Genomic DNA, 141755 nt, shown 5'->3' with positions numbered 1-141755 from the left:
GTTTAAAAAATAAGAGAGTTTTGATAAAAATATAGGCTCAAAAGATAAATTTAGATAAAAAAAATAAGGTTAGATTAGAAAATGGGTCAGGTATCGGGTAAGGTTTTTTTGGTCCGGACTCAATCTGGCCTGAATTTGCAATAAAAGAAACTTTGTTATTTTGATGTTGTTTTCTTACTGTTTTGTTACCATTTCATTGTTATGTTGCTACTATATTGAATATTGTATAACACTTTGTTTTATTATTAATTTTGCTATTATTTTAGAGGTATTTGTTTGTTAAGTTACACTTGTGTTGTGTTATTTAAGTATAAATATTTTTTAATTTATTTTAATCATTAATAAATATTTATTTTAATATTTTAGTATATTTCATATATTATATTTTTAAAAAATAATACTTGACAGACTGGGCCATGAATAATTCTAGTTTAGATGAATTAACAAATTCTAATAATATTTAACTTCTTGTTTTGTTGGATTCGGTGAGCATAGTTATTTGTAAACAATGTATATGTAAAATAAATTATATATAGTACATTAATAAGAATATAAGATTGACTGATTACGTGACATAAATAGTTAATTTTTTTTAATTTAAGCTCTCAACATGTTCTTTAGTAATATATTTTAAATGATTTGTTTAAGCTTAAAATAATATTTTATATACTGTCATGGCAGTTGTTGATATGGTTATAATTTTTAATTTTTAAGGGATAAAATAATATTTAATCAATAAAATTGATAATTTTTTCTATTTGATTCTTGATATTTTGGAGGTCCACTTAATCTTTACGCTTAACAACTTTTTTGTTTTCAATTTAGCTTGTGAACTTAATTTCTATTAAGATAATGACGGTATTTTTAGATTGTGCTATGTTATCACTTGTAAATTTTATTTTATTTTATAAAATCTAAAAGAAACAAAATAAAGAAATCATAATTTCTTCTTAAGTTAAAAAAAAAAGAAATTCAAATGAAGATACTGTACTTTAATATTGTGTCACGTCATTATGCCTTAATAAAATTCAAGTTTAATAATTAAATTGAGAAAATCTGTCAAACTCTAAAATTAAATAGATAAAAAATCAAGGACTAAAATGAAAATATTACCAATTTCAATTAATAAATGTTATTTTGTCCCGAAATTATAATTTACAGTGTTGATATGTATGTTTAAATGGAGTCCATCCAATATCAATATTGAGAGAAGCGTTTGGTATAAAATGAACAAATAAATTACTGCAACTAACTAACAGAGCCATTTAGGGCAGAAAAAACTTAAAAATTGAAACTGAAAAAAGGAAAAAAAATGAAGAAGGGCAGGTAAGGATGAGTGATTTGTGACAGTGATATAGAAATATAGATAAATGTGATGATGGGGCTCATCACCCAGTGTATAGTACTACGGATGCATATTCATAAATATTGGAAAACTAAAATCTATGGCACCAAATACCATAGGAAGAAATTAAAGAAGAAAAAAGAAAAAGAAAAAGAAAAAGCTGTCCATTTGAATGTTATGTCATGGCTTCAGACAGTTCCCACCAAACAAGCTGCTGCTGGTGGGGTAGGCCGGTGAATCCACTTCTCTCTCTCCCTCTGCATGGATGGTGTTTTTTTTTTTTTCTTTCTTTTTATTTTTAATTTAAGTGACTATTGATCACGAGGGGATTTTTTACCTTTCCCTTTGTTCAATGATTTATGGAGTGAAAGCGCTTGGTTAATCCCTATCAAAGAAATGATGGTAAATTGTCATTAGTATAATTTGAATTCAAACTTTGAAGGATGTCAATGAGCATATTTGCTACCATTTAATCAATGAGAAATTTTTGAAATATCGTTCATTAGGTAATCGATTGATCTCTTAACAATCGAAAGTATTATCCCTTAGAGAGTTTATATCATTCTATTTTTAAGATTGAATGCAACTCCATTCAATTATGTAAGACATAATAACAAGAATGGTCTATTCAACCTTAGAATTATATACATCAAACATGGATCAACACCATAGAATTATCAACTCAGGAATAATTAAGCATTCATAATTGAAAACAAATAAACTAAGATTTTATTGCATAAAACTAGAAATCAAGAAATAGAATCCATTTTAGGGTTCATCCACCCTAGGTATTAAGAGAATTAGTTTATAATTGCACAAATGGACAACAAAAATACAATATAACCATTAAAATAAAAGAAATCCATGATAACTCCCTCAAAAATCAGTTTGAACTCTTGAACCTTGATGGCAAATTGCTTGGAAATCGACTTTAATGGTGTTCTTTGGGTAATTTTTTGCTATCCTATTACGGCTGCTTTCCTCCTCTTGTATTCCTTTTTTTATACCTTCTCCAAGTGCAAAAAAAAAAAAAAAAACCCTAAAAATCGTCACTTTTAGTTGTCAACGCACACGGTTTTTGAAATCCACACGCCTGTTTGAGTCACATGGCTCTGTGGTCTGCACGTGTGAAACTCTATTGCATTTGTTTAGCTTTCGGACTGCTCAAATGTTCTAATTTTCATCCGTTTTTCACTCTATTGCTCTCAAGTGCTCTATTAAACATCAAAACATGAATATAAAGGATTAGGAGTATACAATTAAAAAGTAGCACCACATAATCACCCAAAAATGCACTAAAAAATGAGGTTAAAATATGTTACTTTTGACACTTATCATGTAACTTAAGCAGTACCAACTTCCCCAACAAGTGACATATATACCATAGATTAGGGGGTCAAACCCCACCAACGGTGAGACGCTCACGTACGGTCAAATCGCTCTCAACTCTGTGAACTAGGCCTTTAGGATAGCCACACGACACACTAGCTCTGGCAAAGTACGAGAGACGACACCTCTAAGGGACAATCCATTCGGTTGTTGGGAGATTGGTCAATTGCCTGACAAACGACACTTTGAAAACTTCTAAAAAAAGACGACCCCCTCAACAACGTATTGCATACACAAACAACTATGTTAATCTAATATGGAAAATAAATAGATATATTTATTTCTTTCAATATGTATAATTGAATCAAAATCAAAATTTAATATATATATTTAAATCACAATCAAATCTTAATATACATACTTGCATCAAACTAAAATTTATCTTTGTTTTTCATATTTATCTCTGAAATAAAAAGAAAATACTAAGAAATTTTTCTTAAAAACAAAATCTTCTGTGATATATATATATAATATCATATTTAAGCTCTTCTTTTCCTTCGATTCCTTGTTGTAATGCAACAACATTATATTTTGTACTTTATGAAAAATAGTACGAATTTTGAATACATCCTCGCCTTTTCTAGACCTTGCAACACCGAAAGAAAAACTAAAATTTTTTGGACAATATAGAGTAATTGAATGAAAGTCTAATTATTAAGGTAGTAATTATTTTTATTATAATTATAAAGAATTGCAATTCCTTATACATGTTTGGTTAACAAAATGTAATTATATTTAATTCTTTATGTCACGTCAGGTAATACAAGTTATAATTACACATTTACAAAATTTATTTATTTTAAATATTAACTACTAAAAAATTAGTATGATAAAATAATTTCTAAACAAGTAACAAAAATTAAAACCAAATCATCATATATGTTATGTTAGTCTAAAAAAGTAGTCAATAATACGTTTACTAATAATAATAGCAAGAAAAGTAAACATCATATGCAATTTTATCTAATTTTTCTATTGCATATTGGTTGGGTTATTCCCTTTTAATATTTAACATATACTTCTTATCATTATATGCTGGTCATTGACTAAGTTAATCATCATCTGAATTTGAATCCACATCATTAAAATTATCAATATCTCCTTCTCTCACGTACTCTACAAAGTATGGGTTGTCTTTAATTCCTCTTGTGATTGAAGTTATGAAATATGCATCATGTTAATACGATCTAACATTGATTTTTATGGTATACTAAGGTGACATTGTTAATATGATAAATGTTTTTTTAAAACAACAATTGTCTTATTAACCATATTTTGAAGCCTCGAATGTTTGAAATTAAAGAGTTCGCGAGTTGCCTATAGTATTTATTTCTGGCATCATTCTCTCAAATGGTATCATACCCTATAATATAGTGCAAAAAAATATTTTCTATTTATATAATTAGCATCAACCTTATAATATTTAAGTTCATAGTCCAAATAGTTTGTAACTTTAATTGTAAAAACTTATATAAACTTAATTCGGAGAAAAACTTATGTTAGGTCAAATTCATTTTATAAAAATAATATAAAATTCATATCATATAATCTTTTAAAAATATATAATTTTTCAAAACTTTCATAATACTTCTTATAGATAGTATAAATTTTCTATAACTTTAGAAAATTATTTTTATAATTAAGTTATGATAAAAATATAACATTTTTATGAATATAATATATAATATGGATACATAAATAAGTTATGTCCATACTTGATCACAACTTTTATAAATAAATATATAATAATACTTTTATAACATGTTCATTATAATGTTAAATTTTTAAGATTTAAATAATATAATTTTAAAATATATAAAATATTTTTATAATATTTTAAGATTCCAAATACTCGTAAGTATTTATGATTATAATATAATATTTATAATTTAAAATTTTTTCATAAAAATTAAATTTTAATATAATTACTTAAGTTATTACTCAAAATTTCACCTAATATCTGATAATTAAAAAGTATAATTCGACTACACCCAATAATTACAAGCAATTAAAACAATAAAACATACCTAAGACGTTACCTAGAAGTAGGTAAAAAATTCCCGGTTCACAGCATATTAAAACAACGAAACAGTGAAGGAGGGACCACCGCCTTTTATTGTGGGGTTTTATCCGATGGCAGCTTAACAACGGTGGTGAAAATCGGACCACCTCTCTTGTGGTTGTTCATCTGATTCTAATCTGACGGCGGATACCTCTCCACTCACACTCTTAATGCTTATGTTGTGCTTTCGCTGTACAATTTATTACAAAAGCCTTACATTTTGGACCACCCTACTAGAACAAACAGAAACCCTTTTTTTCTTGTGTTTTTGAAATCTGAACCAATAAGGTGGTCCATAAGTGGTTTAATCAAAACTCATAATGTTTTGAAATCTGTGTTGGTTGAGAGGGAGATACACAGTACTGTGATCATTTGAAACTTTCTCGAAATGTATAGAAATTTCATATTTGACGAGATTTAAAGATTAATATTGTGCGTAATGAAAATACTTCAACATCTACCATCAATACCCAAGTTTCATTGAAATCAACATATTATGAGATAATACAATTTTCAATTATGGCCCATTTTTACATGAACTCTTCAACTTTCCGTTTAAGCCCACGACAGTCACAGAGGCCACATAAAATGGGCTATGAACTTGGACTACTGAGGGTATTTGAATTTGGAGTTTTCTCATGGTCTCGTTTTAATTTATCGAATTTTAATTTATTTAAATTCAGGTAAGCTTTTATACTAGGAGTTAGAATAATATTTTGTTCCTTTTGCTCAAATATGAAAGAGTAATTTGATTTTTCTATTAAAAATTTCATTCATTTCTACTGTTAAAAAATAATCTCTATACTTCAACATGAGGATCAATTTTCTCTTTAATCTAATGTATAGAAACTAAAATCTAATGTATAGAGACTAACTCCTTTTAAGGAGACAAAATGTACTCTAACTATTAGTATAAAGGCCTTCATGTTATTTTGACATTCAAGTATATTTAACAAGTCAATAATTCAAACTCAAACTCAAACTATTCAACTCTAAAATGATAATAACTCTAAAATTTCAAACTTATAACTTGAAAATAATTTAAACCCAAAATTTATTTGAGAAAACCCAGATGGATAGTATCTAAATTTATTCAAATCTAAAACAATCCAACCCACCCAATTTACAATGCTAGTCTCATCACACTATCTGGGCTCGGACTGGATTAAAGCTTCAATGCAAGTGAATGTGAAATCCACCGGTTTCCTGGGAAAACAAATCTGCTGTAAATTTAATATATGCAATTTATTGAATATATGAGTTTAATTGGATAATGATTTAATAATTGGATTTGAATAAGAATATTAATATATATAGGATAAACTATATCCAAGATCGCTGAACTATTAATAAGTTTATGTTTTAGTTTCTTAATTTAAAAAAAGTTGCAAAATGGTTACTAAATTTAAAAAAAAAAAATTTATTTAAGTCACTAAATTATTTAAAAGTTTTTATTTATGTTATCAGGTTGTTAAGTTTTCTTTTCTTAAAAAAAGTTTGGTTAGCTAATTTCAATTGATGATTTGATGACTGGTACGGTGGATCAGTACACATTGACTAGTAAAAAGAATATACATTAAATCCAAGTCGATTCAATGGTCAGTGTAGGAAATAAAAAAGAAAGCTATTTGGATTTTGGTCGCATATTCGTGACATTAAAAGTTTTTTAAATTGTAGAAGATAATCGGCAAAATTTTTGGTTAGTGTAGGTGGTGCGAATAGAGAAGGCCATATAACAGCGATTTTCACAACCCAATTACTTAAATGAAAACTTTGGAGTAGTTCAGACCATTTTATAACTTTTTAAAATTAAGTGACTAAAACGTAAAGTTATTAATAATTTAGTGACACTGAGTATAATTTATCCACATTTAAAAACATATAAATGTAATAACTTTTTAAAAGTTTTTTTTTTGGGAAGAATAATACATTAATAGATGATTGAATTGAATTAATGTCGATTTCAATGAGGAAAGTCGGTCCTATAACTTTTGCTGGGTTCAATGTCAATGATTTTTTTTTATCTATAAAACTTGGAACAAACCGATCATCACTTGTACCTAAACTTGTCCTTTTCCTCTTTCACAATTTAAAAAAGGACCTTCAAAAATCAGGTATATATTCGAAGTTTCCATATTTTTAGACTTTAAGACTGTAGCCATTGTTACTTCTTATGATAATGAGATAACAACACAAAGACGAAATAGTCCCTGTTTCAAATGCCCTCTTTCTTTCATTTTATAGTGGTGGTAGGCCAGCTCTCGAAGTCTTTTTCGTCCTTTTATTTATATAGTTTTTCTTTTGGCTTTTAAGATCAGCAGGGGATTGCCAAAGGCTAATCAGCTTTTTATTTCTCACTCCTTAATCCATGGAGGCCACTCAGTGGGAAGAGGTAAAGTGAAGGGTCTTCTTTAATTTTTGTTGTTTTTCATATGAATTCATCATTATATATATGGCTTTGGGTTTTGAGTTTTTTTCATTTTCCCTTTTTCTCATGGATAACTAGCTTTAAAGTTTCACCTTTTTCTAGCCATGAGATGATTCTTGTTTGAGTTCAGTTCAGTCCCACTAATATATAGTTGAAATGATAAAAGTTACTATTAATCTATTATTATTATTATGATGATGATGATGATGATGATGAAGTACTCATGTATTTCCAGGGAATTGGGGTAACTAAGCCCATGGCCATAGGAGGATACTCAAGATCTTCAGCTAGGGTTCAAAAAGGTAGTGAGGCTAATTTGAACTGTCCAAGGTGCAATTCAACAAACACTAAGTTTTGTTATTATAACAACTACAGCCTTTCTCAGCCAAGATACTTCTGTAAGACTTGTAGAAGGTACTGGACCCACGGTGGTTCCTTAAGGAATGTTCCCGTTGGTGGTGGTTCAAGGAAGAACAAGACATCATCATCAAAGAAGCTTGATGATGATCATTTGACTCATCAAAACCCTAAGATCCATGAAGGTGATCATCATCAAGTCATTAACCTAGCATATCCACCAGTAGTACCAGCTGAGGCTTACAATAGCTCGCAAAGGCTGCCCTTTATGCCGGAGATTGGTGATGCCAACACAGGAATATACTCAAGTGGGTTCCCAGTTCTAGACCCCGGTCTAAAATTTTCTAGTGATGGATTTGGAACTGGTTATGATGAGAATCATCAAGGGGTAGAAGAAAATGGTGAAAGGCTTTTGTTTCCTGTAATGGAGGAATCGAAGCAGGTTCCAATGAACACTATGAACGAATTGGAAGAGGACAAAGAACAGGGAGAATCTACTGGACATTGGTGAAATGAAAACAGCCTACGTTAATATTAACATGGTTAAAGAGGAAGAAGTAGGGTTTTCTTTTTCTTACAAGATCAGTGACACTAATGACAACCTAGTTTGATGTTTGAGTTAGGGCCCAGACTTGTATTCAGATAATCTCTTAATAATAACTCTCAAATTTGAACCACTTTTGCTGCATTTTGATTTTTGGTTATTCGATCATATGTTTTACGAACAGATTAGTGTTTTGGTTGAATTTTTTTGGGTGGTTGCATTGTTAGTCCATATTTTTTCATTTAAAAACATGAATAAAAGATAGTAAATTTGAGTGTATTAATTTTTATGTATAAATTAAAAATTAGGAGAAATTATAAATAATTTTAAATATTGTAAAAATAAATATGATTATAATATATTATTATTAATTTTGATTCTCATATTTTATTATATAAATATTTTATTTGAAATTGGACCTTTGCGTAAACATTCTGCTTGGAAACTGTGCGGAATAATAATAATAATAATAATAATAATCTCCACCTTAGCAATATTTTTCAAAGATTGTTCTAAAGATTCTATCATTCCTATATATTATAGAATAATATTGTGCACACTTAGAATATTTGTAGACCTTAGGTATTAAAAGATAAAATTATATTTATGATATTTTATCTTTTATATGTATTTTATTATTTAAAATTTTGAATAGATTGATGTAATGTATGAATTACATTTCAATTTAATTATGAATTTATCAAAATTCATTATTTATATAAAATAATAAATATTTTATGAGAATATTTTATTTTTATATAATATCTATGCAAATAAAAAATTAAACAAAAAATTCTTTACATTCACTATTTTTAACATTATCAATTTAATTAAAACAATATTTAATTTTTTATTATAAACTTATTACATAATTTTTCTCTCATGGTGTGTAATACAGTGTGTTTCTTTTCTTTTTTAATTCATTGGGATCGATTGGCTTTGTTTTAATGTCATGAAATTGGGAAAGAGATGGGCAACATTTTCAACCATCCCCAAGGAATCAATTTGTCGGCAATAAAATGTAATATCTAATGGCCTCCATAATTTTTTTAAATTATAAATTAATCTAACATTATTAAATTATTAGTAATTTTACATTTTAATTATATAATTTTAAAAATTACAAAATAATGATTGTATTATTTAAATTTTTTATTTAAGTCATTTAACATTTAAAATCACTATTGTATGATATTTTTTGTACTATTCAAAAGCTTTTATTCCCATTTTTAATAATTCAATTTTTTTATAAAATAATTTTAAATATCACAAATTTTTGAACCAAAATCAAACAACTTTCAAGTAAAGTAATTCTTGAGTAACAATTTTCTACTCCAATAATAATGCTAAATCCTAAATTAATTAAGTTATAATTTCAGTATGAATCAACTTATTCTTAGAAAATTATTTAAATGTAAAAATAATTTAATTATTGTTAATCAATATTTATAAACAACACTTTTAAATTACATATTTTTTAATTTTTAAATTTCATCTTGACTTAAAATAACATCGTTATATTTGTTAAGTTCAATTTTATTATTTTCAAAATTCTTAAGGGTCAAACACAATATGTACTATCATATATGTTTGTTATTTTTACATGATACTAAAAAATATTATTTTAGTTAAGGGTTAGTATTTGATATATTAACAATATATATTTTTATTCTACAAGTAATTTTAAGAAATTTTCGTATATTTTTTAATATTTTATTATACTATTATAGAATACTTGTCAACTCCTAACTTTGCTTGTGGAGTCTAAGTGTACCAAATACTTTTTCTTTTAGTTAATGAGTTTAACAATTGCGGTTTGAGATAGAATTGAAATTCAAACTTTAAAAAGTATAAAAATTAAAAATGATTAAATTCACAAACTTATATATAATATGCTATTAATAAAAACAGATTTAATTGCTACATTTAAAGTGATATTAAAATTTAAGAATATAAAAAATATAAAAATTAAAATTATTAAAGCATTTAACCTTTATATTTTTGCTTCGACCATAATTTAGGGCATGGCGTCCCCGTAACCAAACTGACCCATGAATTATCCTTTCTAAGATGAATTGACACCTGACAGTGACAGCGTTATAATTTGGGGCACCTTGTCATTTGTTACTATTACTGCACATGTTAGCAATTTCCCTTGCTTTCCGTTTCAGGTACTTGAGCTGGCTACTGGCCTGCCGCCCACACCCAAAATAATACAATGATTTCTCAAGTGTTGGAATCCATCGCCATCCCACCACCACTGAACCAAAACCTTCCCAAACCTCACTCTCACATGCCCAACACCCTTTCCTTGTTTGATAAACCAGTAAGTTCAAGCAACTATGCTTCAATTCTCGAATCTTGCAATAACCCCAGACTTGGGAAACAGGTCCATGCTCATACTTTTAAAACTGGGTTTTCCGGGCAGGAGTTTGTGGACACCAAGTTGCTCCAAATGTATGGAAGGTTTGGTTGTTTGGGTGATGCGGAATTGTTGTTCGATAAAATGACGCTGAGAAACTTGTATTCTTGGACAGCTATGATTAGCTTGTATGTTGACAACGGGCTTTTTGAAGAAGCTTTTTGTCTGTTCGAGAAATTACAGTTCGACAATGTTTTATTGGATTTTTTCGTGTTTCCCGTTGTGTTAAAAATTTGTAGTGGCCTTGGTAACGTGGAATTAGGAAGACAATTGCATGGGATTTTGATTAAATATCGGTTTGTTTCTAATATTTATGTAGGTAATGCTTTGATTGATATGTATGGTAAATGTGGAAGCTTGGACGATGCTAAGAAGGTGTTGGAGACAATGCCTGAAAAAGATCGTGTGTCATGGAATGCTATTGTTACCGCTTGTGCTATCAATGGAAAGGTGTTCGAAGCATTGGGTTTTTTCGAAGCAATGTCTTTGTGCGAAAATTCAAGACCAAATCTTGTTTCTTGGAGTGCAATCATTGGGGGTTTCTCGCAAAATGGATATGATGAAGAAGCCATTGAGATGTTGTTTAGAATGGTCAGAGAAGGCATTGAACCAAACGCACAAACTCTAGCAAGTGTTCTTCCAGCTTTTGCTAGATTACAGAAGCTGATCCTTGGCAAAGAATTTCATGGATATATCACGAGGCATAGGTTCATGTCCAACCCCATTGTTGTCAATGGGTTAATTGATGTCTATAGGAAGTGTGGTGATATGATGAGTGCTTTCCAATTGTTTTCAAAGTTCTCACTGAAAAATGTGGTCTCTTGTAATACAATGATTGTTGGGTATTGTGAAAATGGTAATGTCTCCAAGGCCAAGGAGCTATTCGATCAGATGAGGACAATGGCTATCAAGAAACATCTAATTTCATGGAACTCGATGATGTCTGGATATGTAAATAATTCCCTGTTTGATGAAGCTTTGAACTTATTTAAACATGTTCTTACAGAAGATGGGATTGAACCCAATTCTTTCACTCTAGGGAGTGTTCTAACTGCTTGTACGGACACATATTCTTTGAGACTCGGGAAAGAGATACACTCTCAAGCCATTATTAGAGGCCTGCAATATAATACCTTTGTTGGCGGAGCTTTGGTAGAAATGTACTGTAAATGTCAAGACATAATGGCTGCACAAACTGCTTTCAATGAAGTGAGCGAGCGTGATACGTCAACGTGGAATGCTCTGATATCTGGCTATTCCCGCTGCAATCAGATCGAAGACCTTCAGCATCTGCTTACAAAAATGAAAGAAGATGGTTTCGAGCCCAATGTTTATACGTGGAACGGTATCATTGCAGGTCATGTGGAAAATGACCACCATGATAAAGCCATGCAATTGTTCTCTGAAATGCAGATTTCAAATATAAGGCCTGACATTTACACTATTGGAATAGTTTTACCTGCTTGTTCAAGGTCAGCCACCATCGAGCGGGGAAAGCAGGTTCATGCACATTCAGTTCGATGCGGTTATGATGCTGACGTCTACATAGGGGCAGCCCTTGTGGATATGTATGCCAAATGTGGGAGTATACATCATGCATTACTAGCATATAATAGAATCTTAGACCCAAATTTGGTGTCCCACAATGCTATGCTAACAGCATATGCCATGCATGGAAACGGGGAGGATGGAATTGCTCTGTTTAGAAGAATGATAACAAATGGCTGTAGGCCAGATCATGTCACTTTCCTTTCAGCTCTTTCTTCATGTGTTCACGTTGGGTCAGTCGAGATGGGCCGGGAATTATTCAATCTGATGCAGCACTATGATGTCAAACCCACTATAAAACACTATACATGCATGATTGATCTGCTTAGTCGAGCTGGTCAGCTTAATGAAGCTTATGAACTAATCAAGAGCGTTCCGGTGGAAGTTGATTCAGTGATGTGGGGTACCTTGCTTAGCGGCTGTGTTATTCATGACAACATCGAGTTGGGAGAAGTCGCAGCCGAGAGACTTATAGCGTTGGAAACAAATAATACCGCGAACTATGTACTCTTGGCAAACTTATATGCTTATGCTGGAAAATGGTCTGATCTAGCAAGAACAAGACAAAAAATTAAAGACATTGGGATGTATAAGATCCCAGGATGTAGTTGGATAGAAGACAGGGATGATGTTCACGTATTTCTTGCATACGATAAGTCTCATAAGAGAACAGAGGAAATCTATGCTACATTGGATAAACTAACCCTCCACATGAAAACAATGGCAATGTAAATGCATGGAACTTTTTTGCATTGGCTTAAATACTCATTTAGCCCCTGGATTTGTCACTTTTTTCTAAGTTGGTACTTATAATTTTTTTTTTGTCTCAAATTGGTACCGAATTTTCATTCCGTCAGGACTTTTAATACTTTTTTATAACGGTGTTAATTTTAGTACATGTTTTTTTAATTAGTGACGGTAATTCTGATGTCATAATTTGATATTTTAATTTTTTAAAAAAATTATACAAATATATACAAATTTAATTATATAAAAATACATAAAAGTTTTCCATTGCCACCAATACGCATCTTTCTCGCTTGTCGTCTTTCTTCAATGTGATGCCTAAAGAGAGATTGAGTCGAGTTGTTGATTGTAAATGTGAATTCAACGGTGGGGATGAGAGAAGAGAAGAAGAAGATGGTTGTGGCAGTAATGATGATGATGTTGATGATGGTGAGAAAGAGGAGGTTGAAAGGGCGCTTCATTTGGACAGTACGATTCCATCTACTTCCGGCGATTATCTGCGATGGGTTTCATCTAGGGCGTATGATATGCAAAGGCATTTGCAGCAAAGTTTTGATAGCAGCAGTTATGGTGGTAAACAAACTTTAGCCTGTTATCGTTTAGTGGATTGCCTCTAATTGTAGCTTTCTTCCCAATTTTCAGGATGTTTCTTTGTGAATTTTACTTTAGCCAAAGATAGGAATTTATGTATTTATCTCTTTTTAAATCAGATTGATGTTAACAGAATTTTTTTCTCACTGCATCTGTATATTCTATATCCCATTCTATTTATTTAATAATATTTTAATAATTTTATTCATGTTATTAACAAAACATTTTAAATTCGTATATATTTTTATATATTTTAGTTTTCTAACTTTTCTAATTATTTTAAAAATTATAATTTCAAAAATTTTATAATTTTTAAATAATAAGCTTTATTTTTTTAAAATGAATTATAACATCATAATAATATCAACATTACCATGTATTATAGTCTAAAAATGTCACGTACCAAACTTAACATCACTGCAATAAATTACCAAAAGACTTCACAAAATAAAAATTCTGAGTGCCAACTTAGAATCATAAGTACTAACTTGAGGGTGAATAACAAATTTAGGGACTAAATGAATATTTAAGTCATGTGCACTTGCATTATTCTTTTACAAGTATATAATGAATCACAAATTTAATTATAAGAATTTATTTAATACATCAAATTTAAACCATTCATGTAATAAGTATATAATGAATATTTAACTAATATCTCATTGCCGATTGAGTCTTGATTAGTATGGGCATTATTGTTAATGTACGAGATTGTCCTTCTATTTATGAGTTGAAGAGAAGGCTATAAATACTTTTAAGCATTGTCTCAAAAAGAGTAGATATGATCAAAATATATAATGACGTGATTATATAACAGTTAGCATCATTACCAAGCGTCGTAAAAGGAAAAAAGAAACTATGCAAATATAAAGAGAGAAAAGAGACGAGGATGTCGCAGGCACGGGACTACACTACAATATATCCCATCTCTTTTTAACTCGGAACATTAGCGTCGATGACTTAATGTCATCCTGCGGTACCTGTAACATAAACTGGACTTTCATCTTCATCGGGGCTGTCCTTGCCCTGCCGTTTTTGTCTCCAACCTGAAACGAGGATATTAGGAGTTATTTCGAGTAAATAACGAGAGCCTTGCTTTCGAGGATGACAAAGTTCGGCAAATAGAAAGAACTTACCCATATAGAAGCCCAACCGAGACGGACTTCTGAATCATATCCAGCTTTGAGCTTGAAGCTTTTCTTGTATGTGTGCTTGTACACAGCACTCCAGTTGTTCGAATAAAGCTTGTACCAGTAGCTGCGGATAAGTTCGAAAACCGATCATAAAAACACTTCGATAAAACAGACACCACTGCGGAAAGAGCTCGGTATGTCCTGAGCAAAATAAAAGAAATGGCAGCGTTCTAACCTCAGTTTATCAGATGGACTGAGACGCCGCTTGAATGCAAATGAGACAGCATTCGACGGTATCGAAATGCTAGGGATAAACGACATTGCTTGATCCTGCAATTCGATAAAAACATCGAAACCATCTAGTAAAAAGAAAACACCCACAAACTCAAAATTTTGCACATAAACAGGAACAGAAGCAGAGCTTTTATAACAATGAGGAATAACCACCTTATATATGTATCTTAATTTCAGTTCTTCATCAACGTAATGAGCGGAACAGACCCCGTTTAAAATTTGACCTCTAAGAATTCCCTTTACCGACAATGTTCTCAGTACATCCGCCTCTTCTCTCTCCTCCAATGTAACTTCACCCATCGGGAATCTAATCGTTGCTCTAGGCTGCAGCGAGAGGAAAGTAACAGAAGGTAATTAGAGGGCAAAAAAGAGAGAGGCTATAACCTTGTTTAAATATATTAAAGCGGAAAAGAAGCGCGGTGGACGGGTGATAATGCATAGGCACGAAAATACAACAGCAATACCAGTAATCAGACACATGTTAAGGCATGCACCTATGTACTGTATCTAAGTGTCAAACAACAAAAGCATCTTATCCTTTCAAGCAGCATACATTTGATCGGACATATGTCTGGTGGACTCGGACGCATTTTTTTGTAAGACCGTAGGCAAAACACACACACACATATACATATACAAAAGTAACAAATCACACATTATTACATATTGTGTCTTACTTCACTTAAGTTAGCTTTTTTCTTTTGTGTTCTTTTGTGCCTTATGCCTCAAGAAACACAAGGATTCTAATGCCTAAGCACAGGTTGCACCTTTGAAAACTATAGTCAGAACCACGAAAACCGGCTGAACGGGAATTACCTGATACTTTTTCAAACTCTATGTTCAGATAAATATTTGATGGGACTAATATGAATAAGTGCTGTCATCCTATCAGTATAAGAACATTAAGGTATTTAAGTCTCCAATTGTCTAGAACTTAATGCTATAAATGGTTGATTATTACAGGAAGATACTTAGGACAAAAATAGTACTCACCAAACCAGAATATGGAAAAGAAGATGATACTTGGACACCAAAGCCGGGGCTGGGAAGGCTTGCATACATAGACACCTCACCTTGTTGTGCCTGAGAAAAATACAAATATTAAAGGGACAACACATGTCGCTTGAAGTAAATATTCAAAATAACAACCGTGATAGCTAGGGGTGTAACTGAGCCGAACCAAACCTGAAAAGTGACAAGCACAAGCTCAAGCTCAACTTGAAACTCAAAGCTCAATACTCGAACTTGAATAAACATTAATTTTTAAGCTAGAGCTTGGGTCAAGACTTAATCAAACTGGATTAAGCTTGCTTATAAATTTTCGTACTTAAGATCGAACTCAAGCTCAATTAAGCTCGTTTGTACTTAAGCTCTTTCTATATAACAAGAGTAAAAATATAATTTTATAATATAAAAAAATATTAAAACAAAATGTTTGATTAGACTTATGAACCGCTCAAATTTGATTTGATTAATAGCTCAAGTTTAAGTCAATAACTCTCAAATAGCTTGAGAGCAACAATGCCACCTTTAACACCCCTAGTGATAGCATTGACTCCAGAAGCAATAACAATTTTCAGATTCCAAAAAGTACATCATCTAAAAGAAAATGGAGGTTTTTAAGATGAAAATCCAAATGCAAAAGGATGAACAAAATGGTCTTCAAGAATCAATATGAGAGAAAATTTCAGTAAAATCCCCTCATCAATTTCATGAAAACTTGCACCTCCAATGCACAAATCGGGCTGCATCTTATTAAATATTACCAAAAAAACAATCTCTCAAACCTCCCATGCATCTCAATAAAAGAGTAAACAAAAGCTATATAATTTTCATTGACAATGCCAACCAACTAACTCAACACCACTAAGTAAATATATATATATATATGTTTTTAAACCAAAAAAAAGGGGCAAACCTTGAGATCATGGGCAACATTGAAATTCAACATGGGACCCACGTCAAAAGAGGTCCTAATGAGGGCATTTTGTTCATCAGGATCGTAATGGATAGACAAGTACTTTGACGTTAACATCAACTGCGGTTCCGAGATCTCGCGTTTGCTATCGTTGATGAACGACAATTTGAGACTTGCCAGGTTGTCGAACAGCTTACACGACACCTTGTGAAAGAACACACGGCTGTCACTGTCGAACTCCGAAGTCGCCCTAAGGGAAGGTCTTTCGGATAGAAGAGACAGTAACTTGTTGGAGTAGGTGCGTACTAGAGAAGGTGGCGGTGGTGGTGGAGGTGGTTGTGCCATTGGAGGCGGTGGAGCCGCCGGAGTTAGCGACACCTGTGGGATTAAGAAATTGGGTTTTTGAGAAGATGGTTCCAACATCGCTGGTAGGTAAATCAAAGCAAAATGTATTTGTCTTCAAAGGGCTTTAAAAGTTTGAAGCTTTGGTCTCTTAGATTACAACACTTTTAACAGAGTCCCGAGGAGTTATCCATTGAAGCTATACGCTTTTGCTTTGTTTGAAAGAAAAAAAAAGGAAGCCATTGTTATTTGTGGAAATGGGGCCATTTTTGTTATTTGGCGGAAAATTTGATGCGAAAATTTTTGGAAATTACTGGTTTTTATTTTAAACAGAATTCCGCTGATCCCTATTCCTATCTCCGAAATAAAATGAAAATTTTACATTGCATGTTGCTTGCAATAGTTAACCGTCTAATATACAAAGTCAACCTGACATTTTTCTTGATGTTTTTTCTTATATAAAAACTTAAAATTTTTATATTAAATTTATTTAATACTTTTAAACATTTTAATTTAATCTTCAAAATTAATCTGAAATGTACTTGATAAGTCTTTTATTATAGGGATCGAATTAAATTAATTATTTTATTATTAAATTAATTAATTTATCCCATAAACTATTGAAAAGAAACAGAAAAGGGTTAAATTTCAAGGGATCTAATATTTATTGTTTAAAAGATGTAATTAGTTATATTTTTAAAGCTTTTTATGATTTTACAATAAAATATTTTGTTTGAAATTCAACTATAAAACTAAAAATAATTTTAAGTTTTTTAATAATAAATGTTAATTTTATTTCAATTATTTGATTCTTTTAATAATACAAAAATTAAGCTTGAGTTCAAATGTAAATTTGTCACCACACTATTGGTGAATATTAAAATTTATCATTATATTTTATTTTGATTAATACATGTCATTATATTTTATAAATATGATTAAATTTTCCTCACAACGATTATGTGATTGAATTTTATCACTAAACTTTTAATTTTACTAATTTTTTCATTAATTTTAATTTTAATTAGCTTTTACTACTTAATATTGATTTTGATGATTTAAAATAAATTTTAACAATAAAATTTTATTTTAATAATTAATATTAATTATTTTATAAATATTAAAAATAGTAAATTTTATTTAGAATTTTATTTATTAAAAGAAATACTTGAAAATAAAAATTTTAAAAATATTAAGTTTACTGTTTTATATATAAATATTTTTTATTAATTTTCAGTATTATATTAATTTAATAATTTAAGTATTAAATTAAATTATTATTTTATTAAATTTTGTCTTCAATTTATTTTAAATTAAATTTAAATAGTACAATTTAATAAAAATTAAATTTTAGTGATAAAATTCAATAAAAAAATTAAAACGACAAAAATCAATAAAAATTAAAACTACAAAATTCAAGATAAAGTTAAAACATAGTGGTATATCAATTTTAACCCTAAAGTACAATGGAAAATATTAATCAAAATAAAGTATAGTGATAAATTTTACGCATTAACCTATTTAATAGTAAAACTAATTTGATTCAATCCCTATAATAGATAAAAATGTTAAAGGTTTAAAGTTTGGCAACTCCACTGAACTTAGCGTTGAGCCTCTGCCTTTCCTCTTGAAAGAAACTGTCGATGTTTTAAGCTCAAATCCTACAATCCACACCCAAACAATGATCACCTTAAATTGTAAGATCAATAAATGTATATTAGAGGTAAAATATAGAGATTATTAAAGATCCAACCAAGAATCACTGTAAAAAAGTTTAAGATAAATATTTTGTTATTTTACTAATTGTTTAGTATACAATATAACTATTTATGTACTCCTTGTCATAAATTAGGTTAGTGGTTGGATTTTCGAACAGTGAGCTAAACTTTGGAATATGTGATTAAAATATGTCATGAGTCTTTATATTTTTATAAATTTAAAATTTAGTTTCTTTATTTTTATTTTTAGTAATTTAGTCTATTTACTTTTCATATTTTAAAAATCAGGTCTAACAATTAACGTTATTATAATTATTTTTGTAAATTGGAGTCCATTAATATAGTCATTTTGTTAGTTACATTTGTTATTAAGTAAATTTTTTAAAAATATTACACCAACTAATTTACTAAATTCCTAAAACTAAATTTATGAAGATAAAATTCTAAATTTATGAAGCGTGAGTTCTTGTGAAGAGGAAAATAATAGCTTATGATAACAAAACTCTAAAAAATCTATAGTGTGGGAGTGAGTATTTATACCTGATTTTTGACCGCTTAACAGGCTACCCATTGCATGGAAATGCATAATGATTGGTTGGCCTTTTGTCCAAGCTAGGCAAGTATGTAAGGTAATGATTTTGTTGGCCCTGCATCCTCGGCTATGTCAAGTCTTTCTTAGCGAAATTGTCAATCCCTGAGAGCTACAATTTATATATACCAGATGTTGGTTCTTCATCTGTGACATGTTTTGTCAACTGGTATAACGATAGCCTAACCTTTATTGCATTATATAATGTATTTTCTCCAAAAATTAGTCTAACGAAAATGCCCAAAAAAGAAAAGTTTATGGCAGGCTAAAGTTTCATATTGATTAATTTTGACATGTTTTAACACTTGGTATGTTTTGACTTTTAACTTGTAACAGTTGTTTCATAGGGAGAAAAAATGTCATTGATCTAGTCAGACTTGAGACATACATTAAAAGTACTGCAAAGGATTTTGAAGTTAGATCATGATATTTTTGGATGTGTTAATAAGGGATTGATATGCATGGATAAGATTTTAGTTATTCAGTGAAGTAAAAATTATGCACAGATTTTGGCCACTACTTCTAATGTGCATTAAGTTAATCACAACACAGTGCTTAAAAGACAAGTTTCATTTGTAAAAGGAGATATAATCGATCTTAATTTTTATACGCTGAGTTAAAGATCAAACCCTAATTTAATTTCTATTCCATCACATATATAATTTAAGCTACAAACATGTTTAAGAGATCATATATATATATTGATATAATGAAAAGTTGAAGGGTGAGAATGGCGGCATTCGAGGTCGTGCAGAGAGTCGTAAGAGGAGAGGTTGAATGGTGTTGCGGAGAAATTTTGGTAGAGTTTTGGCGTGTACCCATTTCCTGCAAGAGGGGGGTTTGTCCTGGTAAGTGGCTGGGGAGTAGAGATAACCTTTCTAGCTAGGCAGCAATTGGACTTGATGGATTTGGTGACATGATGTGGAAAAGACTTGATGGGCTTCACGTATCGACCATGTAGGAGAGGGACATGACCTTTTGATTTGGCAAGGCTGGAGAGATGAGTTCCACATGTTTGAGTGCGCAGGAGTTGAGCAGCAAGAGCTATGCTAGGCGAGTTAGGCTGGCAAGCTAGTCCTTGACTAATAGCTGACTTGGTCTCTTCGGACGAGGCTGATTATATATTTGTATATGTATATATATAAATTGAAGCATGAGGAAGTGGAAGAGATCCAAAGATTGTATGGGGACTGGATATATGAAGAAGTTGACTCTCACCTAGAAGATAAAATTCAAGAAACAGATCAAAGAAATGGATGGTTAAATCCGTACCATGATTTTGCAGCAAATACAGTAAATTTTCTGGAATTCTTTTTTTTTTAAACCGATAATAATAATAATAAAAAAGCATACATGAGTGATATTGATTCGGCTCGCCTTGAAATTTTTAATCACAATAAGATGAGCCGAACCAATATCACGTCGTGTATACTCCTCCCACAAATATATATTCAGAGGTTTTCAGTTCTCAATTCCATGACTTGAACTCAACCGCCTTCCCCTCCTATAAATAGGAGCAGAGCTAAAGGATTTTTCAGTCCCTTCACTGTTGATGCATGCCTCCTTCAAACCATGGACCATATATATATATAAAAGGAAACCATCATAATTGCTATGCATATGGAATTTTTATCATGATTTAAGATTTAGGTATTCCCATTACCATTCAATCGCTTTTATGGATATTGTTCAATCCTATTATTAGCATATCTTAGCATCCACGCTTTATATATATTTTATAAGTTAAATAATATTCTTTAGAAAATATTTGGTATATTATGAGTAAAGTTTAAGAAATTTTTTTCTTAAACCATTTTACAATTTAAGAATGATATTTGGAATTCTAAAGTAATTTTTTTCAACAATAATAATTTTAGAATTCCAACTTAGTTAAAATAGTTTAAGAAAAGTTTCATTTTATTTTTTTGACCATTTATTAATTAATTAAAATTATATAATTTACTTTATCTTATAAAATAATAGTTTTTCTATTATAATAAAAATAGTTAACTTTCTAACGTAAATAAGTTCATGTATTCATTTAAAAAGTACATGACTATAAAAAGAATGGGCAACAACAAATGTGTGCAAAATGATGCTTTTCATTTTCCAGTATGGTTCTACACTTACATTATTTAGTCATTGATTCGCACGTACATGTGTAGGAATAGTATAAACACGAGTAGCCATTGATGTCGTAAAAATGCACATGTCATGTCATGGCGGACCCACCGGTCATCGAGCCGATTATCACCAACAGTGAAAAACGCATGCGCCATCCATCGTTAAAAATATTATTGAGATTTTTTACTTCTTGTTAGATTATATAACAGAAATTTTTATCTAGTTCTATTAAATTTTTTATCTATTTCTATAGATAAAAATACATGTGTCTCTTACTTAGATTAATTTTTTAATAGTAAAGATTAATAATTTTTAATAAAAAGATTAATTTATTATTTTGATCTAATGTATAAAAATTAATTTATTTAAATATAATATAATTTTAATATAAAAATCTTATCCGTTCGTACAAATAATTAAAAGTTAATTATTTAATATTTTGAAATGTTACCAATTAATATAATAATATTATATTCACATGATAATATATCCACATGATAATATGGCACGGTTGATTCTCAGTCGGAAAGTTAGTTGAATAATTAGAATTTTATATATACAAAAAGAGATGAAGAAGGTCCCCCCACTTTGTAGCGTTCCAATTTGGTTCGAACGTTCATTGGGTGTTATTGAACGGAAAAGACATAAAGTTACACGGATAGGATAAAATATGTTTAATGTTTTTTATGAACAGCTGCTTTTCTTGGAAACACCGTACTTCCCCTCTGTCTAGGGATGAGCATCGAATATTATATTACATACAGAGAGAGGAGAATTAGATAGATATAAATTCGTGAACAGCTGTTTTATAATTAAAACACACATTCCACCATAGCCTCTCACGTGCTTGAATTTTCTTTTGTGTGTATTTTCTTTTAAGTACCTAAAATAATTCACAATTTAATTTAAATTTCAAATTTATGGAATCTAATTTCGTTATTTAACCAAAAAAATACTAAATAAGAATAAAGAACTTTTAAGATTTACAAGTTTAAGTAGAAGGAATATATATTTGAATCAAAATCAAGTAGGATTAATATTTAAAATATATATTGATCAATGAACGATATGAAAAGCCTTTCTATTATAAAATTTTAATTAAATTAATTATTTTATTATTAAATGGAGTACATTAGTACTTATACTATTAAAAGTAATAAAATAAGGTCAAGTTAAACATTTATTGTTTAAAAATGAAAAATTATTTTATATAATCCACAAGTGAGTTAAGAGTTTGACAAGTGTATTATAAGGTGCAGTAAAAAAATGTATTCACATAAATAAATGTGACACTTGTCATACCCTTAACCCGTTTGTGGAGTTAATAATTACCATAAAAATATCATCTATAGAGTTAATATTTTTGAAGTTTTTATTGTTTTGTAAATGGAATCTTTTGTTTGGAACTGAATTGTAATTGAAAAGAACAATTTTCAATACATTTTTATACAATAAATATTAATTCTATTACAATTTGAACTTATATAATTCTATTTAGTAGTATAAGGATTAAATTAATTGATTCAGTCTCTACCATATAGAGACTCGGATGCTTTAATCTATTTGAATTAAAAATAAAATTGAGTATGACTCAAATCATACCATAATAAAATTGAAGACAACTCACGCATAATTTAAACAAGTCCAACCTAAAATATTAATGTCAAAGCCTTGTTAGCAAACATTTGTGTAAGTTCTTATATTGGATGGCGCCTTTCTTTAAAAAAGGAAAAGAAAAATCAGTTTTAGACAATACAATAAATGGAAGGAAATCTAAACCAAGAAATCCTTTTGTTAAGAGACAAGAATCCTCATCTTCCACAGCCTTTTTTGAGAAATTCAAAGGTTCCTCCTACTCTGATTAGTTGGCTTTCTTAATCTAGCAAAGGTGTCACATTAACGAAAGAACAAAGACAAATTGTGTGTCATGCGAGAGGCTCTTGATAAAAGAAGAAGCATTGATCTAATAAACAATTATTATTTCTTTTCCGGTCATATTATTAGACAATGAAAAGTGAAAAGATATCAAGAATATATAGCAGTCAATTCAGATTACAGGTGTTTCTAAGGGTTACATTCCAAAATAGGTACTTTTTCTAAGCAGTTAAAATATAATTTTATTATTTTAAAGGACTAAACATAATATTTTTTTTATTTTGAAAGAGTTAAATTGTAATTTTATTGTATATTAATTTAATTTTTATTATTCATAAATGAATTAAATTATATTATTTTCATTTTAGGTCAAAGCCCTTACTTGCTCCCTTTAAATCACCCTTAAGATTGGTATTACTCATTAGCTTAACTTAATTTATATGTGATATTATTAAAATTTCATTATTTTAGAAAGTAATAAATAATATTTTAAAGGTGTTTCTATTTTTATAAATTTGAAATTTAATTCCTCTATTTTTATTTTCAAAATTTAATTTTTTACTTTTTATATTTTAAAATTCAAGTACAATTGTTAATGTAACCTTTTTTTGTTAAAATTTTTATTAAACATTTTGAACTTTTAAAAAATACTTATTATTCTGTAGCTAGGTAAATAAAAGAATGGCCTTGTAATAAACATGTAAAAAAATTGACGTATTTGGCAGAATAACTAAACAATTATATATGGTAGGTCACATGTACCTTATGTTAATATATAGAGACTAATTTTAACAATATTTATGGATGACATTTTTAACAAAAGGATCAAATTGCTCTTTGACTTAATATACAATGATTAATTTACTTATTTTTTAATAGAAGAGACAAAATGTAATTCAATACTTAATAAAAATGCCTCCATAGTACTTGATTTATATGCCAATTATTTTATTATAAATTTATCACCTAATTTTTACACATATTTTGAGTTTCCCATTATATAAAAGATAATATGATATAATACAATCTATATATACTGATATCACCATTGTAGCTCCTTACGAAGTCAATAGGGAAAGTTGAGGTCGCCGCCGGCTGCGGTTGTCAACCACACCTAGATTGAAAATGTAAAGATTGTATAGCTCGATTTGTTTGGTAAAGGTGGATTTATAAAATCGTAGGGCTTGGAATAGATTCGATTATAGATAAAAAAGTTAGGTAAAGTTCAGTCAGGCATGTATGCATGGGAACTAATAGTGGGCTGTATCAGTGCGAGGTTAGTGCTAATTCGTGTAAATAATCTGGGTTAAAATAAAAAAGGTGGATGAGAAGTGGTCCTAGTTTTTTCAGTGTTTCAATACTACGGTTATTAGATTATGTTTGGATATCATATAGTAGTTGGGTAAAAGTATTATCGATGTATTTGTATTAATAGGTAGATCTTGTATTTTGTTTTTTATTTAAAAATGAGTATATTAATCTATTCACGTTAAATTAAATAGTAAATTAGTTTTTTGTTAAAATTTTTATTTATTTTATTATTAAAATTGTTTCTATACATTAGCATAAAGTACATATAACCCATCACATGTCATTTTTTTGTTATTCTATCAGTCATACTAGTTTCTAACAATAAAAATGGTAAATTTTATTTAAAAAAGGGATTAATTTGCTTTTTTATCCAATGTATATAGATTGATTTGTCCATTTTTTGAGTAGAGAAAATTAAATACAGCTAAACACCTAATACAAGGGCTTGAATGATATTTTTATCAAGTAGTTGTAAAAAAGTGTAACTACTAAATTTGTAACTATAAGGAATTGTTAGAGCAAGTAATTCTAATTATTTTGATGTGTTTGGTTGGCATTATGTCGTTATATTAAAAAAGAATATTTTTAGTATAAGATAAATTTAAGTCTCAACATTTATATATTTTTCAATTTGATTTTTATTATTTTCGAGTTAAATTTGACCATTAATATTTAATAAAAGTTAGATTGTTTTTTAACGAAAATATTAACTGAAACATTAATCTTTTAACGATGTTGGCGTGATAGTACACGTGTACTTTATTCTAATATAATACTATTTGTTATATAGGCCACATCAATAAATAATTTAAAATTTATAAAATAAAAATAAAATAAAAGTCATAATTATAATATATATAAATTCAACAAAATTAGTATGAAGTATACTTAGATTATCTTGTTTAAAATTTAACATTTTAGTCAATATTTTAAAAATAACAATTCGACTCTTTTTAAAAGATTAAAGGTCAAATTTAACTCTCTTTAAAAGCGATGATCAAATTTAAATAACAAAATAAGTATCAAATTGATAAAATTATAAACATTAATAGTTGAAATTTTTATTACGCAATGTTTAAAAAATTAAAATTCATTATGACTAGTTGTGCCATAATTATATATATATATATATATCTTAAAATTCAAATAAAATAAAAAAATAATCAGTAATTTTTATATAGTATCTTTTCAAAAACAATTTTTATATAATGTTTTAAGGTTAATTTTACTATATTAAATATAAAATAAATTTTACATTCATAAAAATTAAATTAATTATAAATTAAATAAAATATAATTCGAGTTGAATAACTAGTATACAAGCTATTTTTACCCATTTCTTAACAGAGATTCAAATCGTTTTCCATTTTTCGATTTTTCTTCTCAGCTCTAACATGATCTCTTCGATTGAAGACTAAAATCTGGATGGAGCCCATTTACTGTATGCAGCCTAATGAACCCCAAATGAGAAAGAAAAAGCTTCTAAAGCCCATTTAGGCTGAAGAGGCCCCTTTTTAGAAGCAGTAATTAAACGACCAGCCAAGATGGGCTGTCTTATTCATAGCATTTTTGTTGTTTTTTTCCCTTTTCACGTTATTTTCCCAAGTAATTTGTTCTGCGATTCGTCTTCTTCTTCATCTATATATTTTTTATGTAATAAAGAGAAAAAAAAGGGTAATTGAATTGAGATCTTGAAGAACAGAGGGACAGTAGCTGGCGCAAGGCACCGGCCATGGAGGAATCTGTTAGAGAAGTGCTATTCGAAGCACGTCATCACGCCTCCCGGCCTTTCACTTCCAATTATCCTCCTCTTCCTCTTCAACAGGTCTCCTCTTTTCCTTTAACTTTATTTTCTTCTTACAAATCAGCTCAGTTTTACAATTTTCTATTTTTTCTTCTCTAAATTCAGTCAAGTGAAGCTGAGAAAGGCGGTTTCTTATCGTTTCTTTCCTCTCGAGGTATACTAGATTTAATTATTTAAACACCTTTTTTCTTTTTTGTGTAATTCAATTGCGATACTGATATGATTAGTAACTATTTTTGTTTTTAGTATAATATATGTAGTTGATAGAATTGTTTAAAAAATTGATTCTTTTGTTGAATGAAGGTGTAAGTCAGCTGAAAGAGAAATTGGTTGGCAATAAGAATCCGAAGAAAATAAAAAAACCAGTGTCATTGATTGTATCCCCTAGAGGTGAGCGTGTCGCTGTGGCTGCTGGAAATCAAGTCACTATATTGCGCAAGGAGGATGATTACCAGGAACCTTTTGGCATTTTTACTAGTAAGATTTGTGTTATCTAATTTATGCTCTATTATTTTTCTGATGAACATATATTTAGATTCTTTTTACTGATAGAAGGATAAAAGGTTCGGGGTGATTTAGATTCATAACAAGAAACTCGTGATGATTACAGGAAAAGAGTTCTTGTTATAAGATTGTACTCATTCCATGTTATAGCTTGGGGCAGAAGAAAATATATTTCTTTTTGGTTAAAGTTAGAATTATAAGCTCTTTATAGAAGCTGTTCCTTGCAGTTTATAATGGTCTCCAACTTGGCTTCCATGCATCAGGTCACAGCATTATTTCGTGTACATGTGGAGCTTGGTCAGAATCTCAAGATATCCTTGGAATCGTTGATGATGCTGATGTAGTGTATTTTATTAAAGCAAATGGTGAAGAGATAACAAGGATTACTACGAGACATCTAAAAGTATCTTCAAAAGTAATAGGTCTGATTGCACCGGATGAGTCTGATGTAAAACAGTCTTTCTTGTAAGTTTTTGTTTTGCTCATGCTAGTTTTATTTCCGGTATGAATTCATATAACAACTTTTGCTTGATCATCAGGTTGCTTGGATTTCTAAACATATTAAAGTACCATAGAAGGTAAAGAATTACTGCATGCATGTATTTAATGGGTTTGTTTTCAGGTGTAGCTTCACCGTTTTGACATCTGATGGAGCTTTTCATCAAATTGAGATCAATCAAGAGCCAAGTGCCTCTATTTTCTCCTATACAATCAACAGTGGCTTAGCTTTAAAAAAGCAATTCCCTCAGAATGTTTTCTGCTTTGACTATTATCCAGAACTTTCTTTGCTTCTTGTTGTTGGCAGTGCTGGTGGCAACTCCATTACTGCTGATAGGAAATCTGGTATGGTCATATACTTTATTCTCCTTGACCTTAAATGAAAACTCAGATCTTAAATTTGAACTGTCTTTAAACCATTATGTTGCATGTCTCAAATCTTCTAGGCTTTGTTAAAAGTACTAAACTTAATCAAAGAAGCATTTGTATCTGTATGATAGAGGATTGGATGAGCAGATGAACTTTTACCATTATCACCTTTTAGTTTAAGACTTAATAGTTCCTTTTTATCATTCTTTATAGGATCCTGTTATCTTTCTCTTTGGCGTAAAGGTCAGGATTTGGTTTTGGAGCCTGTAGCCTCTACTCAATTTGAGGGCCTTTACGGTGAGCAACAAGGTTATGCAGCTCATCTTGCCTACCCAAAGGTGTTAATCTCACCCCAAGGAAATTATATTGCCACTTTGGATATGAATGGATGTTTGCATATCTTTAAGCTGGATAAAGAAAGCTGTTTGGATACGAGTTTTGCTTTCAGAGTGAGAACTAATTCTCAAGTGACTGATGAACTGTTAAACGGATGCTCAGAAATTTTAGCTGACATTGTTGATTTTACTTGGTGGTCTGACCACATTCTTACTCTTGGTAAACGAAATGGCTGTGTTACCATGCTTGACATTCTTAGTGGTCTGAAACTAATAGAGAATGAACCTGTATATTCTCAGCCTGTTTTAGAAAGGGTACAGCAGTCTGAAGGATATCTTTTTGTTTTAGAGAGTTTATCATCTGAAAATGAGTTTGATTTATCTAATAGTAATAGAATAACACATGACTTGGATCAAAGAGAGGAAACTTCTGAAAATGGATCCAATCTATCTGACATTTCTAAGTTGCATTGGAGTTTGAGATCTTTCTCAGAAAGATCTGTTCCTGAAATGTATAAGATACTAATTGGTAGTTCCAAGCATCAAGCTGCCTTGGACTTTGCTGATCGTCATGGATTGGATAGGGATGAAGTTCTAAAGTCACAGTGGTTGGGTTCTGGCCAAGGAATAAATGACATACATGCCTTATTGTCAAACATTAAAGATAAAGTTTTTGTGCTTTATGAGTGTGTAAATAAAGTTGGGTCATCAGAAGAAGTAGCAAAGGCTTTACTTGCATTTGGCCTGCAGTTAACTAACGGATACAAATTCTCTGAATCAAACAGCCAAGAATCTGATGAGATTTGGGATTTCCGTATGTCTAGACTTCAGCTGTTGCAATTCCGTGACAGGTTGGAAACATTTATTGGGATAAACATGGGCAGGTATGTGCTTTCCAGCTTTTAATAGTTGCACATGCTACTTCTAGTTTTGAACGTATATAGGTTTCCACTTTCTTTTGTTTCTACTGATCGATGGTTTAATGACATGGGGTTTGTAGGTTTTCCGTGCAGGAATACAGCAAGTTCCGTGTTATGCCAATGAATGAAGCAGCCATTGCACTTGCTGAAACGGGGAAAATTGGGGCTTTAAACCTCCTGTTCAAGCGTCATCCTTATTCACTTGTTCGTTTCATGTTAGATATTTTGGCTGCTATTCCTGAAACAATTCCTGTGCAAACATATGCGCAGCTGCTTCCTGGAAAGTCTCCTCCTGCAAGTACTGCTATGAGGGAAGAAGATTGGGTTGAATGTGACAAAATGGTAAGTTTTATTAATAAGTTACCTGAGAACCATGACATTGGGAGTCAAATTAGAACTGAACCTGTTGTCAAGAGATTGCTAGGATCTTTTTGGCCTTCAACAGATGACCTTGCAGTTTGGTATAAGAATAGAGCTAGAGATATTGATTCCTACAGTGGGTTGCTAGACAACTGCCTCTGCTTGATTGACTTTGCTTGCCAGAAGGGTGTCTACGGGTTAAAGCAGTTTCATGAGGACATCTCATACCTGCACCAGCTGGTTTATGCTGATAATGATGGTGAGATAAGTACCAGCATGAGTCTTGTTGCATGGGAACAATTATCTGACTATGAAAAATTTAGAACAATGCTTCAAAGGTGCAAAGAGGAAAATGTTGTTGAATCATTACGGAATAAGGCAATTCCATTTATGCACAAAAGGTCCCATAGTGTTACCTTGGCTACCCAACAGCACACTGCAGATGGCCATTCCGAAGTAGATCATACTAAGGGTGAGTCATTTCTGGTTAGATGGCTAAAAGAGATATCTTTGGCCAATAAATTAGATTTATGCTTGATGGTTATTGAGGAAGGGTGCAGGGAGCTCCGAAGCTGTGGCTTCTTCAAGAATGAGGTTGAAGTTGTAGATTGTGCTCTGCAATGTGTATACTTATTTACAGTTACAGATAGGTGGAGTACCATGTCTGCAATATTATCAAAGCTTCCGCATAAACAAGGTAGTTTCTGCATCAAATGGACCCAACTCGCCCAAAATATTCTACTTTATTACTTCCAATCTGTTTTTCTTTTTGTTGTTAATCATTAATCAGTTTCACATGATTGTACAAAGTGTGAAGGGGCTTGGAATGAATTATGATTTTCATTTCATCTTGGTAGTGTCCTTATATTGTGCACAGACTGGTTAGGTCCTACCATGCTGGATTATATTAGTGGCATTTAAAAATCTTTTACTTTTTGGAAACAAGGGTATATAAGGTTTTAATTTAGGGCTGTAAGTAAGATGGAGAGTTTTGAGTGAATTAAGATTTTGGAAGTCATATGCTCTGGTTTTCTGTCTTTCTCCTCCTTTTCATCCTCCAAGGGCTTGAGTTATTTCCATTTCTCCACCTGGGTCCGTCACTTCTTTGATTCCATACCCTTTATAACTTTAGGCCTCAGTTTTGTCACATTGAGCTCTTATTCTCCATCTATAATTAATTCAGATTCTGAAATATGCATTGGCATCCTTGATCAAAGATGTAAAGTGGCAGAAGGCCATATAGAAGCAGGGAGACTTTTGGCCTTTTACCAGGTTTGTCTTCACTCTTCTATGCTTTTATCATGACAAATGTGAGTGTGAATTTTGTTTCAAATTGTTTCCCTTTTAAGCATCAGTTTGAGTTGTTTATCCTGCAGAGCTCAATGCTATAGGTAGACTAAGTCTATGTTGATGATATTTTTCTACAGGTTCCAAAACCAATGAATTTTTTCTTAGAAGCCCATTTGGATGAAAAAGGTGTAAAACAGATTATTCGCCTCATACTCTCAAAATTTATCCGCCGACAGCCTGGCCGGTCTGATAATGAGTGGGCAAACATGTGGCGTGATATGCTGTGCTTGCAGGAGAAGGCTTTTCCTTTTCTGGACCTTGAATATCTGTTAACAGAGTTCTGCAGAGGACTGTTAAAAGCAGGGAAGTTTTCTCTTGCAAGAAGTTACTTAAGGGGTACGAGTTCAGCATCCTTGGCAACAGAAAAAGCAGAAAATCTTGTTATTCAAGCTGCAAGGGAGTATTTCTTCTCAGCTTCAAGTCTGTCTTGCTCTGAAGTAAGTTTGGAGTCAGTTCATGATCTTTTATGGCTTAGTTTATATAGGAATAGCTTAATAATCCAAAACTCTGGTATCCTTCTAAAAGATTAATCTCATGTATGATTCCTCTGTTATGATCTTTAAAATCAATCGAATCCCTGTTCAACTGATTGAGCTATTGTGATTCAATGATGACAGCATAAATTCATATTGTGGTTCAATGATGTCAAAAGGAATGAAATATACTGTTTTTTCTTTTTGTTTTTCATTCAGAAAACAAAAAATTGATTGTGTTGCTTTAACTTGTTTCAGATCTGGAAGGCTAAGGAATGTCTGAACTTATTTCCAAGTAGCAGAAATGTTAAAGCAGAGGCTGATATTATTGATGCACTTACTGTTAAACTTCCATACCTTGGAGTGACTCTTCTACCAGTGCAATTTAGGCAAATAAAAGATCCAATGGAAATTATTAAAATGGCAGTCACAAGTCAAGCTGGAGCTTATCTACATGTTGATGAACTAATTGAGGTTGCCAAACTTCTTGGATTGAGCTCCTTGGATGAAATATCAGCCGTGGAGGAAATTATTGCTAGGGAAGCTGCAGTTTCAGGTGATCTGCAGTTGGCCTTCGATCTCTGCCTTGTTCTGGCCAAGAAGGGTCATGGTCTTGTTTGGGATTTATGTGCTGCTCTAGCAAGGGGTCCTCTTGAGAATATGGAAATTAGTTCTCGAAAGCAGCTACTGGGTTTTGCTTTGAGCCATTGTGATGAGGAGTCAATTAGTGAGTTGCTCCTTGCATGGAAAGATTTAGACATGCAAGGGCAGTGTGAGACTTTGATGACATTGACAGGGACCAATGCTCCAAATTTCTCCATTCAAGGTTCCTCAGTAATCTCACTTCCAGGTTACAGTATTCAAGATATTGTCGACCTGAAAAATTCATCTGAACTGGCTGATGGGTTTAATGGTGCTGATCAAGAAAATCATTTCAGTAGCATTAAAAATACGCTTTCTCTTGTTGCTAAAAATCTGCCTGTTGAAAATGGGACAAATTGGGATCTGATTTTGCAAGAAAATGGAAAGATTTTATCTTTTGCTGCAATACAACTTCCATGGTTGCTTGAATTAACTAGAAAAGAAGATTACAGTAAGAAATTTACTTCTGGCTTGATTTCTGGGAAGCAATATGTAAGTGTAAGAACACAAACTGTGATAACTATTTTGTCCTGGTTGGCGAGGAATGGTTTTGCTCCTAGAGATGATTTGATTGCTTCTCTGGCAAAATCAATTTTAGAACCGCCAGCTACTGAAGAGGAAGATGTCATTGGTTGTTCCTTCCTATTAAATCTTGTGGATGCTTTTAGTGGTGTACAAGTAATTGAAGAGCAGCTTAGAACAAGGGAAAACTACCTTGAAACGTGTAGTATTATGAATGTTGGAATGACCTATAGCATATTACATAATACTGGAGTTGATTGTGAAGGTCCTACTCAGAGGAGAGAGCTGCTACTCGGGAAGTTTAGAGAAAAGAATAAGCCACTTAATGCTGGTAATAGACTTAGTTCCTGTAGTTAACTGCTTAAACCAGACCACATAATTTTGCTTGCACTATCCTACATGCACTTTCATGCAATGATGTTGTTCCTTTTTTCTGTTTTACTTGTTTTCAGATGACATAAATAGGATCGATGCAGTACAATCCTCATTTTGGAGGGAATGGAAACTGAAATTAGAAGAGAAAAAGCGTGTCACTGAACATTCTAGATTCTTAGAGCAAATAATTCCTGGGGTTGAAACTACACGTTTTCTGTCTGGTGATGCCAGTTACATTGAGAGTGTCATTTTTTCTCTAATTGAATCTTTGACATTGGAGAAGAAGCGCATTTTAAAGGATATTTTGAGAATGGCTGATACCTATGGCCTAAACAGAGCTGAGGTATGTGGCCGTGCATGTATATGTTTCTTAGCTTAAAATGGTAGATTATTAAGGTATGCCCTTCTAAGCCATTAAATGACTTTCTTTTTTTTTTCTTTTGCAGGTAATACTCAGGTACATAACTTCAATCCTTATTTCTGAGATCTGGACCAATGATGACATCATGGCTGAGATCTCAGAAATTAAGGGAGAAATACTTGATAATGCTGCTGAAACTATCAAAACTGTATCATTGATCGTATACCCTGCAGTTGATGGTTGTAATAAGCATCGCCTTGCTTACATCTATAACCTCCTCTCTGACTGCTATAAGAAGTTAGAGGAAAGCAAAGAACCTTTACCAATGATACTCTCGGATCAACCACATGCATTATCTTTGGGATTAGTTCATTATTACAAGGTTATTGAGCAAGAATGTAAAAGAATTTCCTTTGTGAAAGACCTAAACTTCAAAAATATTACTGGATTAGGTGGTTTGAATCTGCAGTGTTTCAGTAGTGAAGTCTATGCTCATACCAATGAATTTAGCTTGGAAGCTTTGTCTGAAATGGTAAAGACTCTGGTCAGTGTCTACAGGGATTCAGTGCCTGAGGGTCTCATATCATGGCAGGATGTCCGCAAACATTATATACTGCATTTATTGACAAAATTGAATGATAGATTTAGAACAGAGTTTAGCACTAAGAACCCTGAAATTTTTCTGAACATAAGCAGTGAACTTGAGCATATATATGACTTGTGTAGAAAACATATTATACTCTTAGAACCTTCAGAGGCATTGGATATTATGAAGCAATATTTCATTGTAATCTTACCTCCAGATGGTGCGTATGAGAATCTACCTGATAACTCGACATGGCAAGACTGCTTGATCTTCCTTTTGAATTTCTGGATCAGGTTGACCGAAGAAATGCAAGAATTTGCTTCCGCTGAGATTTCTGTAGCGAAAATCAAGTTCCACCCAGGTTGCTTAATGAGTTGTTTAAAGGTTTTCATGAGGTTGGTAATGGAGGACTCCGTTTCTCCTAGTCAGAGCTGGAGCACCATTGTTGACTATGTCAAAAATGGTTTAATCAGTGACCCTTCTAGAGACATTTTCACTTTCTGCAGAGCTATGATATTTTCTGGCTGTGGTTTCGCTTCTATTTCAGAAGTATTTGTTGAAGCACTGCAACACCATGCAAACACTGTAACTGCATCAGCTGAAACTGAGTTCCAGCATCTTTCCCATCTTTATTTGAAAGTGCTAGAACCAATTTTACAGGATTTGGCTAATGGATCTCGGGAACACCAGAAATTATATCAGTTGATATCATCTCTGAGCAATTTAGAGGGTGATTTCAACGAGTTAAAGAAAGTCAGGTGTGCAGTTTGGGAAAGACTTGCCAGATTCTCTGAAGATTTGCTGCTAGCTAGTAATGTTCGAGTTCATGTCTTAGAGCTTTTGCAATTTATCGCTGGTAAAAGTGTGAAGGGTTTATCTTCTGAGCTGCAGCTAAATGTTCATCCATGGGTAGGGTGGGATGAGTCACTATGTGCTAATAACAAGAGCCAAATTACTTCAAATGATGGGTTGCCCGAGCAAATAGATACTTCCAGCAGGTTTACAAGTACTTTAGTTGCCCTGAGATCATCTCAACTTATGACAGCCATTTCTCCTGGCTTTGAAATCACCCCAGATGACCTCTCAAGTGTTGATACGGCAGTTTCTTGCTTCTTAAAATTGTGTGCCGTTGCCAATGCAGATCCTCATCTCGATGTTTTGGTAGTCATTTTGGAAGAGTGGGAAGGGCTTTTCATGATTAAGAAAGAAGAGGAAGCCTCTCCAGAATTATCTAATGCAGAAAATAGCTGGAGCGATGATTGGGATGAAGGATGGGAGAGCTTTCAGGAAATTGAAGCTTTGGAGAGAGAAAAGAAAGGGGATTCGCTTTTGATCCATCCTTTACACGAGTCTTGGACAGAGATTTTCAAGCTCCTTATTAAAGCATCTCGAGTTAAAGATGTCTTAAAGCTGATTGACCAATCCATATTAAAACCCGGTGGAGTATTACTTGATGAAGGCGATGCAAGGAACTTGAATGACATCATACTCGGAATGGATTGTTTCATGGCTTCAAAGATGATGCTTTTACTTCCTTATGAAGGGTTGCAGGTGGAGTCTTTGACTGCACTCGAAAACAAGATGAAACAAGGTACTTCTGACATTGCCAACGACCACGAGTTCTTAACGCTAATCCTCTCCTCAGGGATTTTATCAACTGTCATCACCAAATCTTCCTTTGGCACTATTTTCTCCTATGTCTGCTATTTAGTAGGCAATTTCTCTCATTGGTTCCAAGAAGCACAATTGCCAAAGCTTAGAAAGGAAGGAAGCAATGAACATGGAAACACCAAGGGAGACATCTCGTTTCTATTTGCAAGAATCTTGTTCCCCACATTCATATCGGAGCTCGTTAAGGCTGATCAGCTGATTCTAGCAGGATTTATGATCACAAAATTCATGCACACAAATGCTTCATTTAGACTCATCAACATTGCAGAGGCAAGTCTTAGAAGATACTTGGAGGGACAATTCCAGGTACAAGAACACAACAAGGTTGCCCTTGATGAAACGAGTTGTTACGAACCATTGAAGAACACAGTTTCAAGCTTGAGAGACAAGTTAGGGAACTCACTTCAATCTGCTTTGTCACTACTTCCTAAGAATGAAAGCAATAGATAAAGAAAAGCCTGCTTTGAGCGGCTTTTAAGGAAAAATCATGGAGATTTGCAGAGTCATTGTGGAAACTAGCAAAAGACCATGAAAAGTAATGGATATTTGTAATTTTGGATAATGTACACAAAATTTTAGGGGGGTCGTCGACCCAAAGTACCTGAGAGGACAAGTTTTCGTATACTTGTAATCGTCATGGATTGGACGAAGGATCTAATTTATGTGATTTATTGAATCCTTTTTTTTTATATATAGAAAATGAATTATTATTGTATCTTGATTGGGTATTTAGTTAAGAATTCTAAATTTTTGTGGTGGCGATAGTCAGTACTTTCATCTGCGTTTAGTTTATGCATTATTAAATTAACGTGCACGAGCATCGTCACTAAGAATAGTTACTACGTTAGATCTAATCTTTTTAATCTTTTCGATTTCTTAATGTCACCAACGTATATCCAGATTATTAAAGAAGTGAAAAATGATAAGAGTTGCCGACATAAAGCCCTGCTCTTATAAATACCCCTTTTCCAAGGAAAAAGAAGAATAACTAAACCATTAATACAAATCTCAAACCTCCATCATGTATTTTTAATATTGGTAAAAAATAAAATTGATAAGAAATAAAAGTCCAAATTTAGATTGAATTTCAATTTTGTTATATATATCACATTAATACAAATTAGAAAAACGTTTAAACTAACAAAATTATTATTTATTATATAACAAAATTGACATTAAATTTTATTTTATTTTATTTTTATATACAATAAAATTTTGGATTCAACATATTCATGTAATATTAATTAATTATTAATGATAGTCAGAATCATATTAATTAATATAATAAATATAAATATATTAGATTAATTATCATGAATAATAATGATTAAATATAACAGGGTTTATCACGTCTAGCCGAGCGAGAATATCTTGTCCGGCTTAAAACTAGACATTGCTTTGAGTGAATCGAGTAAATAGATGGCATTTCTAATGTTCTCTTTCTTTCTACGTGGAATAATTTAGTGCGTATTAGGACTTCGGAAATAAAACCATTTTCACCTACTCATCAAAAGAAGAGAAATTTTAAAAAGGAAAAACTAATTATATCCTAAAAAATCCAATGGAGTTCATTCAATTAATTGAATAAATTATTTAAAATATTAAAAACATTAAAAAATAATTTAATTGATTTAATTGTCGATTAAATTGATTCAATCGATCTAACTAATCAAGTAAATCAATTCACAATTCAACCGTTCAACTCTTATTCTAGACCAGTACCTTATGATTTTTTATGCAACCAGTCTAACTAGACGGTCCGATTCCAAAAACAGTGATCATATCTTATCAACAATCTTAATCAACTTAAAAATAAAATTAAGTCTTCGATTGACATCATATTCAATTTCTGGACAAAAATTACCCAAGTAACCATTTAGAATTATGGGGCACTATAGAAAAAAAGAACAATATCAAAATTAGAAAGATTTTGAAACTTGGTTTACTATTTTTAATGCTGAACTACTGACAGCCAAAAAAAACAAATCATGAATACTCGATAATGACCTATTATATAACCCATATCTTCTTTATTGGGTAGACCCCTATTTTCTTATACACTTGTGTTTTTACTTCTTTTACCATAAAATCAAAATACAAACCCTCCAATCTGTATCAAGTAGCAATTGCAACTCTAAAAAGGAAATGAGTTATGTTGTTGCTTTCTACCTACCAAGAAAATCCTTGGTGACCCTGTATGTAGCCCAAACATCACTCTCAATCATTTAGTGGCTCTGCCTCAGGGTCCCTTTCTTTCATAGCTGTCCAATTTTCCATCTCTGAAAATAAAATAATAATAACCATCATCAAAATGATTGAAAAGAGAACAGCTTGAAGTGACTTGAAAGATAACACAGGACAATGAAGGATGTTTGGTGTGATATGATGTCGTCTACATACTTGGCTTGTCTGAAATTGCCATCAATCGTCTTTGCAAGATAGAGGCCACGAAGAGGAAAATCGAGCACATACCGAACATAACAGTGATGGGAAATGCATTAACCTTCACAGCCAAAACAAACATTAGCTGGTTAGTTACAGAGTTAAAGCTTTATTGGGTTTGGTCTATGGCACATGATCAAATAAAGCTATTATAGAAAAGCTTCTAACATACGTTGTACAACACGATGCAGACAAAGATGTTGAGAGGAATGCGGAAAAAGTTCATAATGGTGCTCCTAGCTTCCTCTGGGATGTACTGGGATCTCATTTTCATAATGGATGGCCAGAATATCCCTACACATGCCTCAAAAGTACAGAAGCCAAGAAGCTGAAGACAGCCAGCAAATGAGATGCCTCCGCCTTTCTCCTTTGAAGGAGGCACCAAGAACTGTTACAATCCATATAGTTACGAATCACTCAATAGAATAATCTACGGATATATATATATAGAGAGAGAGAGAGATATTCGAACATACATTAGTTATAATGGGAAGCAGGAGAGAGGCAGAGGAAATCACGAAAACAATCTGCATGTAGCTTTCTACCCTGGGTGATGAGCGAGCCATCAATCGAGATGCAAGGGAGCTTCCCAGCATAGAAGCCAACATGAATGTGGCAAAAATAAAACCGTGAGGGATCTCTTCATCATTGGGGCTCAAAGCAGGAGTCCAAAGGAACACAAAGGTGTACATTGAACCTTCAAACAGAGACTGGATGGCACCCAGCAAAGCAATTTTTTCATCTGAAGTGCACAAAAAATTAGACTAAAGGGAACAAAAAGAAACCTAAGGAAATAATTGTTGCATGATGGAGGATGACTGACAACAAGAAGGCATCAAGAGACAGTACTTGGCCTGCAACTTGTCAATCTGATCAATGTATTGAGTTTATAATAAATATTGAACTCTACCAGAAGCTATAGCTACAGCAGCACCCCTAAACTGGGTGAGCAGGTCCTTATTTTCTGAGGGATCTCCAAAATTTTCAGTCCATGATGATAAAATAATGGCCATTCCAATGGCAAGAAAGCATGCAGCAGCATCAAAAGGAGCCACAGGTCCAAGGGATAGTGAATCAACCAGTAGGTTCCCGAACAACCCAGACAAAATGGCAACAAGACCATTGCCAAGAAATATTGCCTTAGAAAATGTTAGTGACAACCATTGTTGCTCAAAGCCCCTCTGCAAAGATTAGAAGCAGAAATAGAATTGTAAGAACAAGATTAAATTTAAAAGAGGTATCAACATCAGTGATGCAGCCGAGAATGTAGCTAAGCAGAAACAGATGGTTCATGCCTTGACATCTTTGAAAACAATGATGGAAAGTTCAAGAATCGAAGTTTGCATTTTCCTATATACCATTTTCAATACGAGATGTAAGCTAAATATCTTTATCATTGTTTTTTCCCCCCAAAATAGGGCATGGTGGCAAACAACCTGACAGACTAACATACAGCATCCATAATAGTAAGGAAACAAGAATAAAGGGCACAAAATCAAAATCAAACACATATATGCCGTAAGTTTTAAGCTTGACTGATATGCATAAAAGTAAAGAGCACAAAACAATTGCTCACCTTATTATGTTCAGCAACAAGCCAAGACTCAAATGCTGAAAACAGAAGGGAGGTGGCAATACCTCCCAAAACACGACCTATCATCAAAATTTTGTATTGAGGAGAGTGCTTGGTGATGCAACTAAGTATGTAAGTTATGCAGTAAGTAACACATGCCCTCCTTCGGCCCCTGAATAGAACAAAAGATATTTTAGCATTTAAGACAAAACCTTCGACATTCATTCATTGAGTATGACAGGATCACAACAGAAGCCACAGTAAAAGCTTACTGTTTGTCAGCTAGAGATCCAACAATTGTGCCAAACAACATGGAGGATCCAAAACCAGCAATAAAAAGCTGTCCAATCTCCCCTTTTCCAAAGCCATATGTACTGTAAAGATAGTAAACATATGGACCCTGCAGCCAGTCTCCAGCTATTGATACATAAACAACCATTTATCAGAACAGCAAGATAGATATATCACCCAATGACCATGAAAGTTATCTTTCACAATTACCAGATCATACCTCCAGAAGGTTATCATTCAAACATAAGTAGTAATGTGTTTATGATGCATTTGATTAAGATTATTACAGATACGTCATCATAAAAGACTTGTATCAAAAGCTAGATTTACCACAAAATTTGCTACAATTCAAATTCATGACCAATGGCATCTCAGACCATTAAATCTCAAGTAGATACCTAGATTAGAAAGTATCACCCCTACATCTATTGCCATAAAACTTATTAAAGAAGTTAACACAACGGTGCTAAACTCAGCAAGAATCATGAGTTCAAGACTTCCACTGTAAGCTCTAACAACAATGGATAGTTTCATCCTCAAAGATTTGGTTGTTTGTTTATCCAAGTAATAGCAACCTATCACCAACACACACAAGATCCAATGTCTCAACCAGAAAACAGAAAGGGACCGAAAATCCACATAACGCTTATTGGAAGTCATTTTATTTACTCTTCCCTTTTACAAGCTGAAACATATGCAGGTTATCCCGTTTTCCATTTCAAAGTGAAACCAAATCACAAAAGAAAAAAATTCAATTGCACTCTAAAAGTGAAAAAATCTAGGGAATAGGTTGTGGATTCACGCGCGCACACACACAACAAATAAAAACCAGCATTAGATCAGACACATGTTAAGAGTAAAAATAAAAGTGAGATCTAAAGGACAGAAATTAAATCAGATCTGAGTAAATACAAAAAAAAAATAAAAAATGAGGGGGAGTTATATAGTTACCCATCATGAGAGAGTAAACAACGAGGTAATTGTTCTTAAAGGAATTGAAAGCAGGGGAAGTGTTGATTCGATCTTTGCTGTTCTTGCTTAGCTCTAATGCTGCAACCACTGCTCCCAATGCACCGAACACCATGAAATAGAACAGCTCCATTGTTTCTTCTGCCTAATACTACTACTCACGGTCAAATTTTCTCCCCTTTTTTCCTTCTGCGAGAGGACGCAGAGATTTTAATATGAAGTTGTGAAAACGAAAGCCAATGTGTTGGGTTTTTTATCAATGAAAAGAGCTCGCATTTTGATTTTTACTTTTTAATGGAGAAAAAGAGTGGGTCAATTTGAAGTGTTAACAAGTAATGGGTATATTAGATGTGGGAAAAATGATGGGGGCGAGTAACTGTGGATGAAATGGGAAACAGAATAGGAGTACGCGTTTGGCACAACTTGATAGGAATTTTATATTTTGAATGTTACACGTGGCAGGATCTGGGTTATCCGATATGAATAGTATTAAGAAGAGGAGGTGTCGGTGGCTCAGATGGCGTAGGCATCATTTGTACTTTGACAAGGGCTCCTTTTGGTCGGGAGACTTGCGACGGTGGGAAAGTGAACGAGTTAATAACCAAATCAATGGTCTAATACGTCAAATAATTTGTTTTCGATTTAATTAAAATTTATAAATGTTTAAAAAATCATTCAATTGTCAATTTTTAATTTAATATTTTTTATTTTAAGCTATTTACTTAAAGATTGATCCAATCCCTATATTCAAACCGATATACTAATCAATTTCTAGTTTAATCGGTTAGATCAATCTGATTCAAATAGTATTAAAAAAGGTCGCCATCATTAAGGTGGTATTTATAGATGTAACAATTATAATTTGAATTTTTATATTCAAATCATTCTAAACTTAAATTTTTAAAAGGTTTAAAATTTTGATCCAATAAACTCAATTTAATTCATACATGAACTCAAAATTAATCCAAACACAAAACAATATAAAGTTGATATAATCCAAATCCCGATAAGTTGATCAAATAACTAAAATAGATCAATACTTAAAATGATATTAACTCATAACCACCCTAACTTGAACCACTCGAATTCAAAAGAATTTAACATGGAGACTGAATTGAAAATCTTAAAATCCAAATTAGCCCAACCCAAATCAAATCTACTAATCCAATTAACAAATTTGACTAGTCTACGTACTGGTGTATTTTGGGTGTTTAAGATTTTGTTGTAATGATTTAAATTAAATACATTTTAAAATTATTTGTCGCAGAATTTTGGGCTTTGTCACGGAAAGAAGTGAGTTTTACTTTGAAGGTTAGAGAGGAAAGGGGAAAAAGAAATCATGCAATTGGTATGTAATTACACATAGAACATGTACTGACAATTCCGAACTATAATGTTCATAGGCAGATTCGAACCCTAGGTCCACTAGAGATCAGAAATTGTTGAAGAAAGAACAAGATGTTTCTTTTGTCCCGATCGAAAAATAAAGAAATAGTTAATATATTCAAGATAATTACGTATTTACAAAATACCGTCTCAATTCATCCTATTTCATCAGATCCGGGAGTTGATATGGTTCCAAAGGATGAACTGGGCAGTTCCAATAAGATTTCATTCTTGAACAAAAATCCATTTTTGGCCTACTAATGATCGTATCAAAATGGAACTACACTCGTGTAAATAACTGCATCAATTCCGAGTCAGCTGAAATCTAACAAGCAAAGTATACAAAAGCTGAAATATAGCCCTTCCAAATAAACAACCCTGTCTTCCAGTAATTTTCTTTTTCTTCAAGTTTTAACCCTAAGCTTCGCGGCTTTACAAAAGTACCACAAGTTTAATCACTGTTCTTCTTTACTGGATGGAATGTTAAAGTTTACATGTATGTGATGCTTACTCAGGAATCCTGTAGCCTGTATATCGTAATTTCTTGCTGTTTGAAATATCGACGATCCTCTTCATCGACAAGCACGAGATTCAAGTAATACTTCACACTGAATTTGTTGTTTATGTTGCGATGTGTCGGTGTCAGTTCATATGGGCTGAGAAACAGCCTGATTGGAATTGATTCACCTTCCATACCAAGAACATGATATGAGCATAGTACACAATTTAATAAAACTAAAATTTCAGCCCAAATCAACATCCTTCAAAGAAAACAAGTTATGAACATACCTCTGACAGGAGCACCATCCATCAACTCATATTTAGCTAGTGTCTCAGTCTCAACATGGGTATTTGCTCCTGATCCTGTTGACTCTCGACGCCGTATCTCAAGATCCATATTCTTAATCTTGATCCTCACAAGAAGAAAATATATCTTGCCAATAATAACATCTTTCAGATGATACCTGTGCAAATTGGAGTTCAATGGGTAAGAACTTCAATATATAGTCAAAACTACTTCACAGAAAGTGACTGGAAATTTGGTTCTTATAGTAGTATAAGTTCGAGAACTTAAATCCTATACGAGCACTGACCTAAGCCAACCTATTATTCCAGATTTAAGCAAGATCATTAGATGTTTGACTTACTTGCTTTTATTGTACTCAAATTCAATGTGCAGGCAGTCTTCAATTCCAACTTCCATCTGTAGATCGGATTTGATATTCGTTAAAATTAAATATTATGAATGAAATCAGTGGTGAGCAGCTCATTAGCAAATGGTGAAACGAACAATCTGATGTTCATAATCATAAGAATAAGTTAAAACTGTTGCACACACCTTGATGCTATTGTTGATGGATGGAGGTGGAGAATAATTGCGCACCTGATACACATAAACCAAGCAAAAGATAAGTAGCCAAGACTGCATAACTGATAAATTGTATATAGCTATATAGATTGATGCTGATTTTCGTGTATAAAAGAAGCATATCAGGTATGAGGGGGAAAGCATGACAGACAATTTAAGTTCTGCCGTTAGTGGCACACAATGTATATGCTTATTTGCATAATAGTGTTAGTACATGTGAGAGTAAGGAGCCATAGTATGCTAAGCAAAAAGTGGACGAGATAAAGAAAGCAAAAATTTAAGAGAAAAGGAAGTGGATGCTGCATACCATAAAGTCCTGGTATTCCACTATGCTTCCACCATAATTACGGCTGACTGTCACTTTCAGGACATACCTGAAGAAAGCATAATCAAACTACTATACGATGTGTTGTCACATTATAGCCTCAATTTAACAACCTCATCATCAGACAAACAAAACTAAACCATTTCATAACTTCAAAATAAGCATTTTTCTAGTAACATGTATCGGGATAATTATAATTTTTATTAAGGTAAGTACTCCAAAACAATTATCATGATAAGAAACTGATTAATAATACTTGAAAATACATAGCAAACAAACTTTTGGTGATCAGGGAACCACTCTTTTCAAATTGATCAGAAGAAAAATGAACAAAATTCTTCAAAGAGTTTAAGCAGTGGGTAGCATACCTGAGCCGCACATTCACACCACTATAAGTTTCATATGGCATTTCAACCGTAGAAAATTCAAATGGGTAAGTTTTCCTTTCATATATATCCCCAGGAACATCCAACTCACGTACTGCAAATATTACGAATATACAAAAGATTACAAAAACTCAATAGTCTACAAGAACTTATTAAATGCAAAAATATTTTAACAGACTGAAAAAGGATATAAATATCACAAACTGCAAAGCACAAACTGAACTCTTTGAATTTTTATTTTCACCCACATCCATTCCAAATGCAACTAATGGAAATTAATTCCTAAGTTGAAGAATGTTGAAACAATTTCCAGGAAAAGCAAACAACAGTAAGGTCAGACTACAATACTCACCAAGAGAGGTGAAATCATAAAAGTTGCCTCTGTCAAAATACATCTCTGCAAGAATCAAAGTTTGTATAAATTTCATTCAAAAAGAAATAACACTCTCAAATGTTCAACCTCATTCTTTCTACCACATCTGAATGATATTTAAAAATTGGGATCAATACACTGAACAAGGGACAGGGACCGACCTATTTGACCGAGAAGCTCAACTTTAACACCATTATGTTCAATTTTCTTCCCTTGAAGTGGTTCTATGGAGATCTGAAGGCGACAAAGAAATATCTTCAAAATTTGAAGGTTGATAGTAGTACATTTAAAGTTACAAGTACACAGCTCAAATAATATGATCCTCAATCTGTTGAAGTAAATACCTTCCCAGCAATATTTTCTTGACTTTGGAAAAGCGGTACCATAACCATTTGGCCATTTTCCTTTTTCATGGGGACCTAATCACATAACAATAAACCAGATTCCAGCACTATGACTCGTGAAAAATAAATTGAACAATCACAGTGATCTAGAAGCATACCTGCTTGCGAGTTTTAGCATCGGAAAATGTGATCAAGATATTGCATGCCGGCTTGAAAGCTCCGAGCAGGAAATTCTAATTTAACAAAATCAAGAAATTCGAATTGCATTCAAATAAAAGGTATATTAGAGTCTTAACTGCAAAATCCAGTCGAAGTAAAAAAAATTCAAAAAAAAAAAAAAGAATGTGCGATCTCACCATGCTGTTACGATTTAATTAATCTAAATCGCCGAGGAGAACAGACGGAAAAACGATGAGATCAAGTGACAATTGGCAGGTCGAAATCGAGTATCAGCTAAAGATTTTCTTTTTTTTTTTTTGAAAGAGAAAAGGATTGAGATCGGAAATCGCGGCAAGAATTTAAAACCCTAGACCGCAGCGACAAATCCGAGGTTGGCGAGGAAGGGGAACCCCAAACACTTTTTGAGGTTTGACAGTTGGGGATCGGAAAGCAAAGTTTGGTGGCGTCCAGTACTAGTACAAAGTTCGTTGTCGCCTTCGCGAAAAACAGGATAATTTGGGCCGGACAACCACTGGTGGTGGCCCGTGCCAGCTCTTTGATTTGGGACTTCAATTGTCCAATATACATGCTGTATAGGCCCATTAACTTCTCCTGAATTTTGAAGAAGCTGGGTTTCAAAGACCTTTGAAATTTGAATAGAACTTTTCTTTTCTTCTCTTTTCTTTTCCAGATAAATTTCTAAAATTGCTACACACAAACAATGTAACAATTACAAACAATTCTTCCCCCGTTTCTAAATCAGTACAATTTCCTTGATGGAAATAAAATTTTCAGTTTCTGTAACTCACCCTACATTAAAATGCCTTTGATTTCTCTCTCCATAAGATAAATGAATGCATTCCATATTAATTTTAGAATTAAAATAAACAAAGATTTCCTCTTGAGACGACAAGCTACACACTGTATCTCTCGACTCCAACTCATAGTTTCTCTATAAATATGACATGGATGAAAAACACCCTTCTATACATTCTTCGGATACTAAACATATACATAATTAAATAAAATTCATTGCCTACACAATTTATGTCTGCTCTTGATGGCAAGTATTTTGTCTTTGTGTTTTTATGTTAATCGTGCTATCAAGAACAGACAATGGATTTTATTTAATAATATATATATATATATTTAGTATGCGAAGAATTAGTGAATTTGGATGTGGCAAAATACACTATTATAATAATTATGGATGGTGTTGTGTAAAATACATATTTTATATTTTTATTTTCTCCCGATATATTTTATAGTGTTATGAATAGATGGTTGACCCCTCCAAGAAAAACCAAAATTTAAGATATATATATATATATATATATGATAAATTTTGTATTTAATGTTATATTTTTTAAAGAATATTCATCTCATCAATGAAGTGTACGTAAATTTTTATATAATTATCACATCAATCGTATTAAAATTTTAACAATTCACTTAAATTTTCGATATGAAATAAAATAATTTAACTATAATTTAAAAATTTTGAGAATCAATGTGATCAAATAAATAGATATATACCAAAACAATAGAATGAGTAAACATCAAACGTTAAATTTATGATTATTCCTAACAAAAATTTGTTTAAAAAAACAACTCTAATGTGATAAAAATCTCTTTCTTACTCGGTAAAGGGTAATCTTAGGAGTTTGAAGTAAACGCTTGGCGTTACAAATTTCAGAACTTTCTAATTCTTTTTAGTTACAAATTTCAACCTTCACGTCTTGAACCTCGTAAAGCTCAATCTTTTTTCTTATAGAACCAAAAAAAAGGTTCCAACCTTTTTTTACACTAAAAGACGAAGTTCCAATGTTACTTCAATTATTTTATCGATTCCCAATTGTTAATATCCTCGGTTTCCCCTAAGTAAATAATATATAGGGTAAACTATATTTATTGTTATTAATAAATTTACGTTTAGGTTATTTAATTTAAAAATTATAAAATGATTATTAAATTATTTTAAAAGTTTATTTAAATTATTAAACTATTTAAAAAAATTATTTAATATACTAGGTTTTGAGATTTTTTTTAATATCTACCTTGTAACCTCTAAGCAACAATTCAATGATTAGTACACTAGATTAGTATCAATTAAGAGTAGAATAATATAACTTAGATCTAAATTGGTCTGATAGTCAATATCAGAAATTAGAGAACAATGTTGTTTGAATTTTGGTTCGTAAGTTTGTGACATTCAAAGCTATTTCATAAAAAAAAAACTAAATTGTAGAAGAGAAGGAGAAGGAAATCTTTCTATTAGTGCGGACAATGCGAATAAAGAAGGCCATACAGTAACAACTTTAACAATCTAATAACTTAAAATAAAACTTTCAAATTGCTCAATGATTATTTGTAACTTTTTGAAGTTAAGTGACCAAAACATAAAGTTACTAATAGTTTAGTGGCATTGAATGTAATTTACCCTAATAAATATAAATCACTTTTTAGGACATGTACTTGGCAACTACTCTCACATTAGAGATTAAATTTTTTTTATCCAAAATAATCTCTAAACTTAACATTTGTTTTCATATTAATACTTTTTTTTTTATTCAAATTAAGCATTGATATTTCCTACAAAAGCATACAATTCATTTAAGAAACAACCATAAGTTTAACTTATGTGTAGAAATCTTTAAATATGATACCTACTTTTTTCAAATGGACGCCTAACCAAAACCTGGGAATTAAAGTGTTAGTTGGGAATTAGATTAAGGTTGTGTTTTGTAGTGCTTTTTAGAGGTATTTTTGAAGCAAAATGAATACTACAATTATTTTTTCTCAAAGGAAAAATTAAAATTTTAGCTTTTCTCTCCTAAAAGTATTTTTAATAGTTTAATTATGTTTTCATCATTCAAACACATGGTATTTTCCCTACTCGGTTAATTACTTAAAAATATTTCAAATTTATTTTCATATAGTAACGTATTAACAACAAATTATAATAAATTATTTTTATATTCTTATTAAAATATCATAATATTAACTAATTTGAATATTATTTAAATGTTTATTTGTTACTTTATAACAACATGTTTAAAATAGATATTTTATTTCTCAAAAGCATTTGTTGACAAAAATGCTAAATAGTTAAATCTTAAATCAAAATTTTCAAAAATACTTATCGATATCATTTTTTAAAACATTTTTTAAAAATACTTCTCAAAAACAATACTAAACTAGCCATAAGCTAAACAACCTAATGTGATCCCGTTACATGAATTTTATAATTAATTAAAATTGCTCTAAAATTTTCCTATTACTTTTAAAATATTAAAATATAACTTTAATTTTATCACTATTATTTTTTATTAAATTTTGATTTATTAAAACCTTATTTACGTTGATAAAATGGATTCTCAACTAATCATATCATAGCATAAATGTTAAACTTATGGAATTACATAAACTTAATATTTGATACATGCGAAGTTATTTGATTGTGATGATTTTGTTTTTTACTTTTAGTTGTAATTATTAAAATTTAATATAGAATTTAACTGATCAAAATTTAAGTAAAATTCAGTAACAATTTAATTAATTTTACCAACGAATGAAATAAATCAGGACAAACATGAAAACACCACAAAATCTCAGGACTAAATTGAAAAAAAAAACTGAAAGCCAGAGAAAAACGATAAAAAAGAAAAACTGAAAAATGTATTCCTGAAGAGACAAAACTACCCTCATCGAACTGATTATGATCGAGGATAGTTCCGTAAAGTCAGAAGATTATATGGACGTTTTTTGGCCATCAACAGCTTAAGTAGAAGCGAAGATCCACACTTTCTTTTGAGTTGGCAATTAGCACTGTCCGTTTGACGCAAAAAAAACAAAGACAGTGAGGGACGTAAGCTAAAGCCTTTTCTCCTTTTTCATCGTAAATTCTCTTTCTCTAGTTTTTTATTTTCCTTTTTAAGAACATAGTTGAAGCCTTTTGGACTCTTTATTTTTATAGCTTAACTGGGCTTTACTTTTTTTTATACGCTTTTATAGCTTTCTTTTGTGGGTGCTTCAGATCTAATCGGTATTGGGGTTTTGAAATTTTTGGTGTTTTTCTTTGGTTGGCAGCGTTGAAGGAATGGCTTCAGATCCTAAAGTGCACACTTTCGAGGAGGTTGCCAACCACAACAAAACCAAAGATTGTTGGCTGATTATTTCTGGGAAGGTCAGATCTTGTTCTTTCTTTTATTCGATTAATGTTTCTGGTCTTTCTCTGTTGGATTGTTTTAGTTCCTTTGCTTTTATTTAAAAATCATGCTTATTTTGTTTGATTATAGATGATTTGTGAGTTTAGTTCATCTTTCAATTGCAAGTTTCATCTATGTTACTTGGAAGGTGGATTCTACGAGGAATGAAAATTGGAATGTGAAACCTTTTTTTAACTTATATGTATTATTTTTGTGTTTATATGAATACATAATTCTAAATATATAAAATTTGTAAGTTTGTGAATTATTTGTTTTGCTCAATAATTTTATACTAATAAACTATAAGCTAGCGGGAGGATTCCCTGTTCTGGAACTTGCGTACCAGTTCGAAACTGTCTGTATTTGTCATAATGACTATTCTCAAGTTTTTTTTTCATAATTAGGAGGATATGACATGAAGAAAAAGAGTTTGGATTTTTCCTTCTAATGGAGAGAGAGAGAATTAAAGAGCTATTTATTATATTCATTTTCATGGTAGTCGAAATTTGACTTTTTGCCTTTTTAAGTATTTGGATACTATTAATTAATCTTTTAGTTTTATATATAAGTGTGTGTGTGTGTGTGTGTTCTGCAACAGTTTATGCCATTTATGTGGTTGCTTTTGTCTGATAGATTGAAGTTTTTTCAATTGGCAGAACTCATATTATCTCTGATTAGTTGAATAAAAGGGTAATGATGGGATCTAATCACATAAATATGCAAATGAACCATTCCAGTAGTTCCATCATCTGCTCTCGTCCAACATTACTTATGTGAAAAATAGTAGGGTGCTACCTGTAATTGAATACGGGGAATGAAAATTTTGATTTCTGGTGTTTGTAGGTCAAATTTTCGTTATATATCAAACGTTTCTCCTTTGATGTTTAGTAGTCCATTGAAGTCAAGAATAAGGTATTTGAAGTTAAACTAAACTATTGTTTATGATTGAGATTTCTCTTGATCTAGGTTTATGATGTAACTCCGTTCATGGATGATCATCCCGGAGGTGATGAAGTTTTGCTGTCAGCTACTGGTAAGTTTTTACAATCGATTTTGTATTTGGTGCTTTAAGTAACTAACCTTGAATTCGGTAGTTTGATCATGTTATTTGTCCCCTAATTTTTTCAGGGAAGGATGCCACCAATGATTTTGAAGATGTGGGTCACAGTGATTCAGCAAGAGAAATTATGGAAAAATACTACATTGGTGAGATTGATCCAAAAACTGTCCCGGCAAAGCGCACTTACATTCCACCACAGCAAACGCCTTACAATCCGGATAAGACCCCTGAGTTTGTCATCAAGATCCTACAATTTCTTGTTCCCCTCTTGATCCTGGGTTTGGCTATTGCGGTACGTCACTATACCAAGAAAGAGTAGCTTATTACTATACAGGAGTTTACCTGTTACGAGGGAAGAATCAGTGTGTCTCATCTGTTAGTTGAAATAGCACAGTCATATCTTTTGTTTAATGTCCTTTTAGCATTTGTGTGTCGAACTAAATACCTGTTGATGATATGCTCCATTGTCAAAAGACAATACTATATTTGAGCATCTTTGAGCCCCCATTTAAGTTAGCAGGGAAACCAGAAAATGTTTAATATTGTTGGAATTTAAAAGCAGGAGCATGTTTTTATAATTTTGTGTCCTCTTCCTTTTATACTTGTCAAATGACATTGTGATCCTTTGCAATTTATCAAAACCTATTTATCATCTTAACATTTCCAGCATAAGTCCCTAGTCTTCACCCTGATCTAGATCCCATAGACGGGCAAGCCATCTCTATGTAAGAGCAAAAAGGGCTTGTGGCGTGGCAGGGGCTGACATGATGGATCTCTTATTATGTCTATTGCAATATGGTACATTGATTGGAATTATGGGCTCTGATTATCATAGTATCATTTGTAGCATGGAAGGTATCATGCATATGAGCACATCTTCCTATTATGTATACTAAACCATGGAGCAATGGGATGCTAATTTATAGACTAATCGGCAATTTTCACCATTGCCACTGGCTACTTGGCTTTGGCTTTAGAGTAAGAAGTGACAAAATGGCTAAATACTCTGGTGGAATCCTTTTTTATAGCATGTAAAAGCCAAACCTTTCTAAATTGACATTTAAGGGTCAAATCAATGGTCAAATACTCAAGTAAGAGTTTTCCAAATATAGTATATAACATGGTTATAATTTTTCCTCTTCGAAGTTGTGACTTGTTTTATTGCAAGTACATTACATTCACTTAATTTTTACTTCGATTCCTTTTTTTATTTATTTATTTTGTCATTTTGGCATTAATTCTAAAAAATTAAATAATTTTAGTTTTGACATTTATACATTTACACAAATTTGAGTAATTTTGTTAATTTATGTAAACTTGGAGGATAAATTTATTATTATATCAATTAAAATCATGTAAACATTTGGGTAAACTACACGGATGGTCACTTAACTTTCAAAAATTTTCATTTTAGCCACCTGAATTTTTTATTTTTATATGTAATTTAGGCACCCACATTATTAATTCGATCATTTTGGTCACTCCGTTAAAATTAAAAATCGAAACTTGACATGGAATTATTTTATTATTTTTAAATTTTTTATTTTACACGTGATTTAAATAAAATAAAAAATTATCATCTTAGTCCCCAAACTTTTAATATAAATGAAGTTTAATCCTACCTAAAAAAGAGTTTAACCCTACAAATTGGGGACAAGAGGCAACACCCACCTCCTCTGTTATTTTCTTCATCTTCGAAGTGAACAGTAATAATGGGAGGTTTGACTGTGTATTGGATGAAACCTCAATTATGAATAAAACCCCAAAAGATAAAATCAGAATAATCAATTCTCTTAGCCCAAACTCTCCACACTTATTTGATGGTTCAATCACTTAGGCTATCACCTAAAACCAACATGGTGAAAGCTTGTGAGTTCCCACACGACACAAATTGCTTGAGATTAGGGGCATACAACAAGCATTGCTTAAAGTTTTAAGATAGAAGTTGTGCTTAATTTGTCAAGTAAAGGACCACCGTTAACTGAGATTGAAATGCAGAAGATGCAAAAAATTGAATTTTAGGTATAATAAATTTCTAGGGATTAAAAAAATCATTCAACTTCCAGTTGAAAAAAAGCTGCACCACAGTTATGTCCTTAGATCAACGGTACAGAAGGAAGCAGAATAAAAACGATTCAGCTACAGATTTTCCACAAATCCCTTTTCTTTTCTTCAATTTTAGGGTTAACCTCATCCTTTTAGAAAAGGATTAAGACTAAAATGTTAGTTTTTTATTTTACTAGTTTTTTATTTTACCTAAAGTAAGTGGAAAATCAAAATTTAAAAATACTTCCACTTTGCAATTTTAATAAGAATGACCAAAATGAAAATGATTACACTAAATAAAGTGGTGACTAAAATGCAAAATTTTTTGAATTAATAGTAATTAAATTGCTTTGATTATTTTCAAAAGGACAAATTTGCTCTGAGAATTCTTTTTAACCTTTTTACCGCAAACTACTTTGAATAAGTGAAAAACTCTTGGAAGAGTTCCGTAAAATTTTGACCATTATGTGAACACAACCTTATTCCCTCTAATTTAAGCATTTAGACTAAACTAAATAGTAAAAAACAGAGACAGCACATAGTAAGACTACTTTTAACAACTCAAGCCGCAGATGATGCAATCATGAAATACGTTTTATTGAACATAGCATGTTTTCATCATGAGAAAAAGAAGAAAATGGTTGCTAGTCGATAACTATAGCGGAGACGAACTCCGGTAGCACAATCACTGCTCAGACCAGTTAACTCCAATTTAACACACTCAAAGTAAGTCTCGGGTAACAACTCAGATAAGCTATAGGCTTCAAAACTTATAGTTTGGAAGCTGCATCTTTGTCCAAAAACCAAACAAGCTCCCCTTCTGGTGAAACCATCTGAACAGGCAGTGGATCGGAATTTTGACTATTTCCCAATGCGGAATGCACCGGACCAGCTTTACCAGCACCACAGATCACAAGTGCAATGTGAGCAGATGAGTTGATAACTGGGAAAGTAAAGGTGATTCTCTCCGGGGGCGGTTTTGGTGAGTCCTTAATGAAGGTAACCCACTTTTCGTTCTCCTTCACCAGAGGATGGCCAGGAAAGAGGGAAGCCACATGTCCATCCGGTCCCATTCCGAGAAGCATGAGATCAAACTTAGGAAACCCAGTAGCTGTTGAGACACTAAGCACGTTGCTCTTCACCAAGTGCTTGAGACAAGTCTCATAATCATCGGCTGCACCTTCAGCAGACAGTGCATCATTGATGGCGTATACATTACCAGGGAGAATCTGTACCTGTAGGTGAGAAAATAACATGTTTAAGTACTTCTAACTTGTTTGCCTAGGGAAAAATGGTATACTAACATCATCTTAGAACCAGAATTGGCAGAGAACTTGGCTAAGAAAAAAGGAGATAAAAATTTAACAATTTCATATTAACAATTCAAAGACTAAGACCCTTTCTTGTATCTTTTGGATGATTCAAATGAATTAAAAAGGCAAACCTGCCATAAAGAAAAGCACAAAGCAACAGCACCTTGCACGGTGAAAGTAGTAGGAGTCAAATTGCATTTTACCCCTTTACTAAAAAAATAAGCAAATTAATGTATTCGTCATTAAAGAGCAAACTGATCTTTCTGCTATGCAGTTCATGTACCTCAACAAGACCATTTTTAATGGTAGAAATGAATGGAACTTTAATAGAAAGAACAGTTTGCTGGACTAATTTCCCCATCTTTTTAGTAGAGGAGGCAAAATGCTATCTGATTTACATGGTAATTTTACCCAACTTGCACAAAGTAAAAACATCTATGATCTATCTTCTCAGACCCTAACCTTTCTCATATCCACCACATTAGCATATCAATGTAGTCACAAATAACGCAGAACAGACTATAATTTCTGTGAAAAAATAACAAAGTGGAATCACTATGGTCTTTAATTATACCTTTGATAGGAACCCATCAAAAGCTAGCTTATAGTTACTGTCATCGTGATCCTTAGGAACAACCCTTTCATCCACCCAGAAAACATGCCATGTTGACCAATCAATCGCATCAACATATGGGGGTTCCACTAGTTTCCTGAAAGTTCAATTAATTTGAGAAAAAAACAAGTAGAAATAGAAATGAGATGGTGAAAGTAACTAAGAAAATGAAAGGTAGCTTAAGACCTGAGAGACTTGATGAGGGAGCCGCCAGACAAAACCACGGTGAAACTGCCTTTCTCTTTGGAGAACTTAGCGGCTAGATCGGCGGTGTATTTAGCGAGCGAAACCGAAAGATTCTCCTCGGAATCAAAAACTTCGACTTCCCCTTTCCCTTTCTCCATGGTGGTCCCGGCCATCGACGCCTTGGCTCTCCAACAAAACTTCCCGGACCCCGAAACGGCTCTAGTCCCAGTCGAGAAAGTGAGGGTCTTCTGAGTAAGGGGCGGCGAGAATAATGAAGGATGGAAAGGAAGACCAGGGGATTTTCCGGACCCCGAAACGGCTCTAGTCCCAGTCGAGAAAGTGAGGGTCTTCTGAGTAAGGGGCGACGAGAATAATGAAGGATGGAAAGGAAGACCAGGGGATTTTCGTAACGACGGCGATGATAATAGGAGAGTGAGAACTGGAGTGGAGAATTGAAAGGGTGAAGATGCCATTCTGTGATGTGCACTTTTAACTTACAATTGACTGTTTGACAAAAAGCGAGCTTGGACCTGACTGATTGATTAAAGTGGGGTTTGGTTTCGGTCTTGTCGAGGTTTCGGGCAGGAGTTCTTCGGTGAAATGATGAGGTAGCATTACTAATGTGGGGGAGGGGTTAAAATTATTTGGTCAATATTTGTATCATGGTTCAAATATATAATTTCTTACAAGAATTTCAGTTACCAATTTAATCGATTTTTAATATGGATTAAACTAAAATTTAATTTAATGGACTTTTAGTTAATTCAACTAATGTGATATTATTTCCTATATCGATATTTTAATTAATTTTTAATTTAAATAATTTATTCGATTCAATTCTATTTAAATATTATTAATTATTATCAGTAATAAATTCCTTAATTCAAAAAAAAATAGAAAGAGTGATTGATAATATCAATTTACAATGACTTTACCAATTACGACGGTAAATATGGATTTGTTGACACATTGCACATATGCCTAAGTATTTACTTTATTGATCCATTGTACATATGCCTCTTGGAATAAAGATTTGCATATATGTCCCTTGGAATAAAGGAAAGGATGAGTATTGAACCGGAATATAAAATCTTTTGGAATATGAATATTTTTATTATAAGTTTTGATTATATTTGTTATTTTTAATACAAAATTTAGAATTATATATAGGTAATAGCTCCTTCCCAACTCATACGTAGGAGTAGAACATGTTTCCACACATTCAAACTCGCGTGTTTCTGTATTGATAATAATATTTATATCAATCGAGCTAAAACTCAATCAACTAAACAATTCATTATTGTTTTTGTATTACATGTACAAGTCCTTTGGAATAGTTAAGATTTTGTTTTATGCAAATTAAATTGCAATATCACTGTTTTTAATTAAGTATTTTAGATTTTCCTTTTAAATAAGTTGGATTAAGAATAAATAAAATCAAGTTAATTTCATCTTATATCTTTAAATTATAGCACATATTTGTATTTTAAATTAATTTAAATTTTTAAAACATTATAAGTTTTAAAATATTTTAATTTAGTTCTTAAAGCTATAAAAATTTGGAGCATATTTAAAACATTTAATTTAAATTAGATTTTGTCACACTCACAATTTAGATAGAAATTGTATATAACAAATTTAAAAATGGGTATAAGAATAAAAATGTTTCGGTTAAAATGATAAAGTTAAAAATGAAAAAAACAAAACACAGTATTTTGAGTTTGAATATCATTTTGTGAAGTATTTTGTTCTAGATTTTATATGAAATGATAAAATTACCTTTGCAATAATGTCTATTGATTATTAAAAATGAAGGGCATTTGGTAAATTCATTATTAAGGTTGAAGGTGACACCAACTCAATAAAACTCTTAAAGATCTATTTGAAGAGCATATAGTAATTAAATGAAAGCGCAATTATTACCCTAATAATTACATTCTCTTGTAATTGCAAAGAATCATAATTCATTTAGGCTGTATGGCTGACAGATTGTAATTCTTCATGTCATATTTGGTAATTCAAATTATAATTACACAATTACATAATTTAAAATTAAAAAATATTAATTATTATAAAAATTATTAGCATGACAAATGAAATTCTAAACAAGTAACAAAATTTAAAATCAAATTATCATATATATTATGTTAGTCCAAAAATTAGTTGATAATATTATCATAACTACATAAATAACAAGAAAAACAAATATCATATGCAAATTTATCTAATTGTTCTAGTGTTTCATATTTGTTAGCACTATCATCAAATGTTAATCATTGGTTGAGTTCATCACCATCGTCATTTGAATTTGTATTATCAAGATCATCAATATATCTTTCTTTCAAATACTTTCGAAGCATAGATCATCTCAAATCCACCTATGAATAAAGCTACGAAGTTTGCAACATAATTATTTTTTTTAAGTTACATTAAGGTAGTGCTATTAATATGAGAATTTTTTTTTCAAAACAACAAATGCCCTCTCAACCACATTTTGAAGTTTTGATTATCTCAAATTAAAGAGTTTGCGAGCCATATCTGGTGCTTGTGTCTAACTATATTCTCTCAAATAGTATCATATCCCACGATATGATACAAGAAAACCTTTTGTTCTTACATAATTGACGTCTACCATATAATATTTGGGTTCACAATGCAAATAGTTTGTAACTTTAATAATAAAATTTATATAAACTTATTTTGGAGAGAGAATTACGATAGATTATAACTTTTTATAATATTTAAATTAAGTAAAAATAATAATATATAACATTTATAAAACAAAAAAGTTTTTATAAGGTGTCAAATAGCTTTTATAACACTATTTATAAATAATATAATTTTTCCATAGCTTTAATTTTTATTTTTATTTTTTTACAAATAAGTTATGATAAAAAATCTATAACACTTTTGTTTTTTATGAATAAATATATTGTTTTTTAATACATAACATAGGCACATAAATAAGTTGTGTCTATACTTCTTGACCGTAACTTTTTTATAAATAAATATATTAAAACGCTTTTAAAACATATAAATTATTTTTATAATAAAATTTGTAGTCATAACTTTAAAAAAATTAGGATTTTTAACAGTAAAAGTAGATAAAATTTTAAAAATGATCAATTTACTATTTGATCTAATGTATAGAGATCAATTTGGCCATTATTTTTGTAGAGGAATAAAATATAATCCAACTTCTAATACAAAGACGTTCATGATATTTTTATCTCATATTTAAATGTTTATGTAAGCATATATATGCATTTACGACTGTTAAAAAATAATGATGTATGAATGATTTTTTTAAAATTATTTTAATTACGTTTCAATGTTTAAAAGTTAAAAACTTTTAAGGTTTGCAGATTTTCCTCCATCAAAATTTTTATTTAATTTTTTGACCATAAAAACTATTTGCTTAGCATTTCCAGATAAATTAGAAAATAAAATATTTCCATAAAACTTTTATTTTTTCCACCATCCATAAGCTTAATAGCTATTTTTATCAACCTTCATCATCCACTCACTACTTACTTGTAACATTCCGAAATAGGGCCTAAACGGAACAGTGGTTGCGAAACCACAAATTCAGGGTAAAAATAAAATAAAATAAAAAATATTTTATTATTATTTTGAGGTTCATGGTATGATTACATGATTGTGTGAAAATTTCGTGATAAAATTCTATGCATAAAGTGCTTAAATTGAGGTTAGGGACTAAATCGAATAATTTGCAAAACTTGCATTCTAGAAGTTTTTAGTATGAAATTATTTTGGAATATTAATTAGGAGATCTTAAATGGTAATTTGACCAATTTTAAGTTCATGGACAAAATTAGGACATGGAAGGAATTTTTGAAAGTTTAGTAAGGAGGGCATTTTGGTCATTTGGTTATTAACATTAATAAAAGGTAAAAAGATGATAAAATTGTATCATCTTCTTCAAGTTACCAGCAGAACCTTACCTCTCTCCATAGCTGGGGTTTCTTCAACTTTCAAGCTTCATAGTAAGTGATTCCAAGCCCGTTTTAATGATCTTTACGTTTTTGAAGTCCCTTAGCTCGATAAAGCTTATGCTAGCAATAATTTAAGTTAGGAATCAAATTTGGAAAAATACCCATAGGTGAAATTTGTGTATTTTGATGTTTTATGATGGAATATGAGGTTTTAAATTATGTTAGACAACTTGTGCTACTTGGTTTTAAGTGAAAGCGAGTAAAAGGCTTAATCGGTAAAAATACCTAATAGTCATAAGTACATGTTAGTGTGTGAATTTGATGTTGCCATAGAAGGAAAAATGATCAGCATGTCATAAAACATAAGAAAATAGGATGAAGTTTAATTTACGAGCCTTGGGGCAAAAGTGCAAATATGTGAAAGTTTAGGGGCAAAATGTAATTTTTCCAAAGTTTGAGTAAAGGGTTGTTTTGATAAATGTTGATATTAAATAAGCTAAATTTGCTATTATAGATCAAGAAGAGCGAAATTCGAGAGTAGATCGGGGAAAAGAAAAAGTAAAGGACTAAATTGTAAAGTTTAGTCACATTTTGTATCGAGGTAAGTTTACAATAAATAAATGCAATATTCTTTTATTTTACATTATTATTGTTAATTTCCAGCATTTATATATTATGTTATGAAAATATTTAAAGTCGAATTTAAGGTGAAGTGACAGAGGAAAAGTGTTAGAAAGCCCCGGTTGAACCCTAGGAATGTTAGGATATTAGGGTTGACAGAGATGAAATGAAATGAGCCATGTAAGTCCATATTAGAAATATGGCTTTGGAGACAGATTGAGCCATGTAAGTCCATATTATATATGGCATTGGAGCAGAATAATTCATGTAAGTCCATGTCAAAGACATGGCATTGGCGAGATATTGATAGACAGAGCGACCCTAGTATCCTTAGTATTCCGAGTGGTTCAACGGGTCAGGATCTGAGTTAAATTACAGTGAATTAACAGCAAAGGAAAAGTAGATTATAGTTATGAAAAGGAAAGGTCGGTAAGAAATAAGGTAAGGGAATAAAGAAGAAGATAGAAATTGAGAAGTAAAGAAATTTATGATGTTAGATGATATTATGCATAATTATCCATTATGTTGAATGTTGTGATTTATTTGCTTGTAAGCTTACTAAGCCTAGTGCTTAATCTCTTTATTTTCTTCTTCTTATAGTACTTATCTAGTCACTCGGGATCGAAGGAAATGTCGGAGGCCGATCACACTATCAAAGAAATAACTCGGTATAACTAGACGTTTTGTTTTGGGTATGGCATGTATAGAAACTTAGCTACTTTTGGTATAATATGAATAATGAATGATGTGTAAATACTTGCTAGTGATTAGCTAAGAAAATAGCTGATGATATACATGTTTATTAATATGTATGATTGAATGATGATTATCACATGAAAATTATGAAAAATGTGAAAGTAACCCAAAAACAGATTCAAGTAACAGAAATGATGTAACTTTGAAAAATCACTAAAATTGTAGAAACATAGTTTGAAGATGAATAATATATGAAATTAAAGCTTATTATGTATATTTTCTTATGGAATAAGCAAAACAGGTAAAAGTATTATATTTTATGATATATCTGAGTTTTAGTGAAACAGGGTCAGAGCGATTTCTGGATCCCCTATTTCAACTTTGGAAATTCACCATAAATTGTACAAAACTAATTAGAAGGTATAATGTATATGGTTAGAATGTTTGTTGAATCTAGTTTTGAGAGAAACAAACGACTTAGTCATATGAATTTTGTACAGGAAGAAAAATGGTTCGTAGTAAGAAGAGGTCAGTGCAGTCGAGTTTTGAAACAGGGGAAACTTTAACTAATAAACTGTACTAATTGGATAAGTCAAAAATTCTAGAAAAAAATTAGTAGATATATATATGAGTCTAGTTTCATGAAAAATTTACGGATCTTAATTTCGAGTTTTGAAACTCGAGAAATTAATTTTTAAGTAACCATGACGCAGAAAAACAGTTTATTTCGAAAATTAAAATAAGTGATTTAGAGTTGTTTAAAAGGTAAGATAAGTTTAGTAACACCTCAAGCTTGACTCCGGTGATGGTTTCGGGCGTGGGGGCGTTACATTACTCGTGAAATTGAACAGCTCATTCACCATTGCTAAACCCGTGTCCACCCTCACCACTAAAGTTAACCTCTAACGTCGTCAATTTTTAATAAAAACGAACCATAATCATACTCTAAACAAAACCCAAATCATTAAGCCGAAGACAAATGTTTCAAATGTATAAAACTCAAATTAACAAAAAAGTAACTCGTTAACAAAAATAGGTAAACAAATTTAACAAATTTCCTAAAAATGTTACAATAACACTAATCAAGAAAAGCTATAATTTTTTTTTTTTGTAATACATATTTGATTAGAAAGTCCTCCGTAGAAAATACTATGGTGGATACATTCACCCATTAATTGAGTAAAAGAGTATAAACTTGTTCTATGTTTAGATAACTGAAAATTTTCACTCAATTCCTGCGATTCTTTTGAGGCATTAAACTTACAAAGAAAAAAAAAATAGATATCAATGGCGATAATGAATATGAGTTGAGTTTTTGAATTCAAGGTCTAGGTTCAAAAAGTTTCTGTCAGCATCAAGAAAATCATCAGAGAAAGAGAAAGAAGGAGAGAAAGGGCTTTATTCCGATGTTAAAATGAGAACTAAAAGAAATTTCATCTGCAAGAAGATGGTGAAAAGCGGCTATTAAGTTTAAAAAAGAGAGGGTTCTTCATTTTGAGAAGAAATTTGAAAATAAAGAAAAATATGTAATAAAAATTATTTTTATTAATTAAGTTCCATGTCCTGATTTTCTTTAAAAATTATATGGAAAATTGAATATTTAAAACAATTTAAACCAATTTAAATTGCTACGTCATCAATTTCGTTAGTTTTAACAATTAATGTTAGTCAAAAGATTTATTTAATTAATTTTCTCAATTAAAGAGCTCAATTAAATATAAAAAGGTCTGAAGGACTTAATTTATTTTTTTAAAAGTTTGGAAATTTTTTTATAACATTAAACCTTTTTAAATGTACTCTATTATAAATTTACCTAATAAAACTGCATATTGCTATTCCTATATCTGTAACTGGCTTGCCAAACGACAGAAAATTGAAACTATAAACTTGTAACCAAACAACATCTAAAAGCCCTAAATCCCTAATAAACCCATCTATTTAAATGCCAATAAACGAAAAAGAATTTTTGGATCAAAGAGAGAAACATAAGCGGCATAAGAGTTTTAAGGAAATGCAGATCTTCGTGAAAACCCTAACTGGGAAGACCATAACCCTAGAGGTTGAATCCAGCGACACTATCGACAATGTTAAGGCTAAGATCCAGGACAAGGAAGGTACACGCTTCTCTTTTTCTTCCGTTTTTTTTTTATCGTTCATGTTTTAGGAATGGAATCAGATGGCTTACGTTATCCTCTGTAAAATCTTGCTAGGTATCCCGCCGGACCAGCAGAGGTTGATCTTCGCCGGAAAGCAGCTTGAGGATGGTCGTACACTTGCCGACTACAATATCCAGAAAGGTAAGTAGTACTGAACATAAAATCTGTCTGATTCTCTAGAAAATTCGTCGCAATTTTGGACATAGAATGTTAAAATTTGTTTTTAATTTATATTTATACGACCTGATCTGTGAATCAAAGCTGTAAACATGCTTAATTTTTGTTTTCTCACTGAGGAAATGCGAGTCGATGGCAAGCAACTAATACTATAGGAACCTTTGGAACCTATTTTAGCTCTCTGTTACCAGAAATCCTAATCTCCTTAGTGATTTTTGAACCCTTACCTATGTTCCGAATTATGGAATACTAGGGATCCAATTCAGTAAAACTAAGGTTCCATTAGGCAATAGTTTATTATAAAATTATTGAGTAAAACAAATAGTTCATGAACTTCTAAATTATCGAGAAAAAGTTTTAGGTTTCAATAAATTGAATTTTGTTCATACTAAAAGAACCGAAGAAGACTACCCTGGCAAATTGCGATTTAGTTTTCATTCCTCGTATTGAACCAATCCATGTTTCCCATCACATTGTTTCAGCTAGCTCCCCTATATATGATAAGAAGAAACAGAATTCATGTTATCCCTGAATCTTTTTTTTTTTTTTCTTTCTGTACTGAATCTAGGAGAAGCTCCCTGTTGTTTGATTGAATGCCTGAACATTTTTGTTCTTGTTATCTGAATGTTTGTGTGGAATTGTCTAGAATCAACATTGCATCTGGTTCTGAGGCTTCGTGGTGGCATTATCGAGCCATCTTTGATGGCATTGGCTAGGAAATACAACCAGGACAAGATGATCTGCCGCAAGTATGTCTTCATTTTCCTCATTTGCTTATTTATATGAATGCTCCTTCTAGATATCTTAGTTTGAAATTTGTTTGTAATGAATTGTTCTTTGAGCACTATCAATTTATCTTTTCATATGCATCTGGTTATATATACTCTTCCTTCTACAACTTCATATTGTTGATTCTTGACATAAGCATTTTTTGCCCATATTTTTTAAAGTATACAATATTGTTTATTGTGCCCCAAATCATGTTACACCCTTGGTTAAATCGCTTTCCTTTCCTACTGCTTTAGAAAGCGGGCTTACACATTAGAACTGAAATCTTTCTATTCTCTATGTCCGTACTGAAAGCCGTACCATTGATATCTTTTGTTGTAGGTGCTATGCTCGTCTACACCCCCGTGCCGTGAACTGCAGGAAAAAGAAGTGTGGGCATAGCAATCAGGTAAACAATATACGCCAATCCTGTTATTCTGTTAAATATGCGAAGCCCATAAGGCCGTAATTCTTAAGATTTTATCCAGTAACCCTAATCTGTCGTCATGCTAAATTTTCTTTTAGCGCATCTAGTTAACACTTTTTTTTTGTTGACAGCTGAGGCCAAAGAAGAAGATCAAGTAGATTGGATATCTTGATGGAGTTTTAAAGTCATTCAATTTCAGATGTTCTGTTTGGAATTTGAATGGTGTAGTGCTAATAACAGATCTTAATTACCTTTTAAGTTGCCTTTGATTTCTTTAAGCTTGAACCTCTCCTTGTTTTATGTCATTAATTTTGAATTTTATGATATGATATTGGAGTTCTTTATTTATGGTTAATTATCGTTGCGTTTTGCATAGAAGTAGAGGCTGAGAAAAAACAACCTTGAACTCGAAAATGGATTCGAACTAATGCCATTTAGATAGGGTTCTTTTACAAGTTATTGCGGTTAACCGAATCAATTTATATTTTTATTTAATTTATAATTTGTTTATTGTTTTATGATTAAAAATAATTACTTTATATTTTAAATAGTAAGAATAATTTAAAATGTTGTATAATTATTTTTAAAAATGATATGCAAAGAGTTACTGAGTTTTTTATTTGATTGAAAATTAAATTTTTTGTAAAAATATTTATGATAAAATTTTATCAAATAATGCTTGAACTCATGAAACAAAGCTTATAATATAGTAAACAGAGGATCAAATAAATTTGAATTATTCATTCTAAACAAATTGAATTTGGTCCGACCGGGATTGAAAGCTTTTTTCAGTCCGAAGTATCCGATTGCTTGTTGCCCCATGCCCATATTATTATTGGAGAACATGCTAAATTCTTTCATGAACAACATTTTCATCAAACGTTATTACATCGACTTAAGAAAATTACTTTCATTTACCGTCGTTGGTGTATTTTTTCTTAAATCATAAATTTATTATTGGAGGATATTTCTTCAAGATATTTAAATGGAATCTATGATAAATTTAATTCCTTATGAAATTCAAAAGAAAATTAATTATTAACATTGGAATAATAAAAAGTAAAATAAAGAAGGAAAATGTATAGTTTAATTAAGGTTGGTCTCTAATTCCTAGTCCTTTTCATCCACTAAATGGAACCTATGATAATTTTAATTCACTTATGCAATTTAAAAAAACAAAGTATTCATAAAAAAAAAAAAAAAAAGTAAAATGTAAAGTTGCAATAAGTAAGATTGGACTCTAATTCCTGGTCTTTTGCATTACACCAAAAAGCCTCAAGCCCGTTAAGAAGTTGGATTTTAAGCCCACTAAAATTAATAATTAAAAACTGACAGCTGTGGGATTTGAACCCACGCCCTTTCGGACCAGAGCCTAAATCTGGCGCCTTAGACCACTCGGCCAAACTGTCACTGCAGGGTTGGACTCTAATTCCGCTGTTTTGTATTATACTAAAAAGCCTCAAGCCCGTTAATAAGTTGGATTTAAGCCCAATAAAATTAATAATTAAAAACTGACAGCTGTGGGATTTGAACCCACGCCCTTTCGGACCAGAGCCTAAATCTGGCGCCTTAGACCACTCGGCCAAACTGTCACCGCTTGTCTATCAATTCATAGAGAACATATTTATAATAACAAAACCAGTAAAGGATTATTTATATAATTGTAAGGATATTTTAAGTTGTGATACTTTTGTATAATCTTCGAACAAAACAAATTAAAAAATGTAATTTAAGAATCAAACATAAGACCAATGAATTCATATAATAAATTATTTACCACTACACTAATAATCATTTGCTAATATAATTTTTAATGATCATAGGTGTGATAAAATCTATTACATATTAAAATGATTAATTGAGTTAATTCATTTTGGTCCCTCCTTTAAAAGCTCAAACAGAAATTTGACATTACATTTTTTTAATACGTGGACCAATCATTGGATGTTACATGGCACAATTACCATTGAATACTGCATTAAACTTGAAAGGACTAAAATATAATTTACCTAATACTAATTATTAACCAAAATAAAATATTCTACGATCCGTTTAAATTTTTAAAACCGAATGCAGAGAATCTCAGATCTGAAAGACTTTATCGCTGACGTCGTTCCTCTATTTTCCTTCTCGGTGTCTCAGCAGCTGTTGCTTGTTTTTATGCTTGATTTTGTTGCATATACAATTTGTATTTTGGCCATTGTGTGTTCGTGGATGAATTGCTTTGTTTTTGCTACATATAAAGGCAATGGTGGATAAAAGGATCCTATATTCAAGAGAACAGATTTCAAGTTGTAAAACTTCAGCAAAACGAAGTAGCAAGATTTTAGTTTTGTTCCTTTCAAGGAATGGATGGAATATAAAATCAATATTATATTCTGCATATGATTTCCTTAGTCAGAATGGGCATACAATCATTACAGTAAAACTTTTGGTGCCATGAATTATGATAATAATCTTCAATTTTGGATGGTATAAATGTAGTATCTGTGTTAGGGGGTCTGTTGGTCTCTAATGCAGAGGTACTGAATATTTTAGGTTTATTAATGTACCAACAGGAAATGGTAAAGATGGGAGTTTGAAGTAAAAGGTTTTTGTGCCTAATCTGATTTTCAAGTTGTTAATGACGATAGTGTACTTTCTTGCATGATACCATTCTCCTCCGTTTCTTTATGGTGCGAACGGCTGAGCAGAGCGGGGAAGCTGTGGCTGAGTCGACCCTGGAGGAGACAGTGCAACGACTAGGGTGGGTCGGAACCCAAACCCGAGAAAATAATAAAATGTTTTATTTTGGTTAATAATTAGTATAAGGTAAATTATATTTTAGTCTTTTAAAGTTTAAAGTGTACTATGTAACATTCAATGTTTGGTCCATGTGTCAACAAATGTCATATCAGATTTTCATTAGAATTTTTAACAATAGTAGTTAAAATAAATAAACTATGTAACGTAAATGTTTAAATTGTAAATTTTTTATTTTGGGTGTCTACAATAAGAATTTTTATAATTGAATAACTATTTATGTAGTTTACTTATTTCTTAATGACATTGACAGGACAACTTGTGTGGCAGTGTATCCATATTTCATGTTGACATGATAGTGAAGGCAGAAAATTTTAGGAGACGCTAAAATTAAAATTTAATTTTACAATAGTAAAAATACAATTTCACCATTTGCATAACTTATATCTTTAAAATTTTAAAGGCCTAAATAGAAAAAAAATTATTTTAGGAGGGTCAAGGCCCCTACCAACCCCGACTACGCCCCTGGACATGATATTATTTACCATATATGTTACGTCAACAAATAATTCAAAATTTATAAAATATTTAAGAATTAATAATAAATTTAAAAAGTATAAAAAAACATATATTTTTTAGAAAAGCATGAAGTTCATATTGATTATCATGTTAAAAATTTAAAATTTTAGTTAGTATTTTTATTAAAAATAATAATTCGATTATTTTATAAAGTTAATATTTAAATTTGACTATTTTTAAAAAGTTGATAACTAAATTCAAAAATAAAAAAGACCAAACAAAATATATAAACAATAAAAACTAGATTTCAGATTATACCAAACGAATAAATAAGAACACTGTACAATTAATTATTAATGGAGGATAACTGAGTGTTGCGCTTTCAATGGGGGACATGAAATTTCTATTTTTTCCTAATTGAGTAATGATTACACACTTTAATTCTGTCATTTCCAAAATATTGTCCCACGATACGGATGGATTAATTTAAGATTCGGCATGCTCATAAAACCAATTTTCACATAAATCATGTCAACCAATTTTTAAAAATATTAATTATGGTTTTAGCAGTGTGTTTTATCTTTAGTTAAATCAACCACACAACTTTTGTAAACCTGTTTGTTTTTTTTATTATTAAATTTTTAATTTAATTTAATTTTTTATTTCATTTTATAATTAAAAATTCAAAATATTTAAAACAAATCAATATTTTATTTTCACAATATAAATATATAAAAGAAAATCTCAAAATTATATATTAACTTAGATTTTGTGTGTAATTTAATACATAAATTTTAATTTAGTAGAATTATATACATTAAAAAGAATTAAATACATCAATTTATTTTTATATTGAATAAATATAATTATTTCTTTATACAATAATATATATAAACATAAAATGACGATATATCAATAACATTATTAATAATTTGTAAGAATTAGATTAAATTAAAATTTCCATGCCAAAATTATTGTTCCTGCATAAAATAACAGAGAGATTCACAAATCGTAATTCCACATAGTAAAACTTCGAATATAAGCATTCAAATATTCAAAGTTTCCGTCTTAACTAATAATATTGAGATTTCATTGCAGAATATATTGTTTTAAATAAGTAAAAAAAAGTATAGTATATAAAATTACAGTTTTCTGAATTTACAAAATAGACAAATTGAAGAAATTCGAATGCATGGAATTCAATTTTGGTTGGTTTTAATGATTTATGATATTATTTCACAAAAATATTTACAATATTACTTTTGCCATATTCAAAATTGGAGAGGAAAATAAAATTAAACGTTGAACATCGATGTTATCGTAAACTTAACTTGATTTTTTTTTTCTTTTAAAGCCACAACGTTACAGTTGAATTATTTTTCAAAACAAATAGAAACATCAAACCAAGCTTTTCTTACCGTCAAATGAAAAAGCCGTAATGTGCTTTGTTATCTTTTCCTTGGATGTGTGAGAATAAGACAAATTAAAAAAAATAAAATCAAAAGGGCAAAATCATCAAAAAGTCATTTAGATACCCTAAATCCTTACAGGGGAAGCTGAGAAAATAACAGACAAATAGTTACGTTGAGGGCCTAGAAGTTAGAATTTTTATTTTAAAATTGAAATAAAGTTATAAAATTTGAGAAAAAAAGTTTAAAATTTTATTAGCTAAAATTTTATTTTATTTCATTTAATCAAAGATCAAAGAAATGCTAAATTGAATGTTACAGGAAAAGTTAAAGCAGCGGAGGGAGGTAAGGCTGTAAACTTATCTATGGGCTGGACCACCCGAAAAGTGGGAGAGTTTTGAGAAAAAAATAAAACCTCATGTCGAAACCATTTTTATTTTGGAAAACGGGGATCGACTTTAAAACATGGTATGGAGTTGGCCACCAATCCTTTTTATTTAGGTGTGATCGGGTCACCTTGTGATCAATCATTCTAATAAAGCATTTTGGTTTATTAAAACAATATTTTTGGTCTATGAAAGACTAGAAAACGGGTTCGGGAGTCGGTTACGCGCGATGAAGGATTAGCACCCTCGCAACTCCCAAAATCGGTACCGTATTGATCAATTAACGTCCTAATATTGAAAGTTTGGAAAAGATTTTAAAATACAATTCCTTTAAAAGCGTTTAGATAGCTTGAATTGGATGTCGAGATTCTCTTAGAAGAAATAAAATATCATGTCCAGCACGATTGGATACAACATTTCAAACCCTCAATACGAGATCATCCCATAATTTTCAAAACTCATACATTTGAAATTTCAAAAAGGATATTTAGCTATTTGGCCAAACGGTAAATCGAAACCCAGCACGATTTGGCACGATTTATCAAACTTCCAAATACGAAATATTGTCTCATTTTAATTTAAGAAAACATGGATGAAATTCCAAAAGAATATTCCGTATTTTAGTCAAATGAAAAATCGAAACCCAACACGATTGGGCACGATTTATCGAACTTTCAAATACGAAATATTGCCTCACTTTAATTTAAGAGAACATAGATGAAATTTCAAAAGGATATTCTGTATTTTTGTCGAATGAAAAATCGAAACCCAGCACGATTGTGCACGATCTCTCAAACTTCCAAACACGAAAGATTTCCTCATGTTGGGGGGGCTCAAGTTAACAATTATAAAAACCGTATCAAAATATACTTGTTCGGTTTGTTCGGAAATAAAAGACAATCGACATTCAGAGAATATGAGAATCATAATCATGATGCATTAACAATAAATACAAACATAATTACTTGCATGAAACAATAATATGTAACTATAATATGAAAACCAAAAATAACACAAAATACACAAAACAATATGAAAATTTGGAACCGACATAACACAAAACAATTTAAAACCTATATGAAAAAATTTACAAAGGAATAACACACGCTAGAATTGAAATACCTCATATGTACATAAAACCGATAATATATAAACGATTATTAAATTATATAATATGCAAGAAGAAATTGAAATAAATAACATACAACATAATTTCAAATAAAACTAATTAATTTGACTAGCGATATATATGTAAAAATGAAAAAATAAGGTAAATAACATATATACTGAAATACTAATATATGAAAGTATTTAGAATAAACAAAATATACAATAAAAAAAGATTCTTAAAAGAAAGCCAAATTGTACATAAATAAATTTTAAAGAACATATATATAATAAATCTAAAAGAAAATATTTACATACAATAATATGAAAACGATAATGTATATAGAATAGAGCTAATTTTCATAAATTATATGCATGTAACATATATAAGAGTATATAATATCATAAAAAATTTTAAACAATATTATATAAAAGAAATTTTAAAATAATAATTTTATAACTTAAACAAAAAAAAAAAAACGCAACTTATCAAGGTAATTCAAACTGTATACATAAAAAGAAAATGAATGCCAAATGAATTTAAAGAAATAATGAATGAATTATAAAGAATATAAAAACATGAATTTTAAAGAACTCAATGGAAATAAAAACAAAATTAAAGGGATAATTTGTAGACAAATAGAATTCCTAAAGCGTAAACAAGAACTAGAATAAAATGCGCCCAAATGAGTAGGGATTTAAAATACAAATATTCCAACTCACAAAAGGCAGTATTTAAATGAGGAGCAAATTGAAACGATGCGCAAATCCTTCGAAATAAAAATCGATATTTAATTGCTGTTTTTGTATTCGTATTTAGTATCTCCTCCCTTTTTCTCCAAAAAAAACCACCCCATTTACAATAGTTTTGAATGGCTTTTATAGCCAAATTTTACAACTGATTGCCTCTTTCTTTTTGCAGGCAAGTGGGGTAATGGAGTTAGTGGGGTGATTTAGTGGGGTGATGGAGTTACTGGTCGGTTTAGTGGGGTTCTAATTGAATGGTTGGTGTTTCGGGCTCTGCTTGTTGCGCCCGGGCAAAATTTGGGTTCTACACCTAAGTCTCAGGTAAGTTTTTTTTTTGTTAGGGCCCAGCTTGGCATGGTTCAAATTTGCAGAAATTAAAATAATCTACTGCTTTCTTCTTTTTTTTTTGTTGTCATTTCACTATTATGTTAATATTATTTTGTTGTTATTATTTGAATATTATATAACTCTTATTTTATTGTTGATTTTGCTACTATTTTAGAGTCATTTGCTTGTTAAGTTGCACCTATGTCAATTTCATTTAAGTAGAAAGGTTTTTTAAAATTTATTTTCAAATTATTGATAAATATTTATTTTAATGTTTTTAGTGTTTTTATGTATTATACTTAAAAATATATATAATAATATAAAAAAATTAATACGAGTAGGCTGGGCCAAGTTTGGATAAAAATTTTAGGCTCACTTTTAGGACCGAGCCTATCAAGCGGACCTAAAATTTTGTGAAACCCGACTCATAGATTGATCTAATAAGTCTCTTGCCTGAGCCCTTGAATATGCATAAACTAAATTCAAAATTAATTCAGATTAAAATTTTAAACCAAAATGAAGCTCTCCTAATATTATTTTACTTATTTACAAAATTCAAATTTAATACTTAAAAATATTTAACTCTTTAATATTTGCCTCAATAACCATTAGTTTCATATTTACCATTTCACAACATTATTTTAGCATTTACATTTGGAAGGAAAACCTTAAAAAACAGGGTGACAAAAGCCCTTAATTACGCCTCACTTTGCTCTTCCTTTGTCATAAAGCGAAAGCCAACCGAGAGTCCCACACACAAGGTCTTTTCCTCTCTTCAAGGTAGCATACATACGATACATGCATTAATATTCTTGCAATTAACAAAATAATAATATTTTAATTATTTATGGATAAATAAACTTTTTAATCTAACATGTGATTTGACATATAATTATAATTCAAAATAATAATATTTTAAATTTTAATAATAAATCAAAATTCGTTTATAATTTTAAGATTTATTTCAAAATTTTATTATATCGTTGATTAATTTAGTTTGTAAAATTTAAAAATTTCATTAATTTATATATAATTATATATGTGAAATTTTATTATAGTTCAAAAAATAATATTTTAATTTTTAGTAATAAATCAAAATTTATTATAGTTTTGAGATTTATCTCAAATTTATATTATATTATCCGTTAATTTAGTTTGTGAAATTAAAAAAAATAATAACCACACTCATATCTGCCTATGATTAAGAAGGGATAAGAACCAAGCGTGCGCCTTTAATTTCGTCCAATCCCAGAAAAAAAGGTGGTCCATTTCTAGTAATTAATAAAATGGAAACTTCAAGGTCTAATAAAATAATTTTCCTTTTTAATGTGATTAACATGACTCCTGCATTTAATTTGGATTGTCACAAGTCCCATGTAAAACGCTATACCACGAGAAATGTTCATTGGCTCGTTTAAAACATTTCAATGTATAATTTGGCTTTTCTTTTTAATCATTTTCTTTCTTATTTTGTTGGTTGAATTATAGTTTTATTTTTTATTATTTAAAAGTTTGAGATTTAATCTTTATATTTAAATTTAGTATAATTTTAATCATCATACTTTTTATAATATTATCGATTAATTCAATTTATTAACATCATTAATTATTATGATTTAAAGAGCTAACATGGAATTGTTAATTGGTTTACAATTTTTTCCTTCAAACAACTTAATTCATAAAAATATTTCAATGTCAACTAAATTTCTAATGGTATTTAAAAATAAAAATCACATCAATATTTAATAAAATATGTTGGGGATTGATCCGTATAAATAACTAGATAATAAACGTAAAGAAGAACAAACACAAATATTTTACGTGGAAAACCCTCTAAAAGGAAAAACTACAAGCAAATAAGGCTTCGACTTTTCACTAAATGAGTAAACAAAAGTTAGTACAATATCAAGAAAATAAACCAAAATGTACAACATATACATTACCTAAAACCCTGAATATAAAGCTTAAAATCCCTAAGAGCAAATTGATAAACAAAACCCTTAATCTCATAGGACATCCACAAAATGGGTACAAAATATTGTTCATAATTACCATGAAACTCTCACAAAAGCTCATATGAGACTACATCTTTTCGCCTCCAAAGAAAAACCATTTTCTAATTGGCATATCAAAATAGGGATAGAAGGCCCCTTTAAATAGGCTAAGGTTAGAGGTCCAATCATACTAAAATATCCCTAAAATAATCAAAGTCTAAATGGGAGAAGAAGTTCTACTTGAAGTCTAAAACGTGGCTACCAAATAGGAGAATACATCATGTTGTCACAACGTCCCATTAACCTCGTCACGAAGTGCCGGTGCTCCTCGTCCCGATGTCAGGCATGTTTTGTTCCTTCTTCAATTGCTCATCAATTCTTGTCTAAAATGCCTACAACGTGTCCAATAAATACAAGGCACACCCTACAAAATAGTTAACAATTTTTACAAATTGGACTAACTAATAATATTAAAAAATAAATATTAAATTATATTAAATTTAGCTATTGATATTAGCTTATAAGGCCTTGGCTTAAGATCCAAGTTTAGGTGCTAAAAACATCGATATCTTATATTTGAGATCCATCATATGTAAATGCTTGGGTACTTCCTAAAATTTATTTTGATTTATTTGTTGAGTTAATTGTTGAATTTAATATTGATATTGATTGATTCTATTATAATTATTGTAATTTAAAAATACATAGATATTAAACCTGGTAAAATAATAGAGGACCAAAATCATAAATTTTACATATTCTAATGAGGCCACTACCATGATAAAAGGAAAGTGGGAAACTAAATTCAATTTGGTGTAAATGTTTTTTTTTTTTTTTTACTTTATCATGTTCAATGATCTGTCACCAGCTTTAATTTGTTTGGCAATAAAGAAATCCTCACTGGGGGCAGCATATTCTTATCTGGAAACATGGAGATGAAAAAAAAAGAGAGCAAAAGTTTGAAAAGAAATTTGAAATTTGCATATAGAAAAGAAGATAGCCGAACTAGTAGTAATTGGAAATACTATTTCTATTGTCCAATGATTGCATGACATTTGGCAACTACAACATTTGCACTTGACTTTTCCATTTTAGTGTATCATTAAATCAAAATTAATCTTAAATTGTCATAAAATTTATTTTTTATTCATTTAAAATATCGATGTCTCGATTAAATTTTGTTAACGTTTAATTTGTTGTTAATTTGATTTTTTAATTAAAATTTTGTTCAGCCATTTAAAAAATCAAAATTAACCTTGAAAAAGAGCTAATTTGATGTGTATTTTAATAAAATATTAATTAAAATATTAAAATTTTAAGATGACAACTCATATAACAATTAACAATTATTTCATACCTTTTTTATTTTTATTTTTATTTTTATTATTTTTATTATTATTTATTTATTTATTTTTATTGTTACATATAAGATAAATAGTATCATATCAATATAATTAATATTTAATTAAATATTTTTATTAAATAAAAATAATTTAACTTTAAAAAATTAATAATTAAATTAATAAAAATATAGACAATTAAATTTACCATTATATATTTTTTGTGACATGGGAGAATGATTTATCATGTGAAGAAGAAATGATATTGTTCCAAGATTTTACTTTACAAATACATTATCATGTTTTTATATTTATAAAAAAAATCATAATTTCTTAGTGAAATCTGGCAGGAGATCTGGGGCTTTGCAAAAAAGGAGGCAAATTTGGTATATGTAATCTCATCAGCCGCGTTTGCTTTAGGCGTATGCCCACTTAAAGGATTAGTTCCACTAAACATCACTACGCTATCATACATATTGTAAATTGGTCCTTGGAAACATTTTATTTGAATCCTTAGAGCATCAATATCAATCAATTTATTCCTCCAGTCTAATTATTAATTCATCCATTAAATTTCGGATCAAATTCGACGTGAAGTGTATTTAAAATATATGTATCAAATTATAAAATATATATATATATATATATATATATATATAACGAATGACAAATTTTTAATATGATGTGTTAACAAAATATAATGTCATTAAAATTTAAGAAGACTATTTATTTATTTTTCCGACAAGTTAGATCCAAGTTGTCATGTAAAAGGTACACACATGTTTCAATTTGAATTTATATGTTCTAAATATACTCAAAGTTTATGGACCAATTTAATCCAAAGAGTAATGTTGTAGGGACATACAGAATAATCTGAATGATAGGATACTTTGATGAAATTAACCCTAACAAATTCACTTTTCCTGAATAAAATTTCCTTCGTCAACTTTTTTTTTTGGGTGACACCACTTTTCCTGAATGGTTGCAACGGAACACTGACGTGTGGGCCGAGATGCCGGCAGTGTCGGTCGCAAATTATAAGACCCACTGTTGCCACTGTGGCGAAGCCTTTGCTGCTCGTTGTCCACGTTTCCTCTCCTCTCAGCAACGTCTTTAACTTCCCCTGCCATTCCTCCACACCATATAATTGTCGGTAAAAATACTTAAGAGGTACTTTTATTATAAAGATTTAAGTTAAATTAATTATTAATTAATTTTTTACTATTAAATAAATTAATTCAATCTCGATATTATTAAAAAATAAAGTCAAATTATAATATAATTAATATTTGTTATTTAAAAATAATTTATTTATGGAACTACAAATAAATTTTAAATATAATTCTATTAAATAGAAAATGACAATTTTAAATAATAAATAATTTTTTTACATAATATTTAGAATTACCTATAGTCCCTCCCAACCTTTAAGAGGAAAATGCATTTTAACGCACTTGAACCCACATCTTTCTGCACTGATAATAATACTGATGCCAGTCGATATAAGCCTCAGTCGACTTGTTAACTCTGTTAAAGTTTAATTTTTTTACCAGTATAATGGAAGGATTTGTGAAATATATTCACCTATGATTCCTATTAGCTAACCCTTCGCTTAGATAATTATAGAAGTAATTTTCAGAATTCTAGGTTCATCCTTAATGAATAAGAAAATTGATATTTTACCCATTAGTCTACACCAATCACCAACCAAACCAAAAAATTTATTTTCCACTTAAAATGATCTGATTAGGCGTATTAACTGGGAAATATTTAAGGACGGAAATTTAATCGATGTAGATATTCATAATAATAGTACAATAATAAAAATATATTCAAAGATAATGATTTTATATGGGGAAGGGAGGTTTTGAGTTGACTTCCAAAGATTACAAATATTGCCAACAATAGTAGCTCTTAAACATGGGGAAAAATGTCAAATTGTGATATTAATTCTTATATACCAAGTAAGTTGCAAATTTAGTCCTCGTACTGTAATTTGATATTTTCAGACCTTACACTTTCGTGTTTTATATCTTCAATTCTAACAAAATGCTAGCTGATATTGTAAAATTTAATTTCACAATTTTAATAGTTTATAACTTTATAATTTTTTAAGGAGTCATTTGTGGGTTAAAGTGTAATTTTTTCATTTACTAAATTAAAATATTCTAAAATTTTAAGGACAAAAAGTGAAATTTTTCATTTTAGGGGGCTTAGGCCCCTTCCAACCCCCTTGTATCATTATTGATTTTTACAATTATATATCATGTCAGCTTGTTATTTTCACATAATTCATAAAAAAAATGTCGTTTTAGTTAGCGAATTTAAATAGCTATTGTTTGAGTCAAGATTAAAATTTCATAATTCGATAAACATAGTGACTAAAAATAATCAAATCGAAAATATGGACTAAATCAATAATATACACATAATACAAGGACTAATAATAAAATTCCACCTAGCAAAAATTCCTTCTCGGAAGGAGCCACACGATTGACCTATAAAATTTCTCAACCACGACCATTTCATAAAAAGGCAAAAAATTATCTAGAAAAATTCCTCAGCCTTACACCTATTTTTAAATGACTTTGTGTATAAGCTAAGCAAACCCCCAAAAACCCTCATTCACCATTAATTTCCCTTTTTCTTCAATTTTAAGATTATAAATACCCAAATCTAGTTATCCTCTATCCCTTCACTTTCATTTTTTTTTTTCTCTTCTCTTTGTTCATATGTGGGTTATCTCGTTGATTCTCAAATTATCATGAGCAACGTTCCAAGGTCATTAACAGATTCTTCTTTGACTCTCTTTAAACTTGCTATTTCTTCATCTGATCCTTGGCCTTTCCCTCTCGTTTTCTTATAACCTTTTGTTCCTTTGATCCTCTAAAGAAAAGGGTTCGGTAATTTTCTTTTTTTTTTCCTTTTAAAAAATATGGGGAGTGGAGATAACAACAAAGGTTCCCATCACCATGTGAATTTTCACCTTCATATACCACACCTTCATGGCTTCCATCATCATGAGAAGAAGGACCTGAAAGATATCCCAAAAGGGTGTTTGGCTATCATGGTAGGTCAAGGTGAAGAGCAACAACGGTTCGTGATTCCGGTGATTTATATTAACCACCCGCTGTTTATGCAGCTGTTGAAGGTAGCCGAGGATGAGTATGGGTTCGATCAGAAAGGACCTATTACCATTCCTTGCCATGTCGAGGAGTTTCGTAATGTTCAAGGGATGATCGATAAAGATCGTCACCATCATAATCATCATCATCATCACCATGTTTGGTGTTTTAGGGTTTGAATTATAAAAAGTCATCATGTAAATTTTTTCGATATATAGCTTTTGCTTTTGCTTTTATAATGGGAATCCTGCAAATAATAAATGAATGCAAAAGATCATTCCTCTCACGTAAATTCTTCATTTTGATTTTGCTTTTGCTTTAATTTTCCATTAAGAAAAAGCATATGGAACCACATAAATTTGAGAAAGATATTAAAGGGACTGTGGGGATTAGGAAGGCTGTAAAGGGTTGTCGTTGGAGCCATTAGATTTGAAAGTGATGGTGGTTGTGGTGGCCCTGTAAATTAATATCGATGAACATCCCGACCCTTCAACCAAATCTTTCTTGATTCTTTCCTAAGAGAAATTAGGTGTGAAGTTGGGATGCGATTTTTTCGACTGTTTAGGATTTTGTAAATTATGGGTTTCCACTTTTGTCTTTTCTCTAATATCTTTGCCTGCCGGCCACTTTGAGAGTTGCTTATTTTGTTTAGTTTTGTTTTAGGGTTAAATCTTTTTTGGGCATGAATTTGGAACTTTTCTTAGAGTGGGGACTAAATATGTTTAGGGTTAAAATTTTTTTATTCAAGTTAGACTCTAAAGATGGTAATTATTTTTACATTGGGGTTTAAACTTTGTTTTTCAATTTATTCTTTAAAAACTCTTAGTTTAAGCTCTAATGTTTGAACAATAGTCAACTTTAGACTACAAATAGTGATTTAACCCTTTGTTTTAGGATAAAGTGATATTTACTGTCAATTTTTTTTATTTATTTGCTCTTTAAACTTAAATTTTGTTAAGTTATGATATGTTACACTTTGATATTATGTCATATTAAATTTTTAAAAGCATTTGAAATTTTTTAAAAAAGTATCAAGTGATGATGTGACACTTGGGACTAGATTGGGAAACGTAGCTAAATCCAGGGCCTAATGTTAATAAAAGAATCAAAGACCAAGAAAGAAAAAGTACCAAATTTAGGGGTTAAATATTATTTTATCCTTTTGTTTTTGCATTTTGGTGGGCAGTGGGCTGAGCTTGCCCCATGAAATTTTAAATCTTTCCTTCAGCTTTTACGAAGTTGGGAGTTTTCTTCAGTTTCATCATGAAATAATAATATCAAGAAAGAAACAAAAGGACAATTTTCTATTTGACTTGTCATGTCCATCAAAATTATTTGCTAATATAGATATGTGTATTTTTTATTTGAACAAGTGTGCAAATCATTGGTTCTTTAAAATATATATATATAAATTGTCAAATTGGGTTTCATAATTGAAATGAAAACAATTTTGCTGTATTGTTGACAATTTCTGATGGGGGAATAATATACAAATGATTCTACGGATTAGATTGGAATTTTAAAATTGAAAAATATAAAAATAATAATTAAAATTTTTATCTATTACATTTTCATGTCTTTGCTGGGTTAGGCCCAATATATATTGGATGGGTAGTAAACATTAGGTTTTACTTCGTAGAAGGCATGTTTATAGGTTGAATTATTAGTTTATGTCCTAAAGTTTGTTCAAAATTTAAAAGGATTTGAGTAAAAGAATTAGACTTGAAAATGAATTTGAATAAAAAAATTAGACACATTTAAAATATGAGTCGGGATTGAGCCTTAAATGTTTAAATAAAATCTAAATAAATAAATTTAATGTTAAATTTAAGCTGCCAATTTAACTCTCAAATTAATGACTAGATAATCAAAGCGACTTGATCGATACTATATTTATAGTTGAAGTATTTAAATAAGTTTTAAAATTTGAGCTTTTGTGGATGTATAGTATAATTTACTCTTAATTAAATGGAAAGTGAACTCTTAAAATTACGAGATTATAAATTTTAAATTTATTTTAATTCAAAATCTGAACTTTATAATAAAAAAAAATGATTCCAATATCCTAATCAAATTTGGAAAGAAAAAAGGAATCAAAATGGGTTAGACTTAAGAGGCTAAGTTCGCATTCAAAAGAAATTGACGTGCTCAATCGTTTTACACGCGGTGATGCGTCATTGCATGAAAACAAAGAGGGGTCTCCCAACTAATTCTTCGGTGTTTTTCCATCTCCCTGTTTGACTGTTATTTTCATTAAAATTTGCTGTTACTTTTTGGCTTTACCAAAATTACGAATTTATCATTTATATTTTAATTTGATTAATTTTAATTTTTTATCTTTTAAATTTGTTATTTTTAATTTTTATATTTTTAAATTTTTAAATTTTATAATATATTTATTACTTAGTATTGAAATTTTAAAATTTGAAAAATATAAATATTAAAACTAATCAAATTAAAGTAGGAGGGTTAAATTCATAACTTTCGTAAAATATATGAACTAATGCATAATTTAATCTTTTTTCCTTTCATAATTCTTTTTGTACATAACAGAAACTAACAAAAGAATGCAGAATTAGAAATGAACAACCCCTTCCCATGTGCATCCGCGGCTCGAATGCGGCTCAAACAAATTGTTCACTCTTAACTTTGATTCATGAGCCAAATTCATCAAGTGAACTATACATTTGTTGGCTTTGTAGAGCGTATGTCTCACATCAACAATCCACCCTTTGTCAATCAAATTCAAGCAATCCTTAATAAGCGTACCTATAGGATGGCAATGTTCATGTGGTCGTTTTAAGAAATTTACTACCAACAACGCATCTAATTCAACGATTAAGTTGGTAATGTGAAGCGATTTTGTAAGACACAAACTAATCTGGACACCCCCACAAATCAGCTTATACACTATCTGTGACACCGATTTTCATAAAAAAACCACTCATCCAAGTAGCATTTGCGTCCTTCAACAGCCAACCAATCGCTGCCATTCTAGATCCCTACTTAATGCACACATCAGTATTGAGAATATAAGTTCTCGGCGGAGGTTTTGACCATTGAACCCAACGTGACTCTCGAACGAAACTTGGCGCATTCAAATTCATAGCATTTTTAGTATCCACTGCGAAACACTTTGCATAATCGAAAGCAACAGTAGCCAAAGTTGACTGACCTTGAAATACAACTTTATTACAACATTTCCAAGTACTCCATAAGGATGTAATGAAGATAACACCCCAAGGAACGTTAAACGACACCAAATGTGTATCTCTGCAATTCCATTGCAGCCAGTAATGGAACTTCAAGGAAAAGAAGTCCGACTGCCTTAACGATACTCGAAAGGCCAACCACATCTTCGAAACTAAGCATTCCAGAAAAATATGATCAAGAGATTCCATATCAGCACCACACGTGATGCAATAAGCATTATCAACTATCGACTTCCTCGTGCATGTCTAATTCGTATTTAAGCGGTTTAAAACAAGAAGCCAAATAATAAATCGAAAACGTTCAGGATAAAGGGATGTGCCACACCCACTCCAACCGCATGTTGTTTACAACAATTTATACGTTGATCCGGTAGAATATTTACCATCGCTTTCCAGCCCCCAATAACAGACATCTGCACTATTTTCAAAGATAATTGGAACAGGAACCGCAGAAATTTCAAGCTAAATATATTGGTCGACAACTCCATCGCAATTGATGTCAAATTCCATTGACCATCATCGTCAATACAATCATCTACCATTTCACCTCTTCGATCACTAATTGAGTACCCCATTTGATCACATAGGAGAGCTCTACCTACCAACCAGTCATGCCAAAATTTAATATCACGACCACTCCCCACTCTCCATTGACAGCCTTTAGCTAAAATACTGCGAATATTTCAAGAGTCCACGCCAAGTGGACGAAGCATATGCTTTTGGTGCTACTTTCATAAAGGAAGTCTGATGTAAATACTTACATTTAAAAATTAGCACCACAAAGCCTTACGGTTCGAATGTAGACGCCAACTTGCTTTGGTCAGTAAGGCTAGATTGTTCAATCGAGCTTTCCTCAACCCCAATCCACCAATATTCTTCATCTTACAAACTTGATTCCAATTAACTAAATGATTGTGGGTCAAATCAGTGGATCCATCCCACAAGAAGTTACGATTGAGACGGTCTAATTCCTCACAAATAGAAATCGGAAGAAGAGCAGACTGCATCACATACGACAGAAGTTGTGGATTGGATTAAAACTTTCCTTCCAGTCGAAGAAAGTACTTTACCTTTCCGATCTCCAAGTTTCTTCATAACACAATCCACCAAATACGAGTAGGTATCCTTCGACTCTTGCTTGTGAATAATTTGGACCCCCAAGTAAGTCCATGGTCGAGTATGCGTACTGCCTAATAATGCTGAATCGAATCAAGAAATACTCCAAGAGGCACATGATAGGTTTGTTTTCTATGCACCTTGGAGGTACTAAATTGTATCGAGATTTATGAGGATCATATTGATGGCTGAAAATGAAACGAGAGGTAGTTAAATATGTTGCAAAATGTCTAATTTGTTAGAGAATTAAAGCCGAACTTCAAGTTCCAACGGGTTTACTAACATATTGATTTCTAAGTGAAAATGAGAACGACTAACTATGGATTTGTTGTAGGTTTCCTACCACTTTGAAGAAGAATGCTACCTAGGTGATAGTTGACAGATTGACAAAATCAACTTATTTATTAGCCGTGCAACTACATGGTGTTCCTGTTTCTATCATTTCGGATTGGGATCTTAGATTCATCTCGAGATTTTGGAAATAATTACATGAGTCTTTAGGAACTAAATGGAGTTTCAGCACAATTTTCTTTTCGGAGATTGACGAGCAATCCGAACAGATAATGTTCTTAAAGATATGTTTCAAGCTTGCATTATTGACTTTGAAAGCAACTGTGGATACATCTTGTTGTTGTGGAATTTGTATTAGACTAAATTTGAAAAAAAAAATATTGGGTCAAAGTTGATTCAAGAAACCGAAAGTAAAGTCCGTTTAATTAAAAATAGGTTAAAAGCAACATTAAATAAACAAACATTGTATGTAGACTTGAAACAGAAAAATATCGAATATATTGTTGGTGATAAAATATTGGATAAATTATACCGACAGTCACCCAACTTTGGGGTAGCTGAGAAAACAGTCACCTAAGTTCCATTTCAGTAACTCAACTTTTAAAAAGTTACAAAACAGTCCATTTTGCTGTTTTCCATCACAGACGTCACGGCAAAGTGACATGGCAGGTGACGGGGTCTAACATTTTCTTCTTCCCTAAACCCATTTCTCCCTCCCTCATTCTCTTTCTTCTTCCTTTAAAGAAATCCCTGTAATTTTCTTCTTCCCTAAACCCTACAAATTTCTTCTTACTTTGAAGACAAAACAAACACAATCCGTGTAATTTACCTTTCACTTCTTTTATTTTTGCTTTTCAAATTAAAGTTCTGAGTTTCATTTCTCTTACAATCGCTCCCAAACTCTCTCCAATTGCAGTATACAATACTTGTTGTATACTTGTAAGTTGTAACGAGAAAATAGGCAATTCAAGCTTTTGTAAAGATAAAATTTAATATGGAAATTAGGACTAAAAATCTCAATGAACGGTGCCTGCATTCAAACTTATAGCAGAGAAAAACACAGTGAAGGAAAGGACAAATTTCAAGCTTTTAATGGGAAAATTTTTTAAATGGCTAGTAAATAACCATCAAGTTCTAATCCGGGGATGCTAATCAAACAGCCGACAACTTGGCCAAATCTGGAATTGGAAGATCGTCTCACTCGCTTCTGCCAAATTCAACTTAATGCTTTAGGTTCTGCTTTCGTTCTTCATTTTTACTTAAGCTTTCCAACAGAAAAAAAAAAAAAGAAGAAGAAGAGGAGGAGGAGAAGAAGAAGAAGAAGGTTTAATGGTTAATATGCCGTGCACCTAGAACAAAAATTTCCCTCTTTTCAAGCTCAAGTTCTTTGTTTCTCCTCCTTTTTTTTAATTCAATATTTTTAATATCTTCAAGCCTGTTCTTAACCAAAGCATCTTTAGTAGAGGTTTCAATGGCTATAAATCCGGATAATTACTTTTCAAGCAAAATTATCTGCCCCTTTATCTGGCTACCATTGCTATTTTTCCTCTGCAATTCCTCTATCAACTACTTTGCAATGTCTAGCTGCTTTATTTCCATGTTACCCTGCCTTATAATTTCTTGAAGATCCTTTATCTCAGCCTTAAGTGCAGAAATTGTGAAATTGAGCTTGCCAATTTCTGCAGTTTTGTGAGTTAAATCCTTCTGCAAATAAGCAATGCATGACAACTTCTCTTTTAGACTATGCAACTCAAGCAATTTCGTTTCAAAGGTTAATCTCCTGCTCTCCAACTCCTTAATGGGACTTTGTGAATGCTCTATTTCTGTATTTGAGTTCAAATTCTTTGTGTTAACCACTTCAGTCCCCTCTTCATTTTGCATGTCCTCTTCCTGCAAGAACTTTGTTTTTTCATTAGACTTATGTATAAGAGTGAAAATTATTGAAAGGGATAAGATGAAGTACTGAAAATTAAATAAATGGCGGAGGGAAATGGTGGAGGAAGAAAAGTGGTGATTAATGTTGTCGGTGAAGGGCCAAAAAGGTCTTCTCCAAAAGAAGCAGAGGCATTAAACCCTAAGCAAAATTCTCAAGGTGAACCAACAAAGCTTCGACTGAATCTAGTGCTGTTACTGCAAGTAAGCCACCAAAAGGCTCAGTTGCATAACCATGAAGGTTTTTAAAAAGGTACTATCCTTTGGCGTCAAGAAGAAGAAGAAGAAGAAGAAGAAGAAGAAGAAGAAGAAGAAGAAGAAGAAGAAGAAGAAGAAGAAGAAGAAGAAGAAGAAGAAGAATGAAGCCACTTTACCGACGTGGCATGCCACATCAGCTGGTTAACTTGCCACGTCAGCAGTCCCGTTAACACCTTAACAGTAACTGTTAATCAGTGACTATTTTGTCACTTTTTTATAACGTTAGTGGCTATTTTGTAATTTTTTAAAAGTTGAGTGATTGAAATAAAACTTAAGTGACTGTTTTATCAGTTAACCCAAAGTTAAATGACCGTTGATGTAATTTATCCTAAAATATTTTTAAAAGTATTACCGTAGAAGAAATTGTCATTGACCTATGCGCCCGTTGTCTTTATTCTTGTTCTCGCCATCGCCATATTAGTGAAAATAATAGATGTATTAAAAAGCGAAGATAGTTTACTTTAGTAGTATTAATGAGTAAAAAGGCCCAAAAGCAATGGGCTTATTTATAAAACTAAAAGCCTTTTAGTCACCTGAAAAAAAAAATAATAAAAAACGCTTGAGTAGACCAGAACTGGAAAGGCTCAAAGCCTATAAATGGCGGGACGCTTGCCTTAGATCGAAATTTTAAGCACCCTAACCAACCAACCAATCAATCTCTCTCTGGAAATCTCACTATTTTTACACTCTCAAAGATTTATCCAAAAACCCTCCGATCGTTAAAACCCAAACTTCTCCTATTTCTGTTCTCCACCGCTCTCTTTTTTTTTTTTGGTCATATATGCTCTCCTTTTTCTTCTAAAATTTTCTATTTTCTAGTGTTTTGTTAATTTTATTTTTTATTGAAAACCCTAGATTTCTTTTTTCTTCTTCTCTTTGGGTCTGCTTTTGTTTTGCAGATAGAGGAATTTGGAGAGTTGTAGCGGTGTGAGACATTCCTGATCCAATGGAGGCCGCGGCCAGTGTCGCCGCCTCGCGGAGCGGTTCGTTGCCGATGCAATCATCGTCGCGGAAAGAGTGGCGTGCCGTTTCCGACAATCATGTGGTTCGGAACCCCGGGGATGATGTGGTAATTTCATCTGGTCATGAAGGTTTCTTCGCTCTGTCTTTTTGTGGTTAATGAGAACAATGTTGAAACGATAACATAATCGTGTTTTGCATATGAAATTCCGAACTGAAAACAATTACCTTGATTAATTTAATATTACTACTTGTGTTTGGTATTCTTCAGTGCTCATAAGCAAAAGCAACATTAGCGTGTATCTATTTATTTATTTTCATTGATCTTTTTGGTCCTTCTAGTTTGTTTACTTCCATGCAGTTTTATTACCCAATTATTATTTAGTTCCACTTATTTCACACTTTTGGGTTGGGGTTCTGTGATCGCCATTCATTAACCTACCTTGTGCTCTAAATTGAAACAGTTTGATGCATTTATTAAAATCTTTGGCTCACTTCGATGACAAGTTTGTGGTCAATGGGTTGTTGGAATGATTGGGAATGTGAATTTGGGTTGTTTTAACTGTGTTTAAATATTTATGTAATCCCAAGAACTTAGCGTTTCATATGCTAGAAAGTTTATTAGTTATATTGAAGTGAGGAAATGCTCTTCTGTTAACGGTGGGATTGTCGCTTTGAACTGTGTTGGTGAAAGATTCCTATTTCTGTTATTTTTGAACCAGCGGAGTTCATTATTTGTTATATTCAGTTTTCTTGCAATGTGTAGGGATTGGACAGATCAAAGTTGGGACAATCTGATGAGGGAACCTTATATGAGGTAAGGCTTTTTGAATTAAGATTAAATTCCATTTTGGACATGATGAAAAAGTGATTTGGTTGAATGCTTATTAAGATGCAACATGGAGGAGAGCCTGCTGATGCTGACTTCTTTCCAATCACGGTGGTTGGAAGTCTAGACGATGACATATTGCAACAGCGAATCCATGATGTTGCCAGACAGAGAGAGCAGCTCCAGCAGATGGAGGTTGAACTGCGAGCTCAAGCAATTGCTAGATCAAGGGTTCTGGAAATGCAGAGCAGATATGATGCTGAAATCAAAGCCCATGCCAATACTGCTGCCAAGCTTGAGGTTTGAATTTAGAATGTGACTCATAGTATGATTCTTCTGAAATTCAACTATCAGAAATAAGAACTAAGTCAAGTTTTAACTGCTTCAAAAAATTATAATGATCTTTATTTATGAAAAACTAAAAGAAGAAAGAGAAGAATTCAAGTTTCATGCATAAGATTATAAACTTAGATAAATTTGTCGTCATATGTTGACTGTGGAAGTGAGTAAATTAGTGAAACCTGCCTTTTTCTTTCAAGTTGAGCATCTTTTGTTTGGTATTGTGCAAAATATCAGTGAGATCTGTTCACACTGGAAATTATTCAAGCATGCAACAAGAAGATTCTAGCAAAGTTACTGTCCTTTTCTGTGACTTACAGTCTATGTTTGGCTTTATTTCCTTATATAGGAGCAACTCCGTGAAAGTGAGCAGACCATACATCAGTTGGAAAGGAAAATGGAAGAGAAAGATAGAGAATTACATGCCATAAAAGTGGAAAAAGAAGAGGTCTTTCTGTTTCTTCATTCTGCTTTGGGGTTTTTTTAAATTTTAATTAAAGCCTTTTTCTAGCAAGTCATGTGTAAATTAGGGCTCTTGGATCATGTTGGCAGGCCTGGGCAAAGGAAGACCTCCTCAGAGAACAAAATAAGGAACTAGCAACTTTTAGGTGTGTGTTTGTTGTGTTTTATTCTTAAAAGCTTTCTATTTGCAGTAACCATAGTCCTCAATGCAATTTGTTTATACGAGTGTTTTGTTTATATTAGTAGTTGCTGTGTGACCAACACACTTTAAAGTTTCTAAACGTATTCTAGAGTTGGTTATAATATATTAGCTTTTAGTATTTATCATTGAATGGAATTTCCTATTCTTTTTCCTTCGACAGAAGAGAGCATGATCATTCAGAAGCAGAGAGAGCCCAGCATATAAAACAGATACATGATCTTCAAGAGCATGTTCAAGAAAAAGAGAGGCAGATTATTGAGTTGCAGGAACAGGTCTGTACATTTTAAAAGTTTTTATGCTCTTTAAAAAAAAAATTTCTGGACGTTAAGGTGTGAATGCTCTGTTATAGTGTCCATGGTGTGCATCTGTAATTACTGAATGCTGTAATAACTTATTTTCAGGTTAAGTCATTTTACAAAACAAATTTGTTTCTGTTCGGAATGTCAATTAACTATAATGTTGGTTGCTAGAAGTCTAGCCGTTTTTCCTAATGCTAGTCTATGCTTCAGTATAGGGCTGCTCAGGAAGCCATTCTTTTTAAGGATGAACAGTTGAGAGATGCCCAAACTTGGCTTTCACGTGTCCAGGAGGTGGATGTTTTGCAGTCAAGTACAAACCACACCTTACAGGCTGAATTAAGAGAACGGACAGAGCAATATAATCAGCTGTGGCATGGCTGTCAGAGACAGGTTGATGAGATTTAAGTTTCTTATTTATTCTTTCTCTACTTAAATAAATATGTAATTTTAAGTGAATTTAGATTGACTGTCCTTGTTAATGTTAGTTTGCAGAAATGGAGAGACTTCATTTACATACGGTGCATCAGCTTCAACTTGAACTGGCTGATGCAAGAGAGAGGAAAGGTACTTATAGTGATGAATCACGTATAACACAAGCAAATTCAAAAGATTTACCTCAATTTGGTCAACATAATGGAAACCAAGTGGATTCTAATGGAAGTGGTGCAATAAATGTGGATACTGGGGTAATTTCAAAGGGGGCTTCAGTCAGTGTTCAACCATTTTCTGGCAATGCATCAAATCTGGTAAGATTGATGTTTCTTTACCGAAGTGGTGTTGCTGGGATTGTTTTGCAATGAGATATCTAATATTTTATAACCATCTGTAAAGCAATTATAAGTATATGCTTTTTCTTCATATTGTAGTGTTCCATTGGCAAAACATGATATAGCTTATGGTTAGTTTTATTGAAATCATGGATCTCTGCAGCCCTTTTCTCTCTCCTTGTTTCTACATTTCATCTAATGTCTGGCTTAAGATGGTGCTTGTAAACTCATTTTTAGAGGTTTTTAGACCATAGACTGGTATTCATCTAATTTAGGATTCTTTCTATTGCTTCCTCTTATATTACTCCATTTACATCAGAATCAGAATGATCATGTTCGAAGTGTTCCGATTGCTCCACTTGGGATGGCTGCTTATCTCCCACCTGAGCAGGTTACTGCTCTGCAGTCATTTGTCATGCATCAACAGGGGGTTCCTCATTCTGTGGCATCCCATGTTGGACCCTACTCAATGCAAGCAATGTCATCCGTCCAACAGTGGCAGAACCAACAGGTTTGGTCAAAGCAATGCATTATTAGTTGTGTCAAAGTTTTCTTTAGTTATGTTCAATGTTTTTTTCATCTTGTTCTTCAGGCTTCATCAGAGGGTTTCCAGCCTTCTGGCCCGAATCAACTTCCACCATTGCAAACCGATCAAAGTCTCAGGAGGTCAGACGTAAGTCATGAGTGCGAAATATCTGTTGATGGACAAGCCATTTGTCCAGACCATGTAGATCATATAAGCCAAGGGTCAGAGTCGATTTCTGTAATATCATCATCTACTGGAAAAGCACAGGTTCTTTAAATTAAGATTATTTTACTGACACTGCTCGATACTGTTTTCATCTATCCTTGTAACTTGTTAAAACCGTTTCTTTGTAGGTCGTTGAGTCAATTAACTCAAGTTACCTTGTGAAACCCCAATCTGAGCCAAACTTGCAACAGATTTCTTCACAATTTCATGATGCATTGAAATTGGGCACTCTTGAACAGAGCTGTGAATCCAAGGTTTGTCAGTTTGGCTAATCTTCAAGCAGTTGCAGAGCTCAGAGCTAACCTCTACTTAAACTTTGAACTGGACAGGAACAGAATATGCTTAACATGAAAAATCATATGCTGAAGGACCAAGATCTAACGGTGGAAGAAGCAAGTACTGCTGCCAGTGCCAGCCTATCTCCTCCTGATTCTTCAGTGCAGTCTGTCGGTTCCTGTGAAACAACAATCAGCAATGGCACTGGTGCTATTTTGCCCAAAAAGTCTGTAACGACTGAGCAGACTAATATATTGATGCCAGGTAAGACTTCAGAGGCTGCTCTGCTTGAGGAAAGAGCATTGTTGGCCTGCATTGTTCGTACAATTCCACCTGGTGGGAGAATTCGAATCAGTTCAACGGTTAGTGCTTTAGTGGTCTGCTAATGATTTTTCTTAGGTCACCTTGCTATGGTATTACGCATGGGTTTGACTTATATCTGTCAATTGCAGCTACCAAATAGGCTGGGGAAAATGCTTGCACCTTTACACTGGCATGATTACAAGAAAAAGTATGGAAAGCTGGATGACTTTGTAGCCAGTCACCCTGAGGTTCGTTCTTGCAACTTTTCTCATTTAAAATAATTCCTTCTGAAGATTTGAAATCGTAATTTCTTTGTGATTTCAGTTATTTGTAATTGAGGATGATTATATTCGGCTTCGGGAGGGAGCACAGGAGATAATAGCAGCCACAGCTGCTGTTGCTAAAGTTGCTGCAGCTGCTGCAGCCTCATCTCCTCACTCCACATTTTTGCCTTCTGTTGCTGTTACTCCGATTGCACCACCTAACCGACTAAAGAAAGGAGTCCCATCAGTTGACTCCAACCATGTGAGGAATGAGAATGCTGTTTTCAAGAAGCAAGCAGCAGTCTCTAAAAATGCAGCTGATGATCATTCGCAGCTGTTAGGAATGCAGAAACAACAATCAAATGGCATTTCTTTTGGTGTGGTCAGTAGTCTCTCAAAAGTAAAAATATTGAGCAAATCTAAAGACCCTACAGAAATTAATAGAGCCAATTTTGAGAGAACAAGTGTTGAAAGCAAGGCCTCTGCTCATGGAAGGTCTAATTCGAATTTTGTTGGAAAACAGGACAGGTATGCAACTTAAAACCCCTCAGATAGCTTAACTTCATTATTCAGTTCATGTTTTTCGTGTACTGAGCTTAATTTTCTTGTACCATGGCAGGGCAACTGGGGCAGCATTAACTTCTAGAAGATAGCTTGTGCATTTACCTCAATTGTGAGTTGTCTTGTTTGTTTTGATGAGCTGATACTAGTTTGTTATTATAGCATATTTGATTTCATGGATGTTTATAATATCATCGCTCAACCAAAACAAGTTTTCAAGAGATTTATCGATCTCATTTTGTTCCAGCAGGATACAGCGAATCTCGATGTTGAGTGGTGGATCATGCATTAAGCTGATTTCAATAATTTTGGGATATGATTTTATAGTTTGATTGTGTCTCTTGATCTTGGTCATCAGCTGTCTTTTGCATCTGTGAAAAATTCTCTGATTGGAACCTAAGGTGGCTATTTTTAAATTATTTTTTTTGCCTATTGGCCCTCGATCCATCAGAAAACCAAACTATTTATTTTACTGTGTTATGATCAAACACTAAAGCTGCACATTTTATTTACTGCATCGGTATCCAATTATTTCTCTCTCATTTTTCACTTTGTGAGCTCATTTGTGAAACATTTAGAATCTGGGAAGATTGAGCTCAATTAAATGCCTGTTTTAATTTTTTTTTATTTAAATATAAGCATTAGATGTCAGGTTGATGCTTGTGGCTTGTGCATCAGCAATTTTGGCAAAGATACCTTGGGTTGTGCTGCAGGATTGCTTGAAAACTGAAAACATTTTATAAACTCAGATCAATCATAATTTATCTCATCTTTGCTGTTACAAACATTATTAGGATGCACCTTTTTTTTTTTTTTTGGGGGATGACATAATGGAAGGTGTGTGCTGGGACTGTTCCACGGGGAAAAAAGGGGTTAAATTTTATTAAAAAAAATATTCATACAAATCAATACATGCAAAACCCTGAACACATTGAACACTCGTTAAACCTAAAGGTAAAATATGTTTAAAGAAGTGGCAATGCTGAAAGATCAATTAACCTTTTTTGAATCTGTACATTGATGATGTTCATTAACTGTGGGGCTGCTACATATTTTCCTCTACAGAATCAATAAAAAGCAGGAACTACGAAATGAAAGAAATCCAGACCCTAATTTTCCTTTGAGATGGGAAGTGGATGAAAGAAAAAGAGCGCAAAAGTGGGCTGTTTTGCTCCATATTTATTTTTGCACCGTCTATATGTTATATTGGTTGCCAGCTTTGGTCGAACTCGAAATAATTAGATGAGTGAATTTTTGTTGAATTATTTAAATTATAAAATTATTTAAAATTTATAAATTATTAAATCTCGTGTTTTTTATATTTTTTTATCACTTCCGAATTTTTTTTTTCAAAGATCACTTTTAACTCTTTTGTTGACTCAAAAATCAATCTAGCTTGAATAATATTGACTGTTAGTGTCACTTGGCATGACAACCAACTATAAAAAACATAGTTGTAGAAACTGGATCCAACTTGCTAATAAGACTTGCAATTGGATGGTAAACAGATCCGGATTGAGGTAATAGTTGAATTGATTTATCTGGATTTTAAAATTGTCTTTAAAAAAATTATGAATCTTTTAATTTAATTAATTGAAATCGGATCAATGATGTAATTAGCTAAATCAAGAATTGGTGACCTGCTTTGTTCGACTACCACTATGACAAAAAGCAAACATTAAAACCCAAAAATTAATAGTAGTAGTGCTAAAATAGTTGAAGGAAACGACAAGGTTCAGTGTCGTAAGTAAGGTTGATTCTCGTTTTAAGTTTCTTTTTTGAACAGAAAAGAAACAGAAAATAAATTATTAAAAGGAAGAAGAAGAAAGGGAAGGGGGAAGATCAACTATGGGGTACGTATTGAGGGTAAGATTGGCGTCATTCTTCACGGGGACTGCTACGGCGTCGTTTCTCGGCCTCTACATCCTCTACAAAGATTACAAGGTTGCTCATGAATCTATCGCCCAACAGGTCCTTTCGCCCCACATTTTCCTTTTTCACATTGTTTTTGTTTTATAGCATATTAATTGCCTTTCAGTTTCCGATTAAATTTATGGGTTAATTTCCATTTTCGGATTTATGCTCATTTTCAAGCTTTATTTAGCAAAAAACCATATTCATGGCGGTATCGAAGCTAGGAAAACTGAATTTTAGATGCTTCATTTTATAATTTTCCCGTCTATGTGATTGGTTCTGCTGCAGGATTGTTTGTTTACCATGCATTTGGAATATGAAGGAGGCACTGATTTGTATATATGCTTGGATGATTAGTGATTGTGGATGAAAATATTAGAATATCGTCGGTTGTTCACTATTCTGGCTGTGGGGGATATATGCTATTAGAGTTATCTCTTTAGGCTGATTTTCATGGTCGAAATTAGCCCGATTCGGATGCATAGGTGGGAGGGGGGTTGACAATGCAATGTAATAAAAGCCACACTATGTACTTAACATTGCTAGTAGATGAAATGGAGAAGTTTTAGGGTATAGGGATTCAAGTTAAAAATTCTTATTCTTTGTTCACCTTTTGACATTATTCGGTTAGATTATTTGGGATGATCAATTCTTTTCCATACTTTTAGTGCATTTTTGCTTTTCATCCAATTCAGTCCGATTCTCTGTTAGTTGTTCCTGTCCGGTGGTGGACCTTTTTCATCCATGGTTGTTCTTTATTATGCCTTATGGAACCCTTGGTATGCTAGCTATAGATGTAGTTTCTTCAAGAGTGAAGCCATAAGATGTATATTATATAGCAAAAGATAGAATAGTATTAGGAAAGATAATTAACACCGGATGCTTGATTTATATAGAAAGATTCTACCACTTGAGACCAGGGGCAAAGCCAGAAAATTTTTTTAGGGGGCCGGATGAAATTTTAAGTTTTTATAGTTTATATTTTTATAATTTGTAAAGGATTAAATTAAATTTTTATAATTTTAGAGGGGAGGGCAAAGTGCAATTCTACCTTTACTAATTTAAAATTTTTAAAAAATTTCAAGGCCTAAAATGAAATTTTTCATTTTAGGGGGGGGGCCGGGGCCCATGCCAGCCCCCACCTGGCTACGCCCCTGCTCGAGACTAGATATTAGAACCATTCCAATGAGGTAATAGTTGCTCTTGGTTAATGATGCTTTAATTAACAGAATAATTAACAAAATTGAATACGTTTGTCTTGTTTGTTTGGTTAGAATCAAATTCATGCATTCCTTTCAGGAGCTCTAACATAGGCACTTTCTTTTTTTCTTTGGTGTGTGTGTATGTGCTTATATTTTTTTACTTGTCTCTTTGTCTCAAGGTGAAAAGTCTTCATGAGCCTCTGAATAGGCGAATATTTGCTCTGGAAAGTTTGAAACATGCTGAAACTTCACAGCACGTGGATGCTACGAAGTAAGTCCTTGGGGGCAAAAAGAATTTTGCTATAAGCGCGATTGTTCCTCAGTAATGTTCTTATTTTCCTCGACTAGTGATACTAAATAATTGTAGTTGAACTATTATGTTCTTTACGGAACGATAGTACACTCTGCAAATTGACATGAACAGTGATTTCATATGAAATTTAAGCTAAAGAGAATTCAGTCTGTCTGTGATTTGCTGCATCTTTTAGTAGCGTAGTTAACTTTCAATTGCCTTTACTACAGTAAATAAATGCTTCATTAAGAACAGTAATCATATTTAAAAGCTGTGTTTAATTTTTAACTATATATGATACTATGTCTCAAATGGTGAAAGCATATATCCAGGACATACATTCAGCCCGAATGCACACATAACCTCCCTACCAGCTGCGTTTTTAGTTCAACGGCCTCCTTAGCATCTTTAAGTTTGCAGTAAAAGCTAAAACCTAGGTTTTATGTCTAATTTACACTGTTCATGCTTATCATTTAACCTAATTAGAGGTGCCACTACACCCCTCATGGAGGGTTACAACTATGATTTATAGATTAGATGCCAATGCGCCATATATTATTTTACTTACCATCCAAGCCATTAGCATTTCTCTACATAAGAAAGTGTGGTATTTAGACTGAGGTCTTTCGGTATTTGGTAGCCACATATTTATTACTCAGAAATGGGGCTCATAGTCAGTTGGCGTGTATCAGGTCCTATTTCTAACTGCATGGCCATGTTACATGTACTATACTACTTTTGGATCCTATATGAGTCTGGGTATAATATGGCAGAGCCCCATCCAAATATGTTTAATTATTATGGGCTTTATTTTTGGAAAATTTCATAAATAAGGGCAAAAAAAAAAAGCATAAGCAATCAAGCATTCTTTTGTTGCTTTATGAAAGGCTTTGGGGCCTCTAGCCTGACCCAATTTCCACTTGTTCCTTTTTGAAAACTTACACGTTTTTTACTTTAATTTGTACCATATGGAATTGAACAACTATCTGAGTACTACCGTTAAATTATTAATATGAAAATTAACAACTTGGCAATAAAAATCAATTTACTAAAATAAATTTTGAAAAACAAAAATGAAATTCATAATTAAGCACTTATACAAAAGCATATGCAAATTTTAAAATAAATAATGAGTAAATTATACCAACACCGCTAAATTATGAAAAGATTTTGAAATTGAGTGATCAGAATATAAATTTATTAACTTAATAATTTATTAACGATTTATTAAGTGGGTGTAATCCTAATAAATAAATAAGCAATAAAAAAGTTTTGACAATTTTAAAAAATTGAAAGAAAAAATCCCACATGATACAAAAGAAAAGAGAGAGGGGGAAATAAAATAATAAAACACCAAAACCAGAAAGTCCCAAAGATAATATTCTGATGGAGAGATTGTTGAAATCTTTTGTAGGTGAGGGGCAGGCCCATGTGGTCCCCTTTTAAGGGATATAAGAGTTAAAGACCCATGTCCCATTCACATGGCTCCCCCAATCCCGAAATACCATAATCTGATTTATTTATTTATTATATTGCTACTTTTAAAAATGGTACAACTTTACTATATTTTAGTATAAAACTAAAAACAAAATACAAGTAATAATAGCTTAGCTTTGAGTTTAAAAAGGGAAAGAGCATTATAGCAATTTGGTTTTGGTTTCCTTGGCGGTGGTAGCATTACAGAAATTTATGTTGAATCAAAAGCAAATATACCCCAATGCCCAAATGGGAGGGAGGTCCATACCATACCCTCCTTATTCCATTGTTCCTTGGTGGAGAAACATGTCTCCCACCACCCTTTATTTTCTTATCTTTTAACTTGCCATTGTATTTCTACGGTCAACTTTTTCATTTTCTTAGGGTGTTGGATTCAACTTTTCGATTTAGTTCATTTTTATAAATTTATAAAATAATTAATATCACACCACTAAATATTTTTTAATTAAAATCCATACGTATTAGTATTGTTTTTTTAATATAAAATTTTGAACCTTATATATTTTTTAAAATTATTTAATATATATAATAATTATAAATATGAAATGAAATAATTTTAAATAAAATTTATCATTCAATAAATTCAAAATAAACAAAGAAAAAGAGAGAGCATTTCATACTTTAAACAATAAGATTATCACTCACAATACGATGAAAGTTCCATAAGAACATATAGATAAACCTATGTTCATGAAGCTTATAAGAATTTTCATCAATACAAGAAAAAAAATGATTACTATGATTTTTTTTACACCAACTGGTATAGTCGAAACTAGTGTGAAACCCATTAGCTAATCTAAATTAAATCGATTTACACTCATTTTTACTCACCTAATGTGAAACCCATTAGCTAATCCAAATTAAGAAACCAGTACATTAAAGTGTGTGTATGTGTATGGTTTAAATGAGGGTAGGACAGAATGCAAAAAGAAAAAAAAAAGTCAGGTTGGAATTACTACATAACAAGAGATTGGGGGAAAACGGGGATGCTTGGGTTAGGGCAGGAAGCGAAGTGACAAGACAGAGTAGGGTGGTTGCACTTGTTTCATTCAAAGGATCATCATCATCCATGATCCGATCCCCCCATGGAACTGGGTTTTGGTTACAAGTTTTAGTGGCAGTGGTACCACCACCACTTCATTAACAAACACCTACCACTGCCCTTTTGTCTGATTTGAGGGACAAATTGAATATCGAGAAGGACAAAATAGAAAGATGGTAAATGTGTAATAAAAGTACTGCAAGCCTTTGATTCCAGAAATTGAATCAACATGTACAACTTGTCTTTGTTTGCAACTCAGGAAATTCATGTTTTATTATTTTATTTTATTTTTTGTAATGAAACTCTATATATAGATATATATAAGAGGAGACGATTGGGTGTTCGCTCAATTGACATCGATATTATTAACAATGTAAGAATATGTGAGTTTAAGTATACTAAAACATAATTCTAGGTATTGTATCAAAACACACTAGAAAATAAATTTTTTATGTAATTTGTGAATGTATCATCATATTTAAAATATTTGAAATTATTAATAATTAAATTTCAAGATATTCGTGTGTTTTCATCTATTATATTTTTGGGGAACAAAGTTTTTTTATTAAAAAGAAGTATTTTAGTTTTAATTTTAGGAGGGTATGTTGATAACATATCTATTATGGTTGAGATTTTATATTTTTTCATATGACGCGTCGATAGAGGGAGGTGTTTGGCTTTTCTTGTTTTTATTGCAAATTGCATGTGATGTGGGGACAACCTCTTCCAGCTGTCTGCATCCAACCCTCTTTAATTTGCCTTCCCATCTCTCTCAAGCATCAATATGCTTGTACCATATTCCTCTTTTTATATATATACACATACCATTATATATAAAATTGTTTCATATATAATTCAGTATAAAAAAATACGGATTTAAGTGTGTTAAAAACACATTATCTTTTTATTTAAGGACTATAGATAATCTTAGGCGTTATATCAAAATAGATAATAAGAACCTATAATAAGATTAATGGTCAAAAAATTGTTTCATTTATTGATCGATATTTTTTCAATTGTATAAGTGAAGTTAAAAACATCATTTATGTTTAATTGTTAAAAAATATAAGTTGATTTCCATAAAATCATTAGAGAAGGAGTAGATTGTATTTCTAGCTCTTTACTAAAAAATAGATAAATTAATATTTATTCATTTCAAAACGTGTAAATTAATTCCTCCATTAAATTATCTTCTAAATGATGATGTGGACATGCTGAAAATTATTTTTATGGTAAATTATAAAAATAGTCACTCAAGTTTGTATTTCATTAAATGCATTTCATTTAGTCATAAATTTTTCGAAATTAAATATTTTAGTCACTCTGGACTTATGTGGGCTTTTTCTATTAATCTAGTAACACAATTAGTCATCTAATGTTTATACATTCTATCAAATTGATCCTAAATATAAAAAATTCAACAAATTTAGCCCTCGATATTTATAAAATTTGTCATTTTAGTTCTAATTCTAAAAAATCAATAAATTTGGCCCTCAACATTTGCAACATCTATCAATTTAGTCCTAACTTTAAAAATTTTAAAAATATCGTCTTTCAAGTCGCTTGCAACACTTTCTTTTACTATAATTTAGATTTAGACATTATTTGGAATAATTGGCTACATTACTATCCGGACAAATAACGTTTTTAATGCCTTTATTATTTTTTGGATCTTAAATCTTTGTGTTTTATCCTAACCTTTTAAAGTATAATTTAGGCTTCACACTAAATCAAACCAATTGATTTGGAACTTATTTGGAATAATTGACTGCATTACTACCCGAACTTATAATGTTTTTAATGCTTTTATTTTCTTTTAGATTTTTTTTTTCTTTGGTTTATCTTGACTTTTTAGAATTTTTTTACAATTGACTTAAAAGTGAATACTTTTTTATTTTAATAACCCACACGGGTTAACTAATGGGTTATAAATGGATAAAAATTATTTTTTAAATATTGTTAAAATTTTCAGAGTTAAGATTAAATTAATATATTTTGTAAATGTTAAGAGGTTAAATTTATTATTTTTTTATATTTATGATCAAATTGATAGAATACGTAAACATTAAAGTGCTAATTTTGTTATTAGATTAATTTAAAAAGCTCCCGTAAATTTAGAGTGACTAAAATATTTAATTTCAAAAAATTTAGTGACTAAATAAATAATAATAATTAGATGAACAAAATAGGATGAACGGCACAATTGGATAACTATGAACGGCACAATTGGATAACTATGAACGGCACAATTGGATAACTATTTTTATTATTTACCTATAAAAAATGTAGCATCCCAAACTCGGCCCAGACGTTATGGCCGGATCCGACATGCCACGTCAAAGCGTTCAAAACATTTTATATTGTTGATCCAGAAAAACCTACTTAGTGTTTTAAAAGATAATTTCATTATAGGTTAAAGTGAATGGAAGCTGTGCACCAGGTAGGAAACCGGAAAAGAAGAGGTGAGTTATCGGACTACTTAAGTACCAAGCTCCCTTCGGATCCAATCCTAGACATGCACACCGCCATTGCCACACCTTAACGCCATGTATATTTCTAGGAAACCGATTTGATTGAGTCATTTTTAGAAAAGTGATTAATTTTGGAAAATACTTTCATTGCGGAAGCTTTGCTTGTTGTCGTGTTATTTTGAAATCAATTGTTGTTTTTTTTTTTTTTTGAAAACGCGCCCTAAAGCTATCCAATTTCAACAGTTAAAATAAGTAATATCTATCTTAGTAATACACATTAAAACCATAAAAAATAATTAAGCGGCCTTATTACATTTAAAAGCCCAAAACTTCAAACGTAAATAAAAGGATGTCCAGTTCACCAGAAGAAAATCAAACTTTCAGAATCGGTGGCCACTCAAATTCCCTCACGACTCCAAGCCCACTATGGTTGGGGATTTCTGCGTGGATGAAAATAAAAGGGTGAGTTTGGGGAAACTCAGTGTGTAAGAAAACCCATTCAAAGCCTAAGTCACTCAAGCCCATTGGGCCTAAGCCCATTCAGTAATGAGTGGTCTTGGGCCGAGCCCTTTTCAGATTACAATAAACGGGCCTTAGCCCTTATTCAGATAACAAGATGGCCCATAGGCCCATTTCAAAATACATGCAACATCAAGAAACATATGCAAGCCCATTTGGGAGACTACTCAACCCACCAACCACTACACTCCACCGTACTAGCCATACACTCCATGTAGGAATAGCTCAACCCACCCAAATTTAACACTCCATAGTTGCGACCTTGCACGCTCATTATCGATAAATTGAGGCAAAGCCTCCAAGACGTGGACAAGCCACTTTCAAGACTTCCTCGTCAATATCCCAAATCCCATGCATCGAGATAATAACAACATGGCATGCAATAAATAACAACAATCAAACATGCATTTAGGTCAATTTAACCCTAGGGGTATTTGGTAATTTATCTCCTAGGGGTAAAAGCGTAAATTTTCCACTTTTAAAGGTATTTCAAGAATTTATCTATTTTAGGGTTTTTCATGCATATTCCTACCTTTCACGTACTAACAGAATCACTACCGAGGGTTCTTACCGAATTGGGCCCGTTGGCCCATCATTCTAGTTTTGACCCATTAAGCTCAAAAATATCGAGGGCACAGAAATCATGCACTTTGCAGTCCAAACATTACAGCTTACCAAAAACATTAATCGATTTACCTCACGAGCATTCGCACACTCGCAAATCTACAAAATACCGGTATTTGGCATTTCGGCTTTTCGACTTTTGCCGATCTAGACTAAGAAATAGGGTGTTAGTTACACACCTGTTTGCGACGATATGCTGACGAGATCCACACACGAACCGCCTACAATTGGATTACTAACACGTTAATCTAACTATTCAAATACAAACTACGTATTAACCCCTTACGATATTCAGCCAACCACACCTACAGATCATAGTAAGCTTATAAGAAATCAATAAGCAACTCATTAACAAATTTTTGTCAATGTTTACCACATAATCATAATTTCACTGCAAGTTGTCTTCCTGAGCAACAGTCACTAAATCATTTATAACTGGAGCTACGAAACTCCAAATCAAGTGCCGTTAATTTTCCTGAAAATAGACTCATATATCTTCTATCCATAAAATTTTCAGAATTTTTGGTATGGCCAATCAATACCAGATTTTTCTTAAAGTTTCCCATGTTTCACTGTTTGACTAATCTGACCACTCTTCATTACAAATAAAATTTCTCATTGTACAGAATTCAAAATATGTTCTAGTTTATTTAATTTGAAACTAGACTCATTAAGCTTTAATTACATAATTTATTCACCTTCTAACTCATCTCTCACAATTTATGGTGATTTTCCAAAGTCACGTTATCTGCTGTGTCCCAAGCAGATTTATTACCAAATCACTCTTTCACACATAACTTGCATGCATGTTATTTAAACATGTATATCACCAATCAATCATCACATATATATGAGTTTACTTAAGTATAGTCTCCATTTCATCATTTTAAAGCACAACATGTTAGCCGATTTTTCCCCTTAGCATCTAAGGCACATGCATGCTCATTTGTTTGGCTCAACTTCACCTATCTTCCATTTTTCATCAAAAGAACATGAAACAACAACCATTTCCTTCATTTTAATTCATGACCAAATGCTCACAACACAACCAAAAACCAAAATATGCTTCAGGAGTTAAGGTAGAATTAAGAAGAACTCATGAACATCAAGATAGAAGCAAACTACCATGAACTTACCTTCAATTTTTTTCCCCAAGTGACCGAACATTCAATAGCTTTCTCCTCTCATTTCTCTTCTCTAACTCTAGGCTATGATGAACAAAGATGGACAAAACCTTGTTCTTTTCACCCATTTTTCTTTTAATAAAATTTCATATTTCATCCATTTAATTCTTTAATACAAAAGACATGAAATGCCCATCATGGAACATTTACCTAAACCATTATCATGGAACATTTACCTAACCCATTATCATGGAATATTTACTTAATCCATTATCATGGAACATTTACCTAACCCATTATCAATTTGTACCATGAATTATGGATATCAAGTACTCATATTGTCTACAACAACATGATGGCTGGCCACTTCATGTAAAATGGGAGGTTTGTCATGCAAATCCTCCTCTTTTGCACTCCTATTTATTTGGCCACTTCAATTTAGCCTATAGCATTTTCAAACATTTTCACATAGGTTCTATTTTATAATTTCACTCACAAATGACAAAATCAAAGCATGAAATTTTGCCAACATTCACAGAATTCCCGAATATTGGGGCGTTACAAAAAACAACCCATAAAAAAAATTAATGGAAGGATTAATCTACACATTTTAAAATATGTAAAAAATAATTTATCTATTTTTTTCATAAAATACAATTCACCCCTATAGGGTTTCTTTTGTACTTTTACCGAGTCAACGTAGAGTTAAAAAAACTTACTAATAGTGTCTTGAATAATTCAATATATATATCTTTTTCGAGTTTTAGTACATATTCCCCAAACACAACCACCGACTTTCATAATTTTTGCTTTAACCCTCTTATTTCAAGACAGTGAATGATCCAGGGATCTTAATAAACGGGTATTAGGTATTATCTAACTCTATTATGATGTAGTACACAGATGGAAATTTATTTTATAGATTTTTTTCATATTATTTATGGCTCTGTTTAATTAAAAAAGATAAATTATTTTTATTTAAAATTTAGTTCAAATGTACATTTAATACGAGATCACAAATAATATAATTAAAAGAGTCTATAAAATAATTTCTCATGTTTCACAATCTTAGTTTAAATTTTAATTATATGTCAAATATGACAATAGAATAAGTTAATTGCACGTTAATATTTTTTCGATTTTATAATAGTGTATGAAAATATTTTAATATGTTTTTTCATAAGTTTAATATGTATTTCATAGAAAAATCATAACCTACACACAAAATTTTCGTGTTCAAATATTTTAAATTGAATTAATAATTTTCTTGAAAAGGCAATTTTTTTATTACCTTTTATGGGGCTGGAATGACTAACTCGATTGTTAATAGGGCTTAAAGCTTAAATGAAATTATTTAACTAAGATGGCAAAGCCCTTACATGCGTCTGGTTTACCTTTGCTATAATTATAAGTTTAATAATAAATACAAATATAAATAATACAAATTTAAATAATGATGTGGAAATACAAGTTAGAGAGCATCATTCCATCTACACGTGAAACTATTTAAATAATTCTAAATAATATATATATTTATCTATATTTAAATTATTAAATTAAAATTTATTAAAATTCTTTATATATATAAAGTAAGTTAGATAATTAATAAAAATATATTAAATTTTAATCAGTATATTAAAAAATACGTAAAAGAAATGTTTTAAATAAAACCGTTGAATCATCCAATAAAAAGGGGGAGGTGAGCATCGTAAGTTCGTAACACGTAACGGATAGATTACTCTTTAAATAAATCCAATCTTTTTATAATAATAATAGATATTTTGGTCTCCAAGAAATTTACCTCTTTTTCATTCAAAGTCGGTCACCCCACGCATCACGTCTCCCTCTCCTCTCCTTCCGTCTCGTCACATCTCATGGAAACAAAAGGCATTTGAAACCCACACTCTCAACCTACTTCCGTTACCAACACTCGCTCACTCACCGCCGGCACACCCTTGAATCACGCGCCTCTTGGGCGAGTGTTGCTGCCATAGTTGAACTGATGCATCACGTCTCGTTTCAAACTTTAAATTGGCCTCCACTTCCATATGCAACTCCCGAGGCAGCAACTCATTAAAACATTTCATTTCTTATCCTCTACAAATTAGCCTCACCTACTCTTTGTATTCAAAGTAAAATTTCTTAAATTAGTTTATTTAAAGAGTAAATTATTTATTTTATTAAAATTTCTCTTTTATTACTGTTAAAATAAATTTTACATTAAATATGTGACAATATATAATTATCTGAATATTCAATTAATTATATCAATTTTAAGGATAGAAATATGGATGAAATCCTTGATAATAAAAAACAATTTATTATTTAATTTAACATATATAAATTAATTTATTAATTTTAAATAAACTCCTAATATAAAGATTTTTATATTTGACTTTTATTAATTAATTAATTTAAGTATATTTCCAATAATGAGTTAATTTCATTAAATCTTTTTAAATTGTTATTTTCTTAGGTAAAATGTATTTAAACTATTGACCTATCTTAAACTGATTTTTAAATTTTAAGATGTTTTAACTTTGAATTAAATTTAGTATAGTATATTCACATCGGGTTAATTATTTATTTATATTAAATTATAGAGTAAAATTTTAAAATTAAAATATATCTTAAGTAAGATTTTTAAAATTGAATTGGTGGTCGAAATAGTTAGACGATTGATTTGTATGGTTGGATTGAATAAATCATTAGAAGAGAAAAAACATTTTTTAAAAAACTAGTTCAATCGATTTTTCAGCTTGGTTCAACTTGTCCATACTAATTTGTAAGTCAACTAATCTGATGCCTCTTTTCAAATTAATACATCAATCGGTTCAAATAACTATGACTTTAACTCTCACACTTCGTAGATTTGAAATTTAATTCTCCTACTTTTATTTTCAAAAATTTAATCTCTCTACCTTTTTATTTATAAATCTACTTCCAAAGTATACATAAGCACGTAACATTTTAATTGAAAATTTAACGATATTAATTATTTGAACTAATTAATCACATTATAAAATATAAAACCAAAATATGTTAAAAATTAAATTATAAAGATTAAATTTCAAATTCAAGCATATTAGAAGTAGCAAAGCTAAAATTAACAGCTTTTATAAAATGTATAAAGAAAAAAATGGTGAATATGTGCCATGTGTTAGCATGAAGAAAGATCGTTTAGACCTTATTTAATACATATATAGATTTTAAATATTAATATTGTACAATTTTACTACTTTCAACATAAGCATTGAATTTTATATGAGAAAATATTTGATACGTCGTCAATAGAGTTTTTAAATTTCACAAGTTGTGTTAGGTATTGAGTGATTATATGTGTCATATAGAGTATAATAAATTATCAAAAATAAATATATAAAATAAATGAAATATATGACAATTTTTTAACTTCGCTTTTAGAGTTCAAAAAAATATATTGTTAGTATATCAAATACTCACTTATTTTGGGTTTGTATTCAGTATACTGACAGTTTTTTTTTTCACAAGCAACCTTAAAAAATTGTCATTTATCATTTTCAATGATTTATTGTTTAATATTTTACTATACTCCTATAAGACACTTCTTGGTGAGGTTTTAGATTATACAAGTAGAGTCAAAGAGTTGATATGTGTCCTATAAATGTATAGAGAAATATTAAAACATAAATATTTAAAAATTAGACACATGTCAATTTTTCTAATACTGCTTGTGAATTTAAAAAAGTATAATGTCAGTGTACTAAATACTAACCCTCATATATAGAGTGTAGTGTGTTTAAATAGTAATTGTTTGATATGTGAATTTTTTTAGACTTTATAAGCGGGTTAGAAGTGTGGCAAATGTCATATATATATTTATTATGCTTGTTAAATCTTATACATAATTATGAAGTCTAAAAAACTTCACAAGCGGCGTTTGAAATAAATTTTCATGTTTAAAACATGTTAATCAAATTGTAAATATCAATATACATGTTAGATTGGGCATGTATTCGAAAACAGAAAATGAAAAATAAAATTTTGAAATATATATTTTAAAACACTTAGATTGGATCGATGTATAACATAGATGTTACATTTTGACAATTAGATCATCTATGTTATATATCAAAATTTTGATGGAGTTTGAATGGGTCCCAACTTAACGTGAAATTACTAAAAAATTATTCTTTTATAATAATAAATATTATTTCGAGAGTATTTATATCTTTTATGTATTAAGAATTGTAAGATTTTAACCCTAAACATTTTGTTGTTAATAACTGTACCACCTCAGCTAAAATAACATTTAAAATTTCATTAAATTTTCTTTATATATAAAATTATTACATGAATGTTTTACCTACATTATGACGTGCCATAATTTAGTTTGTTTAATTATACACTACATTACATTTGAGTACTTAATTATAATATTTTAAATATTTATGATTAATTTAATTTAAATCCTAATTTAAAATGTCTTATTCACTTAACCCTTTACACAAATGATTTAATTTGACATCTCAAGTTGCTAGCAAGGTATTAAGATTTTAAAATAATAGAAGATAGTAATGGTTAAATTTCCTTTTGATCCTTTAAATATGTAAAAATTATTAAAATTATATTTTATAAGGGCTGAATGAAACTATAAAATTATTACCAAAAAGAAAATGAAACTTTATAAAATCAGTGAATTGGTTTGACATGATGATTGTTGTTGGTGTTTTTTCGTTTTGTTCCACCAAGTCAGTGTATACCGTTAATTCCATCTTTTGGATAGTACATGACACAAATTAGACTGAGACCAACTCCATTCGATTGGACAACGTTACCCTTCCGGAGGAAACATTTTAATTATTATTTAGAATATCAATTAAAATTTATAAAATTTTACACTGCAAAAATTAAATACGAAATATAATTGTATTTCATAATTAAAATGTGGAATTTGAAAACTTACTTATTTCGTAATTTTAAAATTATTTATATTAGTTTGAATAAATTAGAATATTTCATCTATTTAAAAATATATTTTCTAAAATTAAAATTAATTTAATCTTTTAAATAGTAAGTGATAAGTAACTATATAATATTAACACTTTTCAAAAAAATTAAAATATTAAATGTTGAAATTTTCTTTTCGATTGAAATGAAAATTTTAATGGTTTATCGAACGCACTTTTTAGTCTCTAAATTCAATATATTTTTCACATTAGTCCATAAATTATTTTTGTTCACATAAATCTTTGAATTTGATATATATATTTTTTGAAATTGGTACTTAAAGTTAGATTTCATTAAATTATGATGATGTGGTACTACAATATTTACCTTATCTTATCTAAATTTTAAAAAATAAAATTGAAAGTATTTATAACTTTATTCTTTAATATTTTTAGATCTTAATTAAATTTTTTAAAAATATTCAAATAATGCTTTTACAATAAACATGAAGTAGAAATAATTTAAAATTAAATGAATAAAATTGTGAAAATTAAAACTAAATGTTAATGGTATAGGCTGTCGAGTGTGGACTATGTATGCTCTTTTATCATTTTCAATGCGACTTTTCATTGTCTTCACTTTGATAGGTTCGATAACCAGTTGTTAATACTTTTGTCCTACCAAACAGCTTTTGGCTCAGTCAGGTCCTAAGCAATCAAATTCAAAATATGTCCTTTTTTTTTTCCCCCCCTTACTTGCATACAATCAAACACCTAGAGCTTGCAACTTGCTAAATGTTTTCCCTTTTTAATTAAAATGATCGACATAAAACTATTGGGTTTTTTTATTTAAATAATACAAAAATAAAATTAATAACTGAAATAGTATGCCGATTAGATTATTTACCAAAATAGTATAGTTTTATTGGTGTTGCCTATCAAATTGGCGGTACTGGATTGAAATGTAATGATCTGAAGTATTCAGGGACTTGATGTGTAAATTTTTCATTTTGAGTGGCTGCTAAAAGAAAAGTGAAAGGATGCACAGTGTGGCGACAACTTTAAATGTGACTAGTTACCTTGTAAGCCCTCCTTATTATACCCTTTCAATTCATTATATTGTGTTTAAACTAGCCCTTAACCTATTTTTGTAGTTAAATAAGCCATTAATTTATGATTTTTACTCATAAAGGCCCTTTATTTTAATATTAAAGTAAATATATTTTGAATTTCAAGCTCTTATCTTAATTTTCTATTGATACAATAAAATTATATACACTTTAACATCAACATAAAATCTAAAAAAGTAATTAAAATTTTCAAAAGCGTAGTTAAGAATATCATGTATATAAGCACTCAAGAAATTTAAAATTTTATTTTTATTTAATAAACTATTCCCATCAAATTCACATAAACATAAAATGTGAACTAGTTTATATTTTTTAAATAGTTGTACTTTCGGTAAAATATATTTACTTTAATATTAAAATAAACGGATTTTATGAGTAAAAATCATAAATTAAGGGCATATTTAACTACAAAAATAGGTTAAGGGCTTGTTTAAACACAATCTAGTGAGTTGAATAGGAATAAAAATAAAATAATAAATGAGGGTTTACAAGGCAATTAGCCACATTTAAGGTTTAGTGCCGCTACACTATTAGGCGGCGCACTTTTACTTTTCTTTTTCAAGCAGCCACTCAAAATGAGAAAATTGCATATCAAGTCCCTGAATACTTTAAATCATTATATTTCAGTCCGGTGTTGCTAATTTGACAAGCGACACGAGTAAAACCATATCATTTTGGTAAATAATCTTATGGGCATACCATTTCGATTATTAATTTTATTTTTTGCATTATTTAGGTGAAAAATTACAGTTGGGTTAATTTCCTCGTACCCAGAAATTATTATTCAAATTTTAATGTAAATTATATTTTAACTTATTAGTACTGTACCAATTAAAATTTTCTATCAATTTAGTCATTTTTCAATTGGGTGTTAAATGACGGTTTAGACTTAAAACACGCGATAAAATTGTAAAAACTTGTGTATCTATTGCAATTACGATTTAGATCAGACGTGTTAAAAACATACGGTGTTAATAAAATCTATAAGATAGTGGGCTTTTTTACCTGTATAATACAAATTAAAAAATTAAATACTGAAATGATATGCCAATATCATTATTTACCAAAATAGGGTGTTTAAAACAATTTCAGGGATGGAGGAGAGAGATGAACGACATCCATGTTTTTTTAACACAATAATTGAAACATCATTACAAAATAAATTTTTAAAATAATTTTTAATAGTGGAAAGGAAGAAAGATATTTTCTAAGGGTGGAGGGAAAGAGATGTGTGGCACCAGTATAAAAAATTTATTTTTTGGTTGAAGGAGAGAAATGAGCATCATTAGTAGTAGTTTCTAGCGCAGAAATACGATTTAAATGGTGGAGGTGAATTTTGTACCATTTTGTTATTTTTTGAAGAATTATTGATATTTTAACAAGTATAAACAAATCAATAACAACATATTTTGAAGAATTACTAATATTTTTACACATATTTTTCAAAGCAGTCTTTTTTTTTCATTCTTTATCCCAATAATGATTTTTATTACATAACATATCTTTAACATTTGTGAAATGTAATTCTTTTACCACAATAATCCAAAAATAAAATGAATACCAAAATTGATCACCATAAAAATTTCAAGCAAATAACTCATTTCGATATTTATTTTGTAAACCCATTTTGGTATTTATTTTTGTGTTTTTTTAAATATTTTTACGGTGATCACTGTAAATTTTTTAAAAATTAAATACCAAAAGGATCACATTTAGATTTAAAACATGTGATAAAATTGTAAAACTTGTGTATCTATTGTAATTACAATTTAAATCTAACGTGTTAAAAATATACGATGTTAATAAAATCTATAAGATAGTGTTTAGTACTCAACTATTTAGAAATGTAATATTTATGATAATATTTTAAATCCATTAATCTGTTAAATACTTATTTATTAATGAATTTGAAATTCTTTAAACATGTTTTATATATATTTTTAATAAATATTATAATGAATATTAATAAATTTATTCATAATATATGCATTTCATTTTACCATTTACATAATAATTAAAATAAAATCTAAAATTTTAAATCCATATTCTTAAATAGAGCATAGGGAAAAAGGTAAAAATATAAACTACCACTACTTACCTATACTATATATATTAAGATTTTGGTAGAATTAATGCCATTTAAGTGTCAATTCAATTATTAAATTATCGTAAGTTTTTTAAACAAAATCAATGAATATTATCGGGCAAAAGGTTAGTGAACTTTAAACAATAATTTGATAATCAGTACAATAAATCAGTACTTAATGACGAATAAAAAATACTTTAAATTAAAATAAATTTAATAATCAATATTAGAAATAAAAAATTATTTAAATTCTAATTTACGAATTCGTAACAATCTTCCTAAAAAGTTGAATTATAAAAATAACTTTTTAAATAATTAAATAATTATTTTAAAGTTGAAAGATGTAAAATTAAACTTAATAATAATTTAATAATTTTGGATGGAATTTACCCTAAAAAGTAACTTCATTAATTAAATTGAAACAAGTGTTTGACTTTAAGCTTTATCAAATCAAAGGAGTGCATTGGGGTGGGTGTTAGAGAAACTTGGGTGCCCAAATCCTGTCCTCCCTGGTTCGTATTTGACAGCATGAGAGAGAAAATCACTCCCCAAAAAAAAAAAGTTGGCAAGTACGGTGTTTTGTAGCTTTGCATGCAGAAAACGATAGATGGGGCAGGGCACAATAATGAGATGCGGTTGAATAAAAGAGAGAGAGAAAATTGCTTTTTACTATTTTGTCTACTACTGTGATGCGAATGTTGGAAGCATGGAAGCAAAAGCAAAGGCCGAGAATGGCGGCAACCCATCCCCTTATAATCTCAAATATCTATAAAACCCCATATCCATCACGCGCTCTACACTCCACCACACTCAACGATACGTATCACCTAGTCATTTAAAGAGAAGAGATTTGCTTGGTGGTCTCCTTTGAAGAGAAAAAAAAAAAAAGGATAGTCTTTGGCTTTAAGTTTTTTCTTTTTTGTTTTGGGTTCCACTCACTGTCTGCATATTCAAAAGGGATGGAAAAAGGATTTTCCTAAATGGGGAAAGTGGTTTCAATATGGGTATTGGCTGGAGTTTAGCGTTTCAGACAAGGTAGCTAAAGAAAGTAGTAGCATTGAAGCTTTTGATTTTGGGTTTGTGAAGCTTTTCAAAGTAGTGGTGTTATTGTTATTTAGTACCTAAGAAGATGATGATGGCCAACTATGATAATCATCATCATCACCGTTCATTTCCATCATATGTAGTTGGTTATGATGATGTTGATGCTGATGATGGTCCCACGGGTAATAACAACAACAACAGGCCTAAGACCAGTAATATATACGATGTTTTGGCTAGCAGTGATTGTAGTTCTGGTTTTGCTGCTACTGTTGCTAGTGGCGGTGCAGTTGGTGTAAGGATATTACAGCAGCCTTTTGACATTTCCCCCACTTCAACCTCCACTGCTCACACCGCCTTCAAATCCCCAGGTAGAAAATTTTCCTTTGCTTTTTATTTTTATTTTTATCTGCTTGGTTCCCTAAAGGAAAAGGAAAGAAAAAATTTGACATCTTTATTCAATGAGTTATGGCAGAGAGTAAAGTTTTTTTTGTCTGTTTGACTGACAGAGGAGATGTTTTGATTTTGTGTAACAACAGGAGGGATGGCGGCTTCTTTGGAGTTTCCTTTCACGTTTTCACAGTATAAGGAGCTTCAGAGACAAGTTATGATATTCAAGTACATGAAAGCTTCCATTGCTGTGCCTCTTGATCTTCTCATACCCACTATCAGGAGCCCTCTGTTTCAGTTGCTTCCCATTCTGCCAGTAATCTCTTCATAACTTGTCTTTTTATTACATCAATTATGGGATGGGATGTCTCGGTTTTTGTTCATGTGGCAATAGATGTGAAATTTCTGGTTTTTGGGTTGTGTGGACAGTGGGAAGGTTTTCTGGTAGAGAGGGCATATTTAACTACAAAAATAGGTTAAGGGCTTGTTTAAACACAATCTAGTGAGTTGAATAGGAATAAAAATAAAATAATAAATGAGGGTTTACAAGGCAATTAGCCACATTTAAGGTTTAGTGCCGCTACACTATTAGGCGGCGCACTTTTACTTTTCTTTTTCAAGCAGCCACTCAAAATGAGAAAATTGCATATCAAGTCCCTGAATACTTTAAATCATTATATTTCAGTCCGGTGCTGCTAATTTGACAAGCGACACGAGTAAAACCATATCATTTTGGTAAATAATCTTATGGGCATACCATTTCGATTATTAATTTTATTTTTTTGCATTATTTAGGTGAAAAAGTTACAGTTGGGTTAATTTCCTCGTACCCCTGTAAATTATTATTCAAATTTTAATGTAAATTATATTTTTAACTTATTAGTACTGTACCAATTAAAATTTTCTATCAATTTAGTCATTTTTCAATTGGGTGTTAAATGACGGTTTAGACTTAAAACACGCGATAAAATTGTAAAAACTTGTGTATCTATTGCAATTACGATTTAGATCGACGTGTTAAAACATACTGTGTTAATAAAATCTATAAGATAGTGGGCTTTTTACCTGTATAATACAAATTAAAAAATTAAATACTGAAATGATATGCCAATATCATTATTTACCAAAATAGGGTGTTTAAAACAATTTCAGGGATGGAGGGAGAGAGATGAACGACATCCATGTTTTTTTTAACACAATAATTGAAACATCATTACAAAATAAATTTTTTAAAATAATTTTTTAATAGTGGAAAGGAAGAAAGATATTTTCTAAGGGTGGAGGGAAAGAGATGTGTGGCACCAGTATAAAAAAATTTATTTTTTTGGTTGAAGGGAGAGAAATGAGCATCATTAGTAGTAGTTTCTAGCGCAGAAATACGATTTAAATGGTGGAGGGTGAATTTTGTACCATTTTGTTATTTTTTTGAAGAATTATTGATATTTTAACAAGTATAAACAAATCAATAACAACATATTTTGAAGAATTACTAATATTTTTACACATATTTTTCAAAGCAGTCTTTTTTTTTCATTCTTTATCCCAATAATGATTTTTATTACATAACATATCTTTAACATTTGTGAAATGTAATTCTTTTACCACAATAATCCAAAAATAAAATGAATACCAAAATTGATCACCATAAAAATTTCAAGCAAATAACTCATTTCGATATTTATTTTGTAAACCCATTTTGGTATTTATTTTTGTGTTTTTTTAAATATTTTTACGGTGATCACTGTAAATTTTTTAAAAAATTAAATACCAAAAGGGATCACATTTAGATTTAAAACATGTGATAAAATTGTAAAACTTGTGTATCTATTGTAATTACAATTTAAATCTAACGTGTTAAAAATATACGATGTTAATAAAATCTATAAGATAGTGTTTAGTACTCAACTATTTAGAAATGTAATATTTATGATAATATTTTAAATCCATTAATCTGTTAAATACTTATTTATTAATGAATTTGAAATTCTTTAAACATGTTTTATATATATTTTTAATAAATATTATAATGAATATTAATAAATTTATTCATAATATATGCATTTCATTTTACCATTTACATAATAATTAAAATAAAATCTAAAATTTTAAATCCATATTCTTAAATAGAGCATAGGGAAAAAGGTAAAAATATAAACTACCACTACTTACCTATACTATATATATTAAGATTTTGGTAGAATTAATGCCATTTAAGTGTCAATTCAATTATTAAATTATCGTAAGTTTTTTAAACAAAATCAATGAATATTATCGGGCAAAAGGTTAGTGAACTTTAAACAATAATTTGATAATCAGTACAATAAATCAGTACTTAATGACGAATAAAAAATACTTTAAATTAAAATAAATTTAATAATCAATATTAGAAATAAAAAATTATTTAAATTCTAATTTACGAATTCGTAACAATCTTCCTAAAAAGTTGAATTATAAAAAATAACTTTTTAAATAATTAAATAATTATTTTAAAGTTGAAAGATGTAAAATTAAACTTAATAATAATTTAATAATTTTGGATGGAATTTACCCTAAAAAGTAACTTCATTAATTAAATTGAAACAAGTGTTTGACTTTAAGCTTTATCAAATCAAAGGAGTGCATTGGGGTGGGTGTTAGAGAAACTTGGGTGCCCAAATCCTGTCCTCCCTGGTTCGTATTTGACAGCATGAGAGAGAAAATCACTCCCCAAAAAAAAAAAGTTGGCAAGTACGGTGTTTTGTAGCTTTGCATGCAGAAAACGATAGATGGGGCAGGGCACAATAATGAGATGCGGTTGAATAAAAGAGAGAGAAAATTGCTTTTACTATTTTGTCTACTACTGTGATGCGAATGTTGGAAGCATGGAAGCAAAAGCAAAGGCCGAGAATGGCGGCAACCCATCCCTTATAATCTCAAATATCTATAAAACCCCATATCCATCACGCGCTCTACACTCCACCACACTCAACGATACGTATCACCTAGTCATTTAAAGAGAAGAGATTTGCTTGGTGGTCTCCTTTGAAGAGAAAAAAAAAAAAAGGATAGTCTTTGGCTTTAAGTTTTTTTCTTTTTTTGTTTTGGGTTCCACTCACTGTCTGCATATTCAAAAGGGATGGAAAAAGGGATTTTCCTAAATGGGGAAAGTGGTTTCAATATGGGTATTGGCTGGAGTTTAGCGTTTCAGACAAGGTAGCTAAAGAAAGTAGTAGCATTGAAGCTTTTGATTTTGGGTTTGTGAAGCTTTTCAAAGTAGTGGTGTTATTGTTATTTAGTACCTAAGAAGATGATGATGGCCAACTATGATAATCATCATCATCACCGTTCATTTCCATCATATGTAGTTGGTTATGATGATGTTGATGCTGATGATGGTCCCACGGGTAATAACAACAACAACAGGCCTAAGACCAGTAATATATACGATGTTTTGGCTAGCAGTGATTGTAGTTCTGGTTTTGCTGCTACTGTTGCTAGTGGCGGTGCAGTTGGTGTAAGGATATTACAGCAGCCTTTTGACATTTCCCCCACTTCAACCTCCACTGCTCACACCGCCTTCAAATCCCCAGGTAGAAAATTTTCCTTTGCTTTTTATTTTTATTTTTATCTGCTTGGTTCCCTAAAGGAAAAGGAAAGAAAAAATTTGACATCTTTATTCAATGAGTTATGGCAGAGAGTAAAGTTTTTTTTGTCTGTTTGACTGACAGAGGAGATGTTTTGATTTTGTGTAACAACAGGAGGGATGGCGGCTTCTTTGGAGTTTCCTTTCACGTTTTCACAGTATAAGGAGCTTCAGAGACAAGTTATGATATTCAAGTACATGAAAGCTTCCATTGCTGTGCCTCTTGATCTTCTCATACCCACTATCGGGAGCCCCTCTGTTTCAGTTGCTTCCCATTCTGCCAGTAATCTCTTCATAACTTGTCTTTTTTATTACATCAATTATGGGATGGGATGTCTCGGTTTTTTGTTCATGTGGCAATAGATGTGAAATTTCTGGTTTTTTGGGTTGTGTGGACAGTGGGAAGGTTTTCTGGTAGAGCGGATGTTGAGCCAGGGAGGTGTAGGAGAACTGATGGGAAAAAATGGAGGTGCTCTAGAGATGCGGCGCCTGACCAGAAGTATTGTGAGCGGCACTTGCATAGAGGTCGTCCCCGTTCAAGAAAGCCTGTGGAACTTCCTAATAAGAAGACCCGCCATACCCCTAGTCAAGCACATCCTTCATCTTCCTCCAGCACTCACCCACAGTTTGTTGCTCAGCCCTTAAACCAGAACCAGACCACCTGTTTTCTTGGTCAGCCAAGTCAAAAAGCTGCACCATTTTGGCCTTTCACCTCTGTTTCTTCCTACAAGGAACCCAGGTGAGTAAAACATGTTCTACTTTTGTGTGTTTTCAGCCTTTAGTTCTTCTTCTTATTATTAATTTTGGGTATCTTCCATTGTAGGACTTCGGACTGGGATATGAACGAACTTATTCCACTAGCTGATCAGCAGTGGCATCATCTCATGCAAATAGGGACTGCTACTGAAGGTTCTTTGTTCAATGCTGTCAACCAAAGTTATGACAAGGAGCCTCTGAACTTGATTTCATGTCCAAATTTCGGTCCTGCAGAAGACCAACAACGCAATACTAGCCCTTGGCTTCTTAACCCTGAGATAGTTCCGGTAGAAAAGTCGCCACCTAGAGGTTTCATTGATGCGTGGTCTACTGCTGTATCAGATGACCACCATGCCAACACAGGAACTGAAACCTCTGATAATGGGAAACTCACTCTTTCATCCCTTTCTTTATCAATGGGAATCAATAGCTTCAGGGATAATGAGACAGGACCTATCCGTATGGGGTTGGGGGTGTGCGGGTATGATCAGGAGAACCATGAATACGCTTCCAAATGCCACCTTTCTAGCTGGTTAGCCCCTGCCTCTACACCAGGAGGCCCATTGGCGGAGGTTCTAAGGCCGAGTGCCACTGCCTCGTCTCCCGTCGCGGGAAATGGAAATTCTTGTAGTCCTGCGATGACTGCAGTGTCTTCACCGTCTGGTGTTTTGCAAAAAGCTCTTGCTTCATGGTCTGATAGCAGCGGTAGTAGCAGCCCGACGATTGTTTGTTCCAGAGCCAAACCTGAGATCGGTTTGATGTTGGCTTAAACGAAATTACAATTCCCCCTTTTGTTGGAAGTTAACCCAAGATTTTACTACAGACGGATATAATATGTTCTTTTTTGTTTCTGTATGGTTTTAAGCACTTAGTTGCAGGTTATTATATACATATGTATCCAGCCTTATTATTACAAACTTGTTGATTTTGTTGACTAAAAGAAGAGAATTTGTCTGAACATCATTGCAGAGAAGGCAATGGAATGGCTCTAGTCTCCATGAAAATATTTATTCTCAGACCTTGAAACTTGTTTTAATGGAAAAACAGTGATAGACGACAATTTACAAACATTTCATATCCATTGATAAGGTTGAATTTGTCCTCAACCTGTCACAAAGAGACCAAGGATTAGCAGTTGCTGTCAAGTGGACATGTGCCATGAAAAACTGCTTCTAAGTGTTTGATATTTATTGTGAAGGGCTAAAATTTATCCCTTTCGTACCCATAAGATGTAAATCCTGGATCTTTCAGGAAGCACAAAGAAAGCCCAAATATGTTAGCAAGTAACGACAGCTCCAGAACTTTCACACCTTCACTCCAACTTTCAGGATCTCTCTCCAACCTTCCCCTGCGCTTTAAGACCTTCAGCTATAAGTATTGTACTAACCATAGTATCCTTAGTCATCGGCAATACGATTTTAAGACACCCAATTCTCCGTTTCCGAATTCTGTTTAGCAATGGCTTCGACTGTATCTTGCTCATTTTCACCATTGGTATTAAACAAGGCTAATCTGCCCTGTTCTACTAATGCTATAAAGCCATTCACTGTATCTTTTCTGTCCAAGAATTCTTGCAACAGCCGGCTGTCTGTTGTAAGGGCAGAGGCTACTCGGGATCATAACAGAGATACATCGGTGGACGTGCATGTTAGCAAAGATAATAAAGGCCAAGAGAGAGCTGTTGAGAAAAGGCCTAAACGGTTGGCTATGGATGTCTCTCCTTTTGGTAAGTATTTAGCTGAATCATGAATATGGCTCTGTTATTATATGATTGATGAGCTTGTTTTTACATGATCCATGGATGACAGGTTTGTTGGACCCCATGTCACCTATGAGATCAATGCGTCAAATGATGGACACAATGGACCGGATATTCGAGGACGCAATGACATTCCCCGGCACCAACAGAACACGAGGAGACGTACGTGCACCTTGGGACATCAAAGATGGCGAACACGACATCAAAATGCGATTCGACATGCCAGGGCTCGGAAAAGACGAGGTTAAGGTTTCCGTAGAAGACGACATACTGGTCATAAAGGGAGAACACAAAAAGGAAGAAACCCAAGACGATTGGACAAACAGAAGCTACAGTTCTTACAATACTAGTCTCCAACTACCAGACAACTGCGACAAAGATAACATCAAAGCAGAGCTTAAGAATGGAGTTCTCTTCATCTCCATTCCCAAAACAAAAGTTGAACGCAAAGTTATTGATGTAGATATTCGGTAAAGAAGTTGAAGTTTCTCTGTAATTATATAAGTGTTTGGTATATATACTAATGGGAAATATCATGTTGTACATGTAACATAGATTACAATTATTGATCATTTTCTTCTAATATGGAATCCAGCTTTGGTTTCCAATTTCTTGGAGATACAACGAAACTCCCATTTCTTTTCTCAAGCCCTGCAAGCACCTCCTGTACAGATACTTGCTTGGCCAACAATTGCTGAAGCTCTTGCTTCGTTATCACAACTTTTATTCTCTTAACACCACCGCCGGTTCCTACCGCCGTGTACGGTGGCTCGGTTGCAGGAAGAATGTAGTAAACTTTCCCCGTCTTCAGCTCGTAGTTCATCGGCAGATGGTGTGAAACCGTGGGTGATAAGCCGATACCCGAGCCTGAAAACTTCACCAACACATCTTTAACAAGGAGTGGTGCTCTGAACTCTAATATCTTCCCATCCGGCTTCACCACCTGAATAACTTTCTGATCAGGCTTGGCCTTCACAGCTCTAAGAAAAGCCGAACAATTACCCATTTAGCTTCACAAAAAGATGCAGACACTATATGGCACAATGAGACACTATATATATGTAGTAGTGTTTAATTTAAACAAATAATGGGTTTGTTTTGGATTGAGTGGAGCAGTGAAAAGCTATATCTATCCATGGAGGAAGGCACCTTAAATTTACAACTTTGGCTGGCAGTGGCAGTCCCTAAATTTTTTATATATTTTTTAAGTTAGATAAATGGGATTTTTAAATTTGTCAACTACGCATGCAAAGAGAGTCGGTTAGTGGATGGTGGCGCATTGGCATTGCTCATCTATCATTTTATTCACCTTCGTTGCCCTTTTGGATCAGTTCATCTGTAGGAGGTTAATGGTGCCCACTGTGATATTCTAATATCTAAAATCTTTCATGTTCTTTGGTCACTTTTTTACTAGATTTTTTTTCTAGTCTTCGATAATTTATACACGTACGAAGTGGTGTATGAAAATATCTGGAAACAGGCCTCTGCTGTACTTTGCGTTATTACATCATCATTATGGTTTAATGATGTAAAAAAACATGCCATTATATGCAAGAGGTTATGAATATAAGAAAAGAGAATCCATTTTTTTATTTCTCTATAACTAAAACATATTTGAATTTAAGCATTGTTTAATTATATGAATAATTAAAAATAAATTCTGGATTTTTTTAAAATTATTAAAGTAAAATAGGAAATTATAATGCAAGGAAGAAAACAATAAATTTAATGAAAATGATGAAACCTTTGACTTTTTATGCTAATTGTAAAGATTCCTTTTTCATTTTCACTCCAAATAACTACTACAACTGAACAAACAAAATCTTATTGCTTTAGGTGTTCGTAGGTAAATGCTGGGTCTTCCACTCAGTTATCAAATTGAGACAAAAGGGAAAGGGATCTGGTGAGACTGTCTTAATATTTATATAATTTGAAACAGTTGACTTTTACCAATGTTATTTGCCCTATGGACCACGTCCAATAACCTAACCTCACCTACTAACCAAGGGTACACCATTAGCCTAGGACCTTAGCTTTGGTCCCCAGTCCCGCCCTAAGGAATGCTTTGCCCTAAACCCTGTTTGCAAGACCACTGTTGGACTACCTTCTACATATTTAATTTGGATTTTTCGAAAGTATTCCCACTTTACGAGCTTATATTAGTAATATATATAAGTTTATCATATCACAAGAATATAATTATTGCAAAAGAAGAGGGTGAAAGGTGCACCATTGTTTTGAAGGAACCCTAAGCGAAGAGCCATCCATCTAGGTTAGTCGATCTAATTCCACTATATTTAAATTCCCCCACTAATCTATATTATAATGATGGTTTATAATTATATTAGTAATTTATTTCCGTTGGTAAAGTTCAATGGATCGTTTTAGCTTTAATTACATTTTTGTAATGGACCCCTTTCAGTCCTCTTTTCGTCCCTTTCGGAGCCGCCTTCACCACTCTCCCAGGCTGAGCTTGTTGCTGCTAATGGGTTGTTAAATCACTTTTAAAACTGCCGCACTGCAATTTCCCAACATCTTACTATCTTATTTATATTATTATTCAAAGTTTTAATTGAGTTTATGTTACTTTTAATATTATGAAATTATATAAAAATTAATATTTTTATATTTCTTTACGTATAATTTAGAATAATACATTGACATGATGAAATTTAAACTCAAAAACCTTAAAATTTTTTTCAATTTTACTATTTTACCATTATGAACGTGAAATAAGCTGATAGTTTTTCGCTCTTTTCTTTTAATGCATGATTTATGGATAGATATATAAATTCGACTGAACACTGGGATAAGAGAGTGGGATTACGACCCACTTTTTGGAACAAAAAAGCACCGTATAGATGGACTCTAACATGCAAATTCTTGACTGAGCTTAAAACAATTTGGTCTATATATACAGTTCAGCTGACAAAGGGTGCTACATCTGTTTGGGCTTCTCTTTACAGTATTTGGGCAAAGAAAGGCTTTCTCTGCCAACAGCATTTGTCACAAACAGCTCAAGGCTAAATTAGTCATATATGTCGGAAAAAAAAATTAATTAGTTAAATAAGTTAATTTTTTGAAAATTTATAAAAATAGGTCATTTTTTAGAGAGAAAGTGTGAAAGTGCATTCAATTGGGCGCACTTTTTACACATTTGATAAGAAAGCTCTTCTAACTGAGTAAATTTTGACAGACTCTCACAAAATAATATATTTCCTCAAATTTTTAAAAAACCAACCTTTTTGACTAGTTAATAAATTTTTTTTGACATATATAGCTAATTTAGCACAATATAGGTTGAACTACAGGGAGCTGTTGTTAATAATGACAAAAATCTAGGAATATTAATACCTCTGCAAATATAGCTTGATAGTGTTAGAGGCTTGAAATGGCGTACAAGGGTCAGTGCCGACCGTGGATGCTGTTTCGTATGATTTCATCAAAATAAAGGACCATAAATCAATTTTACTTAAATTTTCAAAAAAAAAAAAAAGAAGTGTTAGAACCGTTGAATGTAAAAGCATACACTTAAAGTATCACGTTTTCTTTCATTTCAAATAATCCTAGTCACGCTTTCTTTGGTTTGTCACTCCAAGGGGACCACATCCTTGTTTACTTCATCTGAAATTAATTCTTTTCTTTTCACGTTTTCTTTGAGCATAAATATCAATTACTGAATTAATTGTCGGCTGAAACTACTAAGCATTTAATCAAACTTAAAAGCACCAAATGAAAGAGTTTTGATTTCATATTTTTCCTATTTTTTAAAAATATTTTATTTGTTAATACTAAAAATTAGTGTAGAAAAAATTATGGTAAAAGTTAACGACAATTCGTTTTGTTAGAATAGTGAGTCATACTATAAAAGTGAATATGTTTTCGATAATTACGGTGAGAGAGCTGCTTATATAATATTTACTTAAATTACAGATCATGTGAATGATGAGTGTTGATTATCTTATCGAAATGACTTGATTGTAAAAAATGATTGACATGTATAAAACGAATTGGATGAAGCTAGATGGCAAAGGTAATCTAGTGGCAAAGCCCTCATATGTAACAGTACCAAAGCATTAGGATTGCAGTGCAAGTTGGTTCAAAGGAGGCCCCGGGGGAGAGAGATAAGGGGATTCTGAAGAGATGAAGCTAAAAGGCATTATGTGGTCGGTACAGTCCACGTAACGTGGCTTATTTTCATTCCCTTAAAAGGCTTCAAATCTAGGCTGTGGGATAGGATTATCCTCACCTTCTGAGTGGGTTCCCTTGGTTACCGTCTTAAATATCTATAACCCAAGCTACAATCCGAGTGGGTTCCAATGTGGACATGCAGCCAATGACACTTTTTAGCCAACGAAGCTCAACTTTTTCTTCGATATGGATAAGTAATGATCAAACACCACCGGCTGCATTGACCCATGATGCTTTTTTTTTTTGTCAGTACAATTATCCTATAAACTATATATACCTCAAAGCTAAAACTAAAGGTAAAGTACTAATTCATCCATTTCTAGGCTTTTTAGCCAGTTTGTTTAATTCCCAATTCACTCATTCTTTACTTCTCTTCATCCCCAAGGCACCTACATTCCTTTACCTTTTATCTTTTCCCAAAGAAGTTTATTTCTATCATAAATTAGAAACCTAAACATTTCCTCTACATCTTCTCAAATCACTAATGGCTTTGGGTACAGTGTATGCAACAATCCCAGCTGTAGTAGCTGCTGTAGTGTGGATTTACTCTTTTGATCATCATTCTGGAGCCAAGGTAGCCCCTGGTCTTTTCTCTTGCTGTATAATATTATGATGTTTTGTTTCTTAGTTCTTGGTTTTACTTTTTCAGGAATTTGGAGTTGGGGTTCGTTCATCTACAGAGAGTATGCTGGCTAAGCCTAACACGAAGATGCAGACCACACCGCTACCCAAGGTGGCACCACAGTTTGATGGGTTGAACTGTTTTGAAACCCTGGTGGGTTTTTGATGTTTGACAATATGCTTTATGCTGCTGTAAGGTTCATAGCACCAGATTGAAAGTGTTTTGCTTTTTAGACAAGTGCAAGCAAACTAGCCTGCAAATCAAACATGGAAGTATTGAATGTATTTTGATATTTCTGGGAAAATTTAGCATTTTCATAATGCCCCAGTGAATCCTGATTAATATTATAAAAAGTTGATCAATCAATGCCATTGTATTACAAGACTGTAAGCCCATTCCTAAATGAAAGTTGCTGAGCATAGCAAACAAACAGTTAGGTGCCAGTGGTTCAGTGGCTTTCATGAGAGAATTCCCAGTGCGAGTTTATAAAGCAGTACAGCTCTATTGCCTTATTGATGTGATGTTCATAATATACATATCAGTAAAACACAGATATACAATCTCTGCCTCTACAATATCGAGAAACCGATATTCGTTCAAAAAGATAAGCCTATGCCTTGCGGCACTCTAACTCGGTCTATTTCCCCTGTCTGTAAGCTTTCTACCCATACCAAAGATAAATGTCTTACTCAACGCACCATGATCCAGGCTACAAGCTAGAACTATTAGACCACCGTAAATTAGGGCCCTTGAAATGTTCTGAGCTAGAGGGTTCTCGGAAGTGGAATCTACATCTGACCTCGATAAATCTTCATTGCTTTCCAAAGATATCAAGTACTCCATGCTTATTTTGGTGTTGACTTGAGCCATGTACGCAGATTGAGATAGCGAAGCTAGAGACTCTCTTTCTTTTTGGTAAGCACATAACCCGGGCTCGATTTTCTTCACGGTTCCCCACATTCCTTGACGTACTCCGAGCTTAGCAATTTCCCATGGGATGCCCATATCTTCATGATGGAAGAGTAACACCTCACAGGCAGTCAGCTGGCCATTACCTCTTCTTGATTCCACTGAATGTATGATGAGAAAATTTAGTGCATACTAATACAAGCAACTTTCTGTAGTTGTCTGCTTCTAACTTATGCTAATCACAAGTTATACGATCCGATATGCATTGATCGCAAAAGCTTCAGAGGCAATTTCAAGTTAAAACCAATGGCTCAACTCAAAGAAAGAAGAGCGGCATACCTGCTCGGATGTACCAACTTGAATAGTACAGGTCCACCCGTTTTGGTTTGCTACGTCGGGGGACAGAAGCGCACGTAACTCCCTGAAACAAAGTCATCTGAGTTGAGAAACACCCAACAAACCGTCGCTGATTATTGGCCTACGCTATTCAGAAGAATTCATTTTCGTCGACAATCTACAGCCTCGTGTTCGAATTAGCAAACAAATTTTCTGGCAATTTTAGCATTATGTCAAAAATATTGAATCCATTTGTCATACCTTTGTCACACAGTAGTAAGATCCATCAACTTCCCATATCCGTCGACCTATTATGTATTCTCTGTCACTGCAAAAGAATGGAAACTAAGCCACAAAGAATTAGAAACGAATAAAGTTAGTATAAGCATTGCAAGGCATAGGCAAAATTCATGGAAACCAACCTTTCTTATCCATTGAACAACCATGGTCCCTGTTGTAGAACACTCTTCTATGGTTGCTGAATATGCAAGCATGTCATCCCACTTTGGTCTAAACTCATCGTCCCAGAAGAAGTCTCTCACTATCCTTGCGGTTGCATTCTCAAACACCGTTCTGCTGCGGTACTGAGGCGGACCGGTCTAACAAACCCATATATAAAAAGATTAGCTTGTCTAACATTCACAAACATAATGTCACATGAACACTCAGGATAAATCCTACCTTTGGATCTCTCCGCCATGCTTGGTAGCTCATATTTGGAGTAGAACGATCCATCATATGCATCCATGTAGGACCACCGTCCCTCATTTCAACAAGCTGACATAAATGTTTCAAATCCTCCTCCGTAATAGCACTTGAACACCCTTCATTAACAACTGATCTGGATGTGCTACAAACATATATATAGAGAGAGAGATATATACATCAAGTTCCAGCATTAAAATTAAGAACTTTAAATAGATTTCAAAGTTACCTGGAATTGTCATATTCAGAAGGAGAAACAGAGAGCGTTTTCCCTTGTTCTCCATTATCAGTAACCCAAGCTTCTGGCTGCATATTCAAGGAGTTCAAACATGAAGAAGAACCGGAGTTTTTCAGACAGAACATAGGCGACATAGAAGACGATGACGGTAATGATAATTCCAACGATTTGGATACAACAGAACTCAGTTTCTGTATTAACAGTTCTGCCCACTTCGGCTTCCAAGCCCAGCCAACTAATATACCTACTAAAAACGCTATCCAAAATGGAACCAAATACAACATCGTATCTAGGAATTGTTTTTCCTCTAACAATATTAATAGTCTGGTTAAAGATTAGTACAGGCCATATAAAGACGAACCAAGGAGCAGAAGGGTTAGATATGGCGGCAAAGGGGGGGAGGGGGAAGACACAGAATTTAAGGTTTGAGTTTGATTTTAAGAACTGGACATGAGCTTTAGCGGTTGAAACTAGAATGATGGGTTTTGTTGTTTTGTACGAAAATGATGAAGGGAGAGGGAAAGGGAGGTGAGGACGATGTCGTTTTGGGTTTTGAATGGAGGAGAGAAGACAAAGGTTACCCTTCGGCTTTTGTTGAAAGAGAAATTAGAGGGAGACATGGAAAGTAAAACGGTGGAGAATGAATTAAAAGCAACAATTGGTCCTAAATCCTGTCTTTTAAATGATATGAAATAAAAGGAAGACAATTGTAACGGTGGAAGTGGACTGAAAACGGATCATAAACAACAAACCCACCCCACCTTTTACACTTTTGCGTTTTTCTTTTAATACATACAATATATAGGATACAGGCAAAAGGGCATAAAAATCTCTTACTAAATAATCATAAAATTAATTGTGTTTTTATGGTAAGAAAAATTAATTAAACTCATTGATATGCTGAAGGGTATTTATATTTCTATTTGAGAATCGAAAAGAGATTATAAATAGTTTTAAGTATTATATCAAAAAATTAATTTATTTGTCATTTTTATCATTTAAGTCGATATTTATTAACAGTTCTACTAATGAAATGACACAGAAAAGGGTTTTTAGACTTTTGTCTAGAATATATAATTAGCCTTAATTTTACATTGTTGTTAATCTACCCATGTTCTATACTATTCAAATATTGTTTAATTACTCATTGAAAAAAATAAATTTTTAATGATTAATTTCTAAGCATGTTTAATAATTTGAAGGACTAGAATTTTGATTGTTTAGATTTGAGTTTTACCATGCTCATTTAAGCACGTGTGGGTTATTTTAAAATTTATTTCAGATTTAAGTCTTTATCACGTATCGGTCTTATTCATTTTTATTCTAATATGATTTTTTTGAATATATTCTATTATAACTTTGAATATATTTAAATTTCAATTCACTATGCTTTATTTTGAGTTAATTCTAATTGTAATTGTTTGTTCGTATGTTATTTATGATTGTACTTATAATCTCTTAAAAAGAAAATATTTATGACTCATAAAGTTTTAGAATGTATCGTTCAAACCAATAGTTAAAATGTAATGCGATAGTTTAATAATATGTAAGGTAAATTATGGAAGCATGTAATCTTTTTTTTCCTTCTCTTTTAATTAATTTGTTATTGAATTTTATTAAATAATAATTTTATTATTATTCATACATATTAATTTTTCATCAATAATATTTTCAAGATTTTATTTTTCTAGAATTTTTATATAGAAATTTCTATGTTTAAATAATTTTAATTTTTTAATATTTTTATAAGGAATCAAGATAAATTTGATAAAAAAATATAAAGTGAAGATTAAAACTGTTATTATAGTAACTAAAAAGTAACACTTAACAGTTATGTAACAAAAAGTAATAATTTCAAAAGCTTTAGTGATTAAATTATAACTTTTCTTTAGTTAAGTGAAATTTACCGTAATTTAGTGACTAATATTACAATTTACCTTAATATATAATAAGCAATAAGAAATACAATCTTTTATATATATAATTCCTATTTCTACTACTTATATTCTAAACTCTTATCAACAAGTGATTGAGTGCAATGATAAGACCATTATATTCTAAAATATATATATATATATATATAAAATTTAAATATTGAAAACAATATTGTTAACACTCAATCAAAATAAAAGTTACTTTTTCTTAAATAAATTAATTACGTGTAACTTCTTTAGTAAGATTTCAAACAACTTTGATTAAAAAAAGAATGAAAATTGCTTTATATATATAAATATAACTTTGACAGACTATAGCAAAACAAATAATAAAAAAATATATGTGAACCAAAATTAAAGTAGCAAATTATTCTCGTGGTGGCCGAGCTGTTCGAATAAATTTTCGCTTGTACCACTAATGGAGAAATCGGAGAATAAATATTTAAAAAAGGGTTAACATGTATTGTTACCACCCGTAATTACATAAAATTTAAAATTTAATTTTTCCATTTCAAAACTTAAAAATTAAGTGCTATTACTTTGTTTATTTAAAAATTTTAGTTTAATTAGGGGTGTGAACGAGTCAAGCCGAACTCGAATGTTGTTAAAGTTTGAATTCGAACTCAAATGAAAATTTACTTTTAAGCTTGAGCTTGACTCAATATATAATTGAGCTACTCGAGTTTAAATTCGATTAAGCTCATTTATCAATTTTTGTACCCAAGCTTGAACTCATCTCAATAATTAAGTCTAGGGTTAATAATATATATTAATGGAAATGATATAAGTCTATGAAAAGCTCGATAAGGCTCGGAAGTTGTTCAAGTCATGTTGTAACAGCCTAATTTTTAGTGGTGTCGGAATAGTGATTCAAGATCACTAAATCCGAAAAATGAGTAGGGATTATTATTAATTTAGTGAGTATAAGTTAAATGTGAAGTTAAGAAAAATTTTGAAATAGTGAATAGTGTACTAAAAATAAATATTAAAATAATTAGAATCGAAAACGAGATATCGAGAACTCGGGAATTTTAAATGGAGCCATAAATATTTTTATAAATATTTATGGAGTGTTAATAAGTTAGTATTAAATTTTCGTCAAGAAATTTTAAAGTTCTGATAGTTAATTGAACAAAAAGGACTAAATTGTATCAAATAGAAAATTGTGGGAAATGATTAAATAGCTTAAATGATAAAAGAAAGAGGGTTTAAAAGGAAAATAGACCCAAGGTCTCTTTGGGCTGGACGGCAAGGGCATGAAATCAGCAAGAAAATAAGGAGAATTAAGGGAAAAATTAACAAATTGCAAAATTTACTTAATAAAGCTAGGACTAAAGTGAAATTATCTAGATTTCTCTTTATTTTTCTGCATTCTCATCAGAAAAAATGCCATGGAAGAATTACCTTAAGCTGTTTTTTCATATTTTTACTTCAATTAAGTTCAATTCTTGATTATTTCTTAAAAGTTTTTGTGTTTTTGTGACTTTTACAACTCGGTCCACTTGTTGAATTCATTAGTTTTTTATTCTATGAAAGAAATTGAAAGTTTCTATGAATATGTGCTGGAAGTATATGATGATTTGGCATGGAATTAGAGCTTTAAATTGTTTATATGCTGATTTTATTGAAAGAATTGAATAGAAAGTGAATGTTTGGGACCTAATTGTAAAAGAGTTTGAATTTAGAGTTTTATGTGGAAATTATGAATTTCAATAGTTATGAAATAACTTATAATGTCTAGTAAAAGTATTAATTGAGAAATCATCTTAATTGAGGGGTTAATTGAGCAAGGACTGAATTGTTTGAATTGTGAAATTTGGGGCAAAATGGAAATCAACATTTTGCACTAAAACTGTTTTGGACAGCAGCAGTAGTTTAATTTGAAAAATCACCAAAAATTGTAGAAATGGAATTAGAGGATGAATAAAATATGAAATTAAATCTTATTGAGTCTAGTTTCTTACAGAAGAAATAATGTAAGCAATGAAATTGTAAATCATGAGATATGATAAATTTTGTGAGATAAGGCCAGAATGATTTCGGGTTCCCCTATTATAACTTTGTAAAATCATAAAAAATTGGATAAAAATAATTATGGGTTTAAATTTATATTTTTAGAATCCTGGATGAGTCTATTTTCAAGAGAAACAAACGGGAACATCATTCGAATCCTGTACGAGGAGATAATTGATTTTTAGTGAATAAGGGTTGGAACTATCAGACAGCAGAACAAAGGAGACTTCAATAAATAAACTGTATTAATTGGACAAACCAAAGATTATGAAAATTTTATGGTAATAAGATATGTGTGTCTAGTTTCAGGGAAAATTAGCAGATCTTAATTTGGAGTTCCGTAGCTTCAGATATAAATAATTTAGTGACTATGATACTGGTGGATAGCTTGAATATTTATATAAGTAATTAGTGAAAATTATGGATAATGTTACTTACAAGTGTGTTATTTATACCAAGGATGTGGATGAGAAGAGGAGGAGGAAAAAATATATGAATGACTCGAGTATAAATTGATCACATGCCCGATTATAATCGATAAGTGTTGGATTGAAAATGATATAATGTTTTATTTGGAATGTTTATTATGAAATTATGATTATCATTATAATACAAAAATTGAACTTGTGAGTTTATATGACTAAATTTTAGTGATTATTTGTTAATTTTATGAATTTCATAATGTGTTATTTCATATGTATTGATGATAAAATCATGAATAATGTAAAAGCATGAAAATTGAATAAATGATCAAATTGAGCATTTCAGTTCAATGACAAGATGAATTGAAGGAAAAGACCATGGTTGGACCATGGCAACAAGTGATAAGTGATAGCTTGCTTCACGCTTATCGATCAAGGACAAATGAAAGTGATAAGTAATAGCTTTGGCAACACTTATCTGATCAAGGACAAGTGAAAGTGATAAGTGATAGCTTCGGCTACACTTATCTGATCAAGGACAAATGACAAGTGAAAAGTGGTAGCTTCGGCTACCTGATCAGTGAAAAGTGGTAGCTCCGGCTACCTGATCAGTGAAAAATGGTAGCTCCGGCTACCTGATCAGTAAATAGTGGTAGCTTCGGCTACAAGTGACAAGTGATTTCCGTATAAGACCATATCTGGGATATGACATTTATGTGATATATGCTACTGTATAAGACCATATCTGGGATATGGCATCAGTGAGATATGTGATTCGTGTAAGACCATAGCTGGGCTATGGCATCGCTATGTGATATGTGATTATGTGTAAGACCATAGCTGGGCTATGGCATCGATATATGAATATGTGTAAGACCATAGCTGGGCTATGGCATCGATATATGAATATGTGTAAGACCATAGCTGGGCTATGGCATCATTATGTGAAGATGTGTAAGACCATAGTTGAACTATGGCATCGAGAAAACGAAGTACTAAATTCCGTAAGACGTTCACTAATTTGACAAAGTTTGGTAAGTGTTAAATGAAATTATGTGATACAAGGAAGTATGAGTTGATAAGATATGAGTATAGAACTAGGTTGATAAATGAATTCATTTGTGATTATATAATTGTTCATCTTGAATGTACTGTCCATATGTATTGATAATTCAAATGTTTTAATGAATAAAGTTCTGACATGGAATAAATTGAACACAAGACAAATAATTATGAAATTGAACTCGGAATTCATGAATTGACGGTTATTGATATATGGAGACATGAGACATTGATATATGAATATGGAAAATGTTTGATAAATGTGTTTATTCATAATTATGGAATTATATACCTCATGTGTACTATTTGCATAAAGATGATATTTCAAATACTTTGGTTATTTAAGCTTAAATATGAAATAGTATGAAATCAAGCTAAGTTGTTATGAAAATATATTTAGATTACAGAGATATGGCTAATACATGTTGTATGATTACATAACGTGAAATTGTGTATAAATATGAGAAATTTAATGAGAATTGAGCCCATACACGTTTCTTGTTATTTATATGAAGTGTACGACTGACAAAGATGATGAAGTTATAAACAGAGAGTTACACGGGTTGAAAACACGGGCGTGTGACTTTCCAAAGTGTGAAATTTTCTAAGTGTTGCAAAAGTTTCATATGTTTACGGTTTGGTCCCGAACCACCCTGAATGTATGTTTTGGGCCCCGTAGGCCCATATAAGGGACGTTAAACATATGTATGAAAGTTTTTAATTTAGAAGAAATTTTATGGCTGATTTTTACATGATTGATCATATTAAGTTCGGTAATGCCTCGTACCCTATTCTAGGCTTGGAATACGTGTAGGGGGTGTTACACATGTATTACTAAACTCGCATTTGACTCGATTGATAGCTCGAGCTCAACTCGATAATTATTGAATCGAGTCCAAATTTTTTTCGAATCGAACTCGAGTAGCTTGCAAGCACCAATGTTTCATTTACATATTTTTAGTCAAAAATTGCCAACATGACATGTTGTCCTCATATGACATTGCTTATGGTTGACAAAAAATGAATATGTTAAGTTCATAAATTTTGACAGAAATTGCAAACAACGATAATAATTAGATTAGAATTTTTTAATTGAAAAAGTAGGAGGATTGAATTTTTAACTTTTAAATATAATGACTAAATCTTAAATTCTAAATACGTACATAGACTAATAATATATTTTAACCTAGAAAAAATTATAGTTTTTAGAGTACAAACACATAATACTCACCTATTTTACGATTTGAATTTAATTTTATTCGGATTAAAATAATATTCAAAATCCTAAATTGTTTTTCAATTAATGTCCATATATAGCTTGTATCTTCTTATTTGTAAAAGTATATGAATAATTTTAGAATAAATTTTTATCCTTTGTTTCATTTCATCATTAGAAAGAAACAATATGCATATCTGGTCAAGCAAAGACCTAATAAAATATACAAGACATGATAGGAACAAAACACTAAATTACGACTAATATTATTTGAATCGGATTAAATCAGTCGGAGTATCGATTTAAAAAAGGACATTGAACTAATTATTCTAGGAACCAGTACAAAACAATAGAATCAGTAGAATAAAATTTTTAATATATTTTATTTTTATAATTTTTAATAATTGATTTAATCTAATTTTAAAAACCTTGCATAGCATGCCAATATTTTTTTTTTCATGGGTGTAAGAGAAGACTTTATGTTATTCGCTTTTAATCACCATTAATCACAACCTTAACACATATGAGGGTTAATAGGGTCTGAGTAATTGGTGTTTATAGCACTAGTTTTAAGGGATATATATATATGTTATTAAGCTAAAAATCATAATTAATTATATTAGATTTTAAAGAGCCGAATGAATTGATTTCACCATCTATGTTTCTTTTTACGAAGTTAGAAAATTATTCTAAAAGTATTTATAATTTTATATGTTGTGATTAATTAAAAAATAAATACACATAATAAAAATAATCCAATTTGAACTTAAAATATTAATACTTTTCACTTAATTCAATTTTATTATTTTAACTAAAGTTACGTTTAGATATTATCTTTTTGTTACAATGTAAAAGTTAAACTTTAAAGTTCAATCAATAAATTAAATTTTTGTTCCTTAACACTTATCTAGCAACATAATGTCCTACACCATTAAACACCTTTGAGCAAAAATATAAAATCTGATTGTACAGCCCATAACCCATTTAATTATAGCATTAACAATCATATTCACTGTTCTTGGCACATAAAATATCTTGTCAATTTTTCTCCATCCAATTACAAATCTCTAGCTTTAAATTTGATAATCCCAGCCGCTCAATTAAATCAAGAGCAACTTTGCTATACACGAATTTGCCATATATTTGAAAGGTAGTAGAAGTGACACGTAGTAAGGAAAAGGTTGGAAGAAAAGAGCAGCGGTTGCTTAAAGAAATAAGAATGGTTGGGTGGCAATGTGAAATAGTAGGAGAATATAGAATGCCACACATTTTGGTATCTCATCCCATCATATTTTCAAGAATTACAATTTATGATATGATATGATCGTGGTCATTTTGTTGATCATGGCATGGCATATTGATTCTCAGATCCCATCAATTTTAGTGTTATATTTCTGTCATCCATCCCTTCTACACAAATAACAATTGAAATTCGTACCAACAATACAACAAAATATCTTAGGAACAAATTTGACATTTCACATCCATCAAATAAAGATGAAAGGAATATGATTTTATTCCTCAATTTTAACATCTATGAACCAAAACCAGTAATTCATTATTGAAATTTTTATATTTTTATTTTTGAAATTATAAATATTCTTTTATTTTTTAAATATATTTTTAAATTTGTTGATTGAGTTGACTTAACAAGTCAAATAATATTAATTCGAGTGTAAATCTACTTTGAAATAAAAAACAAAAAAAAACAGGCCTAACAAAACAAATAGAATCAATGATACTTTTCCAAAAAAGAAGAAGAAGAAGTATAATTAAAGATTTTAATATATTTTTAACTTTTAAAACATAAATCATATGTGTGGGTTTGGTCCTTAATACATGTATTATGGTTTGTTTTGTATTAATTAACTATTTATGCTTTGTTTAATTATTAATGTAATAATATGAGGAAAAGTGCATTTAGGACAAATGTGTTAAAATAGTTGGACATAAAATAATATATTTTCAAAATAAGTGAACAAAAATTATTCATCTCCATCACTGGATCAGGGTTACAAAGTATTACCATACAAATCAAAACTAAAACATTTAACTTCAAAACGGAAAAAAAAATTATGCAACTTAATATAATCATAGTAAAAATACTAATTAAGCCTTCGGGGCCCTAAAAATAACTTGGGAACAATCAGGGACTAATTTATAATAAAATAGAAAATTTTGGAAAAAATTTGAAAAATAGAAAAACAGGGGTCACACAGCCGTGTGACATAGTCGAGCTATTCGATTCTGAGAGACAGGTTAGGGATGTTACAAATTTCTTCTCTTTGTTAAAAATTATTTTGAATTTTTATGAACTTTTTATATATTTATTTTTCTGAATATATTTATAAATTTTAAATTATTTGTTGATGTATTATTTAAGAAAAATGGTATTGTATTAGTATGAAGTATATATGAATTATCACGTGAGGTTGCCACGCTAATATCGTAAAAAATGTTTTAGTCAATATTTCTATTTAGAAAATAATTTAATTTTTTAAAATATTAATAATCAAAATTAGCTTAAAAATAAGAACAAAATGATAAAAAAATGTAAAAATTAAAGATTAAAATTACTATTATGCTTTCTAAAAAACCAAAGATAAAAGGTCCCTTCTGCTTCTATTTCCAAATAACTCAATTCGAATGACTAAAATGAATGTACACTTATCCTGCCATTAACCAAATAAACGGTGAGTGATTAAACCGAAAAACCTTTCTAAGGATGGTGTTATATTTGAGATTTTCTTTTTTCAGTGACCAAATCGAATATTTGTTAAAGTTGGGTGACTTAATGGTGCAGTTTATACATTTGAAAAAAAGAAGAAGACAAAAGCGCTCCGCTGCAACACGCCCACGTGTTGGGTTACTGTCCAGTAAATCGAATGTCTCCTTAAAAGCACTCACAGAAATAATATCTGCTTCGAAATAGATTTTTTAGCAGTGGGTCCCACGCAAGAAAAATATCCCCAAACGCCGAAGCCCATGTTTGACCCCTTATTTTTCATTCATTCTTTTTTCTTTTTTGTAAAATATGAGCCCCACAATCCATGGCTTTCCGTAGGCCACACAAAATAGATTTTTAGATATTTTCCACCTTGGTCGCCGGTCAGATATTTATCACCGTTGGATTAGAATTAGATGCATACTTGATTCAGTTTCATACCGTCCGATGAAAGTTAAGATTTTTATTATTATTATTATTATTTTTTAATGTTGATTTTAGTAGTTGGGAATTGGACAGATTTTTGATTCTTTGCTTTGCTTTGCTAAGTTCAGAGTTGTAAAAAAAAAAAAAGTAATAGATTTTAGTGGTATACAAAAAAAGAAGCAGAAAAAAAAAAACTATGGGGGATTTTGTGGTGATGAGTTGCGAGGAAGTGAAGGAGGTGAAAGGTAACAGTGATACAGAGATGGAAAGTGGGGAATTTGAAGGGATAAAGAAGAAGAAAAGGAAGCAGCAGCAAGAAAGTTGTGTCTATGGTGAAGTGGTGAAATGGGAAAGGTGGATGGCTTTAAGGGTTTTGTTGATCGAAGCTGATGATTCAACCAGGCAAATTATAGCTGCTCTTCTCAAGAAATGCAATTATAAAGGTTAGGGCAAATCCTTTTTTTCCCCTCAATTTTATCCCTGAACTATTACTATTTGTTTCTCCTTTTTTTAAAAGCACAGCAAAGGGTGTTATTTGATCTTGGAATTAAGCTGTTTTCAAATAAGAAATTCTTTAGAATTGTTTTATACTACATTTGGAACTGAAAATGGTGCATTTCCCCCCATCTTTTTGAGCAGTTTCTGCAGTTCCAGATGGGTTGAAGGCATGGGAGATGCTGAAGGGAAAACCCCATAACTATGATCTCATTTTGGCAGAAGTGGATTTGCCATCTATATCTGGATTTGCTCTTCTTACACTAATCATGGAGCATGAGCTTTGTAAAAGCATCCCTGTTATAAGTATGATATAAAAAGATACGAATTTGGTAGTAGTTTCTACTATGGGTCCATAACAAACTAACTTAAATCAAGTTTCTTGTTTTGTCATTTTGCGTAAATATTGCAGTGATGTCCTCACAAGATTCAGTAAGCACAGTATACAAATGCATGTTGAGAGGGGCTGCTGATTACCTTGTTAAGCCAGTAAGGAGAAATGAACTGAGAAACTTATGGCAGCATGCGTGGAGAAGACAATCAGTATGCTTTACTTCTTTCACTTTATTTGTAATAGTTTTCCAATTTTTTTGTTCTGATCCTGTTTTGTATCTGTTGTTCGAATCAGTCTATAATTGATGGAAACTTCCCCGGGGATGAGAGCATTGGACGCAAACAGGTTGAAGCTACCTCTGAAAATGATGCTGCAAGACAAACTGATAAAGGAAGTGATACTCAGGTCAGTGCCATTTGAGCTTTGTTCTTTGATTGATCAGTGAATTTCCTGTATATAAGATTTACCTTACACTTAACCGTGCCATTTAAGATGATATACTATTTCCATAGCGGTGAATTTTTGGTGTGTGGAGTGTTAAAGCTTATATGCTATCTTGTCATGAATTCAAGTAGAGATTTATGTGTATTGAAGAGGTCACTCATGGTCGAAAGGAATTTGTTTTTGTTTTCAGTTTAATTGAGTACATGAAGTTTACAATAATGCATAATTACTATCTCTTGCAGAGCTCTTGTATAAAGCCGGACATGGAAACTATCCAGGAATTTTCACACTTGATAAAGGGAAAATCGCAACCAAGTGGATCGCAGATGCATGAAGCTCATGACGGTTTAAATCAGAATCTGCTCATGCATGAGACGAAAACTAGTGGTAAGACAAGATATTTTTGAGTTTTGGCATTGCTTTTCTGCTCAGTAGGAGAACATCTAACCTTTTACAAATGTCTCAATCAAATTTGTAAGCAGTCAATGACTGCAAGGATCCCAACCTGACAACTGCATACAAGGGTGTTGAACTGGAATGTCAAAGAACGAATACGAATATTTCGGCTGAGGCTGGTAATGCACTTGCTGATTCACCAAGAGAAGCTATTGATTTCATGGGAACATTTAACAGAAATTTCAATTTTTCTTCAATAAATAGCACATGCAAGTTTGATTCTTCTCCACCCTTAGATCTTTCCTTGAGAAGATGTAATAATAATGATTTCAAGGATAATGTTACTCGAGAAAGACCTATCCTCTGGCATCCTAATTCATCAGCCTTTACAAGGTTAGTTTCTGTTGTATTTTGAAGTGCTTTAGAACAAATGGATTGAGTCGTTTTTCTCTTTTGCGCCGTCTTAAATCCGATAATTTCATCTTTTTGTTGCTAATCATAAATACAGGTACTCTAATAGACTATCACTGCCCCAGCATTCAACACTGACAAGTATCAGTAATAAAAAAAAAGAATCTGGGTCTAATTCCGAGACGATATTGTCCAATATTGTTTCTGAACATGATGCTGCTACTCCTAGTCCCATGGTAACCTCTCAAAGAAACATGATTCCTTCGACTGCAGGAGCTACTGATCAATCGAGGCACACTGAAGTAGCCACATCATGCATGGAACAGAGAGAATGTCCAAGCTCAGTCAACCAACATGAACCTACCTTTGGTGTGAATCCATTTCATCATTCTAGTCTCGAAATGAATTCCTCTAGACAGTTTTATGACCGACTTGCGTCTGGAACAAATCAGATGGATCAAAAGTTGGATTCCGTCGAAGATAAAGGTCATATTTCTCCTACCGTTAATCAAAGTGGAACCAGCAGCTTCTGTAATGGATCCATTAGTCAACTTAATGGTATTGCATATGGGAGCAGTAGTGCAAGTTATAGCAATGTTGATCAGGTTATTGTTCGAGCTTCTACAGAAAGAAAGAACGATGACAATATTCCTGCTCCTGCTGGAAATTCACACCGTTCTATCCAACGAGAAGCAGCTCTAACCAAGTTTCGATTGAAGCGGAAGGATAGATGCTATGAGAAAAAGGTACAACATTATCATTGTCATCATTGTCAGATCACATACACATGGATCGAGCCACTTAGAAGCAGCAGCTAATATTTCAAATTTACAGGTCCGATACGAGAGCAGAAAGAAACTTGCGGAGCAGCGACCCAGAGTAAAAGGCCAATTTGTTCGTCAAGTACAGGTTGATCATCCTACGCAGACAATTCACCCGATGGCTAGTTACAACATAGAGAAGTGCATGGATTGAAGTTTACAATGGATCTTTAGAATTGGTCGCACTTGCAATTTCAGCCAAACACTAAAGATTCTTTTGTTCATATCTATACTCAAAATCACATTAGTAGTTATTAACACAGTAGGTTACTATGTACTTGTAAAAATCACATTTTGAGCTTAGAGTTCACCCTTAACAGAGTTTGCTTCCCTGGTTTTTTTTGGGTTCTCTGGGACATTCTCTATTTGTTTACCTTTGTAGAGTTGTTCATTCAACCTTGTTATTGTATGAGCCAGAGATCAAACTCGAGACGAGTATCAACCGAAGATTTGAACGCAAATCTTTTGTCACTCTATCAACAGTTCAGTTCACTGTAAGCTAGTAACAATTGACATACAAACTTTGCTGGATACTAATCTAATAATGGCCATGTGGTTACCTTAATCTGGATTTTTCCAAAATATAAATATATTTCTCTTTTTTATTTTACCCCTCATTGTGTCTATTGGAAAAGCTTGTATGTTTCAATTGAAAATTCCAAGCTGCAAAGCTTCTCACTTAAATTTGGGCCAATTGCTCACTTAAGCTCTGACAATTGAGTAGCATCAGAAATGGCCCAGTATTTGGACAAACAAATATCGGGCTACTCACATTTTGAGGTTCAAACAATTCATTACCAGAACCAAATTGGAGATCCAATCGATTAGATTTTTGGTTTAATTGATAAAATTGAGTAATCAGATTGTTAAAATATTAATTGAACTAGTAGTATATCACAATCGGGTTGTTAAAATATTAATAATACAAAAACATACGAAAATCCTCTTTGAAAGGTGACAATCTAATTTATCTGAATTTAACAAAAAAAAAAATTAACAGTATTAACAATTGAACCGAAATTTAAAATCTGAAAAGTAGAAAGACTAAATTCCTTTTAAATAAAACTACAAAGACTAAATTTCAAATTTTCTAAAAATACAGGGACTTTGACATATTCTAATAAAAAAAGTCTACATAATTAAAAAGTTTTATAATGGAACAACTAAAAAGGGTTTTTATTAGGGGTAATTATTTTGTTCACCGTCAATTGAGGAAAAAACTCCACAAATGAATTTAAGATAATGTCAAATATATATTTTTATTATTTTATTATACCCTAAAAATAAATTATATCAACCTAAAAACTCCACAAATAATATATAAGATAATTATAAAAGAGATGTAGTTAATTGTAATAAAAAAATGTAGTTGCCGATGAGAATATAAATACTTATTATTTCAATTTCAATCATCAATCATCAATCTAATATTTATAATAAATCTTACAGGTATAAATGTTGATGAGAATAGTACTTAAGATGATTATTAATTTTAGTTGGTTAAGCTGTAGAGCATCAATACAACATAAAATTGACCCAATCAAGCAAATATAGAATCATTATATGTCACATTATGGGCACTAGTTCCCTCCCCCCACTAAAATAATGCTCATCATTATTGAATCACAAGTAAATATAGACCTCATCCACAAAAATAGTACCCACATCATGTGGAATTAAGATGTATTTAGGCTTATATATTAAATAAAGCCTTTGAATTATTATACTTTATTTAAATAGATTTTTATAGGATTTTTACTAATCCAAATACAAATATTTTAAAATTTTAAATTAAATGTCAATGTGAATTTATTAAATAAAAATAAAAAATTTAAAATTTTAAAAAGTGGATGTGAAATTTATAGCTTCAATAACAAATAAAAATAACAACTTAGAATTCAAACTATCATAGTTTAATGCATTTAGTGGGTTTGAGATTTTGATTTATAAATGTTTAAAGCTATTGATTAAATGTTGTCTTCAACAACAAATACACCATGTTTAATGTATAAAGGGAATTAGAATGATTAAGAGGCAATTTTGAAAGGTATGGCTTTTCTATTTGAAGGAATTGGATTCGGCTTATGACAAAAATTATTTAGTAAATTTATTCTTTGAGTAAAGTCTATAGAAGTAGAAGTGTTTAATCTGAAATGTGTTAATAGTAGCAAATCCTGTAATTCTTCAACAAGCACTGTATGAATTTAATAAGTAATTTAACAATGAATAGAAACTTGAATTTAAGACATCAAAGTTGTTAAAATTTCAATCTCTTCGTTGAATCATTGTCTAATTGACAGAAGCCCAAAAATGTTTGTAATTGAGGAAACTTGATTTCTTTTTTCAAAAAAATCATTATCCATCTTTTCTCTTACCTTTGTCCAAATCCGATATCAATTAGATTTTGTTCGGATTTTAAAATTTTAAATCCAGTTTTAATTTGTAAGTTTTAAAATAATATTATTGGATTTTTATTTTTAATATTACCGTTCATTAATTTTTTCAATGATCTATTTTAAAGGTATAACTACAATTGTAAATTTGTAATTATAATAAATTTATTTATATAATTAAAATTAAAATTAATTAATAAATAAAATTATAATTACAATAAAAACATTTGTATATTTAGTATTAATATAAATATATTAAATACATAAAAAAAAAAAATAAGTAGGTAATCAAACTTAAATTAAAATAAACTATAAAAGGAAATGAGAAAGTGAGTTGTCAAGTTGCCAGCTGCCATATGCAGTGGAGCAAGTCGTTGTCCTGAAATTATCACCAACAGAGGCTGCTACTACATCATATACTTCTTTTAAGAAATACTAGGAATGCTTCGTCCTTTTTATGATTGATTGTTATTTATAATAACATTTCACAAAATAATTTTCAAAATTTGATTTTCTTTTAAGTAAAATAAAAATAAATAAATTACATTACTTAAAAATTGAATTGAAAATATATGACATTTATCTTATTTTCAACATTACTCTTCAATAATTTTTTTTAAATATTTCATAAGGTATTGTATTTAATTCCACAATGTGTCAAATAATATCAAAGTTAACTCCAAAATAATATTTGAGAGAATTAAATCAGTAATAATTAATACATTCAAAATCATATTTAAATAATTTAATAAAATGTATCTTCATCAAAAGATTATAATCTGTCAATTTAAGATATTTTTAATTTAAAATTTTATTTCTTTTACAACTGCATTAATTGAAATTCTAAATTAATATTGCATAAAAAGTTCACAATTCAAAATAACATTTATAAAATAATATATAAAATGTATTTAATTAAAATTAAATATATAATAATTTTTAATTACGTGATTGAATTAGCTCAATAAAATAATTTTAATTATAAATAATAATTTATACGCAATTCCAATGTGTAAAGTAATAATTAAGCTAAAAATTTAATATTTATATTTAAAAAATAAATGAAAGATAATTTAAAAATCATAATAGAGTGTTGGAATATTATTATATTAGGTTTAGTGATAAAATAAATTCATATAAACAGTTCCCCGTGAAGTCTACAATATAGTTGGGCTTTCTTCGAAGTGCAAGTTGGGTCTGTAATAAATAGTGATGGCGTCACCGTATGACGTATATCCCCTGACCCACTGCTGATGTCAAGGTCTCCTCCACGTTTCCTTCTACCCTGTAATACTATAGGATTAACCTTGGGAAGGTCGACCCGGTCTTTTTTGTGTCTGCGTCTTGAGCTCAACGCCCGACCTTTTTCTTTTTGCTTGGTAATATATTTAACACTTAACACGCCCTAGAAAAATGTTAATTAATTGTACTAAATTAACATTTTCTTAATTTGTATGGATCGATAACCAATTAAACATGCATATTAGAAATTGCAAATTAAATAAATACCACCTTATTCAATCAGTCTCAAATTTGTGTTATCCAATTCTTGAAAGAAATAACAACTTAATTATATTTGTATTTTGTGTTCAATTTTTATTGTTCAAAAAAATGTGCTCGTGTGTTGGCTTAATAGTCACGATGTTTACCGCATTAAGTGTGACTTGGGTCTGAGTTGCACTAATTACATTGTTGTTAGGGCTTTGCTCTCCTCTTATAATTCACCAAAAAAATGTGTTCATTTCTAGATTTATAATTTGTAATTATTTTATTTAAAAATATAAAAAATATGAAAGAATAAAAGGTGTCATCATAATAATACTAATTATAAAATTAAAAGAATTATATTTTATAATTTTATAATTGAATTGAAGACCGGATCAAGGGTGACACCAACCAACTTAGTAAAACACTTAACTAAATAGTATAGATAATGTTAAAGATAATGGGATGAAATGAGAAGATGTTAAGAGAGAAATCAAATTTACAAGATATGATATCCCTTGCGCTTATGCTTGGTTCTCAAGTTTGATTCTTATCGGTGGTCAATTAAAAGAGTGGTCTCCTGATGCAATAAATGGAGTGGTCTCACGTTGAAATAAGTTGAGTTGGTGGGACTTAACAATTAACATATTTATCCATATTCATTTTATGGTGTAATGTGACAAAAATTAAAGGTTGGTTATGGTTTTTTTTTTAGAGTTTACAAGTAAAAATATAGTATAATCATAAATATATATGTAAATACTTATGAAATAGAATCAGACCAATACGAAGTATAATTTAACGAAAAATTAAAATGTGTCCAAACAAAATCTAACAAATAAAAAATCGAAACATAATAAAACAAAACTCGTAGATGACAATTCTGCATAATGAAATTGGAAGCTCGCAATTGATAATTACAAATAATAAAATTCAAAATTGGACACTAAAAAATTCAAAGTGATTTTTATAAACAATACCAAAATTTTATTAACAAATATTGTTTATGGTTAAATCAACATCAAAGAGAAATGATAGGCTACCCCTCCAATTACTTTTCATAGCCAAACTCATTGTCTTATTATTGGAAAATTATATAAACCATTCATGGCAACTTGTGTTATGGTTTGAAATAAAAATGTAGGTTTCTTTTTTTTTTTTGGTTTATACGATCTTATCTTCTTTTTAAGAAGGTAACGTAACATTTAAATTTGAGATTTTAAATTACATTGGTTTTAATTTTAAATTACATCTTGTGTGTAATTTGGGACTCATAACCCTTATATATATAACTTTGGTACATTAGCTCTAATTACTAATTAGCTCATCATTAATTAGAAATTGATTAGAACTTAATTACTAGAGTATCTACACATATTTGACTCATACTTTATTTAATAATTAAACCTCAATAAAACTTTAACCAAATTAGATCACTTTTAATTTGGGCTAACTTATTATGATAGTAAATAATAACATGTAATTACCCTTATTATATATGTGATGTCCATATTTTCCAACAATCTCCCACTTGGACCACACATATACTAATTATTCTATAATTACATGCCATTATATAACCTTATGAGCTCAAAAAAATTTACTATCATATCCAAAAGGTATTCCGAACAATCTCGTCCATTAATTATGTTAACATAGAACCAAGACGACTTTCATTACATATATCATAATTGTCCATCCCTGATCACGTATATTAACACAAACAAATGACATAGATCAAGTATGGATGTGTAGCATGAAAATTACATGCAATATGATCTAAACATGTCTATTTCCAACTGGTCCTTTTAAACCTTAGTGAGATCAAACCTTACCAAAATCAGAGTGTGAATAAACTAAACTTTATTTCTACAGAAAATAAACTTTATATCTTTAAACTGAAATAACTGAA

General features: G+C 31.2%; 17 protein-coding genes, 1 long non-coding RNA gene and 2 other non-coding genes across 27 annotated transcripts; 12 read left to right on the top strand and 8 right to left on the bottom strand.

Moving 5' to 3' along the window:
* The first annotated feature begins 6916 nt into the window (after positions 1–6916).
* Positions 6917–8311, top strand: LOC108456404 (dof zinc finger protein DOF3.7-like). The gene is made up of 2 exons (XM_017754997.2): positions 6917–7188; positions 7460–8311. Exons 1-2 carry the CDS (start codon positions 7165–7167, stop codon positions 8090–8092), a joined length of 657 nt encoding a protein of 218 aa, XP_017610486.1. The 5' UTR covers positions 6917–7164; the 3' UTR covers positions 8093–8311.
* A 1828-nt stretch (positions 8312–10139) lies between these two features.
* On the top strand, positions 10140–12974 carry LOC108454911 (pentatricopeptide repeat-containing protein At2g13600-like). The gene has a single exon (XM_017753538.2). It carries the CDS (start codon positions 10344–10346, stop codon positions 12825–12827), a length of 2484 nt encoding a protein of 827 aa, XP_017609027.1. The 5' UTR covers positions 10140–10343; the 3' UTR covers positions 12828–12974.
* A 1220-nt stretch (positions 12975–14194) lies between these two features.
* LOC108454912 (outer envelope pore protein 37, chloroplastic-like) lies at positions 14195–17501 on the bottom strand. The gene is made up of 6 exons (XM_017753539.2): positions 16779–17501; positions 15854–15943; positions 15014–15184; positions 14802–14896; positions 14570–14690; positions 14195–14479 (listed from the first exon to the last, which is right to left on the bottom strand). The coding sequence occupies exons 1-6, from the start codon at positions 17199–17201 to the stop codon at positions 14345–14347; spliced, it is 1035 nt and encodes a 344-aa protein (XP_017609028.1). The 5' UTR covers positions 17202–17501; the 3' UTR covers positions 14195–14344.
* An 8754-nt stretch (positions 17502–26255) lies between these two features.
* LOC108456787 (MAG2-interacting protein 2) lies at positions 26256–36207 on the top strand. 2 transcript variants are annotated; one of them, XM_017755454.2, is made up of 12 exons: positions 26256–26562; positions 26647–26695; positions 26845–27018; positions 27309–27510; positions 27668–27888; positions 28126–29131; positions 29248–30224; positions 30711–30799; positions 30955–31314; positions 31609–32845; positions 32967–33232; positions 33336–36207. In XM_017755454.2, the coding sequence occupies exons 1-12, from the start codon at positions 26470–26472 to the stop codon at positions 35955–35957; spliced, it is 7296 nt and encodes a 2431-aa protein (XP_017610943.1). In that variant the 5' UTR covers positions 26256–26469; the 3' UTR covers positions 35958–36207. The 2 variants fall into 2 exon arrangements, with proteins under 2 accessions (XP_017610943.1, XP_052879512.1); XM_053023552.1 differs by lacking the exons at positions 26256–26562; positions 26647–26695; positions 26845–27018 and having other exon boundaries at positions 27402–27510; positions 27585–27888.
* A 1219-nt stretch (positions 36208–37426) lies between these two features.
* LOC108454012 (uncharacterized) lies at positions 37427–41210 on the bottom strand. Of its 2 annotated transcripts, XM_017752296.2 has the most exons (8): positions 40765–41209; positions 39795–39939; positions 39526–39694; positions 38860–39130; positions 38426–38691; positions 38122–38337; positions 37908–38010; positions 37427–37786 (listed from the first exon to the last, which is right to left on the bottom strand). In XM_017752296.2, exons 1-8 carry the CDS (start codon positions 40913–40915, stop codon positions 37725–37727), a joined length of 1383 nt encoding a protein of 460 aa, XP_017607785.1. In that variant the 5' UTR covers positions 40916–41209; the 3' UTR covers positions 37427–37724. The 2 variants fall into 2 exon arrangements, with proteins under 2 accessions (XP_017607785.1, XP_052879513.1); XM_053023553.1 differs by lacking the exon at positions 38122–38337 and having other exon boundaries at positions 40765–41210.
* A 1033-nt stretch (positions 41211–42243) lies between these two features.
* On the bottom strand, positions 42244–45664 carry LOC108454122 (vacuolar protein sorting-associated protein 26A). 2 transcript variants are annotated; one of them, XM_017752450.2, is made up of 11 exons: positions 45322–45664; positions 45124–45198; positions 44966–45040; positions 44783–44855; positions 44601–44645; positions 44231–44342; positions 43845–43911; positions 43508–43552; positions 43317–43372; positions 42958–43133; positions 42244–42855 (listed from the first exon to the last, which is right to left on the bottom strand). In XM_017752450.2, the coding sequence occupies exons 1-11, from the start codon at positions 45322–45324 to the stop codon at positions 42680–42682; spliced, it is 903 nt and encodes a 300-aa protein (XP_017607939.1). In that variant the 5' UTR covers positions 45325–45664; the 3' UTR covers positions 42244–42679. The 2 variants fall into 2 exon arrangements, with proteins under 2 accessions (XP_017607939.1, XP_052879368.1); XM_053023408.1 differs by lacking the exon at positions 44601–44645.
* Positions 45665–48855: 3191 nt separating this feature from the next.
* Positions 48856–50970, top strand: LOC108454165 (cytochrome b5-like). 2 transcript variants are annotated; one of them, XM_017752515.2, is made up of 4 exons: positions 48856–48992; positions 49214–49310; positions 50299–50365; positions 50461–50970. In XM_017752515.2, exons 2-4 carry the CDS (start codon positions 49224–49226, stop codon positions 50709–50711), a joined length of 405 nt encoding a protein of 134 aa, XP_017608004.1. In that variant the 5' UTR covers positions 48856–48992; positions 49214–49223; the 3' UTR covers positions 50712–50970. The 2 variants fall into 2 exon arrangements, with proteins under 2 accessions (XP_017608004.1, XP_017608003.1); XM_017752514.2 differs by having other exon boundaries at positions 48867–49022.
* A 2019-nt stretch (positions 50971–52989) lies between these two features.
* LOC108457353 (probable 6-phosphogluconolactonase 4, chloroplastic) lies at positions 52990–55169 on the bottom strand. The gene is made up of 3 exons (XM_017756370.2): positions 54551–55169; positions 54326–54461; positions 52990–53673 (listed from the first exon to the last, which is right to left on the bottom strand). The coding sequence occupies exons 1-3, from the start codon at positions 55021–55023 to the stop codon at positions 53209–53211; spliced, it is 1074 nt and encodes a 357-aa protein (XP_017611859.1). The 5' UTR covers positions 55024–55169; the 3' UTR covers positions 52990–53208.
* Positions 55170–61763: 6594 nt separating this feature from the next.
* Positions 61764–63706, top strand: LOC108454635 (ubiquitin-60S ribosomal protein L40). Its single transcript, XM_017753161.2, has 5 exons — positions 61764–61937; positions 62034–62120; positions 62803–62905; positions 63267–63333; positions 63483–63706. Exons 1-5 carry the CDS (start codon positions 61766–61768, stop codon positions 63507–63509), a joined length of 456 nt encoding a protein of 151 aa, XP_017608650.2. The 5' UTR covers positions 61764–61765; the 3' UTR covers positions 63510–63706.
* Positions 63707–64680: 974 nt separating this feature from the next.
* On the bottom strand, positions 64681–64760 carry TRNAL-UAG (transfer RNA leucine (anticodon UAG)). The gene has a single exon. It is a non-coding gene; the product is annotated as a tRNA-Leu (tRNA).
* Positions 64761–64863: 103 nt separating this feature from the next.
* TRNAL-UAG (transfer RNA leucine (anticodon UAG)) lies at positions 64864–64943 on the bottom strand. Its single transcript has one exon. It is a non-coding gene; the product is annotated as a tRNA-Leu (tRNA).
* Positions 64944–76461: 11518 nt separating this feature from the next.
* Positions 76462–77333, top strand: LOC108455904 (auxin-responsive protein SAUR32-like). The gene has a single exon (XM_017754479.2). The coding sequence runs from the start codon at positions 76858–76860 to the stop codon at positions 77224–77226; it is 369 nt and encodes a 122-aa protein (XP_017609968.1). The 5' UTR covers positions 76462–76857; the 3' UTR covers positions 77227–77333.
* A 7064-nt stretch (positions 77334–84397) lies between these two features.
* Positions 84398–90363, top strand: LOC108457165 (uncharacterized). 3 transcript variants are annotated; one of them, XM_017756059.2, is made up of 16 exons: positions 84398–84925; positions 85583–85633; positions 85709–85945; positions 86334–86432; positions 86537–86592; positions 86809–86920; positions 87158–87337; positions 87433–87693; positions 88034–88225; positions 88307–88507; positions 88594–88719; positions 88795–89103; positions 89194–89292; positions 89369–89835; positions 89927–89980; positions 90119–90363. In XM_017756059.2, exons 1-15 carry the CDS (start codon positions 84803–84805, stop codon positions 89958–89960), a joined length of 2547 nt encoding a protein of 848 aa, XP_017611548.2. In that variant the 5' UTR covers positions 84398–84802; the 3' UTR covers positions 89961–89980; positions 90119–90363. The 3 variants fall into 3 exon arrangements, with proteins under 3 accessions (XP_017611548.2, XP_017611549.2, XP_052878757.1); XM_017756060.2 differs by having other exon boundaries at positions 84411–84925; positions 90116–90363; XM_053022797.1 differs by having other exon boundaries at positions 84816–84925; positions 85565–85633.
* A 944-nt stretch (positions 90364–91307) lies between these two features.
* On the top strand, positions 91308–93455 carry LOC128285600 (uncharacterized). The gene is made up of 2 exons (XR_008276091.1): positions 91308–91812; positions 93164–93455. It is a non-coding gene; the product is annotated as an uncharacterized LOC128285600 (long non-coding RNA).
* A 15692-nt stretch (positions 93456–109147) lies between these two features.
* Positions 109148–110459, top strand: LOC128285534 (growth-regulating factor 6-like). The gene is made up of 2 exons (XM_053023003.1): positions 109148–110109; positions 110278–110459. Exons 1-2 carry the CDS (start codon positions 109827–109829, stop codon positions 110457–110459), a joined length of 465 nt encoding a protein of 154 aa, XP_052878963.1. The 5' UTR covers positions 109148–109826.
* Positions 110460–112975: 2516 nt separating this feature from the next.
* Positions 112976–115464, top strand: LOC108457363 (growth-regulating factor 7-like). The gene is made up of 4 exons (XM_017756380.2): positions 112976–113697; positions 113866–114033; positions 114150–114489; positions 114574–115464. The coding sequence occupies exons 1-4, from the start codon at positions 113415–113417 to the stop codon at positions 115274–115276; spliced, it is 1494 nt and encodes a 497-aa protein (XP_017611869.1). The 5' UTR covers positions 112976–113414; the 3' UTR covers positions 115277–115464.
* A 351-nt stretch (positions 115465–115815) lies between these two features.
* LOC108457364 (small heat shock protein, chloroplastic-like) lies at positions 115816–116886 on the top strand (the record flags this gene model as incomplete). The annotated part of the gene is given in 2 exon segments (NM_001330016.2): positions 115816–116232; positions 116315–116886. Coding segments are annotated over 2 exon segments (693 nt in total). The 5' UTR covers positions 115816–115964.
* LOC108457365 (uncharacterized) lies at positions 116751–117409 on the bottom strand. The gene has a single exon (XM_017756382.2). The coding sequence runs from the start codon at positions 117269–117271 to the stop codon at positions 116828–116830; it is 444 nt and encodes a 147-aa protein (XP_017611871.1). The 5' UTR covers positions 117272–117409; the 3' UTR covers positions 116751–116827.
* Positions 117410–121560: 4151 nt separating this feature from the next.
* On the bottom strand, positions 121561–123981 carry LOC108454934 (uncharacterized). The gene is made up of 6 exons (XM_017753574.2): positions 123258–123981; positions 123005–123173; positions 122746–122922; positions 122585–122668; positions 122327–122408; positions 121561–122148 (listed from the first exon to the last, which is right to left on the bottom strand). The coding sequence occupies exons 1-6, from the start codon at positions 123548–123550 to the stop codon at positions 121706–121708; spliced, it is 1248 nt and encodes a 415-aa protein (XP_017609063.1). The 5' UTR covers positions 123551–123981; the 3' UTR covers positions 121561–121705.
* Positions 123982–132911: 8930 nt separating this feature from the next.
* On the top strand, positions 132912–136426 carry LOC108454742 (two-component response regulator-like APRR5). 2 transcript variants are annotated; one of them, XM_017753297.2, is made up of 8 exons: positions 132915–133507; positions 133704–133865; positions 133972–134102; positions 134188–134298; positions 134580–134724; positions 134820–135126; positions 135242–135890; positions 135979–136426. In XM_017753297.2, the coding sequence occupies exons 1-8, from the start codon at positions 133261–133263 to the stop codon at positions 136117–136119; spliced, it is 1893 nt and encodes a 630-aa protein (XP_017608786.1). In that variant the 5' UTR covers positions 132915–133260; the 3' UTR covers positions 136120–136426. The 2 variants fall into 2 exon arrangements, with proteins under 2 accessions (XP_052879247.1, XP_017608786.1); XM_053023287.1 differs by lacking the exon at positions 133704–133865 and having other exon boundaries at positions 132912–133507.
* Positions 136427–141755: the final 5329 nt, after the last annotated feature.

The sequence above is a fragment of the Gossypium arboreum genome, chromosome 12 (genome assembly GCF_025698485.1).
Source record: "Gossypium arboreum isolate Shixiya-1 chromosome 12, ASM2569848v2, whole genome shotgun sequence".
Taxonomy (NCBI): domain Eukaryota; kingdom Viridiplantae; phylum Streptophyta; class Magnoliopsida; order Malvales; family Malvaceae; genus Gossypium; species Gossypium arboreum.
The sequence above is the reverse complement of the archived record's forward strand: the minus strand, read 5'-3'. Positions and strand labels throughout refer to the sequence as shown.

What these genes read in the sequence shown, in the direction of transcription:
- LOC108456404 (XM_017754997.2), top strand. Translation starts at nt 7,165, where the DNA reads ATGGAGGCCACTCAGTGGGAAGAG. An exon ending in AGGCCACTCAGTGGGAAGAG is followed by an intron (nt 7,189 to 7,459) that starts GTAAAGTGAAGG and finishes ATGTATTTCCAG; the next exon opens with GGAATTGGGGTAACTAAGCC.
- LOC108454911 (XM_017753538.2), top strand. Translation starts at nt 10,344, where the DNA reads ATGATTTCTCAAGTGTTGGAATCCATCGCCATCCCACCACCACTGAAC.
- LOC108454912 (XM_017753539.2), bottom strand. Translation starts at nt 17,201, where the DNA reads ATGTTGGAACCATCTTCTCAAAAACCCAATTTCTTAATCCCACAGGTG. An exon ending in CTTTTCCATATTCTGGTTTG is followed by an intron (nt 15,185 to 15,853) that starts GTGAGTACTATT and finishes CTCTCGCTGCAG; the next exon opens with CCTAGAGCAACGATTAGATT. An exon ending in AGTCCATCTGATAAACTGAG is followed by an intron (nt 14,691 to 14,801) that starts GTTAGAACGCTG and finishes ACTTATCCGCAG; the next exon opens with CTACTGGTACAAGCTTTATT.
- LOC108456787 (XM_017755454.2), top strand. Translation starts at nt 26,470, where the DNA reads ATGGAGGAATCTGTTAGAGAAGTGCTATTCGAAGCACGTCATCACGCC. An exon ending in ATCGTTTCTTTCCTCTCGAG is followed by an intron (nt 26,696 to 26,844) that starts GTATACTAGATT and finishes TGTTGAATGAAG; the next exon opens with GTGTAAGTCAGCTGAAAGAG. An exon ending in ATTGGGATAAACATGGGCAG is followed by an intron (nt 29,132 to 29,247) that starts GTATGTGCTTTC and finishes TGGGGTTTGTAG; the next exon opens with GTTTTCCGTGCAGGAATACA.
- LOC108454012 (XM_017752296.2), bottom strand. Translation starts at nt 40,915, where the DNA reads ATGGAGCTGTTCTATTTCATGGTGTTCGGTGCATTGGGAGCAGTGGTT. An exon ending in TGCTGTAGCTATAGCTTCTG is followed by an intron (nt 38,692 to 38,859) that starts GTAGAGTTCAAT and finishes TGTGCACTTCAG; the next exon opens with ATGAAAAAATTGCTTTGCTG. An exon ending in GGCAATTTCAGACAAGCCAA is followed by an intron (nt 37,787 to 37,907) that starts GTATGTAGACGA and finishes TTTTATTTTCAG; the next exon opens with AGATGGAAAATTGGACAGCT.
- LOC108454122 (XM_017752450.2), bottom strand. An exon ending in TGAGCTTCTCGGTCAAATAG is followed by an intron (nt 44,646 to 44,782) that starts GTCGGTCCCTGT and finishes TGATTCTTGCAG; the next exon opens with AGATGTATTTTGACAGAGGC. An exon ending in TTATGATTTCACCTCTCTTG is followed by an intron (nt 44,343 to 44,600) that starts GTGAGTATTGTA and finishes TAATATTTGCAG; the next exon opens with TACGTGAGTTGGATGTTCCT.
- LOC108454165 (XM_017752515.2), top strand. Translation starts at nt 49,224, where the DNA reads ATGGCTTCAGATCCTAAAGTGCACACTTTCGAGGAGGTTGCCAACCAC. An exon ending in GGCTGATTATTTCTGGGAAG is followed by an intron (nt 49,311 to 50,298) that starts GTCAGATCTTGT and finishes CTCTTGATCTAG; the next exon opens with GTTTATGATGTAACTCCGTT. An exon ending in AGTTTTGCTGTCAGCTACTG is followed by an intron (nt 50,366 to 50,460) that starts GTAAGTTTTTAC and finishes TAATTTTTTCAG; the next exon opens with GGAAGGATGCCACCAATGAT.
- LOC108457353 (XM_017756370.2), bottom strand. Translation starts at nt 55,023, where the DNA reads ATGGCATCTTCACCCTTTCAATTCTCCACTCCAGTTCTCACTCTCCTA. An exon ending in TCCCTCATCAAGTCTCTCAG is followed by an intron (nt 54,462 to 54,550) that starts GTCTTAAGCTAC and finishes TTGAACTTTCAG; the next exon opens with GAAACTAGTGGAACCCCCAT. An exon ending in TTGATGGGTTCCTATCAAAG is followed by an intron (nt 53,674 to 54,325) that starts GTATAATTAAAG and finishes TCTCACCTACAG; the next exon opens with GTACAGATTCTCCCTGGTAA.
- LOC108454635 (XM_017753161.2), top strand. Translation starts at nt 61,766, where the DNA reads ATGCCAATAAACGAAAAAGAATTTTTGGATCAAAGAGAGAAACATAAG. An exon ending in TAAGATCCAGGACAAGGAAG is followed by an intron (nt 61,938 to 62,033) that starts GTACACGCTTCT and finishes AAATCTTGCTAG; the next exon opens with GTATCCCGCCGGACCAGCAG. An exon ending in AGTGTGGGCATAGCAATCAG is followed by an intron (nt 63,334 to 63,482) that starts GTAAACAATATA and finishes TTTTGTTGACAG; the next exon opens with CTGAGGCCAAAGAAGAAGAT.
- LOC108455904 (XM_017754479.2), top strand. Translation starts at nt 76,858, where the DNA reads ATGGGGAGTGGAGATAACAACAAAGGTTCCCATCACCATGTGAATTTT.
- LOC108457165 (XM_017756059.2), top strand. Translation starts at nt 84,803, where the DNA reads ATGGAGGCCGCGGCCAGTGTCGCCGCCTCGCGGAGCGGTTCGTTGCCG. An exon ending in GGAACCCCGGGGATGATGTG is followed by an intron (nt 84,926 to 85,582) that starts GTAATTTCATCT and finishes TGCAATGTGTAG; the next exon opens with GGATTGGACAGATCAAAGTT. An exon ending in TTGTAGCCAGTCACCCTGAG is followed by an intron (nt 89,293 to 89,368) that starts GTTCGTTCTTGC and finishes TTGTGATTTCAG; the next exon opens with TTATTTGTAATTGAGGATGA.
- LOC128285534 (XM_053023003.1), top strand. Translation starts at nt 109,827, where the DNA reads ATGATGATGGCCAACTATGATAATCATCATCATCACCGTTCATTTCCA. An exon ending in CACCGCCTTCAAATCCCCAG is followed by an intron (nt 110,110 to 110,277) that starts GTAGAAAATTTT and finishes GTGTAACAACAG; the next exon opens with GAGGGATGGCGGCTTCTTTG.
- LOC108457363 (XM_017756380.2), top strand. Translation starts at nt 113,415, where the DNA reads ATGATGATGGCCAACTATGATAATCATCATCATCACCGTTCATTTCCA. An exon ending in AGTTGCTTCCCATTCTGCCA is followed by an intron (nt 114,034 to 114,149) that starts GTAATCTCTTCA and finishes TTGTGTGGACAG; the next exon opens with TGGGAAGGTTTTCTGGTAGA. An exon ending in TCTTCCTACAAGGAACCCAG is followed by an intron (nt 114,490 to 114,573) that starts GTGAGTAAAACA and finishes CTTCCATTGTAG; the next exon opens with GACTTCGGACTGGGATATGA.
- LOC108457365 (XM_017756382.2), bottom strand. Translation starts at nt 117,271, where the DNA reads ATGGGTAATTGTTCGGCTTTTCTTAGAGCTGTGAAGGCCAAGCCTGAT.
- LOC108454934 (XM_017753574.2), bottom strand. Translation starts at nt 123,550, where the DNA reads ATGTTGTATTTGGTTCCATTTTGGATAGCGTTTTTAGTAGGTATATTA. An exon ending in CATGGCGGAGAGATCCAAAG is followed by an intron (nt 122,923 to 123,004) that starts GTAGGATTTATC and finishes TGGGTTTGTTAG; the next exon opens with ACCGGTCCGCCTCAGTACCG. An exon ending in TTGTTCAATGGATAAGAAAG is followed by an intron (nt 122,669 to 122,745) that starts GTTGGTTTCCAT and finishes TTTGTGGCTTAG; the next exon opens with TTTCCATTCTTTTGCAGTGA.
- LOC108454742 (XM_017753297.2), top strand. Translation starts at nt 133,261, where the DNA reads ATGGGGGATTTTGTGGTGATGAGTTGCGAGGAAGTGAAGGAGGTGAAA. An exon ending in CAAGAAATGCAATTATAAAG is followed by an intron (nt 133,508 to 133,703) that starts GTTAGGGCAAAT and finishes CTTTTTGAGCAG; the next exon opens with TTTCTGCAGTTCCAGATGGG. An exon ending in AATTCATCAGCCTTTACAAG is followed by an intron (nt 135,127 to 135,241) that starts GTTAGTTTCTGT and finishes TCATAAATACAG; the next exon opens with GTACTCTAATAGACTATCAC.